This window comes from Meriones unguiculatus, chromosome 1 (assembly GCF_030254825.1).
Source record: "Meriones unguiculatus strain TT.TT164.6M chromosome 1, Bangor_MerUng_6.1, whole genome shotgun sequence".
Taxonomy (NCBI): Eukaryota; Metazoa; Chordata; class Mammalia; order Rodentia; family Muridae; genus Meriones; species Meriones unguiculatus.
The window spans coordinates 67,586,572-67,729,881 of NC_083349.1; the positions used below are offsets into that span (position 1 = coordinate 67,586,572).

A 143,310-nucleotide genomic window follows, 5' to 3' on the forward strand; every position below is an offset into this window, starting at 1 on the left:
CTTAGTTAAACTAGCTGCAAAGGGTGTGGGAGAGGAGATGTGTGGAGAGATGCCCTGTGTGGAGAGATGCCCTGTGTGGAGAGATGCCCTGTGTGGAGAGATGATGCCCTGTGTGGAGAGATGATGCCCTGTGTGGAGAGATGCCCTGTGTGGAGAGATGATGCCCTGTGTGGAGAGATGATGCCCTGTGTGGAGAGATGATGCCCTGTGTGGAGAGATGCCCTGTGTGGAGAGGAGATGCCCTGTGTGGAGAGATGCCTTGTGTGGAGAGATGATGCCCTGTGTGGAGAGGAGATGCCCTGTGTGGAGAGGAGATGCCCTGTGTGGAGAGGAGATGCCCTGTGTGGAGAGATGCCCTGTGTGGAGAGATGATGCCCTGTGTGGAGAGATGATGCCCTGTGTGGAGAGATGCCCTGTGTGGAGAGGAGATGCCCTGTGTGGAGAGATGATGCCCTGTGTGGAGAGGAGATGCCCTGTGTGAAGAGGAGATGCCTGAATGTGAGAGAACCAACCCCCTGTGGCCTCCACTAGCTGCTGGAAAGGCATTTATTAGAGGGGGTGAGGGAGAAAAAGGGAGGAGGAGGAAGAAGAAGAAGTAGTAGAAAAAGAAAAAGAAGGAGGAGGAGAAGGAAAAGGAGGAGAAGGGAGGAGGGAGAGAAATCTACCATCTTACTAGTCTCATTTTTAGTGTGTGTGTGTGTGTGTGTATGTGTGAGTGTTTACATATGGGCATGTATGTGTGTGAATAATGCAGGAATGACTGTGGAGTTCACATGACAACTTCAGATATTGATTCTTGCCCTTTACCTTATTTTTAGGCAGGGTCCCTTGTTTTTCACTGTGTGCACCAGCTAGAAGCTAAAGATTCCTAGGATCCTCCTGCCTCCACTCCTCATCTCTCTGTCCAGCTCCAGGTGGGCTTTGTGGATTTGAATTTAGACTCTTACACTTAAACAGCAAGTGTTTTACCCACGAAGCCATCTCCCCAACCCGAGCTTGAAGGTCCTGGCCCCCTGTTCGTCTTCTCTGACGTCAGTCTGGTATAGACGTGGCTAGAAGCCTGTGTGGAGAATGGGCGGGGCTGCAGACTTCCTGCAGAGTTGGTTAGAGGAGAGTGATGGTTACCTCAGCGCTTTCTGTTTTCGTAGGCCGTGACTTTCCTGCTCATTTAGCCTTTTTTGGTCTATAATTCCTGGTGTGTCTGGCATGCTAACTTCTTTATACCCATAACTAGAATATAGAAGGCAAAAATAAAATCCAGAGAAGTAGTACAGTGTTATTCTTCTGTTCCCAGCTCCCTGGCCCGGCTGAAGCTTCCTCTCTTTCTAAGATGTCTTAAGTGTGCTTTATATGTGATGTCCAAGGTTGGAAGAACAGATAAAAGGATGTTTACCTTACATTCCTGGAAGTAGGAGGTTTTTCTCCTCTCTGTTTTTGTTTACCTTTTAATCAAAGCACAGTCACACTGGAATGTCACTAATTCCAGTTTTTAGTATAACTCACCAACATCTCTAGATGTTTTGAGTCAGTCTTTCCAGAGGCATAATAGGCCTAAACAGTTTGAGGACTCTTTCAAGGTAAATATCTTCTCACAGTAAAATTAACCCATGAAATGGTATGACATCTTGATAACACAGAGGGAGAAGAGGGCAGCTTTCCATTCACAATGGTTGCCTTGAAAACTACCATGACCAGCTGCCCGGCCTTCTTTCGCCCATGCCAAACCTCTAATCGGTGGCTGCTGATGTCCCCCAAATTATCTGCAATCTCCACTTGATCTTCTCTGTTTGAGCTTCTGGAGATACAAGCCAAATTCCTCTTGGGTTTCTCTTATCAAAGTTGAATCAGAAATAAATCTCTGGATATTATCAGTCAGGGAGCCAGGGTTTCTTAGAGATGCCCTGCGCAGCTTCAAAGGGAGGACAGAACCACTCTGGCTGATGTTGTCTTGAGTCTTGATAAAGTCGGGAGTTTCTGAATATCCTTCAGGAAGAGTGTTGGTAATCCATGTCTTCTCTCTAAGCAACAGTAACATAGCCCCTCCATGAAGAGCAGCCTAATGAAATGGTTTTCTTCATCAGAGGTGGGAGCAGCTGTTTCTCCAGCTCTGAACTCGGTTGGGGGAAACTGGAAACCCAACGAGGGCTTTCCCATTGGTTCCTACTTTGTCCTAAGGTTCATCCTCATGCTGAACAAACATGGGCAAACTGCTGCCTGTTGCGATTGACAAAATATGGTCTTTTATTGCACTATTACTTCAGTCGTTTGGGGATTTGGAAGAGGGTGGGGGGGGGTTAATGGAGACAGATGGCCAATACAATTATCACTAGAAAAACAGGTTTGTCCTTCAAAATTGACAACAGCAGTGGACTCTCAATGGCAGGTGAAATTTGAAAAAGGATTAGGAAAGGATTACTAACAGAAAAAGAACAGGTGCGTCCAGGGTGCTATGGTGATGGGGGAGGGGCTTCAACTTTTGAATGACACCTTCAAAATAGCCCTTTCATAGCTCAGTTCCATTTGTATCCAGGGAATTTGAAAATGGTCAGTATTGGGCTTTGGGTCATAGTATTTATATATTTCAGGGCAAAAGACAGGATGGGCATGGAAGTTTCTCTTCCATTCTCTGAAGAGAAAAGGTAACCTGAAGACTGTGTTGTACATTTTTAGCAAAACAGATGTCCATATATATCTGAAGAGAAGGCGGGAAACCCACAACTCTCAAAGCGCCCCACCCTGCGTGAACCCTGCTGTTCCATTTCAGAACCCTGGGAATAGGCAGAAAACACTCCTCAATTCTCCAGGGGCAGCTGCGAAGTCAAGGCCAGAATTTCCACAGGAAAGTTGACTGCGGAACCGTGAATGGAGCTGCTGGTTTGGCCTAAACCGGTTACGGCCCAGCTCGCCACTGCTGGGCCCTTTCCTTTACTCTGTGAAAAGCCCTGTGATACCAGAGGTGGCCAATCACCTTGTTTTCTCCTCAAAGGCCTTAAGGTAGGCCCTAAGCCTACGCTGTGTTCAGCAGAGGGGCTTCCTGTGAGGCTCTGGGCTGTAGCCACATGCACAGGGAGCAGCCTCTGTCCTCCTTCTGCTACCAAGCCCTCAGGGGCTTCCAGGAAACGTGGGCAAAGACATAATAACTATTTACTGATTGCCTCATGTAGTGAGCACTGTGCTAAGCATTTTAGAGACGTAATCGCACTTGATGTATCTGGGTCAAGACCTGTTTCGGGGCTGCTGAGAGGGTTCCGTGGATGAAGTGCTCACCATGCAAGTACAAGGACCTGAGTTCAGATACTCAGAGCTCATGGGAAGCCAGCGGAAGCGGCACTCATCTCTAATCCTAGCACTTCTGGTGAGAAGGAAAGTAGAGACAGGAGGATTCCAAGAAGCTTTGGAGTCTACTAGCTTGGCAAACATGGCAACACACACGAGACCCTCTTCATCAGCGTGAAAGATGAAGACAACCTGAGGTTGTCCTCTGACCCCCAAGTGCCCGCCATTGCCCATCTACACACACACACACACACACACACACACACACACTCACTCACTCACATACACCAAATATATGCCCACAGAAAGATTTTTTTTTTAAGAAAAAGAAATTTATCTTTCTTCAATGTCCATTTCTTTATCTGTAGGGGTGTGATATTTATAGCCCATGGAACAATTTTAAGAGTGAAATAAATCGTGCATGGAGAACAGGCCCAGGAATATTTAAGGACTGCATGAATATCAGCTTTTACAAGTATAGATACCCCCTTTCCTCGCCTTAGGCTTCGTGTATGCTAGACAACTACACCAGCACGAGCCTGAATTACAGCATCTGTAAGACAATGTGGGCTCAGAGTGCAGTGGAAGCCTGTAATCTCAGTACTGGGAAGGCAGGAAGATCAAGAACCTGATGCCAGTCTGGGCTACATAGTGAGAATCCATTTCAGAAACAAAACAAAACCATGTGCGACCACACTGTGTGCATTTATTCTGCATTCAAAGGTGTTCATGTACAAAGGATGTAAGGTTAAAATTCACAATACAAAAAGACATTTTTGTCACCTTAGTTCAGTGTAGTTTTCAGGACATCTTAGTTCTTGCAGGGCATTGAAGACCCAGGAAGTGAGAAGCTGTCAATGCAGCCTCTGCCTTTGGAACTTTCTACCCAGTTCATCTGTAACAGTGATGCAATTAAATGTCACAAGTCTGGAGCAGATTTCTGCATCTGTATGCCAACGTGTTATTGTCGTGTGCCTGCCTGTCTGGGATGGGTGTTTTTGGAGTGTAGTTATATGGAAATATGCTCTGATTACACTCCTGACTTTTGCGGGTAGGTTGTAATTTCTGACCGCTGTTTTGACGTGACTCTTCGGCAAGACACACATATCTATGAGGCACTTGGGCCTTGGTGCATTAGGATGATGCACAACTTTCCTTAATTTAACAGTTCTGAGGATGAAGGCATGGCTCAGTACTAGGGCATTTGCTCAGAGTGTGTAAGACCCTGAGTTCAGTCACCAGCACAGGAAACAATATTTTTAGCTTTTCTGACATATCATGCATTATGTCTTTCCTTCTTTCTTTCTTTCTTTTTTCTTTCTTTCTTCCTTCTTTCCTTCTTTCCTTCCTTCCTTCCTTTGTTTCTTTCTTTTCTTCTTTCTTCTTCTCCTTCTTTTCTTCTTTGGTTTTGGTTTTGGTTTCTGAGATAGGGTTTCACTGTGTAGCCTTGGCTGTCCTGGACTCACTCTGTAGACCAGGCTGGCCTCGAAATCACAGAGATCCACCTGCCTCTGCCTCCGCATGCTGGGATCACAGGCGTGCGCCACTGTACCCAACTGCATTATGTCTTTGTAGTGCCGGGGCAAATGCGATGCATATTGTCCTATTCCTGCCTGGCTACTATGGAGACATACAAATGGTCAGTCAAGAGCAAGAAGAGGAAAAGGGAAAACATGAAGGAGTGCTTGCTCATTCCCTTTGTGACTGTTCTATGTAAATCCTACTTTAGACCCAACTTGGAGTTTTCATTTCAGTTTTTGGAGGGACCCTGAAAACAAGAGAACTGTGTTTATGCTGTGTGTGTCATGCGTGTACTGTGTGTGTGAGGCAGAACAATGAGTCCTGTAAAGTGGGAGGTCTTGTCTGTCTGCTCACTGTTGTGACCCTATTCCTAAAATAAGCTTGGCACATGGAAGACTCACAGTATCTTCTGGTGGCATGAATTAATGTGTATGCAGAATGCACGCTGATGAATCTGTTTTCCGAGATAAGCACGCTGACTTCAGAGCTCATTAGCTCTGTGCCCATGGTCAGGAAAAGAAAAGGAGGGTGGGGACATTTTGCACACCTTCAGGGCAAAGGTGAAAGAGAAAACAGAGTTGGGAAGACAGAAGGAGAAAATCAGGAGGGAGGAAGAAGAGAGAGGAGGGGGGAGAAAGAGAGAGAAGGTGAGGAAAAGGAGGAGGCAGCTATGGGGAAGATGATGGTTTATGCCTGTAATCCCAGCGCTTGGGAAGCTGAGGCAGAGAGATTATAACAAACTTGAGGCCATCCTGGGTTATATAGAGTTATAGGCCAGTCTGAATTACAGAGTAAGACCCTGCTTCAATATATATTCATATGTGTGTGTATACACACACACACACACACACACACACACACACACACACTGTTTGTTGGGAGTACAGGCAGCAGATTCCAGTGTGAAAGGCCAGTTTTCCATCGTTTCCAGCCCTGTGGGTCATGGCCCTGGGTCTTGAGCCTCCATATCTTGCAGACTTCTCCTCCCACTGTTCTTTCAAAAACAACCAGTGAGCAGGGCCTAGAATTCAGCTGTTCTGGACAAGATGACGGGAGGCTCACAGGTCCAAGGCTGGGCCAGCCAGAATAGCTTTGACAGTTTCTCTCAAAATAAAAAAGTAAAAGAGCGTTGAGAATACAGTTCTGTGGAGGGAGCATTTATTTACTCAGCATGTGTGACACTCTAGGTTTAGTTCCCTGAACAGAACAAAACAAAAACAAATGAGAAACAGGCTTTTCCAGAGATAAGGCAGACTGGGGCTTAGCCGCAGCCTCTGTGCCTTTGTCTAGAACTTTGCCAGCCTTGTGTGGTCATTTTCTTCCTCTCATGCTGGTCCAAGGCCTGTTGGGCAGTGGCATTCCAGGCTGTAATTAACTAACAGAGGGCATGTGGGGAGTGGAGGAAGTTATCTAACGAAACCCTGCTACCTCAACTGAGGACAGCAAGGCCCCAGAGGGCAACACTGTCCAGAACCACACAGTGGCACCCTGGAAGAACTGGCTCCCAGCCCTGGCCTCTAACTCTTGCTTCCATCTTTTTATCCCTTTTGCTTGTTTTCCCTAAAATCCATCGAGGACTCTCAGCTAGACACTACCCTGACATTTGCACTAACTTACTTTTCCTTTTTACAAGGCAAGCGTGGCTCTTCCCATTCTGCTGATGGAAACACAAAGACTCCAAGAAGCTAAATGACTCATGCAGGGTCACGTAGCTCATGTGTGGAAGAAGACCCCGCCCTCTTTGCTAGCATCCATTTCCTGACCTAACGTATTTTTGTTATTTAGTTTTCGGCATAGGCTCTCTTTTAGTGAAAACATCTCTAGAAAGAATCATGTTTAAGCTAAAATTAACCACTGACACCTCACTGCAAAAACTTAGAATCTTTTGCAGAATTCATCTTCATGTGTGTGTCTATGCGCATCCATGCACGTGCAGCCGCATGTGTGCATATGTATGCATGTGTGTGTGGAGGCTGGAAGGCAACCTTGAGTGTCATCTTCAGGAATGCTATAAATTTTCTGTGACACAGATCTCTTTTTGGCTCGAAGCCACCAGTTAGACCAGACAAGCTGGCAAGTGAGGGCGCACTCTTATCTCTACCTCACACCACTGGGAACACAAGTGCATTCCACCACAACTGGCATCTTTCTGGATGCTGGGGCCCTAACTGAGCTCCTCCGGTTTTCAAAACAAGTACTTTACCACCTGAGCTATGTCCCCTGCCCTTTAAGTCATTTTCTTTTCCATTGTCATGCGTGCATGGGGTGGTGTGTGGGTACACGTGTGAGTACGTGTGGAGGCTTCGGGCTGATGTGGACGATCATCTTCAATCACTCTCCTGTCTGTCCATTGCCTTTCCATTGCTGCGAAGAGATGCCATGACCCAGGGAAACATTTCCTCCAGGATGGCGTACAGTTTCAGAGGTTCAGTCCATTATCATCATGGCAGGGAACAGAGCAGCCTGCAAGCAGACATGGTGCTGGAGAAGAAGCTGAGAGCTCTACATCTGGATCCAAAGGCAGCCAGGAGACTGCCCTCTACACTTGGCAAAGCCTGAACAACCCCAAACCCCCACCCCCACAGGGACTCACTTTCTCCAACAAGGCCACACCTACTCCAATAAGGGCTACTCCAAATAGTACCACGTCCTATGGCCAGGCATTCAAACCATCGCATTCATTAAGGCCAGGACTCTGAACTGAACCCAGAGCTTGTTATTATGGCTAGTCTCACTAGCCAGTTTGCTCTAGAGAGCCTTTGTCTCTGCCTTTCAAGGCTGGAATCGCAGGTGGACCGCCATACCCAACCAGCATGTTAAGTGGGTTTTGGGGTGTGAACTTCAGCCACTAGGCTACATCTCCAGCTCCTGGATAAAGGAAGTATGTAAATATTAACAGCCAGGCATGGTATCACAAGCCTTTAGTCCCGGCACTCAGGAGGTGAAGGCAGGAGGATCTCTGTGAGTTCAAGGCCAGCATGGTCTACATTAGCAAATTCAAGGGCAGCCAGGGCAATATAGACTCTACCTCAAATGCTGCTCCCCAATATATAAGTATTAAAAAATTGGGGAGACACCTAGAACATTGAGATGTGAGAAAGGCTCCATGTGATTCCCAATTTTCTCTAGGCCGTGTCTTGATTGCCTGGTAATTAGAAGAAAAAACAAACTTCTACATCAGGGCATCTTATTTCAGAGGAATCCCATCTTGTCCCCAGATCTGTTATACAACAGTAAAGACAGACGACCACAGAGTCTCCATGCCTTTTGGTGAGGGAACCTCAACCATCTGGCTTCAATGGGTTTTTGGCTTCTCCACAAAGACAGCATTTAAGCATTTAAACTTTAATGTGAGTGGTACAGACCGTCAAATGCTTCTTCTCGACACATCGGAGCTGCAAAGCCATTCTGGCCGGGCAGGAGAGTACATCCGTGGCTCTGAGCGCCATGACCAAGCAAGGCCCTGCTTTATGTCATTCCTGTTCTGTACTTAAGGGCGGGGCTGGAGGGGGGAGGTACCCTTCTTGCCGTTTGATGAACTCATACTCTGAAGACTCCTGTAAGTACTGGACACTGGATAGAAGGCACTCAGAGTTTGGCTGAACCAGGTCCAGAGAAAGGAGAGCAGATGTCTGCCCTAGGAGCAGGTGACACCCAGTGAGCCATCATGTAGGACAGAAACTAGTTATCGTCTGCCCAGGTCTCTGCCCATAGCTGAGTTTGTTTGTGTGGTTGGGGGTGAGAGTGGGGAGCATGCCACAGGAGTGGCCAATGGCCAGTTAGCCCTGCTAAGCCAGCAGGGGGTGCGGAAACTCATGGCTGTCCTTCTTCCTATTTATTATTTGCGTATGTATTCCAATTCCCAACCCTCTATTCCATGTAGTCCTCTTGACAGTCAAAGGCAAGATGAAGACTGCCGAAGAGGAGGAGCTAGCTCAGTTCATGGCCAGGTGATTCATTTTCAAAGGCAAACATACACTGAGTATGAAAAGTGCGGCTGCGAGAGTTCTGCAGATTATGACTCAGGTGACAGCACAGGGGACAGAAGTCTGAGTACAAAGACCACAGGGCAAAGAGCAGGGAGGGACCTGACTAAGACCTTCTGTCAAGATACAAGGACAAGCTTTGGCAGAAAAGGCTAGGGAGGGGAGAAAGGACAGGATTAAAGAGTCCAGGAGAGCCCAAGTGGTCCATGCCAGAGGACATCCATCGTAATGCAAGATGTGGAGTCTCTGCACCCTTCCTATCGCCTTCTCCATGATTAACCAGCCTCTGTGTACATAAAGGCATAATTACAGGCAAAACAACTCCTTTGAAGTAAGAATATAGAATGTCTAGGGAAGAGGGATAGAGAACAATCTCACTTTAACATGTAAATGAGGCTGACAGAAAAATACCACCAAACAAGTAAAAATAAGCCCACCAAACGGAAGATTGGGAAAGCAGGACCCAGGCTGAGGGGGCAGCCCACTACCCTGGGCCTACAGGAGTGTCCTGGTTGACCTTTTTAGGTATGTCTGCTTTTCTTTCCCAGTTCACATACCTTCTTACCAGGGCAGCTGCATCCATGTCCCCTACCTGTTCTCTGCAGATATTCTCAGCAAGTTTCCAGAGAGGCCTGTTTACTTCTGGAATCAAAGCCCCAGAGAGAGGAGGGGTTCCAAAGGGCTTGAATGGTTCCTCCTGGGAAGCAAAGCTAATCGGGAATGGAGCTGAGCTTGTAGCCCCGCATCCTGGATGCCTGTCCTGTATAACCCCTGAAATACCACTCTTTCTGCAGGGGCCAAACTTTATTAGAGAATCTGTTAATTGGAGGGTAGGAGGGAAAGGAGAGAGGGAGCAAGGCGATGCTAATATGATTTAACACTTGATGGGCTCCGGAAAACAGTAAGGAAGGGACTTCAGGCTTTTGCTCGGAGCGTTCATTGTCCCACACACACGCTACCAAAGCGAATGTGTGCAACTAACCCTTATGCAGGGCTCGGGGCGCACAACTGCAAAAAGACTGTGAAACAAAGAGGCATTTCTCCTGCCGCCACTGCGTCTCTTGTGGTGCCATTGTCTGATGCTAAGAACTCACATAATAACAAAAAACAATGCCCTTTCGAGGGGGGGAAACTTGATTTGGCACCAGCAGTGGTGTTTTCCATGGGAATGATGGTGGGGCCCGTGGCTGACTGTGGGAATAGTGCAAATCAGCACTTTTTTGTAGATTTTCTTCAAGCCATTGTTTGTTTTGGCTTTGGTCAGATCCGTGGCCCAGCCTGAAGATTCCCACTGGGTTTTCTAAAGCTCGCAGACCTATGAGGGGTGGAACAAGGATAAATAATTACAAAACACCCGTTCCCTACCCCAGCACTCATGTGGAGGGTATGTCTGTCTCAGGAGATATGTGCATAATACATACATGTGTGCAGTACTGTATACATGCAACCCACTCCACCATTAAGGAATGAAAGAGAAACGTGGGCTAGCTGGCTCATTGTCTGACTATTATCTTTCATTTGGGGAAAAGGAGACCAGAGCTGTTTCTAAAAGGATCAGTTTTTGCAAAATGGCACTGAAAACAAAAACAGACAAAAAAACAAACAAACAAACAAAAACTTGTTGGAAATGTGCCCACACAAGGCTTTCCTAACGTCTGTAGAGGTTTGTGGACATTTGAACAGGAACAGTTCAGAGTCAGAAGGTTCTTAGGGAAACAAAGAGAAAAGTCAGTAATTGTTCTGGGAATGGGATGTGAGCATTTAGCTCATAGCTCTTTAGAAGGTCCTCACTTTATTCTAGCAGAGTTTTGCAAAATCTGTCACAAAATGAAAAAAATAAAAAAATAAAAAAAACGAGCAAAGAGTATGTGGAGGATTGCTATATCCTGACCCAAAATGTGAACGCATTTCTTTCTAAAAGCCAGATACTGCTGGTTCCTGTCATAGAACAAGTTAGTGCGCATTTAAGTCTTTTTCCCTAAGTGTGTGTATGTGCAGCACACATGCATTTGTGATGTAGACACGTGCATACTTGTGTTTTGTGTGTGTGTGGGGGGTTGTTTTGTTTTGTTTTGTGTTTTCAAGAAACGGTTTCTCTATGTAGCCCTGGCTGTCCTGGAATTCACTCTGTAGACCAGGCTGGCCTCAAACTCCGAGGTCTGCCTGCCTCTGCCTCCCAAAGGCTGGGACTAAAGGCGTGTACCTGGCAACACATGCATGCTTGTGCCACGACACACTTGGAGCTGAGACAAGTTGTGTGAGAGGTTTCTTCCTTCCGTTACGTGAATTCCAGGGATTGAAGTCAGGTCATGGGCTTGGCTGTAAGTGCCTTTACCCGCTGAGCCATCTCACCTGATCATATATATGCGTGTACATATATGTTTACAGATTTTATTTTGTACATGTGTGTGCCACATGTGTGCAGGTGCCCAGGCAGCAGTGTTGGACCCTTGGGGCTGGAGGTACGGGCAGTTGTGAGCTGCCTGATGTGGATACTGAACCTGAGCGCTCTGCCAGAACAGCACATGCTCTCAGCTGCTGAGCTTCCTCGCCAGCCTCCGGTCTCTCTCTATATTTTCATCTGTGAAAATGTTTTGTGTGTATTTGGGTGTTTTTCCTGCATGCATGTCTGTGCACCACACATGTGCCTGGTGTTTGCAGAGGTCAGAAGAGGGTATCAGATCCTCCGGAACTTCAGTTAGACAGTTGCGTGCTGGCATGTGGGTGGTGGGAACTGAACTTGGGTCGTCTGGAAGAGCAAGCAGAGCTCTTAACCTCTGAGCCACCTCTTCCCCTCTTCATTTATTTTTAACTGTAGGCATGTGCCCCTTGGATGAAACCCAGGTCGTTGTGCAGGCTAGGTAGGTGGGTTGCTCTACCACTGAGCTACCTCCAGAGCTAGTTTACAGCATTTTTAAAGTACACAAAGGCCTTCTTTCTTGCAGACTCTATATGGGGGAGGGGGCACATATACATGCTCTGTAAATGTTAAAGAGCATTTTGCAAGAAAAACATTCTTAATTTAAGTTTCCATTTGGGCTAGTGACATTGTGACACAACTCCAGGGGGCAGCATTCTCTGAGTAACTGATCCCTCTAGAGGACAAGGCCAGGTCCTTTCTGGAGGTGAGAGTCTGGATGGATTGGTTTTAGAGATGTTTTCCAGTGAAGTGCAGAAAAGTCTTGTTTATCTCATCCATTCTGACTTAGATTCAAGTTACATGAGCAATGGGGACCTGGATTCCAACTGAAAAAGATCTCACAAAGGGCTGCGGATGTGGCCCAGTGTGAGAAAACTGCCCAGCGTGCGAAACTGCCCAGCGTGCACAAAGCTTTGATCTTCAGCGACAAAACAAAACAAAAATTCTTAATGGTCCCAGGATGTGCTAGGTGTAGTTTTGACTTAGTCCACTCACGCATCGTATCAGGGGGTTCAGGGATGTGAACATTTTGGCCAGGGCGGGTTAGAGGATTTGATCTGCTCAGTCTGCGTTTAACAGCCAGAGAACCCTAAGCCTTCTTCATCGCGCTGAAGACGTTTCTCAGCGATCCAGGTGTCTCCCACACTCCCTCAGGCAGGCCTGGTGGCTCCCAGCAGCCAGCAGTGAAACTGTTTCTGTGAGTAGGGATAAGGGTATGGGGTCTGGGGAGTGGGGAGTAGGCGAGTGCCGGCTGGAGGGAGGGGGGGAGAGGTGGTTCCTAGGCTGCGGTTTCTATCTTTGGGCCACTCTGTCACATAAAAGGGAGCCAGCTGTGGAGACAACCTGCTGCGAGCTTTACACAGCTGGACTGAGGAGTGTGGAGAGACGCTCACATCTCCTCCTCCTTCCTGGAAAATAACTTTGCATTTGAAGGGTGGCAAAGGAGTGGGTAAACCTGTCACCCGGACAGGGTGGTCTGGAGACTTCATCTGGCCATGTGAGGGTACACACAGGTGCGTGTGTGTTCGCGCGCGCGTGCACGTTTATGGGTAAAATGTTCGTGGTGGGAAGAGTTGATGTTTCGATGCTTCCGGTCAGAATTGGACTTTTATTGTTTGATTTTGAAATAAAGTCTTAATATTTAGCTCAGGCTAGCCTTGAACTCGAGATCTTCCTTTCTCAACCTACCGAGAACTGGGTTTTTATTTAAAAAAAAAAAAAAAAAGGCCCAGCAGCTGTCATTTATTGGGGACCTACTATGTGCCAAGCATTGTGCTGAATTCTTTTTCTGTAAAGAAAAGTTGTTTTTATGCGGGTGCACTCAGAGACATCCGAGTATTTTTTCCACGCACGATGCTCTCTACGCAGCTAGGATCTGCGGAGAGGCGGGGAAGGATGTTGGGATCGGCAGGGGCGGGCCCTGCCTCCCGAGTCTCCACCATTTATTTTGACCGGTCAGATGGCGACGTGCTCGCACTAGGACCCAGGCGCCACAGCGCCTTCGCCTGTCCTGTAGGTTCATTCAATCTCCTATACACACAGACCCACACCGCGAGAGCGACACACACACTCACACTCACACCCGCGCGCAGCGAGGCTCGGCGAGTCAGGCCGGCTCCCGGCGGCGGCGCCTCGTCGGCTCCCGCAGGCCGGCTCTCCCCGGGGCCCCGCGGCCGGCCGCGCCGGCACCAGGACCCGCTCGCGGACCCCGCGCCTCCATGGGCAAACGCGGGCGGCCGCGCAAGGAGGCGCGCGGCGAGGGCGCGGGGCTGGTCCCCGGCGCACCCCCGGCCGTGCCCCCGGCCGCGCCCCAGCCCCCGGCGCAGCCCGAGGAGCCGGCGGGCGCCAAGCCCCGCTGCCCCTTCTCGGACATCTTCAACACCAGCGAGAACTCGATGGAGAAGCACATCAACACTTTTCTGCAGAACGTGCAGATTCTGCTCGAGGCGGCCAGCTACCTGGAGCAGATCGAGAAAGAAAACAAAAGTAAGTTTGGGGGGCCCCGGCTGCTCGCCGGCGCCCGGCTCTTTTTTTTTTCCTCGCCCCCTTGGGCGACCCCTGTCGCCTGCCTGCCCCCTCCCCCCCGCACACGCGAACCCTCGGCAGTAAAGCCGATGACACCGGAGAAAGGACACGCACGCACGCACAAAGCTGCTAAAGATGTAACAAAGACGGCGAGGGGGAGAGGGGCCTGTGGGTGCCCGGTCTGTCGGTCTCGAGCAGGCCCGGAGGACGGCCTGGCCGAGGAGTGGGGGAGTGTTGTTGTTTGCTGACAACTGAGCCGCGGGGCTGCGAGCCCGGCTCGCCGAGGTGGCCTTTCTTCCTTTCTTTCTCTTTCCGGAGCCTTCTCGGGCAGACAAGTGTTGTGTTTTGTTTTTGTTTAGTCGCTCGGTCCGGGGTTGGGTGGGGATCAGGCGCTGAAAGTTGGAAGCCCGAAGCGGGAGCTCAGGGCCGGCGGGGAGAAGCACAGCCCCACGCTGCAACAATAACAGCCGCCGCGGCTCTCCACGCCGAGGGCTCGGCTCTTCCCCCGCGCCTGCCTTCGCAGCGGCGCCAGGCGCAGGCCGGCGCGTCCGCGGGCACCGTCCCCGCGCCTCCTGGGCGCTGGATGCCACGGCCTCCGGTGCCCTCCGAGAAACAGGCCGGCGGAGCCAGGCAGCGCCGGCGGCTCTCCGGACCTGTGGTCCTGCGCGCACCGGGTGGGGGAGGCTCGGCGCGGGAGGGGGGGGGGGGATGTGGTTAGCAGCAAACTTTAGGATTCCGCAGAAACAATAGTTGGGGAGGAAGGTGGGGGCTGTGTGTGCGTTTTCTTTATTTTCTGAGACATACACAAGGCGACAAGGCAAACGCCTTAGTGGGTTCCGTCCCCCCCCGCGCCCCCCGCCCCCCGCAGGCCGATTCTAGGAACCCCACCCGGACCTGGCTTCCTTACTGTATTTATTTGTTTCGTTTTTGTTCCTGCCTGTCCGGGCCCCCGGCTCTCGTCAGGCACCCTATAACGAGGGCACGCGTGTGCTGCGTCTCCAGCACCATCAGAATAATAGCTGTGAGAAGGAAGACCGGGCCGAGGGCGAGAAAGCCTCACAGAGAAGAGAAGAGCGAGATGTGTAATCTGTCAGAACAAGTAGGAGATCAATGAGAGAGCGACAGACACCTGATTGCAACGTGTCAGATCTTGCGAGACCCCCTCCCCCCCAACACAACAACAACCCTCAAAACGCAAAACACCTTCACCAAATACGCCCGGGCCTTTAGGGTTAAAGTAGCCGAGCGTTGGCAGCGCGATTGTGGGGACGTGGTGAGACCAAAACAAGGGTTCGCGTCGGGAGGTCCGCGCTGCGATCTTTTCTTTCTCTTGTCTCTTTGCTCCGAGTGCCGGCCTGGCTGGCGACAGCCACCTCGCAGTCAGGCTGCGTAGCCCAGGCGCTGGGCGATTATTCACTGGGGTGTGTGTAGGGGGGTGCATTCGTCTGGAGAATAGTTTCTGAAAAGCCCAGGCTGGTCGGGAGCAGTGTGAAGAAGGTGGTTTTGTTTGGCGTGTTTGCTTTTGTTGCAGGGGGAGGGGCGCGATTTCTTCAGTCGTCCCCCCTCCCGATCCCTTGTCTCTGGAGCCCGTCCCGAGGCCCCGGCTCTGAACTCGGGGGGTGCACCCGAAGAGGGCACCTTGGCAGTGTTGAGCGAGCCTCGGCCCCCGCCCCCCGAAGCGAGGCGGCGGCGGGAGAGTCCCCAGCGTCTCGTGCCCCCCACCACTTCATGCCCGCGACAATCGGAGAGCTGCCCGCCCCACCCCGCCCCCCGCGCCCTGGCCGCCTCCACCTCCTTGTTTACCCCGTGTCGGGGCTCCGGCGTGGCCACCAGTCACGTAAGCAGAGAGCCGGGCGCGCCCGGCCCGGCTGCCCCGCGCGGGGCGGGCCCGCGGTGGCCGAGCCGGGACTCCCGAGGCCGGGGCGGTCGAGGGGCTTTCCCCGGCCCCTCTCCCGGCGTGTCCGCCGTGCCGGCCCCGCGGAGGGGCTCGAGAGCCTCTGCACCCCAGTCAAAGTCAACTTCATGTGCGTAGTCAGCCCCTCGGCCCGCGGCCCCCCTCCTCCGGCCGGCTCCCCGCGGGAGTATTTTTAGCACTCTCGCGTCTTTTCGCCGCTGCTGTTTGGCTCGGAATGACGTGATGCCAACAGCCCCCAGATTTCCCCGAGAGCGTGCGGCGCTGCGCCGTGCCTGGCTCGGCGGCAGGGACTCGGCTCCAGGCCCTCGCTCCCTCCGCGACGGCGCACGCCGGCGGGGGCGACTCTCCCGCAAACTCGAGGAGACCGCCCGCCGGACCCTCGGGTCTCCCACCCTTCCCAACAGAAGTGCCCCACTCCGGCCACTTTGTTCGCGGCGCGGTCTGGCTCCCCCCAGGACGCAAACGCCGGGCCCTGCGCCTGTCTCGCTTTCTTGGGGGCGCTTCTCGGCGCAGCCGGCGCTCGCCGTTGTTTTCTGCTCGCTGCACACAATGCCCGCGCGTCACGGCGGCCCGCGTGTGCACAGCAATAACGCGAGTCGGGGGGCGGGTCGTGCGTGCGCCGGGCTCGGGCACTGCGGGTCGCTCTGCGCGCGCGGGGCTTGTTTTGCTCCAGAGCTCTGCTTTCCGAAACGCTTACATCATTCGGTTGTGTGTGTGTGGAGGGGGGGTGGATCTGGGCGTTCCGACAGCATTCCAGCATTTCCTTGCGCCTGGCTTCTTGGAGGAAGCGAAGACCCTCCCCACCTGTGCTTTGTAGTTATTATGATGGGGGTGGGTGCACAGGTTTTGTGTGTTGTGCGAGTCTTTCTTTTTTTTTTTTTTTTTTTAGGTCACTACTGCAAAGGGCATGGCTGGCCAGTTCAGGTGCACAACCTCCCCGCCTTCATTTCAGCGAGTTCCCCTGTAATCACTTGATCTCAGTTTCTCCGCCTCCTCCTCCTCCCCCTCCCAGCACTAAACACATGGTTTCCACATGGAGACAAACTTCTTTCCTCGGACTGGACTTGACCTAGCTGCATCGTCCAGCCAATCGGCAGCATCCGCCTTTTATGACGTCACGCGTTGCTGAGGCCGGAGGCTGGGAGGGGCGGGGCCAGGACGTGAGCCAGGAAATCACTAGGCTCTGTAGTGCAGCCAGCTGGTCCAGTCTTTTCTTAAAGGGACTCTCTTCTAGACAAGCGCCGGCCCTTTCGACTCCATTTCGGGTTCCCTGTGCTCTTCTTGCGATGTGCCGGTATCATCTGATCACACGCTTGGTTTTCAGTGTTTGCAAAGCACTCAACTTGGCAGGAGCTTGGCTTATTTTCCACTGTAGCCAGAACTACTTTTTATTGCCTCTTTGAGGTTTCCTTACTGGGAGTGTTCAAGTTTTGGCCGCAGTTATGAATTATTTCCATTAGATGGGGTGATTTTCTTGAGGGAGGAGTTCAGACAGTTACTCAGTGTTGACCATGCACTGAGTACATGGGAAGTAATCCCCTGCGTGATGCAGGTACTGTCTCCTGAAATGTCACCTGGTAGGGATCTATGAATCTCAAAAGCTCCCAGAAATCTTTATCATGTAGGCAGTGACCCTGTTACCACAGACTCAGACCCCGGCACCATCACCTAAGTGCCAGCCGAAGGGCGAATAACTAAGGACTTACTAATTAGAAAAATGTTTATCTCTGCTTGGCAAAGGTGAAAACTTACAAAAAGAATTGTTATCCAAATAAAAACAAAGTTGGAGTCCAGAGAAACGTCTCAGCAGCTAAGAATGCACACTGCTCCTGCAGTGTTCTGTTCTCAGTAACTTGTTGGGCATCTCACAGCTGCCTGAAATTCAAGCTCCAAGGAGACATAACACCTGTGGCTTCCGTGGGCGTTTCCACAGATGCACACGGAGATGCACATATAAAATCCCCAAAGGGAAGACAGCTCCTGCAAGTGGAAGGAGTTATGGCGGTGGCTGAGGCCTGGAGGAGGACAGCCCCCAGTGTTGGGGCGGGTGCTCTGGAGGCAGCACCAGGCAGGGAAAGTGATTAGATGAGAACCATGGTTGACTCTCTGGAGCAGACTGGGTTTGAGGTAGGGTGTGTTCCTGGGGGGCGGGCAGGCCCTGAAGCAGCCTCTTCCTGTTGGTATAGGAAGTGTCAGCTGGAAGTTGCTGCTGTGTGGTGTCATTTGACCCCACCCTGACACAATCTCCTCTGCCTAGCCATGAAACCTCAACTCCAGTCCAGCAGGTCCACCGGCAACCAGGCTTCACCGTCATGCCCCTGTGCTTGACTCAGCCGAGGCCGCCCTCCTTCTGCTCCCCGGAGTTTCTGTGTCCTACCCTTCCTTCTTAGGCTGATTCCTACCTTCATTCTTGAGTCAGATTACTTGAGAGAATGAAATACTTTGCAGTCAGAAGGGGCAGAGGTCCAAATTCCTGCTCTGTTGTTTTGGACACAAGTTACTCAGCCTCTCTGAGGCGGCATTTTGTAAGTGGGGCATGGGAACACAATGATACCACCTCCCTTACATCATCACAGACCGACTGAATCACCAGTTTGCAACATTTCAAGCACCCAAAACACAATACATGCTCAACAAACAGTAACTTATGGGGCTGGAGAGAGGTCAGCAGTTAAGGACTGTGTTGCTCTTGCAGAGGACCTGAGCTCTGTTTCTGGCACACACATCGGCATCAGCCAGTTCACAACTGCCTTGACTCCAGCTCTAGGCGATACAACACCTTTTGGCCTCCTCGGGCACCTACATGCACTTGATACACACACACACATAATTTTCAATAACTTACCTGAGCTTGACACTCTTCCACCTGTTTCCTGTGTGTTAACTTATCTTCGCAGGGAAAGTAACAATGACTTTGTATGTGTCTGAGCATAGTATATATACACATTCAGTTGTGTGCTCTCTCTCTCTCTCTCTCTTTCTGTGTGTGTGTGTGTGTGTGTCTGTGTCTGTGTCTGTGCTTCTCTCCTGTGTGCCCTGTGGTGGCCAGAGGCAGTTTTTGAGACAGTCTCTTAATAATTTGGAACTCACTGATTGGCTAGAATGGCTGGCCAGTGAACTCCTGGCATTTGCCTGTCTCTTTCCTGCCCTGCATTGGGGTCAGCGATGGACAGCAGTGCATCTGGTTTGTGCATGGGTGCTTGGGATCCCAAATGGGGTCCTCACAATTGATTGGCAGATGCTTTGCTCAGTGAACCATCTCCCCAGCCCACTTACTGAGGTCTAACAGATCGGGTCACCTACAGTATTTTGGTGTGTATCATCTGTCCAGTGGGCACTTGCTGTAAATGGTCACTCTGCCACATCTTGGCTATGGCACATGATCAGGACTTTAGGGAAGAAGCTGAATTGAGCTGTTGCAGCTATGGGGGGAGGGGGCACTCCATCAACTACATAGTCGAAGCAGCTGGTACTCACACACATTCTGTCTCTAACTCAGACACTTTCTCACTGGCACACCCAGGTATGGCTCTTCATCTGGAGATGGCTGAGCAAAAGTCTTGAGGTGAAACAGGGAAATAAAGGGCGCAGCAAACAGTAGCTGTGGCATCTAGTCACATTGCATAATATTAGTGCTGACTACCATTTACTGACAGTGGTTAGCATGCGACTAGCCAGGAGTTACCTTGCTGAGTCCACAGCCACCCTTACAGCACGTCTGTTTTGTAGTGGGGGGGCGGGGAGGGTGAGGCGCTGAGGAGCAGGGACGCTGGGTAGTTTCCCCAAAGGTCATGTGGCTAGTAGGTGGCAGAGCTGTTTGCCATCTGGGCCTCCAGCTTCAGAGCCCACACACCTTCGCCATATACACGTGTGCTCATCTTAAAGCCAAGGAATGAAGTCCAAACAGGCGAAGCGACTTGCTTAAGGTCACATGAAACAGGGCTGGTACTTGGAACACCCTGTTGATTTTCCAAAGTCTTCCTGTACAGACCTTGTTTAGAAAAGTGAGACTCAAGACAGAGTAGCCAGTCAGAGAAGGTTGGGTTTTTGTTTTGTTTTTTCCTTCAATTCTTGGTTATTCAACTATCCTGGCTTTAACTCGAGTTCAGGGCTCCAGGAAACACTACCCCCTCCTGCTGCCTTTCCCCAAGTCTGTTCCCTGGGCGTGTTAAAGGGCTTGGGGCTGTTGCTATGGTGCTGAGGCCAACAGCAGGTTCATCAAATGCTAAGTCTTTTGCCCCCTCAAAAACAAAACAAAAAACAAAAAACAAAACCAGCCGTAAAGAAGAGAATTGGCTACAAAGATTTAAGATTTGCATCAGTGGCTTGTTCTGTTTTAGATCCCCCTGACTCCCCGCCCCAGCCCCCATTCCTGCTACCACCACTTTCTATAAATACAGTTGGATAAATATTGATTTAAACTGGGTTTCTGGAGGAGAAACACATGCTTGCCCGGGCATGGTCTTCGCTTAGATACCACCAGTACCTCATGCCCGACACACCTAACCCCACACAGCCCTAGCTTCCAAGTGACCTATTTTGGAGAGGTGAGTTGTGGGTTTTGTGGCTTTTCAGGGTTTTTTTCCCCGCCCCAAGGGAGAAAAGGAAAAAAAAAAAAAAAAAAAAAAGCAAAAAAGACAACTGAGTAAGAAATGAGAGGTTCTGAAGAATGAAGCAAGTGGTTTTCCGGAGGCAGGAATCCCATCCTTTTCTGCCCTCCATTTTCGGTTTAGTGTTTAAAGGGAGCAGGTGGGGAAGCAGCATCTTGACCACAGGAGCCCCAGCAGCCCCAGCAAGGAGGCAGAGGCCCAGGGACCGCCAGCAGCTCTCCCGGTGACAGCCGAGCCACGACAAGGCCTTTCTGTGCCTTATTTGAGAATGGGTCAGAGAGAGAGCCCCAAACAGCTTTTGTTTCACAGGTCAGGTGCTCATAAAATCAGTCGTTCTCAAGCCGGGTTACTGGCCCAGGGTGTGTCTGGTTATTGCAAAGGTCATTGCAACATTCTCAGCAGTCTTTCAAAACGAAGCTAATTCGACTTTGCTGTACTAAGAAAAATATTTTTTCTCATAGATGAGGGTGGTGGGGAAGGAGCCAAGAGTGGTGACAGCGATGACCATTCTAAGCCTGAAATGAAGGAGGAATACCCAAGTCTTCCCAAGGACACTGGCTGGAGTTCCAGGCTCAGAGAAAGAGAGAGAAGTCGGGGAGAGGGAAGAGAGAAAGGAGACAGAGGGAGAGACTGGGGTAGCAGAGGTGGGCCTGCTCTCTGGTTCTTTCCTAAGCTCAGGGCAGCAACTACCTCTGACGCCATTTGTCTCTGATCAGCTGGCCAGAGGTTTTAACGTTGTTGAAGTCTGACTTGATTTCTCTAGCCCAAAGCAATGGACACCTGCCACTGGGATCCTGAACTAGAGGCTCAAGTGTTTGCTTCCTCATCTTGCAGGATGCTGTGCTGGGCCCCTCGCTTGTGAAACATTTTGAAAGTTCAGGTGATTCTCGCTTTAAGCAACACGTCTCCAGGAAGCACATAGAAGCAGAATCCCTTTCAAAATGCTTTAGGCCAGAGAAATTCTCCTGAAAGGCCTTTGTGGCAGCTACTTTGATAAGTCGGAATTACACTGTAGGCCAGTAATCCTCCCGAGTCAGCTGTCATGTACAGAGTTCATATTTGCTGTGAGGTTGGTGCTTAGTTCTAGAAGTCTAGTTGTCTTTATGGAGCGTGTGCTCTATTTCAGTGTCAGGCTTTAACAACTGACTTTTTGCACCCCTGAGAGTCTCACATAGCCCAGGCTAGGCATGAAACTCACTGCGTGGCTGAGGATGACCTTGGACTTCTGATCCACCTGCCTTCACCTTCCAGTGCTGGGATTATAAGCACATACCACCATGCTGGGCATATGAGGTGCTGGGACATCAAACAGCCTCCATGCATGGCAGGCACTCCTCCAACTGAGCTACATTTCCACTCGGAAATTCAGTGTCTCACAGTGAATCCCTGCAGCGGGGTGTAGTATCTGACTTGAGATGTGTGTCTTTGGCTCTATCTCCCCAGTATGGTCAGAATAAAAACTCATCCTGAGGTTCCAAAAGGAGTGCCAGCCAGACATAGTGGCGCACACCTCTGTTTCCAGCACTCAGGCGGCAGAGGCAGGAGGATCTCTGGATTTCAGGATAGCCTAGTCTACAGAGTGAGTTCCAGGACAGCCATCACTACACAGAGAGAAACTCTTTAATGGGGTGGGGGGGTGCCTTCCTGCCTTGCCCTCCCCTACCCCAGCACCCAGCTGCATCCTAGCCCCCAACCAAACACTGAAAATTCTTTGTTTTCATGTTTGCCCTCCTAACTTCCGCAGACATGATGTGCCCTTCTGCACTTGGAGGATGGTTTTCACCAGTCACTCTGCCCAGATAGCATGCCCTTGGCCAGCCAGGTCCAATGTCTCCTAAGTTAGAAAGATAAACATACTGTCCTGAGGGAGGATGAGATTAGAATTCAAACTCAAATGAAAAAGGAGAGATTTGGACTATCTAGTATTTGAAATGTTTTACTTTGTATATTTGTTGTTATTACAAGGACACAGGAATGAAGATGGCTTGGCAGTTCCAATAGGCAGGCTATTGTATTAAAGTAGAGGGCAGGCCACGGGAACTGGGAACTTCTAGCCACGGGTGGCAAAGGAGCTGCTGCCGTCCTTGTTTTTCTCTCTTCAGGGGCCAGAGCTACAGAATGGCTCCCTATGTAACCTCCCACGGCAGCCTGGCTATCCCTGTGGTATTTCTTAGTCCCCCTAAACTCTGAGTGCCTTGCATACAACTTTCGTTCATCCTTTTTACCAGCCACAAAATCTAGCTTAATGCAACAAGAAATATCCAACACGGCCAGGAGCCAAACTGTGCTTGGTGCTCAGAGAAGGAAGCGTGTTGGCTCTCCGGTTCATATTCCAGTTCAAATATTAGCCAACTAGAAACCAATACAGAGCTCTAGTCTGTCTCCTGGGAGTCTGATAACCAGTCCCCGAGAGAGCTGCTGACAAGTGCAGCCTCCTCTGTTTTCAGGGGAATGGCGCTAATGGCCCCCTTTGCCTGAGCATTTACCGTGTGCCAGCACAATGCTAAGTGCTCAGTATTAAATCCTCACAAACATCCAGTAGGCAGGTGCTGTAATCTCCTCCATTTTTATAGCTGCCCAGAGCTTTCCCAAGGCCACACGCTAACTGCTGAGACCCCATCTTCCTCAGGGAGTTGGGAGAAGCCTCAGGGAGCTTGAAGTTACCAAGAGGCAAGAAATGGAGTCTGGAATGTTTGAGGTACAGGCTGAAGGCCCCAGGAAGATGGCTCCTCAGAGTCACTTCCACTCCCCCATTCACCCTAGGACGGGGAGAACAGAAGCTTCCGGGTGCCTACTACACCAACACAGAAGCCATTCCCTGGAGGCTGACGGTCTGGGGTAGTTTTGCTTGCTTGCTTGTGCCACCATCCCTGCACCCTCTGAGAAACTCACCCGACCAGTAGGGCACCTGTGGCCCTACAGGCTGGCTGTCGGGCTGTGGGTCCACACCCTGTCAGGCTCCAAGACTTTCTGGGACGCCCCAGCTTGTGGGGCAACTAGGCCGGCCAGTGCTTGGCGCCAAGGGCTTACGCAGAGGACGCAAAGGAGAAGGGCAGTGTGGATTTCTGAGGTCCCAGTTGTTGTAGAGACAGTGTGGACCAGACGGTTCCTATCAGACAGCACAGGCCCAGCCTCCTGTCCTGAGAAGAGCTCTAGAAACGAGGGACGTTAAATAGAACTGGGCTCCTGTCACTCACTCGTGTGCAGCCCTTCCACAGTTTGTTTCCTGCCTCCTGTAGGGTAAGCTCCGAACTCCTCGCCAGGACTTCCACCCTTGTCTTGTGGAGTGTACTGATGTTCTGGGATGGGCACTCTTGCCTGCCCCACGTCTTAGCTTCCCAAACTCCATCCCGCATCTGCTAGGTCAGAATTAGCCTTTGCTATGGCTCTTTATCATTTAACCCTTAGCACACTTACCATGGTCTACAGTTGTTTTACTTGCTTACCATCAATCTAAGTGGCTAGAATATAAGTACCCTGAGGATGGGGAGCAAGCTTTGTTTTGTTCATTAGTACTTAGCACTTGGTGGATGTCTAGGGGATATTTGCTGAATGATGAATTTTCTGGCTAGCTTTGAAAAAGAACATGGTTGAACCAGTTGTGGTGGTTCACAGCTATAATCCCAGCACTGGGGGTGCTGGGGCAGGAAGATTTGGGATTTAAGGATAGCCTGGGATACATAGCAACTTTGAGGATGGCCCTGGCTACATAATGAGACCTTGTCTTGAGAAAACCCCCAAAACAAAACAAAAGCGGAGAGATGCTGGTTAGACAGTGGTGCAGAGTATAGCCTGGAATACTGCAGAAATTAGTACCCTTGGTTCCCGACCACTAAATGCAGCGGGAATAGTCTAGAACCCTGTAGAAATTAGCACCCGTGGTTCCCGACCACTAAATGCAGCGGGAATAGTCTAGAACCCTGTAGAAATTAGCACCCGTGGTTCCCGACCACTAAATGCAGCGGGAATAGTCTAGAACCCTGTAGAAATTAGCACCCGTGGTCCCCGACCACTAAATGCAGCGGGAATAGTCTAGAACCCTGCAGAAATTAGCACCCTTGGTCCCCGACCACTAAATGCAGCGGGAATAGTCTAGAACCCTGCAGAAATTAGCACCCTTGGTTCCCGACCACTAAATGCAGCGGGAATAGTCTAGAACCCTGCAGAAATTAGCACCCTTGGTCCCCGACCACTAAATGCAGCGGGAATAGTCTAGAATACTGCAGAAATTAGCACCCTTGGTCCCCGACCACTAAATGCAGCGGGAATAGTCTAGAATACTGCAGAAATTAGCACCCTTGGTCCCTGACCACTAAATGCAGCGGGAATAGTCTAGAATACTGCAGAAATTAGCACCCTTGGTCCCTGACCACTAAATGCAGCGGGAACCCATTCTAACACATCCCCAAAGCCGCCGAGGGGAAGAGGTTGAGACCATTGACCTAACAGTTTTGCCTGGCCAAATATGCTGTGTGATGGCACGGGATGGGGTGGTGTCCAAAGCTCTAGCTCTGAATCTAGTTGCTGCCCTGTGACCTTGCGAAAAATCTCTTACTCTTTTTGGGCCTCATCTGTAAAAGTCTCAGACAAGTGCTGTGGGTTCAAGAGCTGACGGTAGAAGCAGCACAGTGCTTGCACCTGAATGAAAATGACCCCATAGACTCCTAGGGAGTGCCATGACATCAAAGGATTAGGAGGTTTGGCCCTGTTGGAGTGGGTGTGGTCTTGTTGGAGGAAGTTTAGCCCTGGAGGTGGGCTTTGGGGTTTCAAGTGCTCAGGCCAGGCCCATGTGTCAGTCTCTCTTCCTGCTGCTTGTGGATCCAGATGTAGAGCTCTCGGCTTTCTCCAGCACCATGTCTGCCTGCGTGCCGCCACGCTTCCTGCCTTGATGACAATGGACTAAACCTCTGAACTGTAAGCCAGCCCCCAATTAAACGGTTTCCTTTGTAAGAGCTGCCTTATCATGGTGTCTCTTCACAGCCACAGAACACTGACTGAGACATAGTTCATGGCAGTGGTGAGTGGATTCATTTTGCTCTAGGCTCTCTTGAGACTCCTGACATCCTCGAATCAAGGTTGGAGCAGGAGGCGAGGGTGAGGGGACATCATCCATGTCTTCAGACAAGCTGAGACGAAGATCTGAGGCAGAAGGGGCTAGGAGAGTGATTTAGTGCTCAGGGCCTGCTGAGGCTTCACCAGTTAGGGCCACCAGGAAAGGGGTGGTGATATCAACTGAGGACAGGGGACAGGGAAACTCCAAGCCAGCTCCTCAAAAGGGAGAGGAAGGTGAAGGGATCTGGGGTCATTTCAAGACTGCAAGGCCCAGTCTTAGCAGTAAGTTGGCATCTGGCAGGTTTTTTAGTTTTTGGTTTAGTTTGGTTTTGTTTGAGACAGGGCCTCACTGTGTAGCCCTTCTGGCCTGGAACTGCTCTATAGACCAGGCTGGCTTCAAATTTCAGAGATCTGCCTGTCTGTGCCTTCTGGAATTAATTCTGGAGTTAAAGGTGTATCCCCAGACACACATCTGTTTTTATTTTATTTTATTGTAATTATTACTTTGATGGCTGTAAAATCAAGTTGCTTCTAGCTGGGGTAGGGTCTAGTAGCAACCGCTGCTGCACAAGCCTGCCAGCCTCCGGGATCCCGGCACCCACTTGAGAGTCTGCACGTTTGTAACTCCAGCTCTGCGTGAGTGACTGCAGGGTGAGACATGAGGGCTGCTGGGTTTTTGTTCCACTCAGCTTGGCTGAAGAACAGCAAGGCCCAGGTTCATTGGGAGACCTTGTTTCACAGAGCAATAGAGCAGGATACCAAAGTCCTCCTCTGACCTCCAAAAGGGCACGCATTCACAAGCACGTATGCAGACACGCAGACACACAGACACACACACACACACACACACACACACGAAGCTAATTAGAAAAAAATGGGAAAAATGATCTTTGCACGAGCAAAACCTGATAAATGTAACAATCAAATAGCTAAATAAAAAGGAGAAGAAAGAAAGCCTGGCATAGTGGCACATGCGTACAATCCCAGTACTTGGGGAGGTGGAGGCAGGAGGATCAAGGAGTTCAAGGTCATCCTTGGCTGCATAGTGACTTGAGGACAGCCTGGGTTTGAGACAGCTACATTTAGACCCGGCCCTCAACACAAAATAAAAATTATAATTTATTTATTTATTTTTGTGGTGCTGGGGATTGAGTCCAGGATCCTGAGGAAGGCAAAGGCAAGTTCTTATCATTGAGCCAGACCCCAGCCTTTTGTAGTTTATTCCTGTTCTTGAGTATAGGTGAAAACTTCTAAACAAAATATAAATTTATAGGTTTGAAGCAAAGCTCTGGAAAAAAAAAAAAAAACAAACAACAAAACATCCCATGGTTGGCCAGGTCAGATGTGCAGGCTTGGCTGACATCATGAGATCTACCAGCATAAATGACTACAAAAACAAATGACAGGAGAATATGTGACACCAGAGACAACCATGAGATCTCGAGAGAAGGACTCAGGAGACATTCTTGCAGAGGGCGTAGTACAGCAGAGACCTAGGGAAGGAGCTGTTTCACTGGAGAGGGGCCCTGGGGCTGGGACTGAGCTTGCAGTCATCACCACAAGAGAAGCAGCTGACAGAGAAACCTTCATTTAGGGAGAAATGAACCCTGAAGAGAAAAACAATGCAGATTTGGGATGCTTTTGGACCCTTTAAGAATGTGACTTAATTGTGACATTTAAAGATTGGGGTTGGGCCCCCATAGGCCTAAAGATCAGAAAATTTACTCCACATTAGTGTGTGTGTGTGTCTGTTTTCCTCTCTTTTAAGCATGAGTCATTCTGAAAAGAAAATTCTAGAGATGAGAAGGGAAGCATACAGCTTAAGACCTGGGTTTCAACCCTTTTCCCATCAGTGTACCAGCTTTGTGGCTTTTGGAGTGTGATACACTTCTGAGCCTGGATATCCTGAACTGAAAAAACGGACACTTGGACTGAGAAGTCAGTGTAATGACTGAAACCCCCTAGACACAGACTATGAAGCATTTTGGGGGAGCATTCACTCGGCACCACTCCAGCAAACTCCTCTTGGTTCCTTACCACCCACCCATGGCGCCCCCCACCAGGCAGGCCCGGAGTTGAGGGGTGAGCAAGCCACTCAGACGTGCACATTAACCGAATCCTGCAATGCAGACTTCTTGGATGCAAGTACATGCAAACAAATAAAAAATAAAAAATTAGGAAGGGAACATTTGAGAGATCAGTAAACCGTTATAATTGCTGAAATAGGCAGCTGTAATAAGGGCCATTTAACAAAATGTAAAAAGCCCTTTTCTAAAGCAAGAGATGGGTCAGGATGGAAGTCAAGTGCAGCTGTTTGAGCCTTTGCCAGTGCTCTGATCTCACTAGAAAAACTGGAGTTAAAAGCAACAAACTTCCAGATTCAGCGATCTGGGATTACCCACCACCTCCTCTGCCGCCACCCCCTCCCTGTTCTCTCCCTTCTCCCCAGCCTGGGCACCTGGGTCGCTTGGTGCGTTTCCATGTGGTTGGGAAGTCAGCAGGCAACCCTGGCGACTGGAGCCCTGGGAGACGGCAGCCACCTCTCGGGTTTAGCATTACGTCATCCCTTTAGACCCAAATTTATCTCGGCTGCACACAGCCCCGCAGCCGAACTGCCGCTGACTTGAGAGCTTACGCACGAAGTTAGACTAGGCTGACTCACCGGGCAGAGCCAAGGTTTTCGGTGCCTCTTCACGTCTCTGGGCCCTGGAGGAAGAGGAGGGGAAGAGGTTACTATCTTCGTGTGGCAGCGGGGTGGGGGCGTGAAGATAGGTAGCTGTTAATGCGGTTGATTTCTAGGACCTCGGAACTCATGCCTCCCTGTCCAAACCTTGCTTATCTGAAAGCCTTAAAGAAAGCTGTGCCTACATAGTAAGCACTTTGCAGATTCGGAGCCCGAGCAACCCCGGTGTCCCCAACAACAATGACTGGATTTGTAACTGAGCTCCACGGAACCTTCCTCCTTTCTCCATCTCACCTGTCTGTAGATAAGCTATGCTAACCAGCCACCATGTATGCGTTTGCAATACGTCCCTAGGGAATTTACAAATACTAAACTGCACCAGCGAGCGAAGGGCGGGAAGGACCCTGACGAGTGGAGAGCCTGACCTGCTTTTTCAGAGACAGACGTTCCCATCCACTCTCGACTGCCATAGAGATGGGGGACTTCTGCAGTTTCCAAACGGAGAGGGACAGACAGAGAAACAAAGACAGAGACAGACAGATGGACTTTCTTTAGAGAGAGGGTGGACCGGAGACTGGGAACAGCCTAGTTCTTGCTTTCCTGTTTTCCTAACAACGTTTGTAGTGCAAATTGGCTTCATCTGAACACAAGCAAAGCCTTGGCTGTGTCTGCCCCCTCCCCAACACAGAGCTGGGGGTGGGGTGGGGTGGATGGCAGCCTGTTCAATTGGGAATGGAGGTTCTGTACATGTGTCATGTACATGTGTCAGCCCACTGTCACCATTGCCAGCGCTCTCCCACGTGTGCACATGGCTGTTTGGTGACTTCCATCTTCTCTTGGCTTGGGCTCCAGGTTTGTTCAGGTGAGGTCACCTGTGACATCTATGTAGCCTTTTCCTGCTAACCTACCATGGGCTCTATAATTTGACCAATGGAATCAAAGCCATTTTCAATTCATGAATATTTTCAGGTTTTACAACATTTCTTGATTGCATGCTATCCAGGTTTACCTGTGACTGGGTACATCAGACCATCACTTGGTTTAAAAGTGACTTAAATTCTCAGAGCCCTTGGAATTTGTAGTTTAACACTCTAAGGGTTTCTGCAAGTGGCAAAAAAACCAAACTTTTAAACTCAATCTTTTCTTTCTTCCTCAACTAACAGGTGTTCTGAGTGAATGATAATTGGTTTTGTTGTTTTGAGACAAGGTCTCTCCATGTAATCCTGGCTGCCCCGGAGCTCACTGTAGCGACCAAAACTCAGAAAACTTGCCTGCCTCTGCCCCCTGAGTGCTGGGATTAAAGGCGTGATACACCATACCTAGCAGAGTGAATTATATAAGAAGAAGAAAAAAAAAAAACAGATTTTTTTCCTACCTCTATCCAGCAATGTTCTTGGATGGAAGGAGGGTGGCTGTTACCAGTGCACAGCTGGAAAATCCATATGACCTACTCAACAGCTGAAAAAGCACAGTCCTCCTTCAAAGTCTAGACCGGTTCCCGCCCCCCACCACGGTGGCTTGTGAATGCTTCTTCTTTTGGGTCTCCCTGAATTTGGTGAATAGCCATTTCTTAAAAGTTGTGCCAACTGTGCTATTTAACAGGGCTGGCAGAATTTTGCAGCCTGTGACCTCACTGGAGAGATTGTTCATTTTGCAGAAGAAAAAAAGAGAAACCAAGGAGAGGAGAGAGGATGTTAAAATGCAGCACAAAAGCCCATAACGTTTGTAAGAGGTTAACCGATCCATCCCAAGATGTATTTTTGCAGTAGCCAATAACATGGCCACAGGAAGGGAGCACTATCTCCTCACCAAGAGCTCTGTTAGTTTGGAAGTCCACCAGCAGGTGAATGTAATAAGCGTGAGACAGGTTATGGCTAGTTTCCACAGCTCTCAACTTGCTCCTAGAGGATGCAGCACTTCCAGCCATCTTGTCTCTTGTCTTTTCTTCTCTCAGACAGTTTCAGGCGGCGGTACTTTTTTGTCCCAGGGGACGTGGCAATATCTGGAGGTATTTTGGTTGTCATGCCCAAGGGGTGGTGGTGTGCTCCTGGCATCTGGTGGGTAAAGGGCAGAGATGTTGCTGAGCATTCAACAATGCATGGAACAGAACCCATCTCCACAGAGGAACCGTCAGGTCCAAAGAGTCAATAATGCCAAGGCTAAGGCATCCCTTAGAAGAGGGACTTGGAAAGAAGGTGGTGGTTGAGAGCAGCGAGTGGCTGCTTTTTAGTGTGTTTCCTGCTTTTTTACTGGCCCTGTTGTCAGTTGCCTTTCAAGAGAGGAGAGGATAGGAGGTGCAATCCTCATCATGGCTTTCATTCATTGAGTGCCTAGAATGCAGTGAGTGATGGAATTATTCCATTTAGACAACACATTGACGCTTACTAAATATATGTTTCCTGGGAACGAGGTCCATGTCTGTTTTTCTCAGAACCAGATACATAAAGTCTGCTTCAGTGCCTGGCATGCCTCTGGCCTCAACACCATGCATAAAGGGAAGGATTAAATCCATTTTATATAGGAGGGAAAGGAAGCTTGAAAGGGTCCACACAGCCAGAGCTCCGATTTGAACTGACATCAGTATGAATCCAATACCAAATCTTCACGTCCTTTTTTGTATCATCAGAACAGGTTTTCTGTCTAAAACACTAATGACACACCGAGGAAGAATACAATTCGAAAAGAAGTTAGAAAACTTTTTGTCAGTGTCGCAGCTGAGAAGAATGGGTCAAATGGACGTCCTTTCTGATTCTTATTAACTGATGTCATGTTTCTGAACAGCGATTTTTGCATTTAAGTGTATTTGTGACGCTGTCCTTGCAGATAGTTACTTTCCACTTTTAGAGGGTGAGGAAACTGAGGCACTGGAGTTCCACGAGAAAACAGTAGCAATAATGAATGTTCTAGGCCCGGAGTACCAGCTAAGAAATGAGTCTTCTTGGGAGGCGACCCAAAATCAACCAAATCTTTTCGTCAGAAGCAAAGTCATTTAAGTTCTTAAGTTTTTCCATCCTTGGAACGGGAAAAGAAAGCCAAGACTACATCTCCCAGAGGCCATCGTGGAGTCCTCAGCGCAGGCGCACTGAGGCGGCCCCTGTCCCTGGACACCCGACGTGCAGTGGCAGGGGTGGGACTACATTTCCCAGGGGGCAGTGGAACAGGCGGGCGGGGGCGGACCTAGCCGCTGCTCCGGTCCCTCCCCCGTGCTCGCGCGGAGAAGTAAACAAACCGCGCGCGGGCTGCAGGCGGCGGGGCGGGCGCGGCGGGCACGGCTGGGGCGGCGGAGAGCGCGCCGAGCCTGGGCCGAGCTGGCCCGCCCGCCCGCCGCACATGTCCCGGGGCGTCGTGGGACTGTAGCCGTCTGTGGCGCCTCCTGTCGGCCGGGGGCGGGAGCGCGGAGCCCATGGAGCGGGTGCGGATGATCAACGTGCAGCGCCTGCTGGAGGCCGCCGAGTTTTTGGAGCGCAGGGAGCGAGGTAACGGCTGGGCGCCGTGGCTTCGACCGCCGCCTCGGGCTCCACGCGGGGAGTGCGGCGCGGCTGGTGAGGGGAGGTGCGCGCGTGTGTGGCGGTGCGTGCACCGGTGAGGGGAGGCGCGCGCCCGCGAGACGCGCGGCGCGGCCGGAGAGGTGGGCGCGCCGGGAGGGAGCTTGCTCGGGAGTGCAGGTGAGTTCCCGAGTGGAGGCGTGTGAGGAGCGAGCGGGCGACGACGGGCGTGTGTGCGTGCGTGAATGCGGTGTGAGCGGCAGCTTGGCCGAGGAGAGGGGCTCCGTGGGGGACGGTGGCTCTAGGCTGCGAGGGAAGGACCCGGGAGCCGTGGACTCCAGGCGGGTGGCGGGCGGCGGGCGGAGAGGCGGAGGGCTGGACCCAGAACTCTTGCAACTTGAGACGGCTGTTGACTGAAGGGGGTGGGAGGTGGCCATGTGGGTGCAGGAGGCGGGGCCTGTGCGAGCTTGGGGCGGGGATGGGGAGGGTAATGCCTGCGGGCTGAATTGCCGAGGGAGGGGCGCCCTACTAGGGTGAGCATCGGGGTGGGATCCCTTGGAGGTGGAGGTCGGCGGAGGAATGGAGAGACTGGGGTGTTGGAGTGTGGCGAACAGGAGAGAGGGGGTCCTAAGACTTTGTGATCGAAAGAGCTGGGGCGCACAAAACTGCCGAGGCTACAGAGGCACCGAGAGGTGACGATGGTTAAATGAAGGGGATTTCTTTTTTAAGGCAGGTGAAATCTTTTGAAGAGGATGGGAACTGGTGTTAGAAATTAGGATTTTACAAAAGAATTCTTTGTGCTGGAGAGAGGACTCAGCGTTACGAGTCCTTGCAGATGTTACGGGGACCCAGGGTCGGTTCCCAGCACCCATGTTGGGCCACTCTGCGTCCTGTAGCTCCAGCTCCAGGAGATCCGTCGTTTTTCCTGGTTTCCCAGAAAACCTGCATACATGGGGTGCACATACACAGACCCCTGCACACTTATGTACACGTAAAAATAATTAAATCTTAAAAAAAAAGAATTTGAGGATAAAAAAATTTTGGAGAGGAAGGAGAAACTTGGTTTAGAAGAGGTATCAAAATACACTCTTGCCGGTGGGTTGGGTCTGTGTATGTCACTAGATTGTTACCCAGTGAATGGATATTTTCCCCTTACGGTAGGGTCTTGTGATGTAACCCAAGCTGGCCTTGGATTCAGGATCTTCTTGTCTCAGTCTCCTGAGTGTTGGAATTAAAGGGATGGATGTACCAACCTTGCTAAACACTGGAATCTTATCTTCTAACCAGAGAGTAGGACATTTTACTTTTTCTGCTTTCAAAACATGTGTTACTACAAAGACCTTGGATCTGTGGATCCATGCGTTTGGGTGTCTGTATTCTTCTTACACCTTTTTTCTTTTCTTACTGTTTTTAGAGTGTGAACATGGCTACGCCTCATCGTATCCCTCCATGCCGAGCCCCCGGCTACAGCATTCAAAGCCCCCAAGGAGGTTGAGCCGGGCACAGAAACACAGCAGTGGGAGCAGCAACACCAGCACTGCCAACAGGTAGCAGGATGGGAGGTTAGGGAACAGGAGTGAAGAGGAGTACTGTTGTTTTCCCCTGATACCAATTCCAGAGCACCACTGACCTGGGATTTCCTCTTTAAAAGTGAGATACAGAAGCCTTATCCTGGCTTTGCGTGGAAGAAAGGAATGTAATCCTAAAAAGTCAATAAGTAGAGCTTGCTGTGGTTGTTACAGTGTTCCCCTCATCGACCTAGGGGACATAAATTGAGACGTAGCCACAAGCTAAGAGTAATTTCAGACCAGCTTTCATTTTCTTCTTCCCAAGCTTATGATAGTCCAAGAAGAATTTTTTAAAAATCAGAAATAGCCCTGGTGAGGTACAAATGAGAATTAAAGGCTTTATTAAAGAAATAAAAATATTTAGGTGTGAGCCTGTTCCATTTGTTTAAGGGCCATGCTGTGTAACGTTTGAATCTTGTTTACTGGATAGAGGTTGGTAAGGAGGTTTTAGAACAGAAATAAAGGAGACGCCTATCCTCCAGGACAGATTTCTTTTCCAGAATATGCTTGTTTAGAGGAGCTGAGACCTAACTGACTTCCCCTTTTGGTAGCGTCTGGCTGAGTCTTTAGTATTTTGGTTCCAAAAAAAAGCCAGGAAATCTGAAGACTGTCAATATACAGTTTTCAAGAAACTTTTCTTAAGAGAAGGCTGTTTTTACATGGATAAGAGGAAGTTAATGGGATCTTCCTTTCTCATCCTGTAAACATTGTCTAGAAAATAAAAAGAGTGACGCATTTGCCTGGGATTGATTGGGTAACTACAGATCGAGCGGGGTGGCTTGGGTCGAGGAGGCTGGGGACAGAGTAGCATCTACGCAGGGAACCCTAGGCTCCCTGGTTGCAAATCATGAAATTGAATCTTGCCACTCTGTGTTTTGACATCGCTGAGAAAAAACTGAATTCATTTTCCCCCCTTTGTTTGCACATTTAGAGCTGTGTGTCTTCTCGAGACTGTTTGGTATTTTTTAAACTTAATTTTTAAATTATAAAAATAGCCTCAGGAGGGTGGGATTGGGAGGGGAAGAGACAGGGAGCTACAGGTGGGATACAAAGTGAATAAACTGTAATTAATAAAAAAATAGCCTCAAGTCTAATATGCTGTATTTATGAGTCTGGATGATCTCCTGTGGTATGATGTGTGTGTATGTCATGTGCATATATGTACATTCAGATATATACATAGAAAATATACATTTAAAAATATGTATTTGCTTATCTGTAATTTTCCAGGCTACACTGTTAGGAATTAAGATATATTCAGGAATTTATCTCTTGATCCATATGTAGATTTGTCATAGTTACTTTCTGTTCCTGTGACAGACACCAAGGCAACTTACAGAAGAGTGTATTGGGAACTTCCTTACATTTCAAAGGGTGACCCCATGACCGTGGTGGGGAGCATGGTGCAGGAGCCGGGAGCTTACATCTAGTCCATAAGCACAAGGCAGAGAAAGACAGATCCTAACTGAGATGGAGTGGGCTTTTGAAACCTTCAAGCTTGCTCACAAGCTTGAAGACCACACCTCCTGATCCTTCCCAAACAGGTCCACCAACTGGGACCAAGAACTGAAATATATGTGCCCACAAATTTTAAACAAAAAAGTAAAAGGACTTTTTTTTTTTTTTACTGTATGTGGAAAGAGTGTCATTTAGGAAACTGGATTGGGTTCTGTCATGTTACAAGTGTTTGAATCCCTGTCCTCTGGAAGTCAGATATATGGCCTCATTACACTTTAGTCCCTTACTGTTTTCATGTGTAAAATAAAAAGCTGTATTAGGTCCTCATAGGGTTCCTTTTTCTCCTGAGTCCCGTATCGACAGTTCTTGGACCTGATTACTGTATCTGCCCACCATTGTACATGTGGCATTTTTACCAACATCTCATGGTTAGCAGAGACATTAATAAGATGCATTTCTAGATTTTACTGATTATAATTCATTACTTGAAGATTTTCATCCCTTATTTTTTTCTTTCTTTTTTTGGCTTTTGTTGTTGTTGTCTTTTTCCAAGACAGCCTTGGTTGTTCCTGGAACTCTAGACCAGGCAGGCCTCAGACTCACAGGGATCCGCCTGCCTCTGTCTTCCAAGTGCTGTGATTAAAGGTGTGTGCCACCACCGCTTGGCCATCCCTTATTTTCTTACACTTAACACTGAGGTTAACTTGGGGTTGACTGAGATTTTTGTTCATGTTACTGTTACAGGATTCTTGTATATCATGTGAAAGCCACAGTGTTAATTGTTAATTATTGTGTTTTAGTATAACTTATCAGATATATTGTAAAACTATAAGCATTTCTAGGTTCTGATAAATATCCAAGGAAAGATATGTACTATGGACTACCTAAAACTGCAAAAGGCATTTTTTTTCATGAGAATTTAAATAACAAGCAAACGAGAAAAAGAAATTGATTTTAGAATATATTATATTATTATAGGTCCAGGCCTATGTAGGTTAGGCTGAGGTCTATGACAGAGAACTAGTTTATTAAAGCAAAATGATAGAAATTACTTCTTCTTAGCCATTTATTTAATATTTCTGATCCATGAAAATAGGGGCACGGAATGTAAATTCCTAGTCCCAGGTATTTTAGAAATGGTGTTTTTGTCAGAGGTTACTGTAAGTTTTCTGTCATATTCAAACTTAATATTAGATTGAATAGATTTTTATTTATATTGGTTACATAAAATAGACAGTGTGTAGAAATTTCAATTTCTTCATCATCTCAGAGAATGGAACATACCTGTGATAGTATTTCCTGATCAGGTATCTGTGTAGAAGTTGTTGTCCCTTTTTTATATCTTAAACATTGATAACCTTCTCCTTTTTTCTCTTTTCTTGTGTTGGGCACTCGGGATTGAAGCAATCGCTAGTGTTCGCTAGCTGAGTACCCCACCACTGAGCTCTGCCTCAGCCCAACACTGATGTCTTATGTTAGCAGTGCTGTGACACCATATGTCATGAAGCAATCAGTGTGTTTTGATAGTGTAGCATCTTAAAGATACAGTGGCTGTCTTTCCCCTGATGTTCTCAGGTATACTGTAGTAATATTCTCAATACAAATGTTATTCAAGAATTTATGTTAGGAGTTATTTGACTTCTTCTTCCCCCTAAGTCTCAAAATCATATTTTTTACAAAAGTACAAGAAAATGAAGGATGTAATGTGATCTTATAAATACGTACTTTGCAAATGCTAGTAATTTTATCTGACAGTTGGGAGAGGGGACCTATAATATATAATTATTTTTTTAAGTACATGCTTGGTTTTACTGTAATCTTGGTCACAGCTTTTTGGCATACTTCCAAAATTTGAGCTTGTTAAGATGTTACCGCTGGTAGAGACACTTGTTGCAGGAGACATTTGTCTCCTTGGGAGCAACAAAGCTCAGAATCTCAACACCACTGTTTTGTCTCATAACTGGAAAAACAAAAACAAAAAAACAAAAACCCTCAAGATCTGTCAATTTAGAACCAGTAAGTGAGCCCCCGCTTCCGTGTCACTCTGTGTGTTCCTGAGTGGTTCTCAACTGTCTTCTTTTTTCTTGACTTTACTAGAAATGTAGTCCCATCCTCCATCTCAGCAGAACAAGTGTGGTAACCCCCTCCCTGGTATACTTGAGCTTCCGTCCTCTTTCAGTGCCTTTCCTGGGTCACGTTTCCTTCTACTCCAAGGCCATGTGTATGCTGTTCCCTGTTGGCAACCATTTTCCTCCCTCCTTGCCAAATTATCTCTGTCTACCAGCACTGTGTCTTCAGAGTAGTTACAACGTCCTCAGGGAAACCATTCTTCACCTGCCATGGTACAGCAGGTCTCTCTGAGACGGGGTTTCATGTTGTGTAAGCTGGCATCAAATTGGTTTGAGGTCAAGGCTGTCCTTGAACTCCTGATCCCCTTACCTCCATCTACCAGGTGCTGGGATTACAGGCATGGGCCAAGGTGCTTAATAGTAGATCAGATCTTTATATCTATTCCATGGTATCCCTGATTTTCTTTTATAATGTCTTTTATAACGCTATCAAAAGAACTGTCAATATTAGCAAAAATATTGGTCTGAGGCACATGAGCCATTGCATTGTTTTAGGGCCATCTGGAAAGAAGCCACTAACCAGTTCCTGCTTGGACTTCATTTATTGTCATGTGGATATTCAGGAATACCAAAACACCAGTAGAATTCCAGCTCCAACTGCTAAGATAAAGGAAATTAAAAACAACAGAAAAAAAAAAACAGATTTTCTTGTGTTTATAGGGTTTGGTTTAACATTCTTTAAACACAAAGATAGAAGGAATTACTGTATTTTCTGTTTTCAGCTTTATCTCTCTGACTGTATTCAAAAGTTTGTAGCTTTTGAGGGAAGAGTACGAGGATGATTTTTCTGGTTTTTGTTTGTTTGTTTTGAGATGGGATCTCATTAAGTAGCTCTGGCTAATCTGAAACTCTGTTGATCACGTTGGCTTCCAAATCAGAGAGTTGCCCTGCCTCTCCGCCTGAGGATTAAAGGTGTGTGGCAGTGTGCCCAGCACTTAAAAAAAAAAAAAGATTTATTTTTTAATGTGTATCTTTAGAAATGTAGGTGTTTTGCTGCATGTACATCTTGTGTTCCACATGTATGCAATGCCCATGGAGGCCAGATGAGGGCGTCAGATCCCCTGGAACGGAAGCCACCATGTGGGCCAGCACTTATTTTTAAAGGATAGTTATGGATAATAACTTGAGTGTTTTATCTTTAAGAATATTCCTGATGTGTGCTTAATTGTATGGAGACTTGGGAAATTTCTAGTTTTTAGAGTTTTCATATTAAAAATAATTTCTGGATCTTTGTGCTGTAGAAAACTCAAAGTTTTAAGACAAAAATGCAAATTATTAGCAGTGAAATTGTTAGTGATGTTAACACCCTTCAGTACTATCTGCACATTCAGTAACAAAATGGATCCTTGAAATGTGTTTAGTGATATTGTCTTCCAAAAGAGTTAAATAAAAAATTCTCAAGAATTATGTGTCTTACACTAAACAAACTAGGATTTCCACTCAGTGCTTCATTGAGGCCTAAGTTTGCTCTTAGGTTTTGAAAACTTAAAAGATCACTTCTTGTAGGTCAATAGACAACTGCTGCTCCCTATTTAAAGAGATACTTTGTTTTTGTTTTGTTTTGTTTTTTACCAAATAGTAAACTTACGACGTTGAAGATGATATCTTAAAAAGGTAATTCTAGGTTTCATCTGATATAGTTCTCTGCTTTAAATCACATGCGGCCAAGAGACGGTATAAAGTGATTTGCTTAAGACTTAGCTATGTCACAGGTACTGATTAACTTTAATAATGGGGGAATGGTGCCTCACCTAGACATGCTGTTACGTAAAAAGCTCAGTACCAGGTTTAGGCTACTTTTTGAGTTGTTGGTCAGTGAGGTTCATAGATTCCCCAACATTTCATGCTACTACCTTTGCTCTTGGTTACCCTCCAAACCTGGATTGTTAGACCCTGTTGTTAAAGACACCACATTCTTGAGACATGGAACATGGAGAAATCAAACAGGTATTAACCTAAAAGCATCTCTACTGTGTAACTTACATAGGGCTACAAGGTTCATCAAATGCTACCAGGGAGGAAAAGTTAGTAACAATCTTACTGAGCTGTGAATCTGTGAGCTGCAGTAATGGCTGGCCTGATACAAAATGCCCACCTGTACAGTAGTGGCCAAACACTCATTGGGTTTCAGGCCTTCCACAAAATAGAGCCTGGGCCTGCTGCTGTTACCTGTGGCTGGGTAAGCCACAGACCCTCAGAGAGAATCTAGTACTGTTCTACTATCTGATATCATATTAAACTGCCCTCTGAGATTAACACATATTTCAGCCCTCATCAAAGATGCTTCTTTTTGTAGTAGATGGTGATTAATACAGAAACCCACAACTGTTTAATATATAGAGAACAAAGAGACTGGAGTACTCGACTTTAAATGGAACATCTGTGTCACATCCCTTCCCCTGAGGCTCAGTCACCATCACAGAAAGGATGGGCAGAAAGATTCTAAGAGCCAGTGGTAGTAGACCTCTGCAGGTAACATGCAAAACTTACTTTGGCCTGAACTGCGTGCATAAGTCCTGCACAGGATCAGGCTAGCCAAAATCTCGGAACGGATGGGGGAGGGGATCGGGAAGTCCCACTCCTCTCTGAGGAGCTGTCAACCCTGCTTGGAGAAGGAACCTGTTTCCTTCAGGGATTCTGTCTCTGAGAGGCCACCCATACTCTAGTAGATGGCCCCAGACCCATGCACATACAGGTAGCAGTAAATTGAGTTGGTGGACATTAAATTTAAAAAAGTAAAACACATGAAGTTGTGAGGGAAAAGTGGGGGGTTAGCAGTGAAACTGGTGAGGAGGGAATGGAGGTAGGTTTGGTCGGAAGACATTGTATGCATGTATAAATATTAAAGTGTTTTTAAAATAGCAAGCTGTTTCAAGACGTGTCCATCTTTGTAGCCTGATAGAGGGAACTGTGATCTGAAGAAAGCTTTCTCACTTCTTGATTTCTCCTTAAAAATGAGGCAGCATTGTCTCCTTCCTTTCTGATATACTTCTTTGTCATTTTTATCTGGTGGAGATAGTTTTCCAAATATTAGTCTAATCAAAGATTAACTTGATAGTATGGTTGACAAACTGTATTTCCAGGTACTGCTTTTAGTTTGTTACAGAGCTAATGTAATTTAAGCATTATAGAACTTCTCTCTCCCCCCTGTCTCTCATTTCTTGGTTATACACATTATTTTATTTTGATTTCCTACTGTCCTAGCTTGGTTTCTGTTGCTGTGATAAAACACTTATGACCAAAAACAACATGGAAAGGAAAGAGTTAGTTTGACTTACAGTTCATGATCAGGGAAGTCAAGACAGGAGACTGGAGGCAGGAACTGAATCAGAGACCGTGGAGGAGCACTTGTTCAACTCACTTTTCTGTACCACTCAGAATGACCTGCTTAAGGTTGACACTACTTACAGAGGGCTTGGCCCTTACACATCAGTCAGGGATGAAGAAAATTCCCCACTGACTTGCCCGTAGGCCCGTCTCATGGAGGCTTTACCGCACAGTTGAGGTACCCTCTTCCTGGATGACCCCAGTCTGTGTCAAGTTGGCAAAAACAAAGTAACTAAGGAGCACATGCACTTTCCCTCTCCCCTTTGCATAGGTAGCTGTAATTGTGTATTTACATAAACACACTGTATTTCTGTTCTCAGGAAATTTACTGTCTAATGAAAGAAATAAGCATGAGAATATATTATTTCAGAATATGATGAGCTTCATATGGGAAAAACAGAATCCAGTGAGGTTTATAAAGAGGACTTGATTATTGATCCCCTGAGGGAGAGCTTCGTATTCTGAACCTATTATAACCTTGCTCTTACCTATTCTGAATATTTTAAAAATTTAGTCTTTTTAAAGTTTTCATACAAGGATATATTGTATGTTGAATTCCCTCCCCTTCTCTGCCCCCCCCGTTTCCTTTCCCTCCGCATCCTGTTAATACCCTGTTTCAGTGACACTAGACAGTTTCACTCCTGCTCTTGTCATTTAGAAGGATTTTGTGTGTCTCTGCATGTATTTATATATACAATGTGCAGCAACTACAAGAGGGAAAACATACTTGTCTTTCTGAAACTTGCTTAGTTCAATTGATGTGATCTCTGCAGTTGCATCTATTTTCATATAAAATATTTTCATGTTTTCTGTGACATCTAAAGCCATTGTAGGATGTTCTGCTTTGTGTATGTGGTAGTTTATTGAGCCTTTTGATGACATTCGAACAGTCTGAGGGTCTTTTTGTCATTCCAAGCAGGGGCTGAATTGTGCTCTACCTTTATTATTTCATGCTTGTTATAAACATGAAGGCTTAGAGTTGTATGTCAAAGGTGCATTCTTGGGTGCACAGAGGTGCATGCCAATAGTCCCAGCACTGGGAAGGCTGAGGCAGGGGAACTGTGAATTTTAGGCCAGCTTTGGCTACAAAGTAAGACCCTATCTCAAAAAGAAAAAGGAAAACAAAACAACAAAAAACAAACCAAAATAGGTAGACCCCATCTTATAAAAATAGCAGTAATTTTCACTTGCATGTAAAATGCTGGCTCTGTTTTCTAAGGTCTGTAACATAGGTGTCCTCAGGTGATTGTCTGAAGTGGATTATTTTCTTCTTTTAAGGAAATTGGACTTGCATTTCAGGCAACTTCCTAGGTAGAACTAGAGGATGAATCAAAGACCTTAGATTTTTTTTCTCTAGGATTACCAAAGCCATTTTAGTAATAATTTACCTGAAAATTGAGACTCAGCAGCCTAAACCTGATCTGCACATGCCAACATTCTGCTGTCGTCAGAAGCCAGAATGGTGTCTGGGATCTCTCAGCAGTGCTGTTTTAACCTTTCATAGTTTCTGCTGTTTGTCTTCAGCGAGTCGAATTTGTTAAAGCTGTGGATTATCTTGCCTTCTGAATTTAATTAATGAACCAATCTAGTAAATCCTTGAAGATGCTCTAATAAGAGAAATTTCAAGGTTGTGTGTAGCAAATTTGCCTTGATTTTAAGAAGATGTGAGTTTGCAGGTGTGTGCTTTTTGGCCCCACCATCGTCCTGCACTACATAAAATTAAGTGTTCTTTGACCTTTACGGAAACTGACTGATGTGTTCTCGTTGATGCTTACTTTCTGTAGTGTTTGGTCTTCCTCTGTGGCCCAGGCTGTTTTTGAACTTGAAGTGATCCTTCTGCCTCAGCCTTCCACATGCTGGGATGACAGGCCAGCAGTATTTATTATCTCTTCAACATCTGCATGCTGCCCAGTCAGTTGTCCTCTGAAGACAATGTCTGAGCTTTGTTTTTGTTGCTGTGATGAAATACTCTTAACAGAATCAGCTTGGAGAAAGGGTGTAGCCTGACTCATAGTTCCAAGGTATAGCCTGTCGGAGCATAAAAGGCATCGCAGTGGGGCCTTCTGGCAGCTGAGCCCATGGCAACCATCACCAGGAAGTGAGGGATGAGCACATGTGTGTGTACTTGTGCTTAGGTCTCCATTCTTACACAGTTCACAAACACTGTTCTCAGCAATGATGCTGCCCACATTCAGGGTGGATCTCTGCCTCAGTTAATAAAAAGCCTCCACAGGTGTGCACACAGGCCTCCCTGATCTACGGTCTCCCTTTCCCAGGTGACCTGCATTCAGTGAAGATGACATCCAAAAGCAACCCTCGATGGCAGACTAGTCCTGAAGATAGTATTGTAAGATCAATAGTCGACTCATTCTGTGAGATCAGTGTTAACTGGGGATATTAACATTAAAAATCAAGTATTTTATGAAATTCATTATCATAATGTTTAATCCTGGGATTCTTTGCAGAAATCATGATTTACCTATATACACTGTAAATATTTCATAGTATGTGGCACTTACCTAACAATGAAAGTGTTGGTTATTTCCTTTTTAAAAGACTTGTATATTACCCTCTCTCTCTCTCTCTCTCTCTTTTTTTTTAAGAGATGGGCTCACTGTGTAGCTCTGGCTGTCCTGGAACTCTTTATGTAGCCCAGGCTGGCCTCGAACTTGGAGATCCACCTGCCTCTGCTGGGCGCTGGGATCACAGGCGAGTGCTACTGCGCCCGGCTCGGTTGGTTGTTCTTATATGTGGGGTCTTTCCCTGTTTCTCTGTGTGTACTACACGAATGTCTGATGCCAGAGAGGTGTCTCATCCCCTGGAGTTGGCATCACCGAGGTCTATGAGCCATCATGTAGGTGCGGAGAACTGAACCCAGGTCCTGCAAGAGCTGCAAATGCTCTTAACCACTGAGTCCTTTCTCCAGACCCTGAAGTTATTTTCTTTTCCTTTCCTCCTTCCTTTTCTCTCCCCTCCACACCGGAGACAGGGTCTGTGATTGGTTTGTTAGTGAGTCCTGCCTTATTTACTTTCTTGCAAAGGTCAGTGTGAAATGAGTTTAGTGATAGGAGTGCTTTGTATTTTTCGAGTATGTATATCCCCAGTGTAGATGCTCAGTAGACATGAGCTGTTGCTGTATGTGTGAACAGGCTCACAGGAATCGGTAGCTTTGCTGAGGTGTCGGCACATCATGGAGGCATTGGGGATGTAGGCCTGGTTGATTGCTTTATGTGAAAGAGATGTAGGAATGTTTTAAAAAGTCTGATTTTTGTTTAATTTTTAGCATGTGTACTCATTGGGGACAGTTTGTTTTGGTTTTTGGCCCCTCCCCCCCTTTTCAAACATTTGAAACCTGAGGCAGAGACAGGGATATTCTTGGCTTGCTGGCAAGCCCCAGCACTACATTCCACAGTCGGTGGTAGGCCTGGCCTCCAAAAACTGAAGTTGAAAGGTGACTGAGGAAGCCACCCATGTCAGCCCTGGTTTGTACGCACGCACACACGCACACACGTTTGTGCAACAGAGAGAGCACTCGAAGCCTGAGACCCACGTTAACCAGAAACAGCCGGGTGCAGTACTTACGTCATTACTGTGGCAAAACGCCTGCGGAAGAATTTATTTTGGCTCACAGTTTGAGGTGTCGTCCATTGTGGGGGGAATAGAGCCAGCCCTGAGCAGTGAGTTGTGTGTCTGCAGTTACGAAGCACAGAGATGGTGTTTCTTGCCTTCGCCTGTGTGTGCTGAAGACCAGCCCTGTATTGGTACCATGTATATTTAGGATGGATTGGCCTGCCTCAGGAGACTGTTCTAGATAATCCCTCTAGATGTGCCTAGGGGTTTATCTCCAATGATTCTCGAGTCTGGCACGGTGACAGTATCGACCACCACACTGAGTGTCTTGTCTCCTTTAACCTTCCAACAAAATATCTACTAAATACCCATATGTGTCTCATGTTGTTGACCATTTTCACAAGGGTAAAACCCAAGTATTAATGATAAAGGGTAAGAAGAATGAGGCACAGTCCTTGGAGATGAAGAGTTCTTACCTGTTCACTCTAGCTTACATGTGAACTGTGCGAGTGTGTCAAAGTCCCCAAAAAGCTGGAAGCAGTTGTCATGTCCCCCAGCGAATCAGTGGGGTAGAAGAGGGCTAACAGCATGGGGATAGTTGCTCCGTTGGTTGTGGGTTTTGATATTAAGGAAAAGCATGTTTTGAGACCTTTCCCCCAGAAGTTTACAGAATTCAAAATTTATTGTCTTTGGTGTCTTTTACAGCCTTATTCTCAAAAAATTAGGTGTATCTTTGGTGGAAACATAGACAAAAAAAAAAGAAAAAAAAAGAACTTAAGTAAAAACTGGGCGTGGTGCGTAAAAACCAGTAAAGAGTAATAATATAGGTATGCTTTAAAAGTTTTGGTTTGGTTTGGTTTTTGAAGACAGGGTTTCTCTGTCCATCCCTCGATGTCCTGGAACTCACTCTGTAGACGAGGTTGTCCTTGAACTCACAGAGATCCACCTGCCTCTGCCTCCCCAGCACTGAGATTAAAGGCTTGCACCACCACTATCTGGCTACTTTGAAGTTTTGCTTCACTGATTCCCACAGTTTTCCTTGTCAACCCTTTTTAGGTTTAGACTTCAGAGACACCCTCACCCTACTCTGATGTGTGTGTTACAAATTGACTTGGATACTCATTTGACTTCATAGATTATGTTTACCTTATTGTGTGAGAGCAACATTCACTAGGTACTTGGAGGTTTAGAAAGCAAATGACACAGACAGCTAATTGAAGGTTTGCTCGTTGGCTGGCCAGGGTCTGTCTTTGTCTTCCCTGGTTTGGTAACGGGGGTTCTGTTTTTTGTTTTGTTTGTTTGTTTGTTTTCTTGGCAATGATTCTTTTGAGTCAAATGAAACCATTTTATACATGTTCAGTTCTCTTGTTGGTCCTTTAACCGTACCAAACTGCACCCTAAACACTGAAAAGTCAATGTGTTAGAGTTACACTGTAGTCAGAAAATGCGGAGATGTACTTGAGAGAGTAGTGCCCATTCATATATGGGATACATAGATTGTCTTTCTTAAAGAGATGTTACTAATAAAGATTACCCATGATTCAGTGCTAATTCAAGCAGTGTCTTTCTGTCCTTGGAAGTTGATTGGGCAGAAAGGAGGTGTCTGAAAGGGAGACAGTGCTTCCTCACTGGTGTGTGCCTTCAATTGTGTTCTGTTAGGAGAGCATCAGCCGACCGAGTGGCCTACTCAGAACATCTGTACCTGTGGAGAACATGCAATTCATGTTTCACGACACGTTGGACACAGGTTGTTAAGGAAGGGTCGTTTGGGAGTGTGCCTGTGTGCAGTGGCTTCACTTACTCATTTGTTACTAGTGTCATTTGAAGCAGTATTTTCTCCGTCTCATACTGCTGACCCTTGTACCATCTGCATAGTTGGCTAATGACTAGGTGGCTTTGGTCACTTGTCTTTCAGTTCTCTTTTCCTTGTTACGTTTATTTGTTTATTTCCAGGTGGATTTCATGGGTTACTGAACCCCTGTCAAATTGTCTCATGTAGTATATTTAACAGTGTTTAGAGCAGTATATTTTTAGTCTTGTTAAAAAACAAAATGACTGGGTCTAGAGAGATGATTCAGAGGCAAACGGTAGATGTTCCTCCAGAGTGCCAGGGTTTTAGTCCCAGCGCCAGTGTGGCGGCTCACAACTCCCTGAACTTCAGTTCCTGGAGATCTAATGCCCTTTCCAGCTTATGAGGGCACCAGGCACACAGATGGTACGGTCTGTAATTTTAGCATTTGCGAGGCTGAGGCAGGCTGACCAGGAGTTTCAGGCCAGGCTGGGCAGCATAGCGAGACTTTGCCTCAAAACAGTTAGAAACTAATCTTTCCTGAGCACTTAACATGTATGTGCCGGACGCTTTTGCATGGTTCTTATTTTTGTTCTCTAGTTCTCGGTACAACCTAGCAGGGCATGATGACAGTTTGAGTTTTACGACTTAGGAAACTGAACCAAGTTAAGTAATCTGTCCCAAAGTTACACAGCTAGAGTGAGTGGCGGAGGTGACAGCAAGCACAGGGCTTTTGTTGTCTGGCACTGTGGCTCTTTGTGACTTCTGTGCATTAGTGATCCCTGGTGTTGCCTTGGACCTCACAACTCTGCTTGTTCACCTACTGCAGTTGAAATAATCCCTTTAGTGGGTTCCAGACTTTACAGAAACCAAATAAACCCCAGATCAAAGGCTACCTCTCCCCCAGATTTTCTCAGTAGCCGCATGAGGAGGTAAGCCCTGTCATCTTTGCACTCCCGTGACCTTTTATATTTCTCTATATGAATTTATTTTACCTTCAGTTACAATGACTTCTACATGTGTGTGAATTTACCAGCCTGAAACTTTTGTTCCTTGTAGTAAGTCAGTGCTGGGCCTGGAGAACATTCAGTACCTGCTCAAGCTAAACAAAATAGGAGTAAACATCCGAAGAAGGCAGTGTGGGGGTCAGTGTGCGTGACCGTTTTGTTTCTGTTGTCTGAGAATCTTGTCACACTCTGGGGTGCTATCCCTGGGCGGTGTCAGTGCGCTCCTACCTCAGTGAAAAGGTTCAGGGTCTTAGCTTTTTTTTTTTTTTTTTTTTTTTTTTTTTTTAATAAGACAATAAATCTGTTCAGGAGAGGCAGAAGGGACCTGCTGTTTTAATTTTGTTCACAGCAGTGGGTCCGATTATGCCCTTTTGGTCCTAGCTTTTTGTAATAGGCTCAATATAATGTTGGAATTCCACCATTGATTATCATTGAATGTATTATCCCTTGCATTTATTGTTGTCAGTGGGATTGCCAGAGAGTTTAGAATGCATTTATGGTAAACTGGCTACTACTCTTCCACAAATACATTGTTGCTTTGATCGTGTACTGTGGAATTTCATGTGGAGATTGTTACTGATTCTTGTGTTACTAGCTGTGGGTTTATTTTTAGAGAAAGGCAGCTAAACCCAAATTTGCTTACCAGGAGGGCACCAGAAGTCTCACCATTGATTTTGAAGAATTTTTGAAAAGTTAAAGTTTTAAAATATGCCTGTGGAGCCACTGAGATGGCCTTTGCTGTTTGAGTCTAGCGACCTGAGCCCACAGATTGGTGGATGGAGAATCTCCTCCACAAAGTAGTTCTGACCTCCGTGTGCACCAGCATGGCACGTGTGCCGTATTAATAGTGAGTAGATAATTAAATGTGCATCTTCCTTTTTAGCTTTTCTGCCTGAGTATTTTACAAAAAAAAAAAAAACAAAACCCAAAACTTTTAATAACCTGGAGTGATAGATAGACATTTTGTTATAATTTGTTGAGTTTTAAGCTCCAAGTAGTAGTATACTTTCTTTTGCCTGAATTGTACATGTATTTGCTGCTCATTTGGCTGAACTCTTAAGTCATCATAAGATTCTTTTTCCTTGTTTTGAGGGAAGTGCTTTGTTAAGATAATCTCTTTACGGGGCTGGATAGATGGCTCAGAGGTGAAGAGCACTGGCTGCTCTTCCAGAGGTCCTGTGTTCAATTCCCAGCAGCCACATGGTTGCTCACAACCATCTATAAGGAGATCTAATGCCCTCTTCCGGCCTTCAGGCATTCATGCAGTCAGAGCAGTGTGTACATAAATCCTTAAATAAATAAATAAAGCTTTTTTAAAAAGATAATCTCTTTAAAATGAGTGTCAATCTTTTCTATTCTGTGGAACTTTATGAAACTGCCTGTAAAGCAGATGGTAGACAGACAGATAGTAACTCAGTTCTCTGGCTGTTAAACTCAAGACAAGTAATTCCCACAAATTGTAGGGTTCACAAAAATGCTTATTAAGGTTTGTGAATCTAGCATGAAATATCCATGGGGGGGGGGGATAAAATTACATCAGTCAGTAATGTCATATTCTGAAAGCATTTGACGTTAACAGGGATATGTAAAATGATACATGGGGGGTTTGCAGCTCAGCTGGAGAGTGCTTGCTTAGGATACATGAGATTGTGGGTTCAGTCCTAGCACCACATAAAATCAGGTATGGTTGAACATGCCTCTAATCTCAGCACATGGGGTATGGAGGCAGGAGAGCCATAAGTTTAAGATGATTGTCAGCTACACCGTGAGTTTGATGGTTCATGAACTGCATGAAGCCCGTGCGCTTGTGTGCACACACATGCACTGTAAAATGATCAGAGTTAAGGGAACTACTGTAACACAATGCTGATAGTTGCCAACTAGAGCTCCTTGTATTTTGCTGTTTCATATAAACTTATCAGCCATTGTAACAGTTATTTGAGGCAAGTACGACTACTCATGTCAGGTGAATGAGGTCATAGAAGCCTACGGTTGTATTGTTAAATTCACTGGTTGTGATACACTACTAATAAAGCTGATATGCCTTTCTGTAGCCTTAGTAACAAACTTGGCTAATGCTCTTTTTTTCTTCTTCTTTTAGATCTACACACAATGAGTTGGAAAAGAACCGGTGAGTCAGTGATGAGGTGTAGCTTTCGTTTCTTTGAAAGCAGACTTACCACTTTATGTGAGAAATTAAAGTGATGGATAGTGTGTATATAGTTATTTTCTTTTTAAGATGTATAGCTTATCATGATTGTGATACATTGTATTTTCTGAAAAGAGATTTAAGAAATAAACGTGTTAACTAAGCTCATTTGAATTTGTATGTATAGGATGGCTTCCTTTCTGTCTCTGAGAGCAGGTTAACTGTGATAGGTTCATGGCTTTAAAACATGGTCTTACTAAAGGATTAGGTCCTGGATTAGGTAATAAGTGTGACATAAGAGTGCATTGAATCTTTGCAGTTTGCTTATTTGTTTATTTATTCATTCACTCAGCAAGTACTTGTCAGTTATGGACTATTAATATCTTGCTGACAGATATACTGAGTAGTTTGCATAGAAAACAGGAATGTTTAAGGTCATTTTTGTCCTTAAGGAACTCAGGTTTTATCGGGGAGAAAGTGTTAGGTACAGTAATGGAAAAGCAGAGGGGACTTACTGAAAGATCATGTTGGGAGGCCACTTAATTCTCCTTTGAAGAGAGTCTTGGCAGGCCCTGAGAGGGCGATGAGTGAGCACTGTACGCTCAGAAAACTGCAAGAAGCTCAGTGTGAGTATAGAGGATTGTAGCATGCACGAGGCACTGGGTTCTGTCACTAGCATAGCGATAAAATAAAAACTTAGAGAACAGAGTGCCAGGCATGGCTGTTCTCACAGAGGACCCAGGTTCAGTTGCCAGCATCCATGTAGTAGCCCACAACCACCCATCACTCCAGTTTCAGGGGAGCCGATGCCCTCTTCTGACCTCCCTGGGCACCAGGCACACCCAAGATGCCTATGCACACATGCAGACAAAACACTCAAACAAATAAAATAGTATAAAACCCACCAAAACACCAAGAAAATTAGAAAGTATCCTGGGCCACAAGGGCTAAATGCTGATAAGCATGTGGATTTTATAATTATTTCATCTGTATGGATGTGGCTCTTGGGAGGCCTCCTTTAGAATAAAGCTTTTCACTAACGAGGAAAGAGACTCCTTAGTACGGGTGGGTAAGAACTTTTAAAGTCTCTGAGTAAATTTTATTTATTAATGCATGTCATCTCTGACTTAGAGCATAAAAACATGGAGATGGTGTTTATCTCTCACAGTATCACTTTGCTGCACCCTGTGAGCTATTTAATTGTGACACAGAGGTTGTGTGCTAGGACCTTACTTAAGGCATGACCCATGGCCATCTGCTGCTGCACAGAAGCTCACGGGCAGTCTTTGTTTTTCTCAGACCATTTCTTCTCTTCCCTTTTCATGTTGTTTGTCTACTTGTTTTCTCTTCCTCCATTCTCTGAGGCGTTGCTGAAAGTTGATATACTAACCTTTCCAAGACACATTCTTCGAGAGGATTTTTATAGTTGGTAATAAAGTTCTACTTTAGCAGCATGTATAAGAGAGCCAGTACCTGAAGAAAAGTTGGATTTGATAACCTGTACTCTCCTTCTGGGATGTTTCCAGCTTGTGGTCTAGCAAGGCATAGGAAGATTTCAGAGGGGGATGTTTAAAGGGCACAAGAATGTCTAAAAGTTTAGCCTAGATTGTTGCTGCAGTATCATCTAATAGTTATTATTTTCAGTGTAGGTTTCTATCTACACTGTGGTCAGCCTGGATTTTACATCTTTTAAGGAAGGTAGAATTCTGGCTTTAGTTGCCATTGGCCTGAGAACATGATCTTACCTGAGAAAAGTAACTCAGTATCAAAGCAGCAGTTCAGTTTGTCTTCCTCCAGAAAAGGCATTCTTAGAGTAATTTGTATCCCTGAAATTTTGTATATAGTTATTCATATATTATATTCATGTCAGGAAAAATGTTTTCTTTTTAGTTCATGCTAAAATCTTGACATAAAGCTCTTAGAGTTAGTAGTTTTTTTGCTGAGCAAATGCAGAGAGCCTAATAGTAGTTTGTATACGGTATCAGTGAGTAGCAGAGAAATTCCAGCTGGTTCTCTTGACAGCCTGGGTTCTGGCCCTGCAGGGACAGTAGCTAACAAATGTTGAAGCTCTTCCTCCTGGATCGCAAAGCACAGTGGTGGAGACCGGGAAGCAGGGACATGCGTAGTGCCCTGTTCAGACCTGTCACTACCCATATGCCTGTAACTCATTAGGGGCTTTCAGTAGTCTCACACACATTTTTGGATGTCTCGGGAGCTGGTTTCCTCCTAGCACCATGGTGGGCGTGCTGAGCTGTACAGAGCCTGTGTTACTTGTGTCCTCTTCCTGTGTGTCATCCCCACATAGGCCCTGGTGGAGGGGAAGCAGGGCACAGGCAGAGGCTTTGTGTTCTTCAGGAACCTGTGTGAATTATCTCATGGTATACTTAATGAGTCTTTAAAATTGAGATACTGAGAATTTACTTTGTTGATTGGCTTATGAGTTTGGTCCTTTGGCAGAAAAGAAATTATTCAGTACAGATTTGGGGGCCACCTCGCTGGTTTTTCATTTTCTTAATTCAAGTTACTAGTGATGTTTTCAACAGTCAACAACTCTAACAGGGCTTTAATGGTCAAGAACCTTGGTGCTGACTGAAGGGGAGGCCATTCAATCTTAGTAATTGCCAGTCCACTGAAACACAAGGCTTGCCCTTATTACAGCTTTGGCAAAGCTGGGAGGGGGGGGCAAATGAGGACACTAGAGTAAGAATGCTTTGTTAAGCAGAGGGAGGATGACTGTGATAAAGGAGAACTAAATCCCGTGGATGGTAATAGGTACCCTCCATATAGAAAGACATTCACATTCCCCCCCACCCCCCCAGGGAAGAATGGAGTTAAAATTTATGGAGTCCTTACTGTGTTCCCATCACACAGGCTGTTCTATGACTCCAGAAGGTAGGAAAACAGAAACTGTGGGTCATAGTGTTATTGAAAACTTGCCATTTTGGCATCATAGTCACAATATGAAACAAGGTGGATGTGAACATAAAACAGCCCCAACCATGATCTTGTCTAGTCGTAAATATGCTATATTTAATATCAGTCTTTTTCTTCAGTGATGATTAATAAATACTGGGCATTGTGATACAGAAGGTTTTATTCTATATCCTTAAAGTTAAAGCCATCATGGCTTGGTATTTATAGTTCTCATCTTTTAGTAATGTGATCAAGGTTAGTGACCAGCTACTGTCTGGAAAGGGGCACTGCTGATATTTTCAGACTGAAAACTGAAGCCCATTAGTAACATGGGATTTAGTGAGCCACTATGAAACGAAGAGAGAAAGAAACCACCAAAGTACGTTTTATGAAATAAGGATAAATATTGAATTGTAAAAACAGCTTACACACAGTTGTGATGTTAAAATGCTGTATGTTGTAGTAAAAGATGCTGCTAGATCACCAGGAAGAAAGTGTGTTGACCTGTGAAGCATCAGGAGAAGGGTCAGTGTGACTAGATGTTCAGAGGCAGGAGGGTAGCTCTGTGAGTTATGTCCATGGGCCAGCGAGATGGCTCAGTGGTTACAAGTGCTTCCCACACACCAATGTGACAGTGTGCACGCGAGCCCAGGACTCCACAGTGGGAGGACAGGGCTTTCTTTCCCAGACTTGTCCCTCTGCCTTCACATGTGCACTGTGGTGCATGTGCGCACACACTCCCACACAAAGTGCACACACAATTCTAATGAGTTTTGAAAGTAAATTAGCCATATTGAGTGGTGGAATAGCAAATTCTGTCAAATTAGTAATAACTAATAAGACCAGAAAAGTAGTTTGGGAATAGTCTTTGTTTTGTTGGCAGTGATATTTGAGGCTTTTGTTTGCTTTTGTAGTATTGGGAATTGAACCTGAGGGTCTTGGGCTAGGTAACTGTGCCACAGAAGTAATTACCCAACCCAGAGGATTTGGGGTTTTGTAGGGAAGCTGTGGCATGATCCAGCATGGGTGGGGGAGGAGCTCTACCAGCTGGTGATGTGTGCTTAAAACCCCTGCTTAGAAGGTAGAGGCAGAAGAGCCACAACTTGAAGGCCAGCCTCGGGGATAGGAGACCAATTAGGAATAAATAATAAAGTAAAACGCAGCTACAGAAAAAGGGAGACCAGTTTGTGTGCTTTTGAGGTGGTCTGTGAAGTAAAAGGAAACAAGAGCCAGTACTGGGTGGTCTGGGAACAGAAGAGGACAGGAGAGGATGAGAAATGCTCTAAGGAATAATACTCTTTATTAACTGCTATCCTCAGTCTTTTCGTTCACAGAGCAGCAAATGTAGTCTTCCCCAAGCATATGTTATATGATGACAGTCTCTGTGCAGTCCTTCAACTGCTTCCTAGTTATGTTCTGTAAAACCTGTGGCCTGCAAGTCTCACTGCTCTGTCCCGGGCTCCTGTGGTCCAGCTGATGTGCCCCACCACCACCTCACAAAAGCACCGTGCTTGATTCTGGAAATCTTAGGACTTCCTACTTGCTGCATCTTCTGTTACGAAGCTTTTCCTTTAGTTCTTAATCATTATGTAGTTCTCAGTCCTCAGGGCATCTTCTCAGTGCTAGAATAGGACCTGTCGTGTGTGAGGTCCTGGGTTCAAACATGTGTACACTGTCTGATATACTCAGTCAGTGTATCAAGTTATAGTTAATAATGAAAACTGAGGAATATATAAAGTACTCCTGAGATCTCAGCAGGAGTAATAATGTCATGGGGGATATTGATAACTTAATGAACTATTGAAATGTAAATTTAGTTATATGAGAAAAGTTTCTAAATGTGAACATTTTAAGGGGTTTTTACATGGCAGGGAATAAGTCACTTTCTGGATGTTTAGTGCCTCTCTGTGCATTGTGGGGTTCTGTAAAACATAAACAAGGCTTGACCGTAGATAAAAGGAACCAATTTCCTTGATAAAGTTTATGCTCTGTGAGAGCTTATTCATTTTTTTATTCTATTATTGCACATGATTAAGTATTTTTATGAGAAAACCTGCATATATAGTATGGATATATTAGAAGAATTAAAATCTGAGAAATAAGTTTAACTTTTGTCTTAAATTTTTGGTTTTTATTTACATTTTGAGACAGAGTCTCGCTGTGTACCACTGGCTGGCCTGGAACTCAAAAGATTCACTTGCCTCTGACTCCTTCATGTTGGGATTAAGGGCATATTAGAATTTTTGATGTTGTGTTTATCACAAGTGTTCAGTTATGATAATGAGTGAGGGTTTTTTCCAGACTCTGTTACGTCCCCATGGACTTTTAGATAAACTTGATTTTTCTTTTAGCACTGGCCCTCCTCATACTTGCTGCTAAATTAGAATTTTATTCTAGAGGTCGTAGATATGACATTTCAGCAAAGTGATTCTTTAGCTCTACCCTCATCGCCGGCTGCTTAGGATTTCTGGATGGGAGAAGGGTTTTATACTGGGTTTTAGCTGGAAATTCGGTATGCTCGTATGATACTTGTTTTCTTAAAGACTGTATAATTCTATGCAGAGCAAACATGTTCTGGAAAAACGTGAACACTTGCTTTATTTATTTATTGGGTTTTCAAGGCAGGGTTTCTCTGTGTAGCCCTGGCTGTCCTGGACTCACTTGATAGAGCAGGCTGGCCTTGAACTCGCAGACCCGCCTGCCCCTGCCTCCTTGGATGGGAGGGGTAAAGGCTGTGCCAACACTGTCTGGCGTGAACACTTGTTTTATTAGGAGTAAAAACAGAAACTGGTTAGGCAGAGTGTTCAGTAATGCCTCAACTAAAAGTATTTGAAGCAAAATTAAAAGTGTGTTTCTGTAACTTTTATCATGATTACCTCACAAAGCAAGATCATATCTGTGGCTGTGAATGTGTGAGGAGGTACGTGAACAGAAAAAGACATGTCACGTTGGCACTCCTGCCAACATTATTAGGAATGCCACGTTGACTTTATTTTTGGTTGGAGTCCTTAATTGTGAACCTGAAGTCCCTCTCTTTGACTGTATGCTCCTCCAGGCTGATTAGTGACAAAGGTGTGGTAGAGGACTTTCTAACCCTCAGCTAGAGCTGACTCAAGCTATCTTCCAGGCATGTCTAAAACACGTTTTCTGCAGAGCCTTCTTGATTATACGCAGTGACCTCTAAACTTCTGGAAGTCACTGTTATGTCGCCTATATGACTGTAATCTATAGTACTTTATATCTTTAGAGAGCACACATATTCCTGCTGGACTGAACACACCTGTGAGAGCACAGCTTCTGCATTGCCACACAGAACCTTGCACTCGGTTTCCAGGTGCCCAGGGAGCTCAGAATTTTGTGTGGCAGGTCACATCTTTCATTAGGTTAAGAGAAAAGAGTTAAATGCCGAGTCAAATTTAGCTGTGCCCCCTCCTTTCCTTGCTCCTCCTCTTCATGAATCCTGCCACTTCAAGATGGAAAATATTTTAGGAAGACACAAAGTGAGACATGTGCAACCCTGCAAACATCTCCCCCTTCCAAAGAAAATAGTTTTGTTCTCCACTCCTGCTTCAGAGAGAACAGTTTGTCCCCATAGGATATTCGAGGTACTGTGACCCACTTAGGAAATATGTGGTTGACTGTTTCATAATGGGACCTCAGCTCAAGCAGCTGTATCATGGGACAAAGACTCTTGAGTGGGATGGTTTTACAGATGCTGTGGTTCGTTTCTCTCACGTTCCAGTTGGTAGGGCTGATCGAGTACTCGGTTATAATTTGACTTTTCAATAAACGGCATAAGAAGCCAAGATTTCTCTTTTTTGCTATGAGAAGAAAAAAAAATACATACACACATACACACTCATTCACATTATTTTAGTCTTTGGAGACTAGTTCTATTATGTGACATAGGTTGGGCTTAAAGTCATTCTTTACCCTAACAGCAGTTTAGAGTTTGACTCATTTAAAAATTGGTGCATTAATTTGTGTAAGATGAATTGGTGGGATGGGAAGATAGCTCGGTGTGTTAAGGTCCTTTGCTGTTCCTCCAGAGGACCTGAGTTCTGTTCCCAGAACACAAGTCACGTGACTCGCAATTGCCTGTGACTCTAGCTTTAGAGAGATCAGTTGCTTTTTTGGTCTCAACTCTCTGGACACCAGCACTCATGTGCACATACTGCCACACAAATACACATAATTAAAATACTATCTTTTGAAAAATAAATTGGCATTTACCCATAATTAACTTTTTTAAGTTGACCATGTTTAAAATGATTTGTTTAATATTTTTTTTGTGCGTTGTGTGAGAGAATCAAATCCCCTGAAACTGGAGTTTGAGTTGTGTATTGTGTTGTGTATGGGTGCTGGGAATTGAACCCAGGTCCTCTGGAAGAGCAGCTGGTGCTCTTAATCGCTGAGCTATCTCTCTAGCTCCTGATTTTTAAATTTTTAATTGGATGCTAGAGAGATGGCTCTGTAGGTAGCAAGCCTGGCAGGCTGTGTTCAGTCCCCAGGGTCCACATGGTAGAAGGAGAACAGCTTCCCCAGCATGGCCTCCACATGCAAGCTATGTCACATGCTTGTTCACACACATAAATAAATGTAATAAAAATCTATTTTAATTAGCCTTAGAATTTACCATACTAAAATAATGAAATTCCTGTTGTTTGAAAAGTGGGTGGCAAGATGGCTCAGCAGCTAAAGGCACTTCATGGTCGTCACAGTTGCACAGCTCTTAACCCCTGAGCCATCTGTGTTTGTGCATGTGTGTGTGCGCGCGAATGCCAAGGAGCTTCAGGTATCCTCTTGTCTGTCTTTGCCTACCTCTTCCTGTGAGGCTGGAGTCACAGGCATCTGCCACCATGCCCAGCACTTACAATGGCTTCTAGGGATCAGAATTCAGTGTCTTGGTTAAGCAATGGGCATTTCTGCCATCTTCCAGCCACCCCGATGTTCAAAACATTTTGTCACTGTGTGTGCATGCATGTCACAGTGGACATGTGGAGAACAACTTTCAGGAGTTGGTTCTATTTTCCCACCAAGGATTTGGAGATCAAACTCAGGTCATCAAATGAACAGGGTAGAAAATGTTAGATGAGAACACCGATACCCTCCCCTGGCTTCACACATGCACGCGCGGGTGGGCACACACACAGGCATACACACAAAGGCTTCACTTTTGAGTACTTTGATCCTAAAGTGATTATAGCAAGTCCAGTTCATTTAAATGATCTTAAAACTACATGAGAAACATACACATGGATTTTTTTTTTTTTTTGCCAAAACCATGACTAAAATTCAGAAAACTCTAAAGCCTAAAGGAGAAATTTTACTTTTTTTTTTTTAATAAAAGGGTAGTCCTACTTAATACAATGTATGTTAACTATAAAGGGTCTTATTGCCACAAATAAAAACAGATTTATTTAAATGCATTTTTAAACAAAGCTTTTGGGCTTCATAAGAGGACGGGTGGATATGTGTAATGTTTGGGTCATGGCCAGGTAGGAAGCTGAGCTCTATCCAGTGGTTAGTGCCAGTGACAAGCACCAAACTCTTGGGCATTTGGATTGTTGCAGTGACTAGAATTGTAATGTTGATGGGTCCTTAAACTTGTTGGTTTGTTGTAGTCTAGCACAGTTCACAATTATTCCTTTATAGAACAACATATTTTGCAAAGCCATAAAAAAATTCACTCTTTTCCAATTAGGTTTCTTTTTCAATTATAAATTTCACCTTTGCAGGTCAAACAGAACATAGGTTAGGTCAGGCTGAGGGACTCATGAAGGCTCTTCTCTTTCTAGAGCAGCTGGACACTCCATCCCAGAAGCTCTCCCAGAAGCACCTACAATTTATTGCTGAATGTTACTGAGTCATGTGAGGAGGAACATGGTTTTCCTTGATTACAATGTTAAATTCCTGTGTTTTAAAAGAAAAACTGAATACATAAATACTGTGTATTATCTTCCACCATTTCAAAGGATCCTGCATGCATCTTTGAAGATAAAAGATGCTGGTGACCCCCAGTGCTGTTTCAGGATTTTGATCTTACAGTACTTGAAAGGAAATATAGACAGATTTGGTAGACGTACTCTTCAAACCTTATTGACTTCTTTAGTTGGAACAATAGTTTTCATTTCTTGATGTTTCGGTATGTGTAGAGCAGAGAGCCATATCATCTTCCATGATGAACAGCAAGGCTTTTTGCTGGCAGTGGTAACAGAATGGAACAACCTTTGCTCAGGTTGGCTTTTTCTTTTTCTCAAATCCATGGAATTAACATGAATTTTTCTGTGTTGTTATTCAGAGCTATTGATGTAATCAAAGTGTACAATTACTTGTCATTTGAAAGTGAATAAAACCAAGGAAAATCTTATTTATGAGGCAAACTGTACAGAAAATTAACAACATTCAGCTGAGAATGAAGTAACACAAAGTGAATGGTGGAGTTTTCATCCTTCTCTCATTTACATTCCCTGAGCCTTTCCAGAAGAGTTAAACAAGATTCAGACAAATGTAAATGAGAAGCACGTCAAAATACAATGTTAGGACAGTATGCGTTGAATCAGGTACTTTGATTCAAATCTTTCAGGGAATGGTTAGTTTGTTGAATACATTTCTCTTTTAAGAATTTTTTTTTTTTAATACTGAAGTTCTTAAGGCACATTAGTCTTCTACTTGCTTTAGAATGATTTGTCGGTCAGTCCCTAATAGAACGCTGAAAAACCAAAGAAGTTGTCCAGACCCATGCCAGACGTTCTGCTACGTTAGGCTGTCCCCAAAAGAATTCATAAATTACTCTTCATTTGGGCTCTTTGTGACTAGGAGACACACACACCAGTGACATTGGATAATGAAAAACAAAACTCACATAGTTAAATAATTCAGAAATCAGACAGTATATCAAAACTTCAGTTATATAGCATTACTAAGACAGTGGCATATCTTACATTGTGTGAGTTTTATTTTTTCACAGCTTCCAAATGGCAGGTTAATGTTTGAGAAGCAAACACGTTGGCCAACATTTGTTCTGTATTATCCTTTTCCTGCCCCAAATTTCACCACCTCTTCTCTCCCCTAAATAAAACCACAACATTTTGATGCAGGGAAAATTGTGATAAAATGGAACTTTAAAAATAATCCCTAGCTAGCTTGACTGAATTGGCAGGTGTCCAGCAGTGTCAAACCATTTGCCATCTGCTAAGGAGTAAGCATGGTTCCCGCTGTTGATCACTCAGCTCTCCATCCTGGGTTATTCTTTCTCAGGGCAAACTGAATATTCACATTCTAGGGATGCATTAATTCCTAGGCTTGCTCTTGTTCATTACTAAAGCATGTGTTTCCTCTTAGATTTATAGACCCCTTAAAATGAGCTGTTAACACTGACACATTTTGAGAAGTATGGCCATTTTTAAGGACACGGGTTTCTACTGTCATTTCTAGCTTCTGAGCAGTTGCGTTATAGAGCAGCCTTCAAGGTTGGTTGGGCTGTGTAGAATCACCACTTTATTGAGATCAGTAACAATTTCATTTCTCTGTTATCCTGAACAGTGATTTGATACCATAAAAGTTGTACCCAACTCTAGCTTGGAGTGGTGTTGTGAGAATTAGACATAAGTTGTGTAGAAGAGATTTGATTCTGGTATACGTTTTGTGTAGGGAAATAAGACAGTGTCTCATGGCAACTTATCACTGTGTCTCATGTCTGATTGGCCAGCACGTAGGAAGTTTGTTTTGGTTTCAAAATGTCCTTTACCCCATGGTTGCTGGCAGGGTACGATACTGTTGACATCACTGTGTTTCAAATAGAAGATTAACAAGTAGCTACTGTTGTGAGTGCAGATCGCTTTCCCAGTCCCTGTGAGAGAATGCTTTTTCCTTTGGACAGTAATACTTCTCAGCCCCTTGGTACCATTAAATCAGCCAGTGGGGGCTGCCAGAAAAGGGATGAACACCAACAAAGGGCCAAAGAATGGAAAACTGTTAATAAGGCAGAAATGTTTAATCTGTTTCCAAACTGATGTGAAAGATAATTAAAAAAAAAAAAAGTCTCCCACCCACAGCTAAGTTTTGACAGTTGTCCAGGTCCAGAGCCTGATCTCTCCAGAGAGGAGTATCCTTTCCCTCCACCCAAATCCCTGGAGAGTTGCCAAAAGAAAATAAGCTATTTTGTATTTAGAACAAATTGCCACTGTTTTCTCCAGTGATGTAGCCCTATTTCCCAGACTTTGAAACCTGGAATACAGAAAGTTCTTGTGTGACTGGAGAAATATGCTGAATGAATGATGAAGCTAGTTTTTGTTTTTGTTTAAAGGAAAAAAAACAAACAACAACCCCAAATCCTTATAAACAGATGAGAGGGATGCATGCATAGAAATAGGGTTAGCACAAGTGTGCACGAGCAAGCAGTTACGTTAAGTCGCTCTAATGGTTCCTGGTTGGGGTTCTAGTGAAGAGCATTTGCTCTAGAACAAGATTATTTTTTCTAAGTTTTGTTTTAGAAACTTCAGTGCAGTATTAAAAAGCAATACAGCCAGGTAGGGCAACAGTCAACAGGCCGAAGGGAAGGAACCAGAGGACCTCACCTGTTGCCCAGAGGCTGGGGTCAGGCTTGCTGGAGGGCACAGGTGGTGGGGCGAAGCACCAGGATGAAAAAGCAGAACAAACATGTAAGCTACATCTGGCTGAACTGAAGAGGACTTGGGGGTCACAGAAAGCGCCCCTGTCTTTTGTTTTTCAAAAATGGCCTTGTTTGGGGAGAAAGGGTGGCCCCTGGTAAATGAGCCAGCCAAGTCCTGGAGAGGAGATGAACTAAGGTAGGGTGAAAAAAGGGGGGAATGAATGGGGAGGGGCACCCTCACTGGAGTCTGTTAGGAAATAGAACAAGATCTTAATGGCTGTTTTTCCGAATGAGGCAGGCTGTCTAACGTGAAGCCTTGAGCCAGGCCTGGTGGCTCAAGTCTGTACAAGGAGCTCCTTCGAGGTAGTAGCAGAAATGGGAGATGAGGGCTATCTGTAGCTGCATGAGATTCCCAGTTAAAAAAAAGAAAAAAAAAAAAAGTAATTTATTTTTAGAGATGAATACAGAGCATTAAAAAAAAAAAAAAACAGTTTGAGTTTTCCCTGCTAGCCTTGTGAACCCCCTGTAAAGAGAAGTTTATCTGACTTCTTGCATTTGAAAGGCAGAAACAGGTAGATGTTTGAGTTCAAGGCCAGCCTGGTCTGCATAGTAAATTCCAAGACATCCAGGGCTGTGTAGAGAGACCCTGTCTCAAACAAAACAAAACATTTAAAAAAAAAAAAGTCAAGATTTAAGCTATTGTTACTGTTTTCCTCCTTTTATCACTTAATAGAGTTTTTAGACTTTCCTCTTATACCTGGGTTTCTGACCTATTTGTTTTCTATTTTCTCCTTCATGGTTGCCTTCCTGCCATTATATTTATAACTGTTACTACTACTTGAACTTAAAATTCTTTTTCAAACGTGTTTGTTTTTATCTGTGTGTATGAGTGTTTTGCTTGCATGTTTGTGCACCACATGCATGCCTGGTGCCCATTAGAGCAAATGCTCTTAACATGTAAGCCATCTCTCCAGCCCTTGAACTTAAAATTTTAAAGTTAAAAAGTAATTTCTACTTTCTAGAAGATACAAAGTCAGAAACTTTGAAATTAAGCAGCCCCCCCCCCCCAATTTCTATGCATGCATCTCTCTTATCTGTTTATAAGGATTTGGGGTTGTTGTTGTTTTCCTTTAAACAAAACCAAAAACTAGCTTCATCATCATTCAGCATATTTGTCCAGTCACACAAAAACTTTCTGTATTCCAGGTTTCAAAAGTAAACTTCAACAAATTTTAATTTCTAAATTTCATTTGCCAATGTTGTGGTAGCTCATTATCTCTGAAATACTTTGATAAAGTTATTCTGTTATTCTGTTCATTAGTGCAGTTTTGAGAGAGAGAGAGAGAGAGAGAGAGAAGAGAAAGAATATGAATTTGGGTGCTCATGGTAATCAGAAGGGAGGGCATTGACTCCCATAGAGTTGGAATTAAGGAAACTATTCCAGTGGAGGTGCTGGGATCAGAACCAGTCTTCTAATAGAGCAGTAAGCCCTCCTAACTGCTGAACATCTCACCAGCCTGTCATGAGTACCTTTCTTTTGTTTTGTTTTTGAGACAGGGTTTCTTAATGTAACAGCCCTGGTTGTCTTGGAACTTACTTTGTAGACCAGGCTGGCCTCAAACTCACAGAGATCTGCTCACCTCTGCTTCCTAAGTGCTGGGATTACAGGAGTGTGCCCCCACGCCCAGCTCCACTTTACTGTTTATTTAAAAAGACTTCAAGGCTAGTTAGGAGTTAAGTTGAAGCTTGTCAGTTTTCATTTCTTTGGTAGATCACACCATAACATATATTAGTAATTATATTTGCATCAGTCAGAATAACGAAGTGTTCACGGTTGTGGCCCCACAAATGTTGTCCTAGCATCTAGTTATACCGTTTAGAGGCTCTAGAATTGATTATTAGATCAACTTTGACAAATCAAGGCGTTCCAGATGCATATACCAGAAATTATATTTCTTTTCCCTTCTATGTACTCATTCTGTTTAATATTGAAAAAAAATGAAATAATAAAAAGTATATAAATTTAAACTCAAGTAGAATATAATATGATTGGGTTGGAAAGATGGTTTCATAGCTAAGAGCACTTGCTGCTCTCTTGCAGAGGACTGGGGTTTAGTTTCCAGCATTAACATGCTTTAGATCACCCAATGGTCTGTAACTCCAGACCCAGGAAATCCAGTGCCGTCTTCTGGCCTGTATGGGCACTGCACACACACATGTTGCACTTATATACATGCAGGCAACGTACATACACAATACATATTTTTAAGAAATCCAGTGTAAATATAAATAGTATTAATTATCTGAAGGCATAGGTAAAGGAAAGTCTTACAAAGGAAACATAATTTGACTGAGGTGACAATAACAGGTGACTGGGTGTGGTGGCACACACCTAAAATCCCGACATTCAGGAGACTGGGCTTTAGAGAGGTAAACCTGGTTTATAGAGCAGGATTTAAAAAACAAAAACAATTACATGCTCACATTGCACAGTCATGGACAAAGGTGGAAGCATGTTTGGATGTGGATGGTATGTATGAGGGTGTGACTAACGGGAAATGTGGCTGGAGAGGTGGGAAGTAGAGAGCAGAGTTACCTCTTCAAAGGGGCACAGATGACTCCTGGCAACTTCAAAAGTCTTGGAAGCATGAGGGGCCTTCCTGCTCACTGGTGCTCATTGTTTCTGACTGGCTGACACTTGATGTTCTTTCTGCCTCTGCATTATAAAGGCTGAGTGATAGCCCAGTCTACACACACAGACCTTTCCTTCTTGCCTGTCATTTCTCAGAGCCTCTTACCCTGATTCCTGTCTATTTTGTCTCCTCTCCAAATCTTGGAGATACATAATCACAGCCATGAATCAGAAATGACATTCTTTTATGGGTTTTCTTTCTTGCTTTCTTTTTTAATTTTATGTATATGAGTATCTCTGTATCTCTGAATGTAGAAGAAGGGCATCATGTCACATAGATGGTTGTGAGCCATCATGTGGTTGCTGGGAATTGAACTCAGGACCTTTGGAAGAGCAGACAGTTTTCTTAACCGCTGAGCCATCTCTGCAGCCTCATTTATTTAGTATTATGTCTGCTTATTTATATATAAAATAATGTTTTTCCAGATTTTTGGGGGGAGAAAAATATGACTTCTGGAAGACACCATTATTAACCTTGGGTCTTCAGATGCTCTCTGGCTCAATGACGAATGCCTCCGGTGTACACAGCCTACCCTCTGCACTACTTAGATTTATTGGAAGCAAGTGGCTTTTTAAGACTTTCCAGTGGGTATAGTAGTACCCTTAGGGGTAGGAGGACAGAAAGATCATGAAGTTGTGTGGGACTGTGTGTGTTTACAACCTCATTATGATACTTCTTGATTTTTAATATGGTTATTTTACAATTACCAACTGAGAAGAATATGAAATAAAAGCAGGGTTGTTTTTTTGTGTTTTGTTTGTTTGTTTGTTTGTTTGAAAAGTATGAAGAGGGTCCCAGATCTTTTATTTTTCTGTTGCCGTTGAACCCTATGCTTACCATAGTCAAGTCTCACTCTAGGAAAATGCCACTTGCCCGGTTACAGCTGTGAGCTGTGGGCGAAAACATAGTCCCAGATACTGGTTTATAGGAGCAGCTTGTCTAGCTTCTTTGTTGATAAACAGGATAAGGTGAACAGAATATGATCGTATATGTTTTCATAAATAAAATTCATGAGCAGAAAGCAGTATGCTTGATTTTTTAAAGTAAGAGACATATTTTTGTCTATCTTTAGACATTCTCTACATTAAATTGTAGAGAAACCGGTATATAGAATGTGTAGCATAGCAGCTAGCTGCTGCCATGTGCAGAAGTGTGCAGGGAGTGAGAACTGGCAGCCAGCCAGCAGAGCTGGAAGAATGCGGCTCATGGGAGAACTCCCTGCCCATTGCGTAATACAGCACAGAGGAAAATACAAGCACTGTCCCTATCACTTCACTTGTTTTTCATTTTGATTTAGTTACTTGGCAAAGTCTTGGTATCCCGTAGTGGAAGAATGAAGGGCTGGGCCTCCAAGGGCATCAGCCAGTGCTGTTTGTGGGGCAGGCAGGGTTAGAGTTCTCATTGCTGGGGAGGGGGATTAGAGTTTCCAGAGAGGGCTTGAAAAACACCAGGGTTGGAAAACACTGTGCTGTGATGTTTAGTTTTGTTCTCTTTTTCTGAAAGGGAATTCTTTCTTCCAGCAACTGTATGTGCTTTTAATTGATGTACTACCCTTCAAAGTATCCTAATTTGAAGAAAGTCTCTTTCTTCCCTGTTTTGTGATACACTGTTTAGTAGTGAAGTTTATAGGGCTTGAAATAAAGAGCATTGGTTCCTTCAGGGAAAAATGATCCGAACCAACCAAAATGCAGACAGATGTCAACTGTTTCTCCCCTTAAGGGTCTTGACCATTTTGAAGATGTGGACAACTTTATAGGACCTTTCTCATAGAGTTGTTGGCTAGGAATTACTACTTGAAAAATCTCATTTTAAAACAGACTTCAAAGTGTCTTTGAAAATAAGAGTACATTTGTATCTCTTTATCCCATAGTTCTCCATTTTAGCAAGCAGAAGGATTTTCTCCAAACCTCAGCCCCTTGTTGCAGTATTGGTTCCTAACCTTGATGTACTGTCATTCATGGTAACTTACAACAGATTTTAACATTATAGTCTGGAGCTAACCATGTGTTACAGAGTATCCATGTGTTAAATAAAAGTTAAGTAAATGCTAATCAGGAAATTAACATTTTTAAAAAACCATTTTCCATCAAGTCTAATTCCATCAATTTTATAATGTAATATGCAGGACTGTACATACCTTTTGCAAAAACTTATTCTGGATAGCAGTTCTTCTTAGAGACTTGAAAAACATTATTATGTATTTGATTTTTTTCCTCAGTGAGTATGGATTTTCAGATCAAACCAGACCTTCTGTGTCTCTTTTGGCCCATGATCTGGCAGTGCTTAACAGGTTTCCTAGTCACCAGTCACGTGAGAATGGAGGCAAGAAAAGAGCAGATGGCACCAAAAGATAGGCCAGTCTTGGCCATCGGTGGTTCAGCCTGCAGTCTGGTTACCAACAGAGACATGGGTAAAGGGCACGTAGGAGCAGCGTGCTGAGGAGAATGGGCACGCGGCTCTTTAGGAATTTGCTGTTCAGAGAGAACTTAGAGGAGGAGGTGATTCAGCTTCCATTTCCAGCAGGGTGTACCCACTGCCCTTAGAAGGAGGTGGCCTGTGAACATAAGTGGGATTCTGGAAAGGCAGCTCTGCGTGGTCAGCTGGCAGCCCTAATAAACCTTCATTACTTTCTTTGCAAATGTCTTGTTTCACTTTGAAATGCAAAAACTAGAGGTGCCACTTCCCCAGGAATGAGTGTGATGCACTGCTCACCCTTCACCCAGAGGCTTCTTTTGGAGGACCCTGGCTGTTGGCCCTGTGGTGTGCTCTCCTGGTGCACACTGGATCGTGGAATATGTTTATAATTACTTGACTAAAGAAATGCCCACAGTGGCTAAGAGAAAAGCTTTTACAGAATGGAAGGAATCTTGCCTTCCCTATCCACTTTGGGCATTAAACTTTTGACTCTTGGTTAATTAATAAATTTAGGTTTTACCCTGAAACTGAACATAGTTGGTACTTCTTTATAGAATGCCACCTCAGCTATTTTCTCTTGTATGAAAAAAATAGAGGTATTTTTAATCGTACAGGGTTTGTTTTGTGTGGATTTTTGTTGTTGTTTAGCTGTTTTCATCCCTAGGGATTGAACCTGGGCCTGGTGCAGGATTGGTGGTCATTTTACCCTGGTCTCCATTCCATAATCTCAGCCTATATATATTTAGGTCTTTTTTTCCTCTTTTAATTGCCTAGAAAAACCTTGCTTCTCCATCGACAGATTCAACATCCTTAAATTTCCAAAATCAAGTTTCAACTACTTTTAAAGCTCTTCCACTTTCTCCATCTAAATGTCCCTGACCTCAGATTGTTTGCCCAGTATTTGCATGACTCCTTCAGGCTGCAGTAAGTGGGACACGCTGGAGTCTGGGACTGAACGCCCTGAGAAGTTTTGTTGTTGTTGTTTAATATTTATTATTTGCTTTCCTCAACCAAAGAAATGGCTGAAATAGTTGGAGTACACAAAAGAAACATGGTAAATATACATTTGGATAAATTTTAAAAGAGGGGAAGATGACATGTTAGCTCTTTCTGTTTTGTCCACGTGAAATTTTGACATGCTGGGAGTGACACAGGACCTTGCAGGGACATCCTCAGGTTTGTCGACAGAGGTGCTAGAGTGACAAAACACAAATGTGACTTGCCCTGCTTTATATAGTATAAAACTAGTTTTAAAACCTAAAATGTTAAAAGATCATTTGCTGTGTGCACCAGATTTCTGGAGTTGAGTGATTTGAACAGAATTGGCAGAACTGTTCCTCTGTCACGCTTCCTTAACTTTTCTAGTTGCTTTCTTTACTCTTGTAGAAGGCTGCGTTCAGAGCAAAGCCTCTGATTATTAAGAAAACCGCCAGCCTCGCCGTGGCCCTCAAGCCATGAAATACGAAGGGAGTTAGGCAGATAGCACAGTGGTCCTAGTGAAGATTTGAAAGGTGTTTTTACCTCGTGTGCAGTTTTAACGTTGATCCTCCTGTGCTTAGCGCGCCTCACGTGAGAGGTTTGGGTAGTTAGCACAGCAGAGCAACTTTAAACTTGTTAAATACAGAGAGATGCAAACATTCCTTTATCTACGTTAACTATATCCAGCTTCAGCCTAGAGTCAAGTATTAGGCTTGAGATGATGGTTCAGGAAAAAGATTTGAGATTCTCTTCAGATTGTTCGATAGTTGTGCCTGGGTCTGTGGATGCTGAAACAGTCCTGACGTCAGCCAGACCTCTGACCTCACTACCCTTCATCATCCTTGCTTGTCAGTGATGTGATTGGCCACTTACCACCTGCTACCCCTCTTTCAAATTGCTACATTTGAAAATTTCACTGGACATCATTTCTCATGTGTAAGGCCTAGTGAGCTAGTGAAACTATTTTAGTCCCCTTTGAGAGGAGAATGGGGGGCTTGCTTTACTCCTGATACAGTTGAAATTCTTACAGAAAGTTCAGTTAGAGCCTTGAAGTAGTCCACACCCTACACACTGAACTGCTGTGCGTGGTAAAGCACAGGCTTTACCGTGGAGAGGAGTGTTTTAATGTCTCCATTACATACATGGCCATAGTCGGAGAAGGGAAGTCCATGAGGCTCGCTGGTAGCATTTCCAGGAAGAATTCTGATTTTCCCAGATAATTTGAGATTTTTGAGTAAATAATTCTGTCACTGTTTAGGGTTAGTCACAAGAATGGAAGAGGAGGAAAGCTAATGAGCGGTAGTCCACTTACAGTAACAGTGGGGGCTTGAGTGTCGGACCCACTCGCCTCATGCTACTTAGGCACACAGTTTTGTTGTTTGCATTGTGCTGGATCATATGAAATTGCCGTTTGTTAGAAGGACTGAAATGTTTGAAGATAGGAAGTATTCATGTGGTTCCACCTCTTATGTAAACATTCAGCCCTCTAGGACGGCTGCAATTACAGAGCAGTGCGGGTGTATGTATCTGTAATTAAAAGGTGGAAGGAAACAGGAACCTTGGTGCATTTTATATCTCCTTGTGCTGTAGCTGGAACCCTACTCTAGCCTGTTTTTAGGCATTCAGAAATCAAGTTCAGTTGCGTTAGTATCCCTTTTTACCTTGACAGCACAGTAGGAAGATGATGGAGCAGGCTAGAGAACACACTGTCTGACAGATTTCCATGGGGGTGATATAGAAAGGGACTTGTCTGCAGAGCGCAGGGGTGGTGGGCGTGGGGTGCGGACACCCCTACACGTGTGAGCACTTTGAGGACTGGGGGTGAAGCACAGCTGTTAGCTAATAGTTGGAAGTTGCTATCTTTAGACTGTGTGTCTAGTGGATGTCTAGGCTGTGCTGATTGGATGATGTCTTTCTCAGACGAGCTCACCTGCGCCTGTGTTTGGAACGCCTGAAAGTTCTGATCCCGCTGGGCCCAGACTGCACCAGGCACACAACACTGGGTCTGCTCAACAAAGCCAGAGCACACATCAAGGTGAGGCTCTTCCCTACCAGGTTTGCCTCAGTCTCGGGCCCGGTAACCATCAGCGATGGTTCCTGCCTGTTGTACACAGCTCACTGGACCATCCTCTTTGCTAACTGACCTCCAGAGAAACGTTTGTGAATCATGCCAGCTGATCCGATGGAGCATAACATGATTAAATGGACTTATTTTTTTGACAGTGTGGCTGTTTAGACCTAAGAATGCTAGGGAAATAACAATAACCTTCGGATACCCAGAAGGAAGGCAGTTGTGCCCTCTTGTGGAGATGACGTTATTTGGCGGTATCTCTCAGTATTTTTCCATCAAATACCACACTGCAGGAGGTTTCTCTTTGTGGAGATTACCTCATAGACTTTTACAGTTTCCAAGTAATGTAGCTTTCATATACAAAAAAAGACAAGCATTTTTGTGTTTAAAAAAAAAAGTGCTTATTTGTACTTATATATAAAGGTATGTAGATATCCATATGTAATGTATGTGTGTGTATGATGTAATATGTATATCCATATTTTCTCTGCTAAACAAAAATGTTAGGCAAAATTCAGTTTTATTGATTTAGACTGGACTACAAATGTAAGCAAAATTTCATTATTTTAGAAACTTGAAGAAGCTGAAAGGAAGAGCCAGCACCAGCTTGAGAACCTGGAACGAGAACAGAGATTTTTAAAGCGGCGACTAGAACAGCTGCAGGGTCCTCAGGAGATGGAGCGAATACGAATGGACAGCATTGGATCAACTATCTCTTCAGATCACTCCGATTCAGAGCGAGGTAGGCAGCATCTCTTTTCTAAGGAAATACTGAGTCTCTGGAATTAAGGGGAAGGCTGGCAGACACTGCATTTGCTCTCTTTTGTTAGCTAGCAGCCTAAGATTCTAGGTTTTGTTGTTTTGGTGCTAGAGACCAAGGCTGGCTTGTAGCATCTGCAAGGTCAGCATGAGTGGACTCTACCATAAGCAACACTCCTGACTTCCATTCATTGTGTGGCAGTACCTTTATGAACTACAATTTTTTCATACGTATATAGAAATACTTTTAGACTTACAGAAAAGTTTTGTTTAAAAAATGCAGGGTTCTTGCTGGATATTGATAGCACACTCAGGGAGGCAGAGGCAGGCAGATCTCTGAGTTCAAGGCCAGCCTGGTCTACAGAGTGAGTTCCAGGATAGCCAGGGATACACAGAGAAACCTTCTGTCTTGAAAAGCCAAAACAAAAAAAAACAAAAAAAAAAAAAGAAGAAAATACAGAATTCTTATTAGCCTTCACCCAAGTTTCCCCTTACACTGCACTTACTGAAACCAAGGTGTGAGCGTTGACATAATGCTGCTGTAAAACAACCTATAGGCTTTATCCAGATCTTCTTAGTTTTGCTACTAGTATCTTTTGAAGTACTTTGAATACTAGACCGTCTCTTTGTATAGCATTCCTCAGTTTGAAATTATTCATAGTGTTTTCAGTGTATTAGCTTGAGGGTACACACTCGGCTTAAGAAATGGCCCAGAAAGGATGTTGAGCCCTACACTTCATTGTCAGGGACAGACACTGCTGTCTTACTGTTTGTGATACTCATTTTTTTTTCCATGTGTTCTAGAACATTTATCTGCCTTTCAGAAAATTAACAAAAAATTTTAAAAGGTTTAGATTTTATTGATCTGTTCATCTTTAGCTGCTGCCACCTCAGCCCTACACTACAAGCTCCCAGAATTGAGCAATGATGAGCTTTAACCTGACATTTGGGAAGTAGAGTTCATGAATTTTTTTTTTTTTCCAAGACAGGGTTTTACTGTGTAGCCTTGGCTGTCCTGGACTCGATTTGTAGACCAGGCTGGCCTGGACCTCACAGTGATCAACCTGCCTCTGCCTTCCAGACGGCTGGGATTACAGGCGAGTGCCACAACACCTGGCTTGAGCTCATAAAATCTTGAGAATTTTTGAATATTCGACAGGTAACTTTTTGTAAAAAGACTTTCTGTTTTCTCTTCTTAATGGAAACTTCCCCACATACTCAGAGGTACAGAAATGAAAATATTCAAACTCCTGAATGTGTGCAGCCATCAGTGATAACTACTGTCAGCATTCTGCCATTTTTTTAAATTTATTTTTTAAATTTAAAGTACAGTAGTGTTTTGCCTGCGAGTGTGAGGGGGTCATATCCCCTGGAACAGGAGTTATAGACAGTTGTGAGCTGCCATGTCGGTGCTGGGAGTTGAACGTGGGACCTCTGAAAGAGCAGCCAGTGCTCTTAACTGCTGAGCCATTTCTCCAGCCCTTACCTTTTTTTTTTTTTTTTTTTTTTTTTTTTTAATGATTGAATGTAAAACATTGGGCTTTGAGGAAGAATATTGAAAAGCCCTGAGTTTTTAATTCTACTTTATAAGGGAAAAAACACTATTTGACTGCCTTTTGATTTTAAAATGTGTATTGCTATATACTATTGGTGAGTGTGGTCAGGGCTATGTGCCACTAATTTCAGGCTGTATTTGAGGGCTGTGTACTTGCTTGTCTTTAAGCATTTGATTCAATTCCAAGCATCACATACAAATCTACCCTACACAAATACACACACACAGACATACGGGAGATGACTTGAAGCTGTATTTGATGAAAGAAAATCAAACACAAATCCCTCAAACTTACTTTATGGTTGACTTCAGTTACTAAATAATCAGAATTCGTGATGAAGTGTAGAAATCTATAAGTCCATCTTTAGAGTAATGCCACCAAAAATTTAGATGCATAAACATAAATCTTCTATCTTTATTTCTCCTCCACCCACCTCTTTAAAGTAACCCTGATTAATAAACAGTACTGTGAATTAGTCTTTGGTTTAATATAAAACAGATGTTGTTAAACCACTTGGGTAGGGATCTTTTAATATTAAGTACTAATTCCCAAATAGGCCAAGTGCTTTTAATGGGAGGTCCAGACGGACTGGCGTCAAAGGGTTTTAGTAAACTTGCTGCCCAAATTAAGACCACCACTGTATACCAGAATTCCCCTTTGCAGAAGATTCGTTTCCCAGAGATCACTGATAAACTCATTGAGTACCCTTTTTAACTTCTGAAAGTGCACATACAGATTATTGATGGTCCTTTTTCTTTCTTCCTTTTGGCAGAGGAGATTGAAGTGGATGTTGAAAGCACAGAGTTCTCCCATGGAGAAGTGGACAATATAAGCACCACCAGCATCAGTGACATTGATGACCACAGCAGCCTGCAGAGTATTGGGAGTGACGAGGGTTACTCCAGTGCCAGTGTCAAATTGTCCTTCACTTCCTAGAACCCAGCATGGCATAACAGTGCAGGGCGAAATATTCACTGGGCCAATTCAATACTGTCTCTTAAATTGGGTTCATGATGCAGTCTCTTCTTTAAAATTAAAACTATACTTGAACAAAAGGGTCAGAAGACCTATATTTAAGCAAATACTTAACAAAAAAAAGTGGGGTGGAGCCTCCCCAGTAGAACAAATATTCATATACTGGAAAGATACAGTTTCTAAGAGCAGCAGAAAACGTGTGTGTGATTATCTTGTATTGACTTAAAAGAGACAGTGGAGAGTCTATTCTCCTTTTCTAGTCTGCTCATGCTATGTTGAGCAGACATTTAAGGATTGGGTTATAAACCCTTCCTGAGCTTCTTGGCCCTGGAAACAAAATCAGACTTAGAGTAAGGAAAAGACAGGATAATCAGGCATTAATCTTAAATAGCTAAAGAGCAATTAAAACTCAGCCTCAGTTTATCATGGAGCCTGTGGATGATCAATTCTTTTAAAAAATGAATTTTTAAAAAGCTCATTTCGTGCTCTACAAAAGGAGGGACTCCCATGAAGCCTTTTGAAAGAGATCACCATGCAGCTCAGCTTTCTGTTGGATTCCATGCTCAGCCAGCTAACCTTACCTGCATTGTTAGCACTAGGGCACCCAGCCACCCGCTCGCCACCCTTCGGCAATAGGGGCAGCCCATGCATGACAGCCTGTATCACAGGAGGAAAAGCTCCATGTGCCTCTGTCTGCGGATCTGAAGAGTTGTGCACGCATTATAGCAGGCCAAGGTCTGAGCCACAGCAGCATTTTTATTTGAGATTTTGATAACTGTTTTTATGTGTTGAAAACCAAAATGACATCTTTTTAAAGCTTGTCCATAAGTAAACATAGATGTCTTTTATAGTGGAAAAAAAACACGTGGGGAAAAATTGTCTATTTTGATGCAGCATTTGATAACGATAAAACACCTCACACCTCACTCTTTATAGTGCACAAAATGAATGAGGTCTGGGCTGGGTAGACAAAGGTCAATGCTGTTTTTGTTTTCTTTTAGGATCATTCCCTTTTACCAGCTTTTAACCATCTGATATCCATAGTAGGCAACCTATCCTAGTAACATAGTTAAGTTCAGCACTTGTCTCATTTAATGTAAAGATTTGCATTTTCTACAGGCAGTTTCCTCCCTCACCAACCCACTGTGCAGGTGCTATTGTTGCTCTTATGAATATCTTCAGAAATGTTACCTTCTAAGTGAACTTTCTAGCCTGCACTTTGATGTCATGTGTCCCTTTGTCTTTCAAACTCTTGAGGTTTCCCTCTGGGCCTATGCTTTGCCCTAGGAAGCCCTACTGGAGACCTTACCCTCAGCTGTTTGGACTTTGTATTCTTTAAATAATTTAACTACCCTTAATTACTTAAAAAAAAAAAAGCTTTATGATTTTCATAACTTATTGCTGATTTTAATGGGTTGTTAATTTCAGTCCTGTAGTTTTATTTTATGTTTAGATAGGGCTGGGCAAGGAAAAAGAAAATAAAAACAACCATATTTAGCAGTGCAGTGGAGTTGTGTGTTACTGTCAGAGCCGTTTTTTCTATACATGAAATGTCATGGGCATGCAGACACCTCAGCACACACACTACCTGGGGTATTCTTTCTGTACCTCCAAAAGTACTTCTTCCTTGCCTGTGCTGATAAAGTTCTTTGAAGTAATGGGTGTGAAATACTGTATGCCTCTAGGTACAAAGCATGAAACCTGCTACTCTTCAGGTGCAGAGGACGTGATGGAAAAAAACCCTGTGGTTTCCCTTACAGTCATTCCCAGCCAGGTAATTTGTGCCCTGTGTACTCGCCGCCTTTGAGCTTGCTCCGAAAGTGTGTCCTTACCGTGGAAAGTAAATGGAAGCCACTGAGTGGCTTCAGTTTTCTTCCTTTTCTCTTTGGTTTAGTTTTTTGAGACAGGGTTTCTCTGTATAGCCCTGGTTATCCTGGAACTCGCTTTGTAGACCAGGCTAGCCTTGAACTCACAGAGATCCACTTGTCTGTCTCTGCCTCCTGAGTGCTGGAATTAAAGGTGTGTGCCACCCTACCAGGCTAGAGCTTTTTTCTGTTCCCATGGATGACAGGACTAGAATTTGGAACATCATTCAGCATTCAGGCAAACTTTATATGCTCCCATTTTGTGTATATACAGGATGATGGACTGCGAAGCCTTCGTTACAAACCTGCTGCACATAAATCAACTAGATATCCCGACACTACTACTTCTTTCCCAGGCTTGCTCTTCATGTGATGAGGACAAAACTTATACAGGAAATAAAAAGCAGGGCATGGTGGTGCACACCTTTATCCCCAGCGCTCCAGGGGCAGAGGTAGGTGTGAGTTCAAAGTCAGCCTGGTCTACAAAGTAAGTCCAGGACAGCCAAGACTAGTCTTGAAAAACAAAACAAAAATAAATAAATAAAATCCCAAGACAAAACCAAAGTAATATTCCCAACATACCTACCAAAAACAGCCTAACATATTTTACCCTCAGTCCCAATTTGGTAGACTCTGGGGCAAATGCCTTATTTCTCCAAAAAGCCCATTTGCTATTACAGTTACTAACTGACTGTCTTGGTCTTGAAATGTCAGGGTTTAAATCAATATATGTAAATGACCTCCATGCTCTTAGAAAGCTGTAGTGCTAAAAGAAAACCGAGGGGTAGTAATATGCACGTGTGTGGGTATGTGCACGTGTGTTTGTGAGCCAAACAACTTTGGCCACCATTCTTTAAGCACCATCTATCTTAGTTTTTGAGACTGCGCCCCTCATTGGCCTAGGACTTGCCAAACAGGCAAGGCTGGCTTGGAATTCTTGGTGCTGGGCTTGCAAGCACTCACCTATGCATGTGTTTGCATCTGTGTGCCTAGTGCCCACAGCCCAGAAAAGGGCGTTAGGTTCTGTGGAGCCTGTTACAGATAAATGTGAACCACCGTGAGAATGCGGGGATTAAACTCCAATCCTCTGGAAGAACATCTAGTGTTCCTAACCGCTTAACCATCATCTTCTCCAATTTACTGTTTTATTTTTTAATTATTATTTAATATTTTGAGTCAGGGTCTCACTATTGGCTCTCCTGGAACTTGCTATTGACCAGTCTGGACCAGAACTCAAGAGATCCACCTGCCTCTACCTCAAAGCACTAGGATTAAAGACTGGCTCCCTGACTTTAAAAAAATTACATGGGTCCTTATGCTTGCAAGGGAAATAGTTTAGCAACTAAACAATCTTTCCAGCCCTAATTTCAAATTTTAGTTATTTGGACTTTTACCGAAAAGTCACGTTTCTTAAATGTTGGGAACACACATAAAACTTGAAAGGCTATGTGAGATTAATTTATCATGTTTTAGTGCTCATCTGTTTTTTTTAAACCTAACCCGAGGCTGACTATACTCTACAGTGAAAATGACCACTGCCTCACTAAATGTGCCTAGTTAATTAGTGACATGCTTGGCTATAAAAGAAAACTTAACTGCCTTCTTGGCCTATGCAACTAACAGTAAAGTGCTTTTCTTGCCTTTTCTGTCTTACGATGCTACAGGTTGAACCTGAGGCTTTTACTCCCACCAAACACACCAGTGTAGTTATACCATTCCAAGGACATTAACTTCCTGCCAATTTTACTTGGTTGTGGTTGTACCTTTTCTCAGCCATAGTTTATTAACAGTGGCACAAGCAAGACACTACACTTTTATAAACACTGCCATCTAAACTGTTTAAAATATTTGCCTGGCATGTACAAATAGCTGGGCTTCATCCCCCCCCATCCCATAAACTGGCTGGGATGATGCAGGCCTGTAAATCCCAGCACTTGAGAGGAGGTGGCAGGATGGTCAAGTCATTTTTTTTGAGACCAGCCTGAGCTACATGGTACCCTAGCTCAACAAAAAAATTTTACTTTGGAGTTTATCATGGACAATGCTTAAAAATTGCCCTGCTCAGGCAGTAATTGGGTACTTTAGGTGTTCACACCAGACATAAAAAATTTACTGTTTAACAATGTAGCACAAGCCATAAAGTGTTTCTAAGACACATATTAAAGATAGCTTGAGGTTATAAGTGAGTATGTCATCACTCTTTGTAAGTCATGTCAAACAAACCCAACTGCTTTTGGAGGAACAAATTCCGGGCAGAAGCAAGGTATGGTACGCTTTCCTCCTTCCTGCTACTCCTGAGCAATTAAAAACTGGACAATTACCATCTCTTAAAGACTAGCCTAGCTGCAGATCTTGGGGTTCAACTCTAAATTCCCTCAATACAGGAGACAAATATTTCCTCCAAGTCTGAATTATTTTTCTTGGGTCAGAAATTCACTCCATTTTAGGCTGGGTATGGTGGCAAAGCCTTTAATCACAGCACTTGAAAGGCAGAGGCAGGTGGATTCCAAGGCCAGCCTGGTCTACAGAGTTGCTAAACAGCCAGGGAACACAGGATATACAGAAACCGTGTGTGTGTGGGGGGGGGGGGGGGTACTATCTAAAGTAAATAGTAAATGGGGGAGGGTGACCACATTTTGTTTCACCAAAAAAAGGAAAATGAACTAGCAAAAATGATAATCATGATTTTGGGTGCCAAGCTGAAAAAGTGGCTCTTGAACACAGCCCCTTTTAATGAGTTTAACCACAGCTCATTTAGCTATGTTCTTAAAAAACTGTTAGGAAACAAAATTCCAGTGACTTATACCTGGGTTCATAAAATTAACTGTTAAAGTGCATAGTAGATAGAAGCTAGCTGCCAGTGTTCACTGTGGGAACTAAATGACTAAAATTTGATACTGTTAACTAATTTGTCAACCAAAACATACATACCTACTGTTCTCAGAACTGCACTGGTATTTACAAAAGATCCACCTTTGTAACTAGAGAAGCCGAGGAGGCAACTGGACACCCTCACAGAAGTGAAACCCTGTTTTTATTGAAAATTTTTTGGCTAGACCAGTTTTTACAATGTCTCACCTGTAGTATCAGTTTCAGAATCACTTTTGTCTACACGTGTGCATGCACTTTGTGTGCGTGTTTGCGTTTGCTTTTTTAAACAGGACCTTGGTTCTTAGGGTTCTTTTTTTAAAACTACTGCATTGCCTGTTATGCTCTCCCTCCCCATTATAAAAATTCAGTTTAATTTGCAACTAAAAACTACCCAAGATATAAAGAATGTTTACACTTACTGTTGGATTTATAGATTAGTATGTACCAGTGACTGCTCTGTAGTACAAATAATTTGAGCAGATACTTGTAGAACCACTGTAAGGATTTAAAACAAATAGAAAACCTTATTGGTTTAAGTAGACTTTTTCCTTCTTAATATTTCAGTTACTATCCAAGCTAGGCCAAATTAAACTTTGGATACATTTTTAGCTAATTTACAACATTCTTTACCTCTGAAAGGTCTGGTTTTCAGTTATAAAATCCTAACCTACTGACACAAGTCATAAAAAAGTTATCTCTCCTTTGTTACCTAGTATCCCTTGTATTTTCAAAAGAAAAAAACCTCAGCACTCAACATTAAAACCACATCACACTAGACAAACACACATATATGACAAATGCTTTTAAATTTTGAGTTAGAATAATTTGGTGCCTTTTGGCTTGATGCCTAATCTTCATAAAACCACCACTAAATGCATTCTCTTCAGAAATCAAAGCTATTACATATTTAATCTACAACAGTTTGCAACTAAGGATGCACACCAGATGCAGTGTTTGTAACAATGACTTACCTTAGTTTGGGTAAGATCCAGACAGAAATTGTTTACTTTTTATTATGAACATTACCCTTAATAAAGTATGTTCTAGAGTAAAAGAACCACTAGTTAAGGAAATCAGAACTCACTGTCATTCCACAGTGATTGGCAGACATCACTGTAGTGTCAGCCATGTCAGATACTGTCCCTCTTAAGTCAGGAGACAAACAGCAGTCTGGTTCTAGTCTTTGTTCTTCTAGCATGCTCTATAGTCTTGCTACATGTTAATGAGAACAGCATTTACTAGCTGTGATTAAAACTAAATTTTTGGTTACTGATGTTTGGGCTAGTAGGTAAACTTCAAAAGTCAGTGAAGCTTTGAGAAGATACTTATAACCATTTCTAGTTAGAAATCAGCATTCAATCTTTGTTTTATAGCAAAACATAGCTCACCCAGGGTTTCTATTTAATTTTAGAATATAGAGAGCTTAACTACTTTTTATGAAGTAGTCTTAGTATGAAGCATCTTTTCAACGTTGGCACCTAAGGACAGGTCCTCACCTCTGAGTCCTTTCAGTTTAGTCCAAGGAAACCAACATCAGTGTTCACACTAGGATATCCTCAAGGGCCACATGTAGATCTGACACAAGCTGCTCATCTTACACTGTGCACCACTTTTCAGAATAATATGTAAGATGTGTAGGGATAACGTTAGAACAGAGATTGAGGGAATGCCCAACCAATGCCTGGCCCAACAAAAAACCTACCCTATGGGAGAGTGGCAAACCCTGACACTATGAACAAGTCTGATAAACTTGCAGACATGAGCCTGACAGAGTTATCCTCTGACTACTAACCAGCAGCACCTCAAAAACAGATGTCGAGACCCACAGCCAAAGGTCAGGTGATGAGTAATCTTGTGGAAAATAGGAGGAAAGAGAAAACGACCTGGAGATGACAGGAGTTCTACAAGAAGACCAACAGAGCCAACTAACCAGGGCCCAGAGAGTCCTATGGAGACTGAAGCACCAACCAAGGACCATGCATGAACTGGACCTAGGCCCCCTACAAAGATGTAGCAGATGGGCAGCTTAGGCTTCATGTGGGTCCTCAGGTAAGGGAAGTAGGGAATGCATGGACTCACTTGCCAGCTTTTTGATCACTTACCCCAGCGGGACTGCCTTGTCAAGACCACAGGAGATGATGAAATGCTCAGTCCTGATTCAACTTGAAGAGCTGGGGTAGATGGGAAAGGGAGCTTCCCTTTTCTGAGGAAATAGGTTAATGGGGAGAGAGTGAAGGTGGGACTGGGAGGAGAGGAGGGATGGGGCTACAACCAGGATGTAAAGTGAATAAATAAAAAATTTAAAAAATCACATATTTCTTTTTTAAGACAAAGCCCTTAAGAAAAATAAATACAAAAGGTGGCCCACTCTTTAAGCAGAATGGTCTCAGTTACAACAGAACTGTCTAAAGCAACAGGTAAAGTACTAACATACCAAGACCATTTTGGGGGCCATAGCCCAAGTAGCCCCTGTTCTATTGTAACCCATGCCTTTCTTTTTGTCCTACATATTGATGAAGAAAACCCCAACCTTCTGGGTTAGGGAATGAAAAGATTTTACCTTATCACTATCCTAAAAAATTCAATTTACCAGGACAAAATTTATGATTCAATTTCTTATACACAGTGAAGTAATTCTTAAGAACTTATGGAACATCAGACTCAGCATTCTCTTCTAGGTAGTTCTGTGTACAAGCTTACTACATTAAAGTTGGCATAGACTCTGCCCCTTTGTTAACACACTGAAGATTTTAAAAACACTTTATTTATTAAAGTTAAACATACAAAACTGAAATTAACACACACCCTAAAAATTGTCTTCTTCCAATTTCTTCTTCCAACGGAAGACCCCTTTTTTTCTGTGTTTTTGGCTTAAACTCAACTTGGGATAACTGTGGTGCTCACTTATACCAACAAATGCTGGTAACTTGATCTAGTTAATAGAAGTTACAAACTCAGCTACATGAACATAATATACAGGGAAATTATGGTCAGATTAATGCACAAGAAATACAGGAAAATCTAATCATGGAACATTCAGTACTCTTGTTCATTAATTTAGCCTTGGTTTTTGTTTTTTGTTTTTTTTTTTTTTACAAAAATAGTATCTACATTGTATACAGGGCTATACAGCTTTTTGTTTTCCCATATAAACATTACACATCCCAAATATGGTACCACTATCACAAGTGAAAAAAATCAAAGGAAAAACAAAACACCAAATAAACACCAGAGAAGGGGAGCACATCCTAAACATGGTTTGTCTGTTTTTTAATATAAAATTCAAATTCAATGACAAAAAGTACAAGATGAGTCGATTGTAGAGGTGACCTAATAGGCCCCGGAAACAATTAATTCAAGGAAAAAAACCCTCAAAATAAACTTTGCTGTTTATAAATTAACCTATACTTGGGCTTGTCTGGAAAATGGCCAGGTTACAAAACTGAAGAGGCTCTCTAGCCGACTGGCATTTCACCTCGATGTTCCAATGATCTGGAATTAAGTCAAGTGCAAAGCATCTGAAAATTCCAAGTCAGGCCTTACAAATTCTACACATCAGTTAAACGGGGGCTGAAGGTCAGTAGGTCATCTAAGTGCTGGGGTAAGCAGCGTTTACCTAGAGAAGTTGCCGTGTTCAACAAACAGGGAACCGTGGTGTAGTAATGAAAGGTTAAATGACAGGAGTTATCAAAGGTCTTCAAGTTTCAATCTACCAAAGCCAAACAACGACAACAATGTATCTTCCTTACTCATCTAACAAATAATTTACCTTTAGAAAAATATAAGGATAAAAAGGTAAATGTAAAGCCCTGCAGAGATGAAATCCAACAGTTTTTCTGATTATTGAGGCATCAAATGCCTGACATTGTATTTAGATGTATCTTGATACTGTGTCATAGGCTTGTCAGCAATTCCACAAGTTCCAACTCCAACTTTGCCTGTTACGCTTTCTGGCGAAGCAAAAATACTCCTCTTTACCTGGAAACAAAGCCAAACCATTTCTGATCAGTATCTCAAACTTTAATGTGAAAATAGAATAAAGTTCCAATTTTCACAAAAGGCACAGCTTTTGTAGAAAATATCACTACATACTACTAGTAGAAAGCTTACTTGTCTCAAAATTTTAGGTTTTCATTCTCAAATCCTATTTAAAGCATGAGCGATCTAGTGTGGCATGAAAAGCACTCTGGCTGAGCTTATATGAGGCCTGCTGTGGTATAGACACTGGAATGGAAAGAACTACTCATCAGCAGCCACTTTACAAGATAAAACTACGGGGGAACATCACAGGTCACCCTTATTCTGAGTCTCTCAATTCTAGTTATTTCCTACCCAAGAAAACTTAAAAGTTTTTTTAAATACTCAGAATAAAAGTATGTTTATCAAAAAAAAAAAAAAAAAAAAAAGGCAGAGTTCAGTGTCTTTTCAGAGTGGTTTGAAGATACCATACAGTCTTAAAATTCTTGACATAAAGTTTTATTGCAAAAAGTGACTGACTACTGAGAAGGACTAGAAATCAAGAATTGGTTAAAATCATGTCCTTTGGGGCTGGAGAGATGGCTCAGTGGTTAAACGCACATCTATTCTTCTAGAGGTCCTGTGTTCAATTCCCAGCAACCATATGGTGGCTCATAACCATCTATAATGTGATCTGATGTCCTCTTCTGGCATGTAGGTGTACATGCAGATAAAAGCACTCATATAAAAAATAATTAAGTATTTTTTTACAATCACATCCTTTGGAAATTTTACACCTCCTTTTTTCATTTTGAAGTCATTTTGCTGTATTTTCAGACTTACAAAGTGGTGAAAGATGTACCAACCTGGCCTTTTTTGTTTTTAGAGTAAGCCCGGTTGTTGAACTGTTGCCATTTCACCTTCTGGTCCTCTCGTTCCTGCTCAAGCTCTTTTATTCTCTGTGCTTTTTTCAAAGCTTTTTTCTTTTTATATTCACGCTGCTGGGCAATCATTTCTTTTCTGTGTGAAAACCCAGATGTAAATGTCAATTATTAAGGTTTAAAAGATGACTTCCCTGTTAACAGTGTAAACACAAAACTCACATATTAACAAAAGCACAACTTTTCATTAAAAACCAACACCAACATCTAGGTACGGCATAGCTTGTAATTCTGAATGGAAACAGGAGGATTGGAAGTTCAAAGTCTTTCTTGCCAAGACAGATGTCAGTCTGGGACACACATTGGAGTGTCTTAAATAAAGAAAAACAGGGCTGTAGAGAGATGACTCAGAAGGTAAAGCAATGGCCACCAAGCCAAGCCTCGTGAGCTAACATGAGCTTGACCCTGGGACCCACAAGATGAAGAAGAACAAACTCCTTCACGTTGTCCTCTGACCTCCACTTATGTCACAGTACATATGTGAATCCACAGAGTAAACAGATGTAAAATACGCAATGCCACTCACGGAGTACTATTAATAATAGACATGTTCTTCTATAATGAAGGTAGATATAGCTCAGTGGTAGAACACTTGTTAAGCATGCCATGACCTTGGACTCTGCCCAGAAATGACAACAAAAGTTTCTGTGCATATATACTTAGCTCTACTACAATGGAAAATAAATCTTTCAATGACTTTCTATTTTTTTACACAGCTTTTGCTGGTTGTACTTTAGGAATACTAATATTCAATACATGTGATGGAGCACACCTATAATCCTACTACTTGTGAGATAGATGGAGATGGATCAGGAATTTAAGTTGTACCTCTAGCCTAGACCACATGAAAGTCATTCTTTAAAAAGAAAAAAAAAAGCTAAACCTTTATCAATATCTAAAAATACAGTTAACACGTATAATGTATGCAAAAACTTGGGGAAATTGTATGAAGTGATTTAATGATGATAAAACACTTTCATCAAAATTGGAGGAAGACAGCAACCAAAACTGGAAGAATGACACAACCAATATTCTCAGTGAGGAACAGCAAAAACCTGGGCTTCCAAAAAATAAGATTATAAGTAGAACCACAGCCTAAGCTACCAATAATCTGTTTCCTAACAGCAACTAATACAATAAAAGGTTTTTAAGAGAACAAATCCTGATTCCCCTCTACCAAAAAGCCAAACTGAAGCTAAGTGGGTTTTGTTTTTAATACAGAAAGCAGGAGTGAAACAAGAAATTAGATGAAACAAGGTTTTACCATCTGACTTTCTTAATCAGGAAGTTTAAATGTTATTTTAACAAGTGGTATTTTTCTAAATTCAACTACATGTATGTAGCAACTTAAATTTTGGACATTGTTACCACAAGATTTTGTTAATTCTGTCCCACCCACTTTTTTTTTTAAATCAGAAGTGTTGCCCAAAGTGTTACTTTGCTAGCTCCTGTTTTAATCATTAGTTTAGATGTCATTTTCCCAAGGAAACTACTGTTAACTACAGTGTCCCTTTTTTATCCTCTTGAAACTCTATGTCCCTCCCATTTCTATACTTGACTGTTTATGTTCTCCCTACCCTGAACCTTTTGTGGTACTAGGAATTTATACTTTTTAGGCAAAGGCTCCACACCTAATCTACACCCCTGGCCCTAGCACACTTGCCCAACTATGTGTTCTTTTCTGAATACAGAGTCAGCAGGAGTATGGCTCATGATGGTGTCTAGTTTTAGAACCTGATGTGTCTGTGACCCTTGCATGTAACCTGAGTACTCAAAAACCAAGGTAAGAATGAGAAGTCCAAGCTAGCTTGAGTCATATATTGAGAATCTGGCTGTCTTGAGAGAAAAAAGGTCACTTACTTTGACATGGGCTTGTTGCCACTGTCCTCTTTTGCCTTCCTTCCTTCTTCTACAGGCTTGAGGTTCAACAATGGAGTAACTTCGGCATTGCCATAACCAGCAAAGGTGATTGCAGCGGTGCCATTTTCTTCATCTATCTCCTCAATCTCCGCTTCATAACACCTGTAAAGATATCATGGCTGTAAGCAGGTGAGTAAAGATTTAATACTCAACCTATAAGACTTATACTGCAGTGATTCAATTATCATGTCTCTAAACTAAACTCTGCATTAAAATGGCCCTTTGGGCAAAAATAATACGAGAGGTTTAAAGTTAGGTACCTGATAATCAAAAGTCCTAATTAAATTTTACCAGAAAAATCTTACACATCTACTTACTGTATTAAATCTCTTTGAGAAAAGCTAATTCTTAAATGATTAATTTCAATGTATGCACTTGACTACAATGAGATTATTAGTTATTTACTTTTCAATTTGAGGAGAAAACAATTCAGATCATTTTAGAAAACAGCCATTTACCTTTCTTTCCTTTAGGATCCTAATCTCTCTTCTCCCCAAAACTTAACTAAACCTAAAATTAAGTTGTGTAAATGACAACCACCATGACTTATACTAGTTTTTTATAAGTCACGTTACCTACACAGATGGTTAAAACAGTGTAGTCCAAACTGAATAAAAGCATCTTACCATGTATCTTATTAATTCATGTTATAGTTAGAGGGTTGTTTTTCTACACTTACTGTCCATCTTCACTCCAGATTGCCATACACTTGTCCCCTACTTTCCATGAATGAGTGGGCTGAGCAGAAGCAAAACTGTCTGAACTTGCAAGAGTTTCTGAAGGTTGAGTTGACAGAAGGTCTTTGGTCAATTCTATAACTTCCTAAAAAAGAAAACAAAAGCCATAACACTTGTAATTTAATACTTTCAACTACGTTCTTTTGGTTCTTAGTAATAATGCTTGTATCACGAAGCAGTTACATATGTTGTATATACAGTTCCTAGTGCTATTGAGAATACTGTTTCTATGCCCCATACAGACCAAGGAAGAGCATTTATATACTAATAAACAGTGAAGCTGTGATGTAAGCCTATGCAGACATCTTCAACTTAACTGTAAATACTATCGGAAATAAAAGTAGGTATGTTTCAGCCATGTCAGACTTCTAAGTGCATTTTGTGACTGAACAGATTTCTCCACAGATGAGAAATAAGAGACTGAGTTTGATTCAAGGTCACTTTCACAACTGCCATGTATATTTCATGCAACTACAGTTTTATACAGCATTACTTGGCAGAAATATCAACTGTGTACCCAATATACCTCCCCTTTAAAGTCCCCAAAACATGGAAATAGTCTCATTAGCACACACACACAAAAAAGTTCCTCCTTATACACATTTCTACTAAAATATTATATAAAGCATAAATAATTCAGTAAATTTTCACCCCTTTAAAGTGCTAATCATCAAGTTAGATTTAAAATAGCCTACCTCTACTTAACAATTACAATAGCACATCTTCACTTTAAAGAAAAAAATAAAAGTAACACAGGCAGGCAGTGCCTGTGTGTAGCAGACTATTTTTCTAATTCAGGCTTCTTTATCAGTTTGACTCAATGGTGCGTTAGGAACAGTTAAAAACAGGTACTTAACTACTTATCTGCTACTTTCTTACTATACTGAAAATGTACTCTATTCACTGTCTGATTTTTACAGAACTTGTCTACTGGCTTCCCACAATGCTGCATTTAAAACATCACAGTCTATGTTTGGGGACAAATATAGGAAAATTAAACTCTTAATTTCTTCAGGCACCCACTGAGGTTTAGTAATAGTTGTTTTGATTCAGTAGCCAAGAAGGGTTAAATATTACCTCTCCTAAAGGTTCTACATCTTCCTGGCTACTTCTGAAAACCTAATATTTGTGCCTTAAAAAAAATTTTTTTAAGTACCTAGAGAAGGGTCAGTTTCATTTTTGTGAATTTAACAAAATAGATTTGAGTTGAAATTTTCATTTTAAAAAAAATCTCTATAATAGGATCAGTTTTGTGAATTAAAAAAAAAACAAATTTGAGTTGAAACTTTAATTCAAAAAGGTCTCTAAGGTTTGCCAAGTAGACACATTTTTTTTTTCCTTTTGTAAGTCATTGGATGCATGGCTTCATATTCATTAGTTCTGCAGCACTAAAGACTGAACCTAGTCTCCTACTTATTGTTAAACCTACAGCCCAAATATTTTTCAATTAAATAAAGCAGGAGAGTTTCCAATAAATGTAAATTAGCCAATTCTGTTCTCTGTTAACCATCTTCAGAGACAGGAATATAAGCCAATAGGCCTGATTCAAGAGCCCACTCTCTTTATCATTGCATCTCCTTCCAGGGCTCATGTATTTAAAGCACAAGCATGCATTCTATCTCTTTTAAGGAGTCTCAGATTTAGAACCTTTTCTACTATGACAGAATACTTTCCCATCACATTCATAAGAAAATATACTCAAAAGTTCTAAAAAAGCTGTGTATACTCTTCAAAGCCCTGTGCCAATATGGCCCTTTTCATAAACAACAAAATCCAGGGCATCTACTCCTAATGTCCTGTAACGCTATCATTTTACATGACCCTCCCAGTAATTTATGAAGAACCTTCTCAATTTTTGTCTTCACATGTGTATATGGACCAAAATATTAGAAAAACTATTTTATGTATGAGGGGGTTCTTGAAGGTACATACCATTAATTACTTTTCCTCCCCCAAGTCTGAGTTCTGAAACTGCTCCTTCATTGACAGATGGGCAGCAGTTACAGTAATCGGCAAATCCAGGAAGCATCAGGTGTTGTGATCTACATATCAGCAGGTCAAAGGGGGTGCACTCAAGCACTCTGCTTACTGAAGGAAGGCGTTTCGGGGATGCAGAGAGCCACTGTAATATATGAGACAAGTGACTTGACCCCTGCCTCCTTTAGAACCAGTTTATTCAGCAATACAGCCTAATAAATTGACTATTTTTTATTATAGACTGCCAGGGGAAGTAATGAGCTAGCTGATTTTACTATACCTACTTTCTCTTCTAAGTGAAGAAAACGTAGCACGTAGTTAGGACTTGAAAAGATTAATTTGTTGCCTGAATTTATTATTCTATAGGGAAGGCAGAAACATGGAAACCTTACTGGAAAAATAAACATAAGAAATTAGAAGCCATTATGATGGCCCCCCAAAAGAAAGTGGAAAAGCCACAATCTTAATAATAAATCTAATCAGGATTTAAATCTAGTGGCACAAGACATTTATGCCTCCCAACACAGTCAGTGGGTGGAGGGGAGATCCACACCAAAACAGAAGATACCCTCTAGTCTCAATGCAAACACATTGAGCACATATCAATACTTGGTTGGGAGCAAATACCCAAATACTTCTCATAATTTTCCCTTATCTTAAAAGATGATTTCCATTTTCTAATAGTTTTCAGTTCACAGCATACCTAGTAACCAAAACCAAACTTCTCAAAATAGAAAAAAAAAAAAGATGAAGACTGGCCAAAACTATCGCTATTTATGGTACTGTTAGTAATTAAGCTCATAAATCTGCACCACCCAGTATTTAATCAACTGCAGTTATTTAAAATAAAATTAAGAAGTAGCTCCACAGATACCTAAGCCACATCTCAACTTTCCAGTGGCTACGGCATGAAACAGTAGACACAGAACATGTTCACCATCACAGAAGCAAGTTCTACCAGACAGTGCTGTTCTAACTGGCTATAGAAGATGATTTTGTAAACATATGACTTCAAAGTCATTAATGCTTTGGGTTTTTGTTTTTTTTTGGAGACAAGGTCTTACTTGACACCCTGGCTGGCCTGGAATTCTCAAACACACAGAAATCTGCCTGCCTCTGCCTGATTTGTTGGTGCTTTGTTCATTTTTTTTTCCAGTGCTCAGAACTCAATTGTAGGGCCTAGTGTATTCTCTAAGCAGTTATATTGCCAGCCTCCAGATCATTATTAACTGAAGACTTTTAGGTAAATACTGTGTCAACCACAAGGATTTCTCCCTATTATACTTTGTATTATAGATTTATATCAAGATAGGTAACCCCATACTCCAAGATAATTTACCTTAGAAACAAGACTCCCAACTCCCCCTCTACCATTTCTACATAGACCTCTCTTCCTCCTGCTCAGGAAGCACATACAACTGTTTTTTTTAAGTCAGTACAAGTAGACCATGGCAGGTTAGTGTGTTTGTTACTTCACCTTCAGTATGCACTCAGCACAGGTGAACAAATCCAAAAAGCAGGCAGGAAACAAACACCTGGGTTGTTTACAGAAGACCTGTGAGTGGGAGACAGTTTCCTAAACTTGTCTTCTTACTGAATGGCACATGCACTCCATAGCCTAGCTTCCAGACACTGAAGGAGAACCTTATTCAAAGCAAAATTATCCTACATATTTTGTTTTTAAAAATATCATATAATTTATTGTAAGTATAAAATCTGAGTTTGAAAATGTCTAACTCATTTTAAATTACAGATAAGATCTTTCAGCATCCCAAATCTATTAAGCCCTTTCAAGGAAGCTATATTTAAACTTTGGGGAGTGGAGGATGTTTTTTTGTTTTGTGTTTTGAGGTAGGGGCTCACTAGGTAGCCCTAGATGGCCTAGAACTCCCCCTCTGCTGGGATTAAAGATGCACACAGTTGCCAAAGTTTAATGATGTTAATGACCATCAAAAAAGATAGAATGACTATTTAGATGGGACACAGGACAAGCAGAGATTATCAAAACACACTGAAAATGACTAAAGGACCAGGCTCAGAATTTTAAGTTTTGTTGTTGTTGTTTTGTTTTTCAAGACAGGGTTTCTCTGTGTAGCCTTGGCTGTCCTGAACTCACTTTGTAGACCAGGCTGACCTTGAACTGCCTTGCCTCTTGCCTCCCAGAGTGTTGGAATTAACAGCATGCACCACCACACCCAGCCTTAAGAACATTCTTAAGATCAAATTATTCATATATAATATGTATAAATTACATTTAGTATTTTTCTTAACCTGGTGTTCTGAGAAGCAACAGATAATTTATGTTTGTCCTGAAACTCCAGTGCATGTCCTTAGGTGTTTCATTCTTCCTAAATTCTCGAAGGAAAGGTTAAATCTCCTTTTAATACTAATTCAACAAGGCTCAACAACTACAAAGCCTAATCTTAAATTCAAATACCTGTGTAACATCCACACAGACAGAACGTTATCTCTTAACACATTTTCATGATGTATTTTTAAACAGTATTCCCCATTAGCTTTGAAAAAGAAGGACACATCTCATTTCTAACTAATCTTGTGTCAAGATCTTAGTTAGGTTACACACTTGTCCTTTAATAGGGTTATTTTTGAACTAAGTTTTCTTGTTAAGCCTTTTAAAAATAAAAACATTCCCTTTCAAGGATTCTTCTCATGAAATCCTTCTAAGCACACACAAGATTCACAAAACCATGAGTGTTTCATTCATTTTGATCTATACCAAATACAGGAGGCAACTTCAGAAGCCTCAGTGCCTATATAAAGGTGTACACGTATACTCAAGTGGGAACACCTTCCTCACAGATGCTTTCAATGCCTATGGATTCTCAATACAGCATTTTAAAAAGACAAATATTCTTTTCCACCATCATTAACTCCAACTGTCCACCTATGCTTACTTGCAAATCCTTCTTCAATTTCAGCAGATCTTCATTTTCTCCGTTTCCAGATAGAGCAGCTTCTACTTGCTGGAGTTGAGCTTTGTAGCTAGCCAACTGTTTTGCTAGATCCTCTGACATCTGAAGAAAATAAAAATGAAGGACCATACAAACTGGGTCAAATATCAAATTACAAAAATGTTTCTCAACCCGCCTAATCACTTTTACTCCCCAAATACAAGTTTTATTCATCACCATTTGTACTTTCTTCAAATTTAGCTAATCCACAAACTTCAAGGCAATAAATTCTTAAGATTACAAACATGTCAGCTAGATTCCACACAAAAAGATGCCCCAAAAAGCATGTTATAAATAAATAAATAAATAAATAAAGCCAAGTGTGGTCGTGAACGATTTTAATCCCAGCACTCAGGAGGCAGAGATTAGGTCTAGCTCTGTGAATTTGAGGCCAGTCTGGTCTGCAAAGCAAGTCAGGACAACAGCCAGGGCTACACAAGAGAAACCCTGTCTCGGGGAAAAAAAAAAAAAAAAAAGAAAGAAAAAGAAAAGAAAGAAAACCGATTTTCCTTTATAGGAAGTGTGGCTCGACAATAAAGGCTGTAACATACATCTTAAAAGTCAAACCCGGCAGTGGTGTTGTACGTCTTTAATCCCAGCACTTGGGAGGCAGAGGCAGGCGATCTCTTGAGATGGAGGCCAGCCTGGTCTACAGACTGAGTACCGGGACAGCCAGAGCTACACAGAAAAACCCTGTCTCGAAAACAAAAGCCGAAAAAGTCAAAATCAGAAACGTTAGCACAGACAAGTACTTCCAAAGTCAGACAAAACCTCTTCTGGTTAACTGCACAAAATCCTTTCCTACTACCCAACTGAAAGTGTACGTAGTTCCTCAGAACACAAATACTCTTCACTTATAGGTGATCTTAGAAACCTGCTTTTCGCCAAATCCAGCTCAACGTCCTAAAAAGTGAGATACAGACAAACCCTCCCTTAAAGTGTACGCAAACATACGGGTCCTCTGAGGACCCTCTCCGGAACATTCCGGTCCACCGGAAGCCTGGAATCCGGGCAGACCCTTCCAGTCTGAAGGATTCAAACGAGTCAGCTCTTCTCCCAGTCACCAGCTCTCCAAAGCCCGCCATAACTCTGTCGACCATGTCCGACTAGGAAAACCAAACCCTCAGCTTCCACAGAACCTGCGGAGCCCCACGTCCTCACCGGGGACCTCGTAGGAACGGCGCGGGCGCCTCCCCGACCCGGCGGGTTCCCGGGACAGCCACGTTCGCCGCCTCGGCCTGGAAGCCCCTTCGCAGGCCAGGGCCGCCCGCCACGGGTGAGAGGGCAGCCGGCTCCTCACCGGCCAGTGCCCGACCCGCGGTGGGGCCGGCGCCCTGTCTCCGGGCCTCCGTCTCAACTCCAGCCCGAGGCCCGGCGAGGCCTGACCCTCCCTCAGAGGCTAGTTACCTTGGGCGGGGTTGGGGACGGGACGGCGGGCAGGGGTCGGGGAGGCGAGCCGAGCGGCGGCAGGAGCAGCGGCGGCACGGAAAATATCCACGACAAGGAGAAGATTCGGTCGGAAAAGGAAAAACTCCTCCGGCGGCGAGGGGGGAGGGGAGAAAAGCCGGGCTCAGGCAAGAGGAAAAGACAAGGCGAGCGAGCTCTCGCGAGACATACATACTCTCGCGAAATGGCGCTTGGGTCACGTGATTCGCGGCGTCCTCTAAGCTGCCAGCGTTTGCGCACTCCGAAGGCGGGGGTGGGTGTGGTCTAATAGGCAGGAAGTGACCTGTTTGGGCTGCGCCAGGGGTAACGTGCGGGTTCCTCTTACGTCAGTTCCGCTGTGTGGTGGGAGCGGCCAGTGACCCTCTGTTGTGGGCGTTGTCCTTACGTTCCCTGGGCGTAAACTCGCGAGTCTTTCGTGTCAGCAGTAATGAGAAAGATGGAGAATGGGCTGAGCGAGAAAGCTCACGCCGCCCCGGCACCGGGGAGGCAGAGGCTGTTGGATCTGAATCTGAGGCCAGTCTGGCCTGAATAGCAAGTTCCACACCAGCCAAGGCTCCATAGCGAGACCTTGGAAGTCGAGAGAAGGGAAGTTTTGTTGTGTAGAAAATAAATGTAGCCAGTAAAGGTAGATGGAGTGATAAAGTGACCATTTGGGGTGCTTACACATTACCCATAGAAGCTAGAAGTCTTGTGGTGAAAGGAAGTAGAGGAAGGGCGATTGTTTCCAGAGTTAGGATGTTCACACAAGTATGAAGTATCGTATTCCACAGGGAATAAATAATTACAATGAAAAGTTGGCATTCACCTAATTATCGGCTTCCGCGTCACTAATTGTGAGACAGCCGTACTTTATGCAGCTCTTAGTGAATGTCAGCCTGAATGACTGACACCTGTAACGGAATATAATCAAGCCTTCCAGTTTAAAAGAAATGCACGCATAAAGAAAGATGTAAATGGCCAAGAGCAAAGAACCGCAGGTGCAGAAGGTAGGATGCTCTTTTGATTTCAATTATTCAAAAGAGTAATGTAGTTTTAATGAGAAATATCTCCTATCGCCTTGGACTTTTGAACTCTTGTTCCCCAGTGCTGTTTGAAGAGGTTTAGAGGAACTCTCTGGCTGGAGAAGTATGCCACTGGGGCAGGTTTTGAGAGTTTAAAGACTCACATGTCATTTCTAGTTTGAGCTTCCTGCTTTGTGCTTGCGGACTATGATGCCAGCTCTCAACAACCGCTCAAGCCACCATGCCAGCCTGTCGCCTCTGCCCTGACATTATGGACTCACACTCCAGGACCACAGCCAAAATAAAATCTTTAAGTTGCCTTGGTCATGATCTTTCATCTCAGCAACAAAAAAAGAAGTAATGTTAAAGGTAGTGAGGACTGTTGTAGATCAGGAGCTGAAAAGATGGGCCTGGTAGTGGAGAGTGGTGGCCCACACCTGTGACCCCAGCACTCAGGGAGGCATCCTGCTCTACAAAGTGAGTCCAGGACAGCCAAGGCTACACAAGAAAAACCTGTCTTGAAAAACGGGGGGAAAAAGATGGGTGTGGTGGTGCATGTGTGTAATCTTAGTACACCAGAGGTAGGAGAACCAACTTAAATTTGAAGACTGCTAGGACTGGTGTGTTCCAGGCCTGCCAGGGCTACATAACAGGAGCCTCTCTAAACAACTAAACGAAAAGAAAAATAATAATGTGCTGTGTAAATTTTGATTGGATCTTGATTTTTAAAACTATGGCTGTAAAAGTTGTGGACAAGCCAGGCAGTGATGGTGTGCCTTTTATCCTGTTATACCTATCAGAGGTAGGCAGATCTCCGTGAGTTCGAAATTAGCCTAGTCTACAGAGTGAGTTCCAGGAGAGTAAAAGCTACACAGAGAAACCCTGTCTCGAAAAACCATAATAATAATGATAATAAATTGTGAATAGGCTAGGCTGTTGATGTTAACACACAGGTGGTGTGTGTACTGGCAAATGCAAGGTCCTAGCACTTTCCCAACACACACACATAGACAATATTAGATGGTGCTAGGATTACAGTTACTTAGGGGAAAGGTCCATGCTTAGGTATTTAAGATACCTTCAAACGGTATGGTCAAAGTACTATATTATATAGCTGGGTGTGGCGGCACACACCTATAACTTGGTCAAGTTATGATGATAAGGAAATTGAGGCTAGCCTCAGGTATGTGGTGAGTTCAAAGTTAGCCTTTGAACTAAGGCTCATGTTTAAGGCAACATGAGACTCCCTTAAACAAAAATTATACACTATTCATATATTGAACATACAAATATATGCTCATATATATTTCATGTGAGTATTCACATGAAATTAAAAAGCAGACTGCTTACAGATAATTAATTAAATGGAGACTATGTAACAGTTCATGGGACTGACCTCTCAACTTTTTTATATATTTGATAATTTTCAAAATGAAAATATGGGGGAAAGTATTCATAGCCTGGCTAGAATAAATTTTGAATGATTTCCTGTGTGTGTGTTTGTGTGTATTGGTAATGATGGAGGAAGAATGGAGGGGAAAGTGGGCAATTACTTGGTAGAGATCACATCCAAAGGCCTTCTAGGTTTGTGTGATCTGGCTGGCAAGAGATCACAGCCAAAGATCTTTTAGGTCTGTGTGATTCAGCTGGAATATAAACACGCCTTTAATTCAGGAGACAGGCAAGCAAATCTGAGTTCAGCGCCAGCCTGGTATAGAGTAATTTTCAGTGAAAGAAAAGCTTAGGTCCAGGCATGGTGGCACAAGCCTTTAATCCTAAGCAGTGAAGGTAAAGTTAGTTTGCAAAAGGAAACATCTGTGTTTGAAAGTGATGTCTAATTGAGTGGCAGAAAACATGAAAATCGGAGAAGATTTGACAGAATAGGATACACCCAACTCTCATGAGAGAGGACAGGAAAGCTACTTGAGGGACAATGCAAAGGGAGAGAGGAGGCAGGTTTACCAAGACAGTAATAGAGACGGGTTGCAGAGAGAGAACTCAGGTGAAGACTGAATGAGCCAGAGAATGAGAAAGAACCAGGAGATTAGAGCAGATTGCTTGATTTAGCTGGAAGTTAAACAGAGTAATTCAGAGGCCAACAGAAAAGCCAGATTGAATCAGTCAGCTGGGAGAGGAGTTTGACACAGAACAACTACATTGAACTAGCCATCCCAGAGCTCAGTAAGAACAAGAAAGGGTGAGCTTACTCAGCAGTAAGTCTCAGAGGCTGAAAACATTCTAGGCCTAAGTTAGACTGAAGCTAGAAGCTTCCAGGACTAGGCCTAGGTTAGCATACGGAGGCAGTGAGCCTTCAAGACAACAATCACCTCAGGAGAATAAAAGTTCCTTTTACAACAGACAGAAAGTGAGATTACAAGTGTATATGTGGTCCTCACAGTCAAAGACAGCAGAAAAGGTGGCAGGATAGATGTGCCAGTGAAGGCAATGGTCACCAGAAGCTCTTTGAAGGCTAGGAAGAAAAGTATGAATACTTGGTGGAGGGAGTTACTTAAGATGGTCTTTGACTTTCTTTTTAGCCTTAATTTTTTATTTTATGTACACAGGTGTTCTGCCTACATGTGTCTATACCACATGTGTGCCGTGCTCAGAGATGCCAGAGATGATGGATCTCCTGGGACTAGAGTTATGTGGCCATCTTGTGGGTGCTGGGAATCAAACCCCAGTACTGTGGAAGAGCAATCAGTGCTCCTAACTGTTGAGCCACGTCTCCAACTCTTTAAGATGTCTTTGAAAGTGGAGTTACAGGCGCTGAAGACAAGGCTCACCCTCCAGTTAAGAACTTTAGCTGCTCCTGTAGAGGACCCAGGTTCAATTCCCAGCAACCACATAGCAGCTCACAACTATCTTTAACTCCAGTTCCAGGAGATCTAATACTCTCACCACAGACATACAAGCAAAACACCAATGCACATTTTTTTTAAAAAAGGTGAGTTACTGTATTTCTCTGTATCATAGCTCCTGGGAGTATTCTCTTTGCCAGTGGGCATTTCCCATGTCCATATACAGGAAGCTTATAGCCTCCTTCTCTTAGAGCAAAGAGGGAAGAGAAAGATACTTCCCTTCATTTTACTGCACAATGTATAACAGAACAACTTTTTTTTTAAAGGATTATTGCTCCAATAAAGCACAGGTGACAGTGGGTATATGCTCCCACACATAGAAAGAGAAAAGGGAGCCATTTGACTTTTTTTTTTCATGTGTGTATAGTGCTTTTGTTTGTGATTGTGTGTGTCCATCTGTCCCTGCATAAGGGGTGATACCCATACAGCACAGCACACATGTGGAGACCAGAGGAGGGCCTCACCTTCCCCCTTGAGACAGTTTTTATTCACGGCTGTAAGCACCAGGTTTCCTGGCTGGTTCATTAACTTGCAGAGATCTTCCTGTCTTGGTCTCCACTGTTGCTAGAGAAGCATTAGGAGTGCAGATTTGCTGCCCTGCCCAGTTTTTGCAGGGGTTCCAGGGATTGGAGTTCTGGTCCTTGTCCATGACAAATGATTTACCCACTAAGCCAGCAGACTGTAGGTCACATACCAGATATCCTGCATATCAGACATTTACATTATGATTCATAACAGTAGCAAAATTACAGTTATGGAAGAGCAACAAAAATAATTATAGGTTGGGGCTCACCACAACATGAGGAACTGTATTAAAGGGTCCCAGCATTAGGAAAGTTGAGAACCACTGAACTAAGCAATCTCACAATACCATAGCAACTCCTAGTTTTACAAAAAAGCAAAATGAGCTTCAGAGTTCCACCCTTTCAAGACCAGTAGCCCATAATTTGATGTGGCCATATATTTTACCGTAAATAAAACAATTACTAGATATGTTAATATTTTAATATTCCACTAGATGGCAGTCAGGATCCAGGCCTTATCTGATACCTGATTGTTTTGTTGTTGTTTGTTTTTTTAACAAAACAGCGATGGAGCCCTGGTGTAGCAACATTGCCAAAGGGAAGTTTTGGGAAGATGGAGGAAGGGAAAATAAAGAAGCATACTAACTATAGCTAGCATGGCTAGTGCTAACCAAAAACGAGCAACTAAATGGTGCGTGACTGCGAACTCGGCACTCAGCTCGCCACTGTTGAATGCGCTGTGATCCTTCAACACATTTTGCGAGTTATTTCGTTAAACCTTTCAGACACCACTTCTGGTTGACAGCTTTGTGCTGTGAACATGTGGCTCACTTAGACCCTCATACACTTAGGAGATGCTTTCACGTACATTCTTACCTGTTGTAACTGCTGCTCCTGAGAGGCTCTCTGTGGTCCTGGTGGGCTTTTCACTCATATGTCTAAGGTCACTGGAGAGTGAGCTCGGGAGACAGGGAGTAGTTGCTCTGGGAGCCCTATGGCTAGCCACCACCCACCCTAATCCTGTGAAGGTCCTGACTCTGAAGGAGGGTTTGGGCAGAAGATAAGGGTATGCACCACAGGAAGCAAGAAGGCCATTCCTGGGTTTGATGTCTCTGATGTAAGTTTTGTCACAGAAGCTATCCACATTAGAAACAGTGAAAGCTTGAGCTGGAGAGATGGCCCAGCAGTCAAGAGCCATATCGCTCTTGGACAGGACCTGAGTTGAGTTCCCCTGCATCCATGTCAGGCAACTAGAAACCTTCTGTAACTCCCTGACACCCTTTATGGCCCGCCTGCTCAGGCACTGGCACTCACGTGCATATACCCTCATTCATATAATTAAAAAAGAAACTGTGAAAGACACCCCTCTCGCCATCTTTCCCTTGAGTTACAGTTGAGGGGGCATGGCTGTGCGCTTCCTGCAGACGATGCTCTTTGCTTCACCACAGTCTCTGGTCAGTGGCAGACTGTAGAAGAGCTTGCTTATGCAGAAGCACCTTAGCTGTGAAGATGAAGCATTTTCTCCGTTGAAGAATTTTCTTATTTTTAAACATAATTAGTGATTACCATTTTTGCTTTGTTTTGTTCTCTTGAGGTGGGGCCTTAATGTGTAGCCCTGGCTGGCCTGGAACTCACTATGTAGACCAAGCTGGCTTCAAACTCCAGAGATTCTCCTGCCTCTGCCTCCTGAATGCTGGGATTAAAGACATGTACCATCTCGTCCAGTCTACGACTGGTGATTGATTATTCCAGAACACCAAAAGTCATGAGAGTGAGTTTTATGTTTTAGAAGGGGTGAGGAGCAGTAAACATTTCCCCCAAATAGCATCTTTACAAGTAATAAATGTACCATTTATTTAAGAGATTTTTAAACTTTCGTCTGGCTTTAGCTTACCTTTTATCTTGTTATCACTGATACTTTTTACTGATTTTTCAGTTTCAGCTAGAGAGATTGTCCCCACAACTCTAGTGAGCCCTAAAAGTCTCTTGCATGCATTCCTTCTCCTTTTCTGCACAGTAGGCCATCAGCGCTTCATGCCTGTCCTGATGCTGTAACGTAAGAATGGGAATCCTGACTGTATCCCCCACGTTTGTCTGTCAGATTGGCCTTCTGGAAACATCAGTTCTAGACATGGTTGCACCCATTAGGCACCTACTCACGAGCCCAGAACATAGGACATCAGTGATGTGACTGCAGACTTAACACACACAAGCAGCATACTTCATGTGCAGACCTGTCCTCCTCCTTTGCCTCTTACTACCTTTCTCTGATGTATGCTCTACCTCACCTGCCTTTTCCCACTCTGCCTGAAAGAATATCCTGAAATTCAGATGGGCAAGGCAGCCAGTGTACCGAGCTTCAATGCTTGAGTTCCCACTTGTGCTCCCTGGGGAATTTACACTATTCAAGCACACTCAGTTACTAGCATTAGAAGCAGGCCCCTGTAGGCCTCATGCATGGGGCAGTCATCCCACTGCCTCCCCTCAGCCCCTGGCAAGGTTTGCTTGGCACTAGTGGAGACTCGGTAACCTATCTGCTTGGAATGAGAACTATTCTTGGGAACACGAAGGAGCAGCAAACATATTTCACAATAGTGAATATTCTAAAGATCCCTTGTAATTAGCCTTAGATATCCCTAACACTAGAAAATACCAGACCTATAGTAAGATAGAAAAAGGTAATGTTTTAGGCATCTTCATGACAACCTCTGGTTGATCCTACTTACAGCTTGTCTCTTGGCAAGCAGTTTGAAGTGGTTTTACAATCCTGTGTATGCTGGAAAGGACATGGACTGGAAAAATGAGGACTGCAGGAGCAGCTTGAGTCACTTAGTCAGTACATCTCTAGTTTATTTTTCCGTGTTAGTGACTATATGTCTAAGATTGATACTTTCTCCATAGGTCAAAGGAAGTAGGGCCAATTAACCTGCCACCCAGCAGGACAAACTCCATGAGACAGGAAGTGATGTAAGTGCCTGGTGGTCTTGGGTTCATAGGAAGCCATGCTCATTTGCTGTCTTTTGTTGTGACTTGTAAAATGACCAGGGTCAAGTCACTTTACTTCTTTGTGTCCCATAAAACAGAAAAATATGAAAATGACACATTGTCCTATATTCTCATGAGTTGAAAATTTAGTAAGTGCTTTTAGCAGTCAGTCTATAAGCCCAGATGTCATGGCTTTTGTTGTTGCTGTTGTTACTGATAGAGCTATTTTTTTCTTTTGTGCATCGTTCTTAGATATAGTTACTTTAAAATATTATTATATAATATGTAATATAACAATATCTTAAGACATTTAATAAAATATTGCAAATAACATATAATAATATTTTAAGACAGTGTCACTATATACCCCAAGCTAATCTTGAATTTTTCGCCCTCAGTCTCCTGAGTGCTAGAATTATAGGCATGGGCTACCACCCAAGACAACCTAGACTCTATTTTATAATCAAAGAAACACATGTTGCCATTCTTGTCTGCTTCAGAACAGCATGTGATAGAGCCTTTAGTCCCAGCATAGATACCCCCACTCCCCAGCGGAAAGCACTTCAGCAGAGAGATGGTAGCCTCAACAGGCCTGTTTCCTCGGTAATGCTGCCTTGCTACCACCTCCAAGACCATGATTCTTGGGTTTATAGAAAGGCTTTTTTGTCTTCCAGGATGGACCTAGTCCATAGACAATTACTCATTTCTACCCCCATCTCTCTCCTCTGAGTTTCTAGGTCAGCACAACAGGGCTGACTTTTGTTATTTCTCTGCCGGTAAATTCCTGTAAGATGGAATTCCACATACGAAATCCTATCTTATTTCCCCTACTCCCACCCCACTACCAGGGACCCTGTCTGCTCCCAGGTGTGGGCATCTGGGGTGAAACAGGAAGCTCAGAACTCCTTCTTGCTTTCCACAGAAAGGAGTGGTCAGTGTGCAAAGAATTTCTGCAGCTACTCTTCCCCTCCAGCACCCATCTAAAATTATGCCAATTCATCCTTGAAAATGTAGGAAAAAATGTGACTGGTATGTTTTAGATGCCCCCACCAAAGCTTATGTTGAGTTTTCATTCCCGTGGTAAGCAGTAAGGAGCCGGGTCCAGGTGGGTCACAGCAGGTGCTTGGATGGCAGGTTTCTATCCTCAGGAAGTAATGACATCATGAGTGACGGCTCCACTTGGTCTATTGTAGAAGCCAGTTTAGCTCTCACTATTGGATGGGCCCTTCTCACCACGTGATGTCCAGAGTCACATCAAGGTTCTGCAGAATCCCACCAGCAAGAAGACCTGACCCAGACCTTGAAGTTGGACCTCCCACCCTCCAGCATTGTGAGTTTAACAGATCGTTACCCTTCATAAACTAACCAATCTGGATTATTGAGTTAGGTAGCAGCAAAAAACAGACTGAGCTAATGATTTTATTGGACTTCCATTAACACATACAACCAAAGATGTCAATAAAAAGTTGTTAAAGAGGACCGGAGTGATGGTTCAGCACGTATGTATAGCCCGGCCAGGGTGGTGCACGCCTTTAATCCCAGCACTCGGGAGGCAGGCCTCTGTGGGTTTGAGGCCAGCCTGGTCTACAGAGCAAGTTGTAAGACAGCTAGGGCTACAAAGAGAAACCCTGTCTCAGAAGAGGAGGAAGAGGAGGAGGAGGAGGAGGAGGAGGAGGAGGGGGAATAAATCGTTTCCCTAAATTGCAGGGAACTGCACCCCTCCAGCAGATGCTCCCTTGCCAGAGAGTGATGTCATCTGTACTACCCTGAAGACCATGTCTCTTCTCCAGGGCCTGTGATTTGGAGGACAGAAGGTTCCTGTTGGTCTGGGGATGGCCTACAGGACCTAGGCTTGAGCAGCCCTGACTGTGCAGCAAACAGATTGAGCCTTCTCTCCTTCTTTGTCTCTCAGAGCCAAAAGTTGAGCTGAGATTATCACTTCCACTCTTGCCTCTGCTCAGCCTATTCTCCCGGCTTCAGCCTTGACTCCCCTCCTGCCCTTCCTTCCAGCCTCTGACCCTACATCTCTGTTGGCTGTTGCTTCATATCCCACTGTGGTCTAGTTTCTTCTGCCACAGCACCAAAATAAATGTCATACTCAATGTCACACTTTGACATACTTTTTTATTTTTTTAATTATTTTTGTCATTGATTACAGTTTATTCACTTTATATCCCAGCCCTTCCCAGTCCTATACTCCCTCCCTCTTCTCATCCCTTGCCCTTCCCCTAGTCCACTGATAAGGGAGGTCCTCCTCCCCTTCCATCTGACCCTAGTCTATCAGGTCTCATCAGGACCATCTGCATTGTCTTACTCTGTGGCCCAGTAAGGCTGCACCCCCCAGCCTTACTGGGCCACAGAGTAAGTAAGATCACCCACGGGGAGGTGATCTTCTGAATCTTTTACATCTTCCATATGGATATGGCTCTTGTGACATTAATCTCTCCTAGACCTTAACTGTGGGGCTTCCATCTATAAGACCTTGTTCCTCCCTCACCAAGATGTGTTCTGTGTGTGTGTGTGTGTTTTTGTGTGTCTGTGTCCATGTCCATCTGTCTGTCTCTGCTGTCTCTCTTCCCATCCCCCTCTTTCTTAGGCATGGTGTATGTTTCTGTAGTTGGTCTGAAACTTGCTATATAGACCAGGGTGGCTTAGAACTCACAGAGATGGGCCTTAAGTGTGCTGACATTAGAACTGTGTGCCACCAAACCCAGCTTTTTTCACTCTTAATTCAAGCAGCTTCCATGCTCATTTAATTAAAAAAAAAAATTACTGAACACCTACTCCAGACTCTGCTCTTTTCTCAGCACTGGGGCACAGCATTGAAAAGGCCATGCTTCAGGGATCTTACACTTCACAAGGGGTGAAACTAGAAGTTTTAAAAGCAGATCTGTAATTTTTAGCAAATAAGTGTCAGAGAAAAATGAAAGAGTAAAGAGAGAGCTTGTGGAAAGGGAATAATAGATTATGTTCATTTTATAGCAAATAGTCAGGAAAGTATAAAAAAAAATGAACGAAGGTAAGACCTGAGTCAGAATTATGAGCCAGGTAGCTGCTGGTGAAGGCCAGACTGGACAGAAAGGTCAGCCAGTGCAAGGCTGGGAGGTCAGATCACCAGTTTCTGATAGGTGAAGTCTGAACGGCCTAGGCGCACATGGAAATATCAAGATACACGAGGAAGATGATAGAGTGACAGACAGACAGACAAATAGATACTTGAGGAAGAGCATGTTTGCTGGAAGTGGGGAGTAGGAGAGAGACAATCCAAGATTTAGCTTAATTCTGGCTAGATTAAGTATCAGGTAGCCACTACAGGTCAAGCAGAAATATTAACTATGTACGTGAATTTATTCTGCCAATATTTATTAAGAACCTGGACTCCCATAACAGCCAAGTGCCTCACATTGTTTTAAATGTTATCTACTGATAACAGTGATGAACTCGGAGGAGAAGAGAGTCCACAGAAATCAAACAGTAAACAGACAGGACACGGTGAGTTGACACTTGGGGGAAAGGCCAAAGCAGGTCTGGAGCAGAAATGGCTGCTGAGGTCCAGAGAGGCAAAGAGGTGGATGGACAGGAGTTGAACAGGACTGAGCTGAGCCAAAGCTTAGAAACAGTCTGGGAGTCTTTGGTCCTTGATGGACACACCAGGTATATCAGGTGTTGGGTTGGTGCGGAATCTGCCATTGCAGTGTTTGGTGACCTTTTGGGGCCCAGGTGAGAGGTTACATCCTTTCCTTGGTCTGCAAAGTCCAGTAAGTTTACTCATATGGTTTTAAGGTTCTCATGGTGTGCCCGTGAATCAGTTCATCTGGCGGCTCCTTTTCTGGTCCCAGGAATGACTCATTTGTCAGCGTGACTAAATGGTGGTACTGTGTGCAGTGTGCAGTCCACTGAGGCTTTCTTCCTCGAAGTGAAAGCCAAAACTGCTTACAAAATAGAGCTTGTTAGGGCAAGGCACAGCCTGAAGCCACTGCGTGTCCAAAATGGGGTAACGAAGAGAAGGGTATCAGCTGACCCAACATTAACTGTTCATTAAACAAATGATTTGGAGCTTTCCAGAAGAATGTAATGGAGACTGTAATCTATATATTAGTCATACAGTGGAGATCACAATCCCAAATCACTGCACAGTCATAGAAAAAAAACACACAAAAACCCTGCGACACAGATACATCCAAGAGAAAAGCAAACCAATGGAGACTGACTCTTCGATGATACACACGTTGAAATTAGTTATCTTAACCTGACTGCAGTAACTTTGCTCAAGAACAGGAACAAAACTGTTTTCATCATGACTGAACAAGGGAATCTTAGCAGAAGATCAAAAACTGAAAAAATAAAAAGAAATTCTAGAGGCAAAAATAAACTTGAAAAAGCGATTCTCACTTTTCTTAGCAATGTGTAACTGACCATTCCTCTTTGCATTTTAATTTTTTATTTGAGATTATAATATAATTGCAATATTCATCTCTTCCCTTTTCTCCCTTCAATCATCCCCATGTGCCCCTTCCTGCTCTCCTTCAAGCTCATGGCCTCATTTCACATTAACCTTTGTATTTTATACCACTTTCTGTTGAACAGTGTTCATGCCTATAATTTCTGTTCTTTGGTCCTTGCTTCTAATTTTAGAAATAAAGGAATCAACTTGATGAGCTTCAAAGAAGATTGAGGTTGGCAGATGAAAGAGTTAGTGAATTTGAAACCACAATAGTGGAGGCTAAAGAGATGGGTCAGTGGTTAAGAGCACTGACCGCCCTTCTGGAGGTCCTGAGTTCAATTCTCAGCAACCACACAACAGCTCATAACCATCTGTACTTACTGAGAACCTAGAGTCACATGTTTGTTAACAGTCAGCTCATATTGGTTTAGCTTTTATGCAGATAGATAACAATGATGAACTCTGTAGGAGAAAATAGTTACCCTCTCTGGTATGGAGGAGAAGATGAAAGTGGACACTCATATACATAAAATACATAAATATAAATAAATATTTGAAAACACATCAATAATCAGAACTGAAGATAAGAGATAATTTGACCAAAAGAAAAATAATAGCACCTCAGTGACCTCTGGGTATCAAAATCTTAAACACGTGTTAGTTGCAATCCATAATTAGGAGAAAAAATATATATTTTTTTTAATTAATGATAGAGCCTGAAAAATTTCCCAGCTTGGTAAAAGACATAAAATTAGACTCAAGAATCTTACTAAATGCTAAGCAAGATAAACATGTTGGAAACTCTACTTGGACACATTTTGCTGAAACCATTGAAAGCAAAAGAAGCTAAAGACCTTTAAGCACATGTCAAAAGTGAAGCTGGAGCTGGGTGTAGCTTGGTGGTAGAACTGTTGCCTAGCTTATGTGAGGTCCTAGGTCCAATCCTTGGTACTGTCAGAGGAGAAAAGGGGATTGATTGTCCTGCCACCCCACAACCCCTTTGTATGTCTTTTCTCAGCAAAGGTGCCACCTCCTGTGCCCGCCAAGCAGGTACACCTGGGACACCCTGGTCTTCTCTCTTTTTTTCCTCAGCAGACCCAGCTCCAACAGCTACTGCTGAAATTTACTCCCTTATTATCTGTGGCATGGGAGCCTCCTAATTTGTCACCTGTTCTCACCTCCTTCCTGCCAGAATGGTTCTTTTAAGCCCCAATTCTGATCCTGTCGCTTTTCAACCTTGTTCTGCGGTTCTTCTGACCCCCATCCCTTCGGAAATCAAGTTTCAGCAGCTTAACGTGCCACGGAAGTGTCTTCCAGCCCTGGGCCCCGCCTGTGTTCCCAGCCACACTGCTTTGGAATGAGCTGAAGGAGCAACCTCTGTGGAATTTTTGATGTTGATAGGTTTGGTCCCCCCCCCCTTTGTTTTTTCTGACTAATTTGTACTCAGCTCAAGAGCCATGTCATTTTGGAGAATGTCCCTGAATATGTCACCCTGGAACTGTATGTCCTCTCTGCTCCTCAGTGAGACTGTGACACCCCATGACACCTCATTCCTGCTGTGTCTGGTGTTCCATTGTCCTCTCCAAACATGGCAAATAGAGGGGATGGGGTTTGTTGAATGTATGAATGCCTGAGTGGGACAGAGCTGGAACTGGCTGCCCGTAGGGAGCCTGTGTGTTTCTTAGCCACTAAGTTCCAGACAAAAACATCCAGGTGGGAAGATGAGAAAAGAACCTGGGCTGGCAGTCTAGAGAGCAGAGCCTTGCACATGTGCCTAGGAATTCCTGTGACTTCTTCCTTTCTTTCTCATGGTCCTTCCAGACGACAGCCATCTCTTCCAGAGCTATACACATGGTCCTTAACGTGAAATACATGGAGATGGTTTCTTCTTGTGTCAGAAGCTAATTGTCACGTTAGTGCTCTCTGCAGTTTTCTTTGGACTAGCTCAGAGTTCTTACTTCAAAGATAACACAAGCAAGGCTCTTGAAATCTGGGAGAAGCACCACTTCTCGAGAGCAGTGGTTCTCAACCTTCATAATGCTTCAACCCTTTAATACAGTTCCTCATGTTATGGTAACCCCCCAACCACAAAATTATTTTTGTAGCTACTTCATAACTATAATTTTGCTGTTATGAATCATAATGTAAATATCTGTGTTTCTGACAGTCTTGGGCAAACCCTGTGAAAGGGTCATTTTACACACACCCCGAGGTCGCGACCCACAGGTTGAGAACCACTTCTCTAGAGTCCAGCCACACCATGCGTGGGGTGTGTGTTGTTAATCCCTCTCTTGTTTGGTTGCGGGGAGACTCCTTCATGGTTCACTAACCTGCAGCTTGTCAGCAGCAGCAATAGCATCAACAAAGCTAAGACAAGGAAGCAAGCCAGTTGCCAAGAACAGTGAGCATTTGTGGAGCTCAAAAAATCAATATCTGTCCATATATTCCTATGAATGGGGTCATCCATCAAAGTGAGTGGGCGACATTTGTCCAGCCTGGCTGGCTGAGCCAGGGCCAGATGAATCCCTTTCTGTGTTATCAGCGAAGCTGGTCCCTGCCTGGTGCTTGGCATGTGCCCTCACTGAAGGACTCTCTGCTCTGAGTCTTCAGTGATTGAATCCTAAAATGGAATCCAATCACCAGCCAATGCACCAACTTCTTGTCCTCTCGGGTCTTCCCAGCAGCCTTCCTAACCACTTCCGTAACTTCTGGTTCTGACTGTTGATCTTCGTTGGCTTTGAGGAAGAATGGCCACGCCATCTTATCTGAGAAGATAATTGGGTAGCGTGCAGAGGTGACCTCGCAGGGCTTTTCCACTCTGTGGGTAGGATTTTAGAAACAGGAGTGTGTGAAAGCCCCCGTGTTGCCTTTTAAAATCCCCCTGTGCTCAAAGAGGAAGCTTCGAGAACAATCTAGCAAAGTGTGAGGAATCTCAGAGAATGCTGATTCCTGGGGCTCTGGAGATGAACCTCAATTTCTGTAGCTGTTGGTTCAAAATGAGCAAACTTCCCTTTCCCACAAACTAATATGCCAGTGAGCCAGAGATCAGCTTGTCCTCTGACAAAGATGACACACGAATGTGACAAATGTTCCCTCTCTTCCCTCCCTGCTCATGCTGTGCCCTTCTGGCTACACTGCCCCCCCACCCCCGCCTTCTAAAGGCTTACTCATCTCCTGAGGCCCCGCTGTCTCCCAAGCTCCTTCCTCTATATTTGCCCAGTGGGGAGCTTTTCCTGTGAACTCCTCGGACATCTGTCAACATTTCTTCATTGACATTTACTGTCGATCTTCCGGGGACTATGCTCTCAGTTGCACACTCACTGGATGGTGCCTCTTAGCTGGCAGCGAGGTGTGCAATGCTGGCTAGGCAGCCGAACCTACTGGCTCTTCACAACTCCAAACGCCCAAGGACTCATCACTCTGGAGAACCACTACTGGTGATTAGGGCTACCCACTGAGGGGAGAGCCACTGCTCTCCAGCACTGAGGGGTCAAATGAGTTAAACATACAGACGGGCACCAAACAGACAAGCAAACCCAAGTCCTGAATGGTGTGTGTTGAGCAAATGCCTGAGCGGTCTAAATCTGGCTGCCTTTTGTAAAGTGTTAATGCCTAGTTCTAGTATTAATGCCCAGTTGATTAAGCTAGTTCTGTTACTTGTAGCCAAAATATCCTCCTGGCTGCCTTTCCCCTTATCTCTCTTATTTCATGTATCACCTGACAGTGTTCTGTCACCTGACAGTGTTAGAAAAGACATGAATGAATGAATGAATGAATGAATGAATGAATGAATTCAGTCATTGAATGTGTCAATATGCTGAGGACTGAGGGTCTAATACTGACTAAACAAATTTCCTGTCCTCGTGGATTCTGTGTTCTTGTGGGAATAAAACTTCACTTGCAGGTCAGGTCAACGTCTTCTCTAGATAAGCAAGCTTTATGCTTCTGCAATTCAAGTAGGTTCCTCCAATGTGAGAAGTTAGAATAGAAACCCTTGGCCACGGGTTCACTGTCCAGGAATTCACATGATTACCCGGGTAACTTTCTGTAGTTAAAGAAAAAGGAAATGACAGCTGAGATCTTGAGAAAACTTTGTCCCCTGAGCTGATGGCTCAAAGAAAAAGCTACTGTGTCCCTGATCTGACATCTCAGCCCTCAGACAGAACAGGGAACTGTGGGACAGGGCTGGGGACACAGTGTAAATGAGCAAGGAAATCGTTGTTTCTTTTTACTTTGTTTTATTTTAGTGTTTTGAGATAGTCGTGTAGACCAAGTAGGCCTTTAACTCACTATGTAGCCAAGGCTACCCATGAACAAAAACCACACATTTTGACAGAATTGGCACACCTGAGGCCAGTGGTCCCCATGTCTGGCTGTCATGACAGTCACAGGGAGCTTGCGATGTCAAGTTCTTGCTTTGTTCTAAGGAATGTCTGGGTTCCTAGGTGTTGCATTTCTTTTGTTTTATTTTTATTTATGTTTTAAGTACAGGCTTATGCTCCTCCTGTACCCAGCTCTGATTTAACAAATGAATGATACTGGGAACACAGGAAACGAATGGCCTATTTACTGTTAATGTTTCAGTCCGTGTGAAGTGATCAGGGAGGGAGCCCAACTTACGCCTACGACTTGTGTCTGTGGGAAAGCAGTCAGCATGAGGATGTCTTTACTTAAAGACCGTCCAGGGTCCCCTTAAACTGAGTGACATCTTCCTCAGAGAGATCTTTGCTTGGGACTCTTGTTTAAGATCACTCTAACACGTATTGTTTGCATAAGAGATGGGATAGCTCTGCCTGAAACACCTCAGGGAACAGCAGCTAGGAAAAGGGTTCACGCAGGGATGAAGAAGAGTCACCAGGAAGAGAACTGATGAAATGAAGGCAGATCAGGCCTACCAGTGAGCAGATTCCAAGGAGCATGGCAGGAAGGAGAGGTCAAAAATGGTTCTAGGCACTGGCCAGGGCCTTCAATCTGGGGAAGGTTCAAGAACTGTGAAACCTGGGCACTGGGTAAGTCAAGAGGAAGGCCTTTGACCTGGTCCTGACAGAAAGCAGCCTGATAAAGGCGACCTCTGCGCGAGTAGGAGGTGTCTGAGAAGCCTTGTGTGACACACCACACAGATGTTTTCCATCTTCTCAGTTGTTGAGGTCCAGCTTTACAGCACTTTCTGCAACAAGGTGCTGGCCTGAGCACTGCCAAGGGAGGGTCCTTGCCCTTAAGGAACTTATGCTTCAGCAGGAGGAGACTGTCATTAACAGCAATATTACCACCAGCTGTAAACGAATAGGATGATTCAGATCTGAAGACAACTATCAAGACTGACTAGGAGGGGCTGAAGAGATGGTTCAGTGGTTAAGCACTTGCTGCTCTTCCAGAGGACCTGGGTTCAATTCCTAGCACTCATGTGTCAGCTCACAACCATCTGTAACTCTAGTTCCAGGAGATCTGATGCTCTCTTTTGGCCTCCAGGGGCATACACATTGTACAGAGAAATATATCCAGTCTGAACAGTCATATACATAGAATAAAAATAAATGAATCTTTACAAATAATTTTTAAAAAGGGTTGAACAGGAGACACTTGTCAAAGCAGGGAGGTTTTACTCTCGGGAGGTGAGTTTGAGCTGAGGAAGCCATATGATAAGAGGCAGCTGTTCAAAGACTAGGGCAGCTACCCCAAGCAGAAGAAAGACTCCAAAGCAGGAGCAAGACCAGCCTGAACTAGGAACATGGAGAAGTCACTCTGGGCACAACACTGTGAGTGAGGAGACAAGGAGAGAAACTAGAGGGATGTGCCAAGGTGTGGCCTAAGCCTTGTGAGTTGGGACTTCATTCTGAATGAATGGAGCACTCCCAGTGTTGCTAAGACCTGGTTTTCCTTTGGAAGCATGAGTCTGGCTGAAGCGTGAGATCATACTGAGATAAGAGGAGTGGGGTAGGAGAGCACTTGGGAGAAAAGATAAGACATGGTGAACCAGGGTTGGAACAGTGGAAATAGATGCAGGGAAAGCAGAGTATTTGGGGCACACTGGAGGCAGAAGCAGTCAGAGGTGCTATGGGTTAGAAGTGAGGTGTGGGGGAAAAGATGATGCAAGCATGACTCATTTTTAGCCTGAGCAGTTAAATGAATGCTAGTGTCATTTACAAAAATGAGGAGGCCCTCTCTAGAGTAGGAAGGAATTCTTATTATCTGTCTCAGCTGTGTGAGACATCAAGCAGAGGTGACAAATGGCCATAAGACAGAGCAGGCCTGGAGTTCAGGAGTGATGTTTAGTCTAGAGATACTTACTTGTAAGTCATATAGATAGAGAGGGAAGGAATGAGGTCATCCAGTTAAAGGACAGAGGGGATACAGTACCAACAGCCCAAGCACTGCCCAGGAGAAAAAGAAGAATGAGGAGGGGCCCATGAAGAAGAAAAAAAAATCAGACCAATATGGTGTCACAGAAGCCTAGACACATGTTTCCAGAACAAGAGAGTTATTGCCTACAGGGACTACTGCTCACCTGTTGCCAAGATGTGGACGGAGACCTAAGCATGAGCTTTGATGAGACACCCCTGATAGGGTACTGCTTGATGGAGGGCTGAGGAGGACAACCACGTGCAAGAAAAGAGCCAGAGGAAGGACCCCATGGGTCTCACAAGGCTTCCTGGCCAGGCGGTGGGAAGTCCACAGAATCTGGGATGCTCTGGTGGGCCTGGCAGAGAAAACACATCATTTCCCAAGAGTTGGATATATTCTCTGTGTAGCCCTGGCTGTCCTAGAAGTAGCTTTGTAGACCAGGCTGGCTTCAAACTCACAGAGATCGCCCTGCCTCTGCCTCTGCCTCCTGACTACTGGATTAAAGGTGTGTGTCACCACCACTGGCAGGGTTTTTGTTTGTTTGTTTTAGTTTAAATTTACAGACAACGAGTCACAAGTCTTAAGTGACGAGGTTTTCTTTAAATTGAAGTGAAATTTACAAAAGACAGAATTAATCATTTGAAAGTATATAGTCCATTGTGTCCCGTACTTGTTCGGCCAGTGCAGTCACCTCTGTCTATTCCAAAGCATCTCTGTCTTCCTGGAAAGAGAGCCTTCCCCTTTCCTTTCTCCTTGCTCCTTAGCAGGCATGAGGCTTTTTCTGAGGACCCTTTTGTGTGACTTTATTTACGGGCTTATTTTGTATTGAGGTGCTAAAGGTTGGATTTTCGTACATGGTAGAAAAATGCTATACTCCTGAGCCGTGCCCCCAGTCCACCATGCCCTCTTCATGCCCCGCCCACCTCAGCAAGCAATGTTAGTGCCCACTATGATGTTTCATGAAACATAAAGTTTGTTTTTAATTTTTTTTACACTTTAATTGAGCGTGTGTGTCCTCGTGCTGTGGTGTACAGGTAGAGGTCAGAGGATAACTGAGTTTTTCTCTTTCTACTGTGTGGGTCCTGGAGATCAAACTTAGGTTGTCAGTCTGGACAGTGGGCTCTTTTTACCTGATGAGCCATCTCACTAGCCCAAAGTTCATCTTTTAGATTCCAGTAGCAGTGGAACAGATGAAGTAGCTGTTTCTGGAAAGCAGATCACCAGGCCAAACCACCCTGTGGTCCCAGGACAGTGGTTACCTAGGAGAAGCTGTCATGGAAGGGAGGAGGAGAGGGCCAGAGGCCTTGTGGGGTTCTGCAGATGCACTGTCCCTTGACCTGGCTGGAGGGTCCTGGATGCTCATGGACAGTTAATTTCCTTCCCATACACCTTGGAGGTGTACACTTTTCTATGTGTGTGCTTCAGCTGCAAACAGCATTATCAAGGAACCAGAGTCCTGAGCTTCATTTCCTGCGCTAGCTGTGTGATCCTAGATAGGTTATGTAGCATCTCCAGCCTGAAAAGGTCCTGTAGCGGGAAAGGACCTGTCTGTTTCACAGCGGCCTCTCCCGTGCGCTGCTGAAGCCTTGCTGAGACTTACAGGGTCCAAGCCTCTTTCCTGTTCCTCCTCTCCAGAGCTGACATCACTGTGGCCCCACATGTCACCAACAAGGCAGCTGTGAGGTTAATGACAGGGAATCCAAAAAGATAGTGATAATTAGGTGCTTAGACGTTCAAACATTGTTGTTATTCTGGAGAAAAAAAAAACCAATCAGCCGAATAAGAAAGTGTCATTGAGACAAACATTTATTTCTTCTCCCAGCATGGCTCCAGCTGAGAAGGTCAGGTCCAGAAGGCGAAAAGGTATTTCTGGTATAAAAGAATTTAGAGTATATTTTTAGCTGTCTGGGAGAAGACGGAGGCTTTCGGGAGCTTGTTTAGTTTTTTGTTTCTGTGGAAAGGCTAGCATGTAGCTCAGCTGGTACATTGCTTGCCTGGCAGTGTTGAAGCCCTGGATTCAGTCTCCAGCACTCACAGGTCAAGCAAGGGTACACAGTGCCTGCAATCCCAGCTTTTGAGAGATGGAGGCAGAGGGTCACAAGTTGGAGATCATCCTTGGCTCCTTAAGGAGTTGGAGGGCAGCCTGGCCTACAGACTGTTGTTGTTGTTTGTTGGAGGGGGAGGGTTGAGCCGGGGTCTCTCTGTGTAGCCCTGGCTGCCCTGGAACTCACTCTGTAGACCAGACTGGCCTCGAACTCAGAGCCTGTTTTACAAACAAAACATCAAAATAAAAACAAGTTTCTGTGTATGTGTAAGGGAAGTACATTCACCTGTTGGTAGATGTGGACATTTTATATGAAATGTGGACATTTTATATAAAAAGCCATTTTATATGAAATGGCTTTTTTTGTAATTTATGTAATTTTATTCTTTGTGCATTGGTATGAAGGTGTCAGAACTACAGTCACAGACAGTTGTAAGCTGCCATGTGGGTGCTGGGAATTGAACCTGGGTCCGTTGGAAGAGAAGGCAGTACTCTTAACCATGGAGCCATCTCTCCAGCCCTGGAATGGCTTTTTCAGTAACTTTTCCCGTTATTTTTTTGATACAGGAGCTTTCATTAAACCTGGAGCTTTGCTGTTTTGGCTGGAGTGCTTGCTGGCTTCCCCAAGGATGTGCCTTGTCTGTGTCCTCCCCACCCCACAGCACTGGAGTTGCTGAGTGCTCAGACTTTATGTGGAAGCCAGGATGCAAACTAATGTCCTCATGCTAACAGCAAACACTATACCTACTGAATCATCTCCGCAGACCCAAACCCCAAGTTTCCTGGGGTGTGTGGGAGTGTGTTTGTGTGTGCACAGGACAGTCATTTATTGTCTACACTATGTCACCTTGCTAACAGTGACTTCGACCTCTTTTCCTCCTTGTTGATGGTCACAAAAATGCTTTGAGGAAGCCTGGGCCCATCCATCTGTCAGGAGTGTGGTGTCTGGGATGAAACTTTGATGGTCTATAGAGCAAAGCAAATGAAGCAGCAACATTTTGTTTCACTTGCTCATTGCTCAAACACCAGAATTTAACCAAGCAAATATTCTCATAAGGTTCTATGTCCATGTTGTTGTGACATGGACATAACTACACAAGAAATGTTCCACCCAGTGCCTGGCATATAGCAGGAACTTAATAAATATTGGCTATTGGGTGGAAGAGGCAGTCCTTACAGCTATGAGAAGGGGCCAGGCCAGGCAAGACAACAGAAAGTAGATCTAACTGTGCCCCTTCAGTGGGCCTTTGGGAGCTCCTACAGCTGAGGACTCTTGGCCATTCTGCCTCCCCAAGACTTCCAGCAGGCCCCTTTAGCCTTCTGTGTGCTTATCAGCCTCCTGCCCTTGCTTTGGGCTCTTAGAATCACAAATAGCCTCAGCAGAGGGAATCAGGGGTTTTGAGTCTGCTTGTGCTAATGGATGGTCACCACACCCCCTGCCACCACAGCCGGTGACAAGGCCTTCAGCATAATGGAAGGCATTTGAGGATCTATTTTTCTCTCCCAGAGAGCATTACTCACCTACTCCTATGTGTCACAAGGAAGAGGAGCAGAAAACACAATAAACCACTAAGGATGAGTCAAATTTCAGTAGAGAGGCTCAGCTCCAAGGCAGCAGGCAGGCTGTTTCTTCTGCATTCCTGAGATTCAAATTGCAAGGAGTCCTGAACTCTCTGCTCCCTTCTCCCCAGGAAGGACACAAATGGAACTGAGCTCCATTGTGCTATTTCTGGGTTTGAGAAACAGGGGAAAGTGATGCTCTTAAGAGCTGGTTCCTTAAGGTCCCGGAGGCTGGATGGGGACAACAGGGAGGCTAGGCCTGGGCTTCCCACTGCCCAGCTTTTCTGCCTTTGTCGTTTCTTTCCTTGGTGCCCATGGGTTTTCAGCTGGCTATAAGTCTGATTGTGGGAAATGGCCCTGCACTCCAGCAGCACACTGCTTAAGGACCTCTCAGCAAGCAGTCAAACAGGCTGTATTCATTTCAGGGGAGGCTGGTCCCCTGCTCCAGGGTCAGAGGCTACTGCTGTTCTCTGACCAATCTGAAAAGCTTTCTTCTTAAGGTGATATGCGAGGTTTCCCCAGAAGGTGCCAATTTTATGACTATTTCATGTCTATTTTTACCCTTTTACATCATTTCTTTGTTTAGTAGAAGGATCAGAAGAGGCAGAGGCAGGTGGATCTCTGTGATTTCCAGGGTAGCCTGATCTACATAGCAAGCTATAGTTCACCCAGGGCTACCACTTCAATAACAATGATAATAACCAAACCAAACCAGAAAGAAGAAGATTGGGGTTCAGTTCAGCATAGGCTAGAGACAGACGCATATGCCATTGATGAATAGCCAGCCTCAGACTTGAATGAGGCATATCCTGGGCATCTTCACAGGCCACCTGGACAAACACCACAGAAAATACACATTCTGACAGAATTGGCACACCTGACGCCAGTGGTCCCCACGTCTGGCTGGCATGACAGTCACAGGAGCTTGTGCTGACAAGCTCTTGTGTTTTAAGGAATATCTGGTTTCCTAGGTGTTGCATAGAGTTCTCTATTTTAGAAATCTCCCCAAGAGGCTCTGATGACTACTGGCTTAGGGAACCATGGCATAGGGCCATGTTTTGACAGGAAGAGATCACACGTCAGCTACAGTACACTGGGCCACTCATTTATTCTCATTTATTTTTTTTTAATTGGTTGTTTAAGAGCCTGTCTCACAGAACCAGAACAAAAGTTGCTAAATTTATGGTCTAGAGACTCTGGATAAATATGTGCTACTCTTGCAGAACACCCAACTTTAGCTCCCAGCAGCCCATAACTCTAGCTCCAAGGGATTTGATGCCTGATTCCAGCTTCTGTGGGCATCTTAACACACACACAGCATACAGAGACATGGAGAGAGACAGACAGACAGACAGACAGACAGACACACACACACACACACACACACAGAATTTAAGAAATTAGCAACTTTATTACATTTAGTTATGTACTTATCTCTGTGTAGAGGTGGGGTGGCATGCAAGCCATGACTCATGTGTGGTGAGCAGAGGGCAGTTTGTGAGGGAGCTGGTTCACTCCCTCTGCCATGTAGATCCCAAGGATTGAACTCAGGCTTGGTGGCAAGGGCCTTTATCCGCTGTCATGTTGACAGACCCTAAGAGGTTTATTTTTGCCTTGGAAGGGGCTGGGCTTTGTGCAACAGCGAAGAAACGCTGAGAAGGTATCAGTCACTGGAGCAGCTATGATGGCCTCCACTTTCACCAATTAGTAAAGACAAAAGTCTTTCAGTCAAATAATACCCAGTCTTCACCTTGTTTGTGCTGAACTGCAAACCAAGGAAACCAGTTTCTAGAGGCAGCCCTTGGATTCCAGAAACATGTGGGACCTACAGTGAGTGTTTTAATACTTTGGTGTGTTTGCCACACATATTTCTAGCATGGGCAGATTTGTAGACACACTTTCCACATGTCCACATAGGCATTGCACACATATACACACACTCCACATTTAGTGACTTACACACTCATACCCAGACACTCAATGCACATTCAAAACACAACCCCTAACTCTACCCACCTACCCACTGCACACACATTACCCATACTCAGCACTGATGTACTCAACAGATACACATATGCAATAGACATGCTCAACACATACCCTCTCCCACACATTCAGCATTCAGGCAGATAGTCACACAGTCTCAGTATCTGTGATGCTGAGATTTCTTTGACTCTGTTGACTAGAATCTGGAAGGGTGGCAGCCTGTAAGGAGCCAGGAAGGATTATCTGCCTTCTACAACGTTGACTTCATGCCTTATCTGCCCAGAGACTGATGAAAAGGAGATAGGACAAGTGAACAGGTAGTTCCTATATGTGAAGATGTAACCCACCCTTTTCCTACCCACTCTCTACCTCCGCCTTTGATTATGGGAAAGCTGGCCCAGAAAGGTGACTCATTCATTAACCAGCTCAACAAAAGTTAATGTGTGCTATGACTTTTAAAGGAGAAATGGGTCATTCTGGGTTATCTCCCATAGAGCTTAGCAGTTCAGAGAATGCTTCAGAAGCCACCTGACCATGATGTTATAAACCCAAACCGTCAATGAAGAATCCCATTAGCAAGTAGAATCAATAATCTTGGCATATCTAAACTTAATTTGCTTTGTATCCGAGCTCTGACGTTAGCAGAATTCTAAAAAGAAAGAAAAGAAAAAGAAAACGAAATGAAAAAAAGGTCCAAGAGCATTCTGGATAATGCCATGTAAATGCAGAAGATCACAATGTTCTGTGTTCACTCCTGGCACGAGGTCTGGACCATCTCCTATGGCCGGAAATGCGCTGGGTGGAATGTACCCCGCAGTGGGATTCTGCTGCCGGAGGACTTGTTGTCCTTACTGCGTTCTTCACGGCGGCTGCCAGCCGCTTTCTCTTCTTTCAGCTCCTTTTCCCATTCCAGGCCTGTGTGATATTTTGATCCTCTACATTCTAGACTCTTGAGCATCTGTTGAGTATGCAAGTGTGTCTGGGGCACACAGGTGCTTCACTTCAAGAAAAGTCAGTGGAAAAGACTCATGATTTCTGTGAAAATTTAGTGCTTTCTGTTGCTTTTAGTTTTTACATTTAATTTTCTTTATTATCTTATTCCATGTTACTAGTCTACAACTATGGAAATTAAAACAATAAACAAACAAACCAGATCCATCACCTGATATAGTTTGAAAAAATGACACAATAGACATCAAAATGTAATTGTTTGAAAAGACAAAAACTATGAGAAAAGACTATAAAGTAGGGGGTAGAGATTCATAATACATGAATTGTCCAGGGAGGAGAGGGGAGGGAGGAGCAAGAGGTGAGGGGAGGGAGAAGCAGAAGAGGGAGAAGCAGGGGGGAAAGGGGAGGGAGAACAAAGAGGGGAAGGAGAAAGAGCAGGGAAGGGAAGAGGAGGGAGAAGCAGGAAGGGAAGGGAGGGAGTAAGGAAGAGGAGAGAAGGGGAGAGGGGGAGGAGCAGGAGTGGGGGGAGACGATTCAAACAAAAATGGATAAAAACCCAGAAACAGGCACTTGCTTAGAAGTCCTGATGCCTGGTGAACCTCACTATATCCAAGGACTGGGGACACAGCCCAGTGGTGGAGTGCTTGGGAAGCATGGGTCAGGGCCTGGATTCAGTTCCAAACCAAATCACCCTCAAAGGGAGCATTCGGGATAAAGATAGCATGCAGGTACTGTCTTCAGAAGGAATGTTTGTATAGGGATGGTGCACGGTGGGGTTCATTCATTAAATCTGGCCCCTTACCTAAGCTGAACTTCCCATAATGCCTCAGTGACTTAAAGGTTTCTGCAGCATCATTTGTTCTTTCTTACTGGGTCTTCAGTGTCCACCACATTCAGGCAGAAGGACAGTTCCCAGCCCCCAGGAGCCCTTTGACCCGAATCTTTTGTTGTTAGCCAAGCTTCCCCCCCCACTCCCTACCCCCAATGCCTTTGAATTCCATACTTTGTTCACTTGTGGAGACCCTCCTCATGCTTCCTCCTTTGAAGCCCTGACCTCATAGCACTGGCATTTAATTGGGTAGGGAGAATAGCTTTCTATGTTATTTTCCTAAACTTTTGTGCTTTTACTTGCTTTTTGTTTGAGGTTTACATGGATCCATTGATTTTTCTGACCCACTCAGGATCATTGCTATTTTTAAATAGAAGTGGGGTGTACTTCGTAAAAGCAATCGGAAACCCTCTCCACTGGTGAGAGTGATCTCCAGGCCACTGACAGCAACAGGGCCTGACACGGCAATTGGAGGGCCTGCACTCGTGTTCAGCAGATCTGTGGCCGGGCCTACCCGCCACAGCCTGTCCTTTTCCATCACTGCCTCTCTCTGCACCCTTCCCATAAGATCTGCGAGCTGATCACTGTCTAACTCACATGGGTGCTCTGAGCCCGGGCAGGGTTGTAGGCATACTTTAAAAAATATATTTTAATTATGTTTTTTTTAATCTTTTTCTTCCAGTTCCACTCCAATCCCTTCCAGCACCCCAGCACCAGGTAGGAGAAAGGGTTAGTGAGAGAGGTGTCACAGTTCTCTTTCTTAGCTGCTTCCTACCGGTCAGGGTTGTCGGGTTCCTTGCAGCCAGTCCAATCCTTGTTTCAGGAGATCTTCTTGTTTCACAACAGCAAGCAGGAACAGCATTGTTCTTTTCCACTTCACTCTCTGGGCTCTTGCAGTTATTCTCTCTCCAAAGTCCTCAGATTTAAACTATCCGCAGCTGACAAAGAGCTCCTCCCAGAGCCGGCGTGAGGCAAATAGTCTGCTATTGTGGACCATCCGAATCAGTTCCACATCCCACACCTGGGACCAAAACAGAAACACATTTCTATCCATAACCCAGGGTTGGTGGGAGTTGCCTTTCTTTCTGCAGCCAAGCTCCAGAAATGTCCAGAGTGTGGGTCACCACTTGGTAGCCTCTGGGTTTGCCCACATCCCTAGTACCATCACCACAGGGTGAGACCAGTCCGTCTCCATACGGGCTCACCAGGCATCTAACTGATGGAAATAGGACATGACCAGCGGGGCAGCTGTTTGTGCTCTGTAAGGACTCAACGTAAGCCACACAACCCAGTAGACCACCAGGCCCGATGCTCGGAAGAGGGCTGAGAGCTGGGGTGGAGGAGTTCTCTGCATCCGTGTTGCCTCCTCTTGGTCCCTTCAGTGGCCATTCCATACACCGGCTCCTGTCACCGATGACTAGAACAGCTCAGGATAGTCGCATGTGATCTTTCCTGTCTCTTGAACCCTACCAGGGCAACATATTAATACTCATGGGGAACATAGCTGGTATATGATATTAGATATTCTCCAGCATCCGGGGAACACACCACAGGACAGTCCTGCAGGAGTCACAGGTCGGGGATGCTACAGTCTAGGAAATTAATAATAACATGCCAGATTAATGCATCCCATGACCAGGTCAACTAGGATCCTTTCACCAAGGTCCTAGGAAACAATGGCAGAGAGGTTTAGAGCTTTTGGGGGGCTCAATGTTAGACATAAGGAGAAAAAATGGTGGAACATCAGACAGAGGGCAGGACTCATGTATCAACTGGCAAGACCAATCCACATGTTTTCAAACTACCTTATAAAAGCGAGTAAAACAAAAGATTCTAAACCCATTTTGAAGATGGATTAACTGGAGCTCCAGACTCCAGGCTTGATCTTCCTTCTTTTCTTTTTGTTAAAAAAAAAAAAAAATCTCATTTCTTCTAGTCTGAATGAGGATGACTTGGGCTTCTGGTCCTCCTGCCAATGTCTACCTGGTGCTGGGTTATGCCTCACTGTGGCGCTTTCAGTGTGATGCTAGCTGGACAGACCCCCAGGCCTCAGGCAAGCTGCGCCAGCACTCGGCCCAGCAAACTTCTTCAGTTCTTTACTCGGAGCCATGTAGCAGCCCCAGACCTTAAACTTGGATTTTTGCCACTTCATTAAGCTCTGAGACCAGTGTTGCGGTAGTTCAGGGAATGGAAAGTGAAGATGCACTGAGGCTTCTTAAAAGAGGTACTGTAATGGAACTCCGGGAATTAGGGTGAGAAGTTCCATTCTAGCAGGAAAGATGGATTAACAGAAGAAAGACTTAAACTTCCAGAAGGAAGTTGGTTTCCATACACGTAATTCCTAGCTTCTGTTTCATATTTTCTATGTGTTGCATCACTGCTTTAGGCAAGAGGAAACAGATTAAGAATTACTTCCCAGTTTTAACCCCCAGATTCCCACTTCTTTATGTGTTTCAGCAACTTCAAACACTCAGTCAAGCTTTGCGGCTGAGGACTCTGGTGAAGAAAGGAAGGCAAACAACATTTGTAAGAGGACTTACTGCAGATCAGGAGTTGGCAGGATAAAACCTGGCCTGCTTTCTGTTTTGTAAATAAAGTTTTATTAGAACGCAGCCTTCGTCGTCTTCCATGCTCTTTGAGGCCACTTCCCACATTCCAACAGCAGAGTTGAGTAGGTGGGATGGAATTGGAAACCTGTTAAGAGCTGAAATGCTTGATGATTGACCCTCTCCACTAGATGGCTCCACTGGGGCCCGAGGATCGAGTGTCTAAAAGGTGAGGAAAATTGGGCCTGGACTTAGGGCTCAGCTGTCAAAACAAGTCCTGTTCTTGCAAACTTGAGTTCAACCCAGAACTCATGTTAGTCAGCTCCTAACTGCCTGTAGCTCCAGCTCCATGAAAACTCAACGTCTCTGTCTCCAGAGTCACACACACATGCACATGTGCACCCCCCCCCACACAGAAACTAATTAAAAAGGATGAAAATAGGAGCTGGGGAGATGGCTCGGTTGTTATGAGCACTTGCTAGCCCTCCAGAGGGCCTGAGTTCAGTCCCAGCACTTAAATGGTACCTCCTAACCGCCGTGGCTTGAATTCCAGGAACCTAATTGCCTCTTCTGGCATGCGTAGGCAAAGCACTCACTCATCTAAACGAATCTTTTTTTGAGTTGGGGTCTCACTATGGAACTCTGGCTGTCTTGGACTCACTATGTAGACCAGGCTGGCAAACCCACGGAGATCCATTTGCCTCTGCTTCTCGAGTGCTGGGATTAAAGGCGTGTGCCACCATGCCCAGCCATGTAAATAAATCTTTTAACAATTTTTTTTTGTGTGTGCGGAAAAATAAGGAAAAGAAATCATAGCTCCTAGTTACAGGTTAAGGAATTCTTCAGAGTGACTGCTCAGTGTGTATAACAGCAAATCCGTACAGTGCCTACCGTGCGCAGGCCAACATTTCAAATGCTTCACACATAAAATTATTACTATGATCGCTCCCACTTTAGTCATGAGGAAACTAAGGATAACAAGAGATCACGTTCTGGGGTTCACACAACTAGTGCATAGCAGACGGAGGCAGTATTTCCCACGGGGCTTCATCAGGCTTCCTCTCCCCAAGGCCTCTAAGTCTCTCACCCTTAGCAATCCTAGGCACTCAAGAGTCCCTTCCAGAAGGTATGGAGTCGTGCTGGATGAAGCCCAGTGTGGAATGCTGTAACAAAGAACCGACTGCGTCTTTCTACTTAGGCATTTTCATCACAGCAACCAACCAACGCCTGCTGCTCACCTAGGAACACAACTATTTACAGGGCGCTGACTCTCTTTTGATGCACTGGCCCGGGAGGAGGGGATCCATGACAGAGCAAAGCCTTTCCGGAGCAGAGACAAAGCGCTCAAGCCACGGTGCAGTGATCTAAGACAGAGTCACCGGCTGAGTAAGGCGGGGAGGGACGTCGTGGGCCCCTCTCACGACGCTCAGAGACTAGTCAGCCGGACCGTGAAGACGGCCTACCCCGGCCGTGGGACTCTGCTAAAAGCCTCTCGTGATCAACTGGAGAGGACAGGACACGCGCAGTGCACGCCCCGCACCCATTAGCACCAATCAGCGGCCTTCGGCTGCCTGGATGTCCTACCATAGCTCAGTTCTCATCCTCCTACAAAGGTGATTGGCGCAAGACTTAGCGTTTGCACAGCGGCCAAAGCGTTTCCTGCAGATCTTTTCAGCGGAGGTGGGCGGGAGGAAGGAAGTGGAGCTGACGGAGGAATCAGGTACTAGGAGCAGAATCCTACCTACCGAACGGGATCGCTGGTCCCCTGCCTGCACTTGCTGTTCCCTGATGTCTCTAGTGAGACCCCGCCTCCTGCTGCTGGGGGCACGGGAGAGACTGAGGAGGCCGGTCCCCAGTAGCTGGTATCAGCGCTGTCCTCCACACCTCCCACTCCTCCGGCGGGAGCCTGGGAGGAGAAAACAGGCTGCACCTCAGTGCTTTCTTTGTGGCATAAATCTTTCACCTCCCCACCCCCACCCGATACTGAGAGAAGCCAGAGGAAGGGCAAAGAGTATTTGGTCAGGGTTCCCTTGCTCCTGTGACATACACAGCAGAAGTTATGAAGTTGTGTCAGGTTTAAAATAAAAAGAATACATTCCACCCCAAACTAAATGTGAAAAAGAAAATAAAAGTATCGTGTGTGAATAACAGGCTTGTCGCTGCACAGCTCCAGTGTTGGGAGGCAAGCCCAGAAGGCAGAAGGACCTGTTCCCGAGTTCCTTAATCAGGCCGAGGTGCCTTCAGGCCTCAGGGGAAATCCAGACTTGTAACCTTGGCCGACAGCCCCAGGCCCACTAGCGGGCAGGCTAGCTGGGGAGGGGAGGGGCGCAAGGCACTCTCACAGATCCACGGGCTGTTAAAAAAGCGAACTCTGACTCCAGAGAGTCCAGTTTGCGTGTGTGCCTTTGCTGGATGGAACCTCTGCTCGGAGGAGCTAAGCACTGCTCACCATTCCCCTGTGCTCTAGGGGTTGAAGCAAACTCCCAGCTACATGCAGGCCTACCTAAGATCTCAAAAATGAGGGGCCGAGGGCGTGCGTTTCAGGAGCCAAAGTCCAACCCACCCGTCTTAGTGAGCTTTAACTGTCAACTTGACACAGCCTAGAGTTACCCAAGAAGGGAGTCTCAGCTGAGAGGTGCCCAGATCAGATCGACTGGTAGTCACATCTGTGGGGATCGGCTTGACTGTCAATTGATGAAGAAGGGCCCAGCCCACTGTGGCTGGTATCAGTTTCTGTGCACGTGGGTCTGGGCTGAGTAAGAAAGTTTAGAACAATTCCCAGCACCACATGGTGGCTCACAACCATCTAGAATGAGATCTGGTGCCCTCTTCTGGCGTGCAGGTGTACACGTGGACAGAACACTGTATACTAGATAAATAAATACATAAACAAAAACAAACAACAAAAAAACCACGCCAGCGAACAGCATCCTCCATGGTCTCTGCTTCAAGCGCCTGTCATGACTTCCTTCATGACGGACTGTGACCTGGAAGTGTAAGCCAAGTAACCCTTTCCCTTGCTGAATTTCTTTTGTGTCTTATCACAGCAGCAGTAAGAAAACTGGAACACTGCTCCACGCCACCATTGCTTAAATCAGTGAATGGCTGCAGGGAGCCCCGTGTGCCAGAGCAAAGACCCCAAGGATCCGGGCCCTGCTCAGACTGAGCTTCATGCGTGACGGGGCACACAGACCTGGAACCGATATATACAAAACTGAAAATCACTTTGCTGTGACAGAAGAGGGCCAGGTGCCAAGGGTGAGGTGCCAGAATCTTAGCTGGTGGCCTAGAGGAAGTAGGCAGATCTGGGGGAGGGGAGCGGTGAGCTGGGGGATGGGAAGGAGCCTTCCGCACACCTGCCAGCGCGCATGGCAGGAGGCACTGAGGGTGGGCGCCCCACCAACCACCCACGCCGGGGAGGAGAGGAGAGGGCCTGGCTCAGGCCGGACCTCTGCTGGGACTTCCCCAGTAAGCTCTCTGCAGAGCTTCTTGTCAGAACTCTCCTGCCCCAGGCACTCTCGTTTCTTAGTAAGTTCATAGACACAGGGGCATTCCTCCTTTCTGCCTGTGCGCATTTCCACGCCATCCTTTCTGCCCTCCGCGTCACGTTGAGCCAAAACACAAGTCCGAAAAGGAGAACACCACACAGGAAAGACCTTCTGAGGGGATAGGCTCGAATTTGGGATATCCGTCCTCAGAGACCTCACTCTGCAGCCACCGAGGGAGGAGCCAGGGTTCAGTCCCATCCTGATTAGTGTGCCCCAGCCTCCTTCGTCACCCAGCAAGTCAGACACACACACACCCCTCATGTGTGGCATAAGAGGAATGTCCTAGGTTAAGGTTTCATACCTGGGACCCACAGGTATGCTTTAGAGGGCTTAAGAACCTCAAACTGTGTGTGAAACATACAGAAGAGGATTTCTAGGTGTCATTCAGTCATTCAGTTCCTAAAAATGGCGGCAGCCACAGCCCGCAACGTTCACAGCTCTGACAGTCGGTTCATTTACTGAACAGATAGAAGTGTTGGGACCATAGACAGCACGGAGAGGCAGGGGGGTCCTGGGGGAGGGAGGTCTTTCACCTGTGGCAAACTACCTCAGTGGCACTGGAGTGAAAAGATGTGACTCTAAGGTAACTGATTGGCTGTGCTTCCCCTCCCCATCCTTCAAAACATTGTTTTAATTTAATTTTGTTCCCATAGTTTCATATTCTTTTAATTAAAGGAAGGTTCAAACTGCAGGTCTTTAGACCCCATGAAGCCTACATTACTGCTGGGTCAGGGCTGCAACCTCGGCCATGTTTGCAGAGGATGCCTGCTTCCTGCTTCTTTCCGACCTTTCCTTCCCCAGCCCCTCCTTTTTCTTTTCTTCCTTTCATCTGAATCTCAGAGCCTGGAGAGGAAATGACCTGAGTGAGTGGCCAAGGCAGGGTCATTGGCACACGGGTACTGGTCCTGACATGGGAGTGGCGAGTGCTGTGACTCAAGCCAGAGCTGCCCAAGGCCACACCTTCACAGCGACCCCAGCCTCTCTTTCTGGCAGCCCAGCTGCGTTCTGCATGACCGAATCTGACATCTCTCACTTCCCCCACAAACGGAACTTGGTGTTTGGATGACGTACGAGAAGGTCCTTTGTGCAAAGACACAAACTCCACCTTTGGTCTTCAACCCCAAGACCTAAAAAAGAAAAGAAACAGAAAGAGAGCAGCATCTGAGAGAAGCTGGGCTTCCAAGTACAGACTTTGAGAGTGCCTGTGGGGACCTCCTTGGACCCATGGGAACCCCAAGTCCACACCCCCTGTCTGTGTGACTTCGGCTGTTCTGAGCATCTCTGAGGTCCTGGCTGTTCAGCCTTGAAGAGGCGATGTTATGCACGTTTCTGTGAAAAACGCTGGAGGGACACCTGACAAAAACTGGTGAATTAATTACCGTTGTCCTGCGTGACAGGATGATGTAGCCACTGACTCTGTTCTGGGGTAGAAATGCCACCTGCTGGCCCCTTCTCCACCTCATGACAAACTGGCCAGTGGTCTCTGCTCTGCCCCACTCTGGGAGCGACCACAAAGAAGCTTCCTTCTTTACGGAGGAAGCCAGGGTTCACAAGAGCCCTGGGCTCCCAGTTGTCTAACTTCCTAAGACACACTGGCCATACATTCCATCTCCGAGCCAGCCTGTTCCCTTCCTGCTCACAGGCTCCATCTTGGGAGTCTGAGGTTTAATGAACATCCACCCAGGGATGATGCTATCTTGCCATTCTTAGCTGAGTTAAACAAAGCTAAGGTGAGAACATTTGCTAGTTCTGTGAGATAGCATTGGCTTGTACCATCTGAGGCCTGGAGCTCTGTCCCCGGGTGTGATTTGTGAGATGTTAGGAGATAAACAGGCAACCTGATAAAATTCCAAGTCAGAGTTCTAGAGCCTTCGGTTCCAGACTGTCCAGCTTGGGCATGTCACTCAAGCTCCAGGTTATGGCTGATTTTACGGCCCACTGTAGAGACGTGCTGAGGGCCAGGTGAAGTCTTAGTGTGATGCCGGCACTCCACGGAAATGCATCATTGCACCCTTCTCCTGGTGGCACCACTTCCTTAGAATGGCAAGGCTTTCCCCTGGTCTCCCAGCCAGAAGCAAGCAGTGGTTCCTCCCTCTCCCTCGCTAGCACACAGGGCAGCCTGGGGGGGGGCAGCGCATGCTCACTCTGTTCCTGCTGCCCAAGCCAATCCTTGCCCTTTCTTAACTCTAGCGACCAGCCCCTGTCCAAGACGGCCGTTCTGCCTCCAGCTTTGTCTGGCCTATCCACCCTCCCTGCCCTACTCCCGTCTTCTTTACCTCTGCTTAACCCCCAAGATCTTCCAGGATGGACCTTGAGGCCCCTCTCCAGTGCCCTTTCCAAACTGATCTTAGGGTCTGGGGAAATTCTTTCTTATCATAGGGTGCCAGTCTGTGTCCCATCTTAGCCCTTGCTCCCCTACCTATCATTAACAGCTTGTAGTCAAAGCATCACTTTCTGAAGGAGTGTGTGTGTACATGTGTGTGTGTGTGTGTGTTTGTGTGTCTGAGGGCCAGCCAGAAGATAACTTCAGGTGTTATTACTCTGGGTTTCATCAACCTTATAGAGAGATTGTTTTTCTAATTGGCCTGGAGATCACTAATTTAGGGAGATCTCTAATGGGCTGACTGGTCAGTAGGCCCAGGGACCTGCCTATCTCTGCCTCTCCAGCCCTGGACTAGAAGCCTCTACCATGCCTAGTGTTCTGTGTGTGCTGGGGTCCTCACACTCAGGTCCTCACACTTGCCCAGCAGCCGCTTCTCTGGCTGAGCCATCTCGGAAGCAGAGTCTGGTAAGAGCCTCCACTGAGCCCCCTGGCCACCCCCGCACCAATGACCCCACACTCAGTGTCTCCACTGAGCCCCCTGGCCACCCCCGCACCAATGACCCTGCACTCAGTGTCTCCACTGAGTCCCCTGGCCACCCCGCACCAATGACCCCGCACTCAGTGTCTCCACTGAGCCCCCTGGCCACCCCCGCACCAATGACCCTGCACTCAGTGTCCCACTGATCACACTACTCCGTCTCCGAAGCACCTGAAACACCGCTGAGGACAGAGTGTGCAACACCCAGCCCTGTCTTAAAGGATCGTCTCGCGTGAACTCACTTAATTCTCAAGAGCCTCACACCGTGAGGCAGGCACGCGAGCCCCTTCATCTGGAAGAGACGCTTCTCAAGGCCCCTGCAGCGTACCGGAAACGCCAAGCAGTACTTGGCGGCCTTCGGCTCCACGTCTTCCCTGTATACATGACGGTTCATCAACAAGTTAGAAACCGTAAGAGACCAACATTGCAACTGACGGTAAGATAGAAAAACTATAACAATATACTACAATAAATTGTTTTTTTCTGGGCTTTTGCTTTTAACAGTTCTGGATAAGAGTAGACCTCAGATAACTAAAGCTGGAAAACCCACAGCTGAGGCTCACCACTGACTACAATCCACATTTTTACCGAAGGAAACTGAGGCGCAGACAGCCCAAGTGACTCACTGTGTTTACACAGTCCAAACGGAGGTGCCGAACTGGTTTGTGGACCTCACTGTTTGTTTACATGATTGCTCTCCCTCCTTGCACTGTGAGCGCAGGGCGTTTCTCCCCCGAGACCTGTAGACCTATTATGAGCTCAGTTCCCAGATGGCTCTGGAAGTCCCTAGCTGAAAGATCTAGGCTCTGTGTACGAGTCACCACAGGGAGCCTCTGAGTGTCCTCACTGTACCAGGAGAGTCGGCTGAGCGCATCCCAAGCCCAGGGACATCCTCAAGAGAAAGAGGAGATGAGGAGAAGGAGAAGGACCACAGGAGCGGCCATAGCTTTCGGAGGCGTGTTCCAAGGATGTTCTGGAGGAAGGAGCAGAATTCGGTTTTCAGGAGCCTTGTGCAAGACCCAAGGTAGAAGAAGTCTCCCATCTCCATTCGCAGCCCACCCTCTCCCATCCTGCTTTCACCTCAAGGTAACCATGAGTATAGGCACATTGCTTCTCCTTACATTCAGCAGTGACTCAGGCAAGGTTGCCTGATAGGCCACAGGGCTGACCTTGTGGAATGCCCTCCCTGCCTTCCCAACCCGTCTCTTCTACTCTGAAGTTTCTGCCAAGAAAGACTGTTGCAACCTCCCGACCCTGACCCCTCACCCGCAGACACCTGGGCTGCTCTTCTTCACAGTGAGGCTGGCTCAGCTGGCTGCCCCTCAGGTGATGGGACTAGTGGGCGCGGGAGCAACCAGCTACACTCTCGAAGCGGACATGTCTCCAAGACTAAGTCATGCTAAGGACACCGTCTGTAGCCAGGACTGCTACAACAACAACGGTCAATATCTGATAGCCTTGATACAGCACATCCCACAGGCCGGCTCTGAGCCAGCCCAGCCCATACAGGAGCTAACTTAATCCAGAGAACCAATAGGAGATCAACAACCCGCACTCACAGATGAGAAAACAGGAGCAACTGGCCAGAGGCCACACAGTGGCGGAGCCCCTGTGCCAGGCAGCCAGGAGCCTTCTAACCACGGAAATGGGCTGATTCTGAGGCCACACGGCGGTCACTACAGCAGGCATAGTCAGCATGAGCAGCTGAGTGTTTGAGCAAGGCTGCCGGCAATCAGTGGAGAGATTGCGCTCCGCCACGGCTCCAGGTGGAGCAACACCCGGGAGGGACTGGGTCACTCCTGCACCTGCCCCTCCCAGCATCTCCATTCCAACCCACGCTCTTCCCCCACATTTCCCAGCTGCCCTCCCACACTCTTCCATCTTCAGCCCGCCGGAGAGGAGGAGAGGGCGAGCACACTCTCAAGCTAGTGTTGTTCTGGTGTCTGCTCTTTGAGGTTGAGTGATGTTCCCATTTTGTAGATGGAGACATTGAGGCTTGTTTAAGATGATGGCTTTGTCGGTAGAACTGGCCCTGAGATGGAGCTGAAGGTGAGCTAGAGGCTCAGCCACACTGTGAAACAGGAATGAACCGCCTCAGAAGTTTCGAAAATAGCTTCAAATCCTTGGCAAGCAGGGCTGATCCTGGCTGGGAAGGGAGGGATTGATGGTCTAAGAAGGACACACTTGTCCACTACTGACATAGCCCAGATGAAACCTGCCCTCCTAACTAGCTAGTGTTCGTTGTCTCTGCTGGGGAGAAGGATGCCGTCCCTCTAATAAACAGATGTCTGCAGGGTGAGCTCAGCCACTGGCTGCCCCCTCGTGCAAGGTATCAGGACGCACCCACAGAATGTGCTCCCAGATGCCAGCAGCACACAGGCCTGAAGGTGCTTGGCATCTGTAACCTTCGGTAGCATACCTGTCACCCGTGGATCTACCCTGCCACCAAGGAGTCCGGTTAGACTTCCTGCTCTCCCTCTGCCTTGCCTGGAGCCTCCCAGACCACAGGTGGTTCCTGCCACCTCTTGTGTAAAAACAGAGGTGGACAGGGACAGGCAGATTCCAGGGAGCTTGAGAAACTTCAAAGAGGAGCACGTGGCTGTGGCACCAGGCTTGGGTGAAATCCCAGAGCCTCTTCTCAAGAGTCCCATGACCTAAGAAAAAGCATGGTGCCTTTTCACTGCTGATTTTTGTAGAAACAGATCAGTCATACCTCTTTAGTACTTCTGGTGGCCCCAGCAAATGTATATAGGTGTCCGTCCTGCTGAGGGTTAGATATGGATTATCCCCCAAATGTGCATGTGCTGAAAGCCTTTTCCCCAGTGTGGCGGTGGTGGTGGTGGTGGTAGGAGCTTAGCAGACAATGAAGAGCTCAGGGGATCATCCATTGTAAATGATCAATGCTTGGACACAGGGGTGCGTCAGATAGAATTTCCCCTCCACCCCTATTCTTTTCCCACTGGAGTCATAACAACCAAAAATATCCCATCAAAGGGCAATTACTCATGGGAGAGAATTAGCTGCTGTAAGCCCCAGGACTGGGGAAGCAGAGGGAAGTCGCCCCTGGACACTCACTGCTGGAAGAGGAACCTTTCCTTGTATCTTTATATATTTTGGGCCAGTAAGATGGTTCATGGAGTAAAGACTCTTGTGGCCAAGCCTGACAATCGGCTTGGGTTTGGAACCTATATCACAGAACAAGAGAACTGACTCTGAGGGCTTGTGCTTATATGCCTTAATGCAATCTAGCTACGACTCTGGATGAGTTGAAGGGCCACCTCTAGGCCTCAGTTTTTCTGTCTATAAAATGACAGGTGACTGCATTCTGGGACCTGGGTATCAATGCCAGACCTCTTATTTTGTGGATGAAGAAAATGACATTCAGAAACACATGATAATGCTCACAGTCAAACGCACAGACATTTGACAATCTACTAACCACCAGGTCTTCTACTAACTCCAGGTCTTCTGATTTCAGACTCTGGCCTGGCATCCCTGAGCTTCAGAGTAAAAGCATCTCTTCCTTGTGCATGAAACTCAAAGGATGTAGGGGCCTGGTCCGTGACGTGTCATTGAATGAGCACGACAGTAGTCTTCTCTGTACATAGCGGCCCATCAAGATGTCACGCTCCTAGTGAGGCCAGCACAACCCGTGGAAACAGAAAGCTAATTGGCTCTTCCGAGACGGTGGAGGATGCGAGGGTGATGAATTCCGTGCTAGGCAGTGTCGGGATGCTGTGACAGAGGGCTGCAAATGCCACTCCGCGGATGTGTTAATGAAGGCTCTGCATGCACAACACGAGAGGCAATTATTCCGTTCTCCTGGCACTGGCTCCTCCTGGCAGGAGAGCTGCCCACAAGGCTGGAAGGAGTTCAGGAGAAAGTTCACCAAGGAAGCCAGATGGAGAAAGAACAGAACTTGCTGTCTGGTTCTGCTATCTCCAAGCAGACAGAGTGCTTGTCTGTCTGCATTATCCTTATTCTGGAGGACATGAGGAGGAGGCAACGTGAGGAGGAGGAGGAAGCTTCGGCTGTGATGGAGAGAGATGTAGGCTGCTTCCAGAGGGCCTAGGGCAGTGGTCCTTCATGGCTGCCGATGTCATTAAGATAGGGAGCTGAGGCCAGATGTGGCATTAGCTTGTAAGATTATTGTGATAGAGAAGAAAGATTACATGTTTGATGCTAGCCTGGGCTACACTGTAAGGAAAAAGAGAAGAAAGAAAGAAAGAAAGAAAGAAAGAAAGAAAGAAAGAAAGAAAGAAAGAAAGAGAGAGAGAAAGAAAAAGAAAGAAAGAAAGAAAGGAAGGAAGAAAGAAAGGAAGAAAGGAAGGAAGGAAAGGAAATAGAAGATAGATATGCGGCACTGATAGTTATTTTAAGAAAAAACATGGTCATGCAGTTGAATCAGGAGTGGTGGAGTGATGTGTGGTTATCAGTCCCCTTCCTGGTGGTTCCAACCTCTACCTACGTTCTGCAGGAGACTCTTCAACTTGTTCCAGGTCAGAGGGCTTTGCCTCCTTCCTCTCCTGGGTGGGACCAGGCCTGCTAATGGAACTGTGAAAACAAATCCTCTCCACCCGCACAGATTGTATGAAGCCAAATAAAAAGATAGTGCAAGGAGGGCTGGGAAAGCAGTGTGAGCTCCTGGTGTGCAAACACAGGGCCTAGTTGGCCCCAGCACTCTTGGGAAAAGCCAGGCATGCCTATGACCCAGCACTGGCCCAGCGGGGTGAGCACGGTAGAGACTAGGGAGATCAATCGAGCCTGTGAGCTTGCTGGCCCAACAGCCTATCAGAGAGTGATAGGTCCTCCAAATGAGTTGGGGCCAGTCCTGGCATCAGAAACCCTGTCAGTGGACCGGGATGTCCCAGGCTCTGGCTGGGAAGCTGACTGGTTCAGCCCCGGCTAACACAGGCAGAGAACAAGGATAGTGCCAGGAACTGGAGGGGCTTGCCAAAGACCACAGCAGTAATTCTTTCCCTTGGCAGCATATTCCCTAGGACCCTAGCTACCTGGGCCTTCTTCACTCATGTTCCACCTGTCCCTTGTCTCCACACAGCAGACACTGACAACCAGACAGGAGACTTCAGCTTTTTATGTAGAGGAAGGACTGGAAAGCTTGCCAGTGGCAGCTTCTTGGCCCCATTCTTTGGGGTTCTGATTTAGTGAGTTTGAGCAGGACTCTAGACACAGTGTCTTGATCCATTCGGGAAATTCCTGCACAGGTGGTTTCTAGGCTTCACTGTGAGTGAGAGCTCTGCTGTCACAGCCCTTGCTAATATTCTCTGGCCTGGGTTGTCATTATGCAAATGGAAGCCCTGGGCAGACCCTGTCTCTGGGCCTCTGCAGCCATTGACTCAGTTCTTCGTCCTCTCTGAACTCTCAGTGTCCCCATCTGTGAAATGGGCTCCCTGTCTGGGTTCTGGTGAGGATCAACTGTGAAACTTCAGTGGGATATGCTGAACTCAGAGCTGTCTTTGTGAGGGGCAAGCGTGCCACGACGCCTGCCACCTGGCCAGCCTCCTTTCTCCTTCTCTTTTGTGTCACACACACAAAGTTCCTGAGGAGCGAAGAACTCCAGGTTGCTCATGGATGCCATTTGCTGTGGAGAAAGGTGTTTCTCCTTAGAAGAAAGGCTGTGTGGAGCGACTTCTCTCTTGGTGTCTCAGGGAAGTGACATAGAGTAGCTCTTGGGAGAGTCCAGGGCTGTGTCATCACTAGCAGACCTCTGTGCTGACTCAGACCCATGGGGCAGGAGCAGTCCCCTGAGAAGCTGGCTGCCCTTTCAGAGAAAACCCCCTGTGGGTGTGAGAAGTGGCGTGAAGGGGAAATAGAAACTCACTTGACTTTTACCTAGAAACTCCTGGTTCTCTGCCTGATTCGTTACTTGTTATCTCTCCAGGCGGGAGGTGCCTCAAGCATTACCAGTTCCTCTGGCACCTTCCATGCTCAGGACTTACTGTGCACATAAAAACACACAGAGGAAGTGAGTGTTTGGATGATGGATGGGGGTGATGGACGGACGGATGGATAGATGCACAGATAGAGGAGGCTGCTGTACCCAGGAAGGAGCCAGCCCCAGAAACATGTTGTTGTCAGTACCAACCAAGGGAAACCCCAGGATGTGACCAGTACAGGCCCATCATCCCAGCACCTGAGAAACTGAGGCAAGAGGGTCATAAGCTCAAGGCCATCCTGAGCTACAGCACAAGTGTAAGTTCCCAAAGCCATGAATTTCAGAGCATACAGCCACACATAGTTAATCACATTTTCTATAGTTGGAGGGGGAAAAAAAAAGTGAGGGTCATTCTCATTGTCTCTTTCCACATAAGGCAAAGAGAGGCTAGCATGGGCCACATCTTTGTAATCCCAGGACTCAGGAGGCTAAGCAGAGAGATTTCAAATTCCAGGGCAGCTTGAGAGGCTGCCTGGAAGAGAGAGAGAGAGAGAGAGAGAGAGAGAGAGAGAGAGAGAGAGGAGAGGAAGGCTCAAGATAACTAAATAAATATAACCAGAAGGAAGGTCCTTTTGGATGATTTGTTCTAGACAACGAATTTGAAGCCAACCTAGGCTACGTGAGATCCTGCCAGTCAAAGAGGAATGAACATGCTTCCTTATTCCTGCTCTGGGTTTGAATCTTGATTTTGCTGTATGCCAGCCATGTCACCTTGTCAAGTCACTTAGCATCGATCTTTCAGCCTCAGTTTTTCTCATCTGTATCTAAAAGTTATGGGATGGCTAGATGCCGGGAAAGAACACACTTGGATGCTTAGCACAGAGCTTCGCACACAACACAGCAATAAGTGACAGCTACACTGGCCTTGTGGAAACGGCAGAGCTTAGATCCACATTCTCACAGTCCTGAGTAGGTGCAGCACCCCCACACCCCAATTTGGATAGAGAGGAGGCATCTTGCCCTTCACTTTTCCTTCCAGCAAACCAAGGAGGCTTTTGCATTGCTGTCTCTTCCCTTTTCTTCCTTCTCTCTTCCCTCCCCAATCTATTCTCCCTCTCTTCCTCACTTCTACCCTTTTACCCTTCCTTTCTTCCTTCTTTGTTTTTCATTTTTGATTGGGTTTCCCAATATAGCTCAGGGAGATCTTGACTCAAGACACCCCTTCTGCCTTAGCTTTCCAAATGCTGAGCTCACCATGCTTGGCTACATCAGATCTTTTGATATTCAGAGTGGTGAGGTTCCAAGAGGGTGAAGGACAAGAAATGTTCATATAGGCTGTAATGGTATGCAGCCAGACCTGTCCAGATCCACAGTGGCTCCCACAGCTGGCAAGAGCAGAACTTTGCGATCGGCGTTGCTAAAGGAAGCAGGGAAGCCATTGCTTCAGGAATGCCCAGCCATGCCTTTGGTTGCTCCAGACCCTACAGCAGGGGCACAGGATAGCTCAATCTCTCCCTGGGAGGTTGTAAAGGGAAAAAAGATAAAAAAAGTTCTAGAGACAGATCCACTCTGCCACGACCTGGAGGATCTCCCAAGGCTCCCACCTTTGAGCTGCCCTCATCCTCTACCCCCACCTTTCACAGCCACCTGCAAATGCACCCTGAAGGCGCTTCCCTTTGGAAGACGTCTCCTGGGCTCAGTCTGTGTCAGCTGCTCAACCGCACCCCTGATGGTGTTTTTGTTTTTTTAAGATAGCACAGAGAAACAAGGCTTTAAATTTTATCTACTTATGTATATGTGTATGTTTACAGGTGCGTGCCATGTGCAAGTGGGCGTCAGTCCTGGCTCCAGGGATCAAACTCAGGTCTTCAGGTTTGGCAACAAGTGCCTTTACCTGCTGAGTCAGCTCACCTTCCCAGAGCCAGGGCTGTATTTTTAAGTTTCCTGTTTTGTATTCATAGAATGTTATCGATTATGGGGCGGGACGCATTACTGGAGAGGTTGTCATCTGCGCAGCTCTCTGGTTGAAGGAGATGACCTCCTTCAGGAGGAGGAAAGAGATCCTCCAAGGAGGTAGGAAGACTAGGGTTGCTGACCTGTGTGGGAGGCCCCCTCTCCACTGCTAACCTGGGCTTCTGTGTTCAGGCTCTAAGAGCTGGGGATGCCTCCACCACAGCCCCTCCCAGCAGGGGGCGGGGCAAGCCCACTGCCCCTGCTCTGACAACGCGTCTGAGCAGGAACACAAAGAACCCTCACATCTCTAAGAATAGGTGTCAGCCATCATTTCACAAGCGTTGGCTCATTTTCCTTTCACGGTAATATACTACATTTATTTTGCACACAAGGAAACTGGCATAAAGGTCTAAAGAACGTGGCTGGAGATCTTGTAGCGGCATTCGGTGGGACCTAGGCTCTGTGAGCCCAGAGCAGCCAGCTGAATATTCATGTAGTTGGCAGTTTGGAGGGACTGTGTGGTAAGAGGCACTCACGCGAGGGCAGTGGGCATGAGACATGAAGCCCTGGCAAACCGAGCCATCTCGGAAAGACACTGGTGGCATTTGCTGAGCTCTTAGTTGGTCCTCGGCCTCTTGCTTAACCTGTAGTCCCATTTGTCACCAGCATTGTGACAGAGTAGGTACTACAGATATCATCCCTGAGAACTACCCATCCATCCAACTGTGACAGTTTCATCAACTTGACACAACCTAGAGCAACCAGCGAAAGGGTCTCAGTGAGGAATTGCCTTCATTGAGCTAAACTGCAGGCCTGTCCGTGCGGAAGACCCAGCCCACTTGGGAGGTGCCATTCATTCTCTAGGTGGGGGCCTGAGCTGTGTGAGAGTGGAGACGTTGATCTGAGTGCAAGCAAGCAGCACTCCCACGCTTATTCTCTCCCTGCTACTGACTGTAGATGTGATCTGGCTAGTTATCTGAAGAACTTGCCTTGGCTTCCTCACAGTGATAGGCTGTAACCTGGAAATAAAAGCTGAAATAAACCCCTTTAGCTCTAAGATGCTTTTGTCAGGGTATTTTTATCACAGCAACAGAAATGAAACTCGAATGTATCCATCCAACCATCCATTCGCTGCTGCTGGTTGTTAATATTTACTATTGATTTATCTTTTAGTTAAGCAGTGGTTAATTCTAATCCAGCTGTATACCCAAATCACCACACAGAGACTAGGATTTATTTAATTAACCTAGAGCACATGCTGGGCAATGATTACTCCATCCTAAACCTCCAAACCCGCATAGTTTCCTACCATTCAGATTTTGCCCCTTATACTTGCTTTTAGTCATATCTTAAGTCTAGTTCATCTCTCCATGCAGTTGCAAGTTCTCTCCTGCCAACCTCTGCTCCCCCTTCCTGCTTCCTCTCTCTCCCCTCTGGACCAGGATGCCCCATCCTATTCTCTCCTTTGCTCAGCATTGGGGCTGAGCAAATTGTTAAATTGACAATATAGAGAACAAATGGTGGCATGTTTACACAAACTTGAGACAGGTAATGCTTAGAATAAGCTTCACGATGCAATGTCCTGATTGAAACCAGATAGTGAGGTAAAGAAATCAGTATTTGAATGAACAAGGGTAAATTGTATACATTCCAAAAGAACCTTATACCAACAACCACCCATCTACCATCCATTCACACATTTATCCATCCATCCATCCATCCATCCATCCATCAGCCCACCCACTCACCCAACACTTCTGGAATTCACACAGTATTGTTTCTCCTATGTATATATTATGTTTCTGAACTATGGTCCAGATTCCCAGAAAAACCTGTTCTTCCCTGGCCCAAGTCCACTGAAAAGGACCTTCTGTTGGCCACTTCAGAGTGGGTGACTTCAGTTGCTCAAAGTCCCAGGTGCACATATGAGCGTGTCCTCCTCCATACATGCTTTTATGGGTTAACTATTGTCCCAGCTCCGAGGCTCCTCAGGCAGGCCCTTTAGCCAAGCACTATTGTCAGAGCCTACCCTACCTGCCCAGCCTGCTCACCTGTAGTGTGGGCCAACAGCTTCATCAAGCCAGACTAAGCGCACACGGGAAGGTGTAAGATGTGTGGCGGGGGGGGGGGGGGGTGTCAATGGTGCCGGTGGACCTCATCTCCATGTCCTGCACATGTGCTTGCAAAACATCTTGTGCTTAGGCTTTGAGCAAGATCCAGAAACCCAGAAACGGCCTGGAGAGACTATGTTGCCTGGCAGCATCATGGCTCCCATTCCCTGGGCCCAGCGTTCCAGTGTCTGTCCAGGAAACTTGTCCTTCCTCCCTGGGCAGCCTGGCCTTGACCAGGAAGCATCCCACAGCGTGATATCCGGCCAGCTTTGTCTCATGACTGCTATGCCATGGAGTGCCTCCCCCACTCCACTTCTGCCCCTGGCATCACCTCAAGGCCACTTCCCTTGTGACCTTCCTGCTTCAGAGAGCAGTCATTCCCACACAGCCCTCACTCTCCCTTCCTCCCTATCTCCTCTGTCCCTCCCACTCTCCGGAAGGGACACCAGGCCCCACAATTGATTAATAGCCCAGCTTCACTGACAATTCCTCACTGAGGGCCCAGGGCACAAAGCTTTAGGTAAACATAGCGATTTGCTTTAAATAAACATCCTCCTCCCAACAAGAAGCTGAGCCCTCAGGCTAGCTGACCCGAGACCACTGTCACCTCTGTGTCCTGCTCCCAGGCATCTGTGTGAGAGGGAAGAACCCAAGAGTCAGAATCCTCCTTGGGCCCTCTTTCTATCTACGCTATGAATGCTCTGTGCTCCCTTCTCTGCCTACGGAAGTTTGACCTCTGGCCCCTGCTTGCCACCTGCTATGCCTTCTCCAGCAGTGCATGCATGTATGTCAGTGCCACCTTTAAATGGTTTCACCTCAACCCCCACCTCCCAGCAAAGGGCAGATCAGACCACCCCCCCACCCCCCCACCCCCCTCCCCCGTGCTCCTCTTTGATCCACTGTCCCTGTTGGGAATTTCCCTCCTCTGGCTTCTGATCTCCACCCTTACTTTAATGCCATTCTGTATTCAGACCCGCTTTCCTGCTCTGAGTCTTGTGACTTTGACAACTTCTCCCCCAGTGCTGTGTCTGCAGCAGAGGTGGAGCGGAGGTGTGGGGATCTGCAACAATAAGCAGGAACCAGTGTAGCCAGTGCAGGGGCATATGGAGGAGCAGTGCCCACCACTCAGCTCCTAAGACTCAGCTATTGAGTTGTAGTACTGACGAGCAGGTGGTCTGGGACCTGTGACCCTTTGAGAGATACACATAGAGAACGACAGAGAGAGAAACTGATTTCACCAGATACTACAGTAACTCTTTAAAGTCTAGACTTGAAATCAATTTCTCTGTCTCTCTCTACATATAGTACCTGACATGATGGGCTCAGCACCAGGCCCCAGGATGACAGCCGAGCCCCAGCATCTCTCACAGCGTTACAGCCCTGAGAAACCTATCTCCTCTCTCAGAGCAGGGACACTTTGGGAGTCTTCTGGGTCTTTGGTTGGCCAAAGACGAAGGATGCTTTAAGGATTTGCAGGGCAAATAAATATATTTATAGGATGAACACAAACTTCAGGGGGGTTGGAGGGGATGGGGAACAGTTATCCCAGCACTACCAGGAAGTTCCCCTGGCAGGAGATGAGAAGGCCCCAGCAGCTGCTGTCCAGCCCCACTTCCTTCAGGGTGTACAGTCATCAAGACCCAAGGAGGAGCCACCCCTCAAGGTCCATCATCAGTGCTAGGTTCCTGTCTGTTGCCTCTCCTCCTGCCTGGGGGCTGCTTCCCAGCAGCCCACAAAGTCAGTAGGGGCAGGAGATCAGAATCATGCCTGGAATGATGGGAGAGAATCATATAGGAAAAACACACACCAGGAACCACACACCCCAGGAACAGCTGATGGCTACTTCAACTTTACTTCCAGAGAACAAAGGTTATATACACCTTGGGGAGTGGATGGGGAACTACAAGAGTAGGTGTCCATTAATTGGTGGGATCAAGGATGCTTGATTTGCATTATACAGCATGCTCCTATCAGAAGAGTAGAATGTCAATACCTATTTAACATAGGTGCATGGAGGGAAGAACTAGTGGGGAGCTGTGTCAGAGGCCATATATCAAGTGCGGCTAGGGGAGTCTGTGTCTAAAGACACTCTCCAGATGAAGTCAGGCAGACAGCAAGGTGCCCCACCGAGGGGAGGGAGTTCTGCCTTTAGCACTGAGCCCATAATGGCTATCCTGTCCAGGCCAGAACTGCAATCTCAACCAGTAGGATACCTCCAACACCTGTCTTCTAGAGACAGAAGCAAACAAAAGACCAAAAACCAACCAACCAAACAATAAAACCAGTCACGGCGGCACTTTTGCATGCCTGGGCACACCTGCAGGGTAAGCTCAATCTTGGTTCACTGTAGTACCTTGGAGCATCTCCCAAATTTAAACAAGACTGGAGAAGGGCTGACATTTCTACTTTAGAGGGGTGAGGCCAGAGTTGGGGGGAGCCTTGCTTATAGCAAAGAAAACAAAGCCGTGAATGTGCTGGTGTATGCCTGCAATCCCAGCATTCTGGGAGGCAAAGGCAGGTGGCTCTCTGAGTGTGAGGCCAGCCTGGCCAGCGAGTGTGTGTGCAAACGCGCGCACAGAAAAACTGTAGTTGCCAGAGTGTCATTATTTCCCACATTCATATTGGGCCTTTCACACTGTTCCACCCATCTATAAAGCCCTTCCTCTCCACTTCATCTGATGACTCATGGTGGTCCCTGCAAACAAGTTCATGTGCTTCCTTCTCTTTAAGAAGCATCTGTAGAGGCATGAAAATCCAGGCCTTGTGTGCTGCTAGTGTGTCAACATGACAAAGGCTAGAGTCATCCGAGAAGAAAACCTCAACTAAGAACACGTTCCCACTAGATTGGTCTGTGTTACAGTGGGCAGCGCCACCTCTGGGCTGGTGGTCCTGGGTGCTTTAAAGAAAGCAGGCCAACCAGGCACGGTGGTGCACGCTTTTAATCCCAGCACTCAGGAGGCAGAGGCAGGGGGATCTTCGTGAGTTCAAGGCCAGCCTGGTCTACAAAGCAAGTCCAGGATAGCCAGGACTGTCTCGAAAAACAAAAACAAAATGGAAGGAAGGAAGGAAGGAAGGAAAGAAGGAAGGAAGGAAGGAAGGAAGGAAGGAAGGAAGGAAGGAAGGAAGGAAGGAGGAAGGAAGTCATGAGGAGCAAGCCAGTAAGTGGCACCCCTCCGTGGCCTTTGCATCAGCTCCTGCCTTGAGTGCTCGCCCTGATTTCCCTTCAGGATGGACTATGATCAGGACATGTAAGACAAAATAAACCTATTTCTCCCCAAGTAGTTTTGGTGATTGTGTTTATTACAGCAGTAAAAACCCTGAGGAAGACACCCTGCTCCCTACTCTCTCTGCTACTTTATCTCCAAATGGTTATTTGTATCTTTTTTGCTTTTGCATTAAGATATAATTCATAGAAGATAATGCTTGCTCTTTTTAGTATGCAGTTCAGTGTTTTAGCATATTCAGAACTTACACAGCTATTATCACTGTTTAATTTCAGAGGTTTGTCATCTCCAGAGTAAAGCCAGTCACCATTAGTAGTCATCCCTTTCTCCTTCAGCCACAGACACTAGCCACCACTAACTTGTTTTTCTAGGATTTGACTGTTTGGGGCACTTTATATAAATGGAATAGTGCAAAGTGTGGTCTTTTGAGTCTGGCTTTTAGTCCTTAGTATAGCATGTGTGTCTGTGTGTGAGAGACATTTTTCAGTAATTCTTGCAAATTTTAGAGATGTGACAATATATAAACTGTTTTAAGAGTTAACCTAGTTACCACACCATGGAGAACCAGTAATTGCCTTCTGGGATGTGGCTCAGGGGCAGTGCTCCAGTCTAGCACGAGCAAGGCTGGAGCACTAGTCCCAACACCTAAGAAGAAAAACAGGGAGAAAAGGAAAAGAACACATTCTTCTCAAACAATTACTCCTAATTTAGCATGTGTTACTTTGTAGACAAACTGAACACCAAAGGTAAGTTTGCATATCCATGTCACACTGTTTTACCCTTTTATAAAAAGGTAAGCCTCATTTTCTGTGTGTTCGTTTCGCTGTTCATCAAGCCGGTGAAACTGTTAACAAGCAGTGCGCAGTCTGACCCACCGGAGCTGTTTGTCATCTTGGAAACCCAGCATCTCGTTTACACACGTCTAGTTCTGGGAACTTAAATCGGTTTCCTCACGTGTTTCTGGACCCACCTTTTCCTAGCACCTTTTACAGAGGAGAGGACATGGACAAGTCAGTTCTTTTCATTGTTTGGAAGGATCTGCATGCCCAGCATGACTGTGAGGTCTCTTTGCTTATCAAAAGAATAGAGAGGAAAAAATATTAGTATAGTTACCAACCTCACCTAATACCCCGGGGACAGACATTATTTATCTATTTGGTGGTGGTGGTGGCAGTCGGTTGGTTGTTGAGACAGGTCTTAATCCAGGCCGGCTTCCACCTTATTATGCAGGTCAGGCTAGCAGATCGGGACCTCTGATCTTCCTGCCTCTTCCCTGTGTTGGGGTTTCAACATGTGCCACCATGCTACATTTACAATAAAGGGTTTAGTGGGGGGGGTAGGTGTGGGTGTGATTACAGAGCATGGGTGAGAGGCTATAGGGAGAAACATGGGCAACCTTAAAGCAGCCACCGCATAAGGTCTGCACACAGCAGGGATAATGATTCTCCCATTTCTCTGTGTAGATAGATGGAGCCTACCCTTCCCCCTTCCCCACATAGATCCTGTAACCCATTCCAAAGACCACAAGACCACATGAAATTAGGGAAGAATTTCATATGGTTGGTTGGGGTAGGGGCTGGGTACTCAGGTGAGGGCCTGGTGACCCTCTCTGTCCTCTCCTTCAACACAGCTGTGAGGAGCTTTGTCAAGCAGGCCCAGCCAGAGTCCAAAGATGGTGGCAGTCTGGCTCAGAGGGTGGCCACCCTGCCTGGCACAGCACACTGCCACCCGGTGCTGGGGTCACAGGCATGGCGGCCACTCGCAGCTCCTGTGGGTGCTGGAATGCAAATTCAGGTCCTTCACCAACAAAGCTGCCCTTTAAAAGGAAGCGCTGAAAGCCGCGGCTCCCAGCCTTCCTAACACTTCGCCTTTTTAACACGTCCTCATGTTGTGGTGACCCCCAACCATAATATTATTTTTGCTGCGACTTCCTAACTGTAACTGTGCTACTGTTATGAATCATAATGTAAATGCCTGTGTTTTCCAGTGGTCTTGGGCGACACTGTGAAGGTTGTTCTCTTCCCCAAGAGGTCGGGACCCAGGGTGAGAAGCACCGATTTAAAGAAAAGATTTAAGGGGGAAATCACCATGGGTAAAGTCTATTGATATTCCTAGTTCTTCTGTTTATTTATTCTCAAAATATATTTAAATAAATTAGAAGTATAATAAAAACAGTCCAATGCAGTTTACATGTATTTAGCCTATAAATTGAATAAATAGCGATTTTTAAGGATTATACTACAATTTTTCTGCCAGAAAGAAAAACAATTAATTTTGAATTTAAAGTCTTAGATTTTGTTTCATTACAGAATCCTAATGCACTTGTAACTTTCATTTCCTATTTTTTAAACTTTCATTAAAAAAAAAAGTAACTGTTGAATTTAGCTGCCACCCGCTCTGTGTGAGAATCCCAGAGACCCCACCTTTCCCAGCACTTGTCAGTATTGGTCCTTTTTCTTAACCTGCTGGGCCTGAAGCGGCTTGCCACTGTGGTTCAGATCTGCATTTCCCCTGCCGAGTTTTCCCACACTCACAGGCCATTTGTATATCTTTGGGGAAATGCATATTTGGTTTTCAGCCACTTCTAAGTTCAGAGTTTTGTTGTTTTGTTTTTGCTTTTTGTTCAGTTTTCTGTGTGCATGTTTCCACACTGTTCTGTGATCCGTTTTTACCTGTCTAACCCTTGGGTCAAACGAGGGCAGCGCCTGGGTCTTACTCGAACCCCGCCTCTTGTTGGGCCAGGTGCGCCTGCGATGGCGCCTGCCGGGCGAACGGGACACTAGGCTTTCGAAGCTCTCCCCATGCTTTCTTCCGAGGCCTTTCTAAACGCCCATGCCTCCAGGTTACCTCCGTGTGGAGGCCCGTGGCGGCTTTGCTATGAAGCGGAGTCTGACCTCAAAAGTCCGAATTCTGGAATATTCTGTCATGTTATCCAAGGAAAGTCCCCCCTCTCTCCAAGGCTCAGGCTCCCCTCTCCTCTTCTTTGGTAGGCTTGGTGGGAAGGAGAAAGGCTGCTTCCAGGCCAGGGTGGATACAGGCCCAGTAGGGCTGGTCTCCATCCACATTTTAACTTGTTTCTGCAGAACTTGCCAAAAATATTGATGCAGTACACAACTGCCACCTTCCACACAGCTTACCGGCTGGCTGCAATGGCTGCCAGGTGACCCAGGAGACAGAGCTAGACCCTGCCCCTCCACCATCCTTAGCCTCCGTGACCTTTAAAACATTCTTCTGTGTTCATACCTGGAAATGGAATTGCTAACCCATACAATAATTCTATTTCTTCCCCCTCCCCTCCCTTCCCTTTCTCTCCTCTCCTCTTCTTCCTCTCTCTCTCCAAGAAAAATACTGTATTCTCCAGAGGTAATCACGTTCTTTTCCCAGCTGCAGCGCCCAGGGCATCCTACCAACACTAGTTATCTTTTTTGAATGGTAGATGTTCCGATGGGTGTGAAGTCCTATCTAATTGTGGGTTTGATTTGCATTTCTCCAGTGACTCATGTGTTGAGTTCATGGTTATTGACCATTTTTATGACTTCTAGAGAAAATCATCAAGTCATTGCTTATGCTGGAATTGGCTTGTTTTGGTTTGTGTTGCTGTTGATGGTGTGGCTGCTTGCAGGAGTTCTTTGTATATATCCTGGATATTGGTTCTTTATCAGATACACAATTTGCAAATATACAAAGGTGACATTTTAATGAAATACAGTTCATCTAATGGAAGAGCTTAAAATATTTAAAATAAAGCATAACAAAAGAAAGATGATGAAAGAAAAGCAACAACAAGAATAACAATAACAAAATGAATTCTGTGTTTGCCCTCTTGAGCTGATGACATCTTTAGCTCTGGGGAAGCCCCAGCTGATGAGATGGGGTAGATGGGAAAAAGAGACCACATGTGCTATTTCAAGTCCCAGTAAGAAACCGGATATCTGGGCCCGGGTGTGGGTATATGTGTGTGTGTGTCGGGGCGGGGGGGGGTGGCACGATGGCTCTGGGGTTTCCCTGAGATCTGTAAAGGGAGTGTGGTGAGTGGGCTCAAAGGCAGGAAGTTCGCTGTTGGGAAAGCCGCAAGTGCTGCCGCCCCTCTCTCTGCCTCTTCTCTGGGTAGGTCAGATTCCAGCCCCCAGAGCCAGTTCTGAAGAGAGGCTCCCTTTCTGCCCTTTGCTCCCTGTAAATCTTTCACCACCTTTATTTTGTTTCATGAGATTTTTTTTTCCTGATTCTAAAAAGAATTATGCCTGTAGCCAACTGATTTAAGTACAAAAGGAAAACTGATCATTAACACTGATCATTCATTAAACAAGATTATGGCAGAAAAAAGCTTTCGTGTGCCCCAAGAGAACCACAACCACCCACAGTCCTCCTCAGCCAAAGCGGGCAAGCACCCCAAGTCCTCAAAGAAGGGTTAGCTCTAGTGCAGCCATGCTCGTTCAGATCTGCCTGATGCCAAAGCCCTTTTCTACTACAGCCTCTATTCTGATACCATTAATTTTAGTACTTATACTTTTTTTAAGCTTTCAAAATAATTATGATATATTTTCAAATTCCTTTGACAAATGTAACATCAGAGGAGTATTTTAGGAACAGTAAGATATACTATCTAAGATGAGCGGTGGTGGCCCACACCTTTAATCCCAGCAGAGGCAGGCAGGCGGATCTCTGTGAGTTCAAGGCCAGCCTAGTCTACAAAGAGAGTCCAGGACAGCCAGGGTTATACAGAGACACCCTGTCTCAAAAAACAAAAGAAAGAAAGAAAAGGAAAAAAAAGATAGGCCCTCTATCCTATAATTTTCTCATAAAGTAACGTCATGGGTGCTATTGCCATTGTTTTAACCCGGTCACCGTTCTACACTGATGCATTTGCCCCAGTCCCTGCCTGCTGGACACCTTGCGCAGTCATCAAGAGGGAGGTCAGCCAGGTTTGGGGCTTTCCGTGCTTTCCAGGAGACAATAATCAAATGCCACGGGTGTCCATAGCAACCCCGTCTCCTGACACCTCCTAAAAAGGAATGACAAACAGCTTCCCTATAGTGACTGCCAGGGTGGTACCTTCTACCGCACCACATTCGCACCTTCATCTCCAGACAAGGTTCTGTGGACATCCCAGACCATCCCTCCTTACCACCCCAGGCTGCAGACTGTGAGGGTTTAACCTCAGCTGTCAACTCAGTGAGATCCAGGATCACCTGAGCGATGTTCCTCTGCGCACACTTGGGGCATGTGGGAGATTTTCAGGATGGGCTAATGGGGATGGGAGGCCTGTCCACTGTGGGCACACGGCTCCCTGGGAGAAAGGGTGCCGAGCACTCAGCAGGCTGGGCTTCCTGACTGCAGACACGGTGTGGCCAGCGGCTCCGAGCTCCTGTTGCTTTGACATCCACACTGTGACAGAGTGTACCTCAAACTGTGAGCCAGAAAAGAAGCTAAGAGCCTGTCATGGACCCCCAGTGACACACCTCCTCTAACAAGGTCACACCTCCTAATCCTTCCCTAAACAGTTCCTGGGTGGAT

General features: G+C 45.2%; 2 protein-coding genes and 1 long non-coding RNA gene across 8 annotated transcripts; 2 read left to right on the forward strand and 1 right to left on the reverse strand.

The window, feature by feature from the left end:
* Window positions 1-13,225: 13,225 nt before the first annotated feature.
* Window positions 13,226-72,949, forward strand: Mxi1 (MAX interactor 1, dimerization protein). 3 transcript variants are annotated; one of them, XM_021652197.2, is made up of 6 exons: window positions 13,233-13,689; window positions 32,888-33,020; window positions 48,423-48,452; window positions 68,004-68,118; window positions 68,725-68,896; window positions 71,242-72,949. In XM_021652197.2, exons 1-6 carry the CDS (start codon window positions 13,422-13,424, stop codon window positions 71,403-71,405), a joined length of 882 nt encoding a protein of 293 aa, XP_021507872.1. In that variant the 5' UTR covers window positions 13,233-13,421; the 3' UTR covers window positions 71,406-72,949. The 3 variants fall into 3 exon arrangements, with proteins under 3 accessions (XP_060247018.1, XP_021507872.1, XP_021507873.1); XM_021652198.2 differs by lacking the exon at window positions 13,233-13,689 and adding an exon at window positions 31,156-31,464; XM_060391035.1 differs by lacking the exon at window positions 48,423-48,452 and having other exon boundaries at window positions 13,226-13,689.
* Window positions 72,950-78,922: 5,973 nt separating this feature from the next.
* Window positions 78,923-90,270, reverse strand: Smndc1 (survival motor neuron domain containing 1). Of its 3 annotated transcripts, none has more exons than XM_021652200.2 (6): window positions 90,092-90,270; window positions 88,628-88,747; window positions 83,678-83,820; window positions 82,939-83,100; window positions 81,004-81,157; window positions 78,923-80,158 (listed from the first exon to the last, which is right to left on the reverse strand). In XM_021652200.2, the coding sequence occupies exons 2-6, from the start codon at window positions 88,745-88,747 to the stop codon at window positions 80,021-80,023; spliced, it is 717 nt and encodes a 238-aa protein (XP_021507875.1). In that variant the 5' UTR covers window positions 90,092-90,270; the 3' UTR covers window positions 78,923-80,020. The 3 variants fall into 3 exon arrangements, with proteins under 3 accessions (XP_021507875.1, XP_021507876.1, XP_021507877.1); XM_021652201.2 differs by lacking the exon at window positions 90,092-90,270 and adding an exon at window positions 89,846-89,978; XM_021652202.2 differs by lacking the exon at window positions 90,092-90,270 and adding an exon at window positions 85,668-85,857.
* Window positions 90,271-90,391: 121 nt separating this feature from the next.
* Window positions 90,392-118,262, forward strand: LOC132656432 (uncharacterized). 2 transcript variants are annotated; one of them, XR_009594178.1, is made up of 3 exons: window positions 90,392-91,116; window positions 98,695-98,831; window positions 118,115-118,262. It is a non-coding gene; the product is annotated as an uncharacterized LOC132656432 (long non-coding RNA). The 2 variants fall into 2 exon arrangements; XR_009594177.1 differs by lacking the exon at window positions 90,392-91,116 and adding an exon at window positions 97,335-97,483.
* The last annotated feature ends 25,048 nt before the right edge of the window (window positions 118,263-143,310 follow it).

Excerpts from the sequence above, each read along its gene's own strand:
- Mxi1 (XM_021652197.2), top strand. The coding sequence starts at position 13,422 with ATGGGCAAACGCGGGCGGCCGCGCAAGGAGGCGCGCGGCGAGGGCGCG. Across the intron at positions 13,690-32,887 it reads GATCGAGAAAGAAAACAAAA|AGTGTGAACATGGCTACGCC; the intron begins GTAAGTTTGGGG and ends TACTGTTTTTAG. Across the intron at positions 33,021-48,422 it reads AACACCAGCACTGCCAACAG|ATCTACACACAATGAGTTGG; the intron begins GTAGCAGGATGG and ends TTCTTCTTTTAG.
- Smndc1 (XM_021652200.2), bottom strand. The coding sequence starts at position 88,747 with ATGTCAGAGGATCTAGCAAAACAGTTGGCTAGCTACAAAGCTCAACTC. Across the intron at positions 83,821-88,627 it reads AATTGAAGAAGGATTTGCAA|GAAGTTATAGAATTGACCAA; the intron begins GTAAGCATAGGT and ends TTTCTTTTTTAG. Across the intron at positions 81,158-82,938 it reads GGCAACAAGCCCATGTCAAA|AAAAGAAATGATTGCCCAGC; the intron begins GTAAGTGACCTT and ends GTTTTCACACAG.